The sequence below is a fragment of the Rana temporaria genome, chromosome 12 (assembly GCF_905171775.1).
Source record: "Rana temporaria chromosome 12, aRanTem1.1, whole genome shotgun sequence".
Classification (NCBI taxonomy): Eukaryota; Metazoa; Chordata; class Amphibia; order Anura; family Ranidae; genus Rana; species Rana temporaria.
The window spans coordinates 47,407,238-47,551,416 of record NC_053500.1 but is presented as its reverse complement, the minus strand read 5'-3'; the positions used below and the strand labels follow the sequence as shown (position 1 = coordinate 47,551,416).

General features: G+C 44.8%; 1 protein-coding gene across 5 annotated transcripts; it reads left to right on the top strand.

The window, feature by feature from the left end:
* Positions 1–56,404: 56,404 nt before the first annotated feature.
* TMEM106A (transmembrane protein 106A) lies at positions 56,405–119,401 on the top strand. 5 transcript variants are annotated; one of them, XM_040331570.1, is made up of 10 exons: positions 56,405–56,514; positions 56,626–56,819; positions 78,839–78,908; positions 82,743–82,956; positions 92,545–92,608; positions 99,433–99,592; positions 103,919–104,059; positions 110,076–110,119; positions 115,300–115,353; positions 119,047–119,401. In XM_040331570.1, exons 4-10 carry the CDS (start codon positions 82,764–82,766, stop codon positions 119,144–119,146), a joined length of 756 nt encoding a protein of 251 aa, XP_040187504.1. In that variant the 5' UTR covers positions 56,405–56,514; positions 56,626–56,819; positions 78,839–78,908; positions 82,743–82,763; the 3' UTR covers positions 119,147–119,401. The 5 variants fall into 5 exon arrangements, with proteins under 5 accessions (XP_040187504.1, XP_040187499.1, XP_040187500.1 ...); XM_040331565.1 differs by having other exon boundaries at positions 56,406–56,514; positions 110,073–110,119; XM_040331566.1 differs by having other exon boundaries at positions 56,406–56,514; positions 82,737–82,956; positions 110,073–110,119.
* The last annotated feature ends 24,778 nt before the right edge of the window (positions 119,402–144,179 follow it).

Here is a 144,179-nt window from a genome sequence, read left to right as displayed (position 1 = left end):
GGGTAGAACTTTTCTTTCTAAATCCCGCGATAACTCGCGGCAGACCTTCGCAATGTCTCCTGGGAACAATGACAAAATCTCCCAGGAGACATTGCGGCATCGAGGAAGTGATGAAATACCCGCACACTACCTGATGAATCCATAAACAGGAAGCGGCCAGTAACATAAAGGATTACTAAGGTACAGTGGATCGAGAAAAAAAAACATGCGGTTTAGTAATTATGCATATGAGTGTATCATTTTTTTTTTTGGTGGGACAGTGGATCTTGGGTGGGAGTTCCCACACTTTTTTCCTCAGGACTTGACCCCTGCTAATAATATAGTCTATATCTCATACCCTAACACGTTGCACAAATTCAGTACTACTTACATCGTATCGACTTTTCATTTTGGCTGAATATTCTTCATCATAGGTTGATACTGGATTGTAGGTCCCTTGGTTACAGTGCTTACAGTACTTCTCTGTAAAACAAAAAACAAATATGAAATCAATGCCTTTTCTGATACATTGTACTGCAACTGTTATTAATGCCAGTCAGCTCTGTTGTAGTCAAGGATGCACCTTCCCCATACCTCGCTTTGTCTTGGAGTTTTCTTTGTTGTTCACTTGGTTGGACGAATAACCCGGAGGCTGGACATTAGTACTTGTCTGTCAAAAACAACAATTTTATGTTGTAATTATCCAGAAATAGGGATATAGTGGACACATATAAAATATATATAAAATAGGAATTAACCAAGTGTGCCCATTTGGGCTTTAACCACTTGCTTACTGGGCACATAAACCCCCTTCGTGCCCAGGCGAAATTTCAGCTTCCAGCGCTGCGTCACTTTAACTGACATTTGCGCGGTCATGCGACGTGGCTCCCAAACAAAATTGACGTCCTTTTTTCCCCACAAATAGAGCTTTATTTTGGTGGTATTTGATCACCTCTGCGTTTTTTATTTTTTGCGCTATAAACAAAAAAAGAGCGACAATTAAAAAAATATATATATTTTTTTTTTACTTGTTGCTAGAATAAATATCCCAATTTTTTTTTTTTCCTCAGTTTAGGCCGATACGTATTTTTCTACGTATTTTTGTAAAAATAAAAATAAAAATCGCAATAAGCTGGTTTGCGCAAAAGTTATAGCGCCTACAAAATATGGGACATAATTATGATTTTTTTTATTATTTTTTTTTTTACTAGTAATGGCGGCGATCTGTGATTTTTATTGGGACTGCGATATTGCGACGGACGTATCGGACACTTTTGACACAAATTTGGGACCATTCACATTTATACAGCGATCAGTGCTATAAACATGCACTAATTACTGTATAAATGTGACTGGCAGTGAAGGGGTTAACACTAGGGGTGAGGAAGGGGTTAAATGTGTAGCCTGGGTGTGTTCTAACTGTGTGGGGGGAGGGGGGTGACTGGGGGAGGTGACCGATGCTGTGTCCCTATGTACAAGGGACACAGTTCGGTCTCCTCTCCTCTGACAGCACGTGGAGCTCTGTGTTTACACACAGAGCTCCACGTATCTGCTGTGTTACCGACGATCGCGTGTACCTGGCGGACATCGCGGCCGCCAGGTACACGCATCGGCTCCCCAGTGATGTGCTGGGACAGTGTTTACTCCCAGAGGCGCGCGTGGGTAATGCACTTGAAATGACGTCCAAAGACGTCCAGTTGGCACCTGAGAGCCGCGCTGTTGATGTCTTTTGTCAATCGCGCGGGTCTCAAGTGGTTAAATGGATGGGTAAAAGGGTATTGTAGAGTCCAGTAATTCACAATAAACCCTGTGGTAAGGCATTCGACCAGGAACACTCGCAGCAAGCAACAGCAATGTGTAGCAGAGCAGGTCTGTTATGAGGAGCGGAATGTGGCCTGGCTGGTCAGGACCCAAATGGGGAGGTCTTCAGGTATGATAGCTTGCCCTTATCCTTTCCCTACTCGTCTGGAACCTTCCCCTGTGACCTGTCTCTAAACTACCCATATGCAAAATGTGCACCAAGCCTGAGAATCAGGGCCTTAAATTGGCTCTGCCTGACCAAAGATGGCTGCTAGAATTACATGGGGAGGCAGCATCCAATCGGATGGCTTCCACAATGACCCAGGAAATCATAGAGGAGCCATGTTCCTCTTGACTTCCTTTGCCCTTGCAATGCCACTGCGGTTGACCGACACCTGCAGCGGAGAAAGTAGACTGCACCTGTCTAGACACTTTTTCTTTTTTAAATGCAGTAAAAAAGGGTTAAAACCCCTGTCAGGTTATGAACCATGGTGCACGAGGCTTGGAAGTATATGTACTGGTGATGAGAACCGGTGCACCGTCCAGCTCCACTGCCTGAAGCCTGTCAAACTCTTTTAGAGGCTGAAAGCTGCTGCGGTTGGATGGGACTGGACGTTTCACCTAGCAGTACTTACATTTCGGGCAGTATGTGCCCAGGGACAAGTGCCTCTCATAGAGTTTGACAGGCTGCCAACTGCAAGGCTGGAAGGTGTATCTGTGCCCTCCGCCTGCACCTAAATGTCAGAGCCTCATGCTTCCGCTCCTAAATGCATAATTTGCATGGAGTCTTAAATGCAATTCTACCCTTCACCAGTTCATGAAGGTCATTCTTTCAGAAAACTAAGTTTTGCAAAGAGAAAGCAACCATAAGGATCCCTGCCTATATTTAGCACCACAAATTGTATACATATCATAGTTTAAGGCATATATGCTATAAATAGATTTAAGTACCATTACCTTGCAAGTGCTATGACTTCGCTTTGTACTAACAAGATTGTACATAAACCTACATAACAATTAACAGGCCAGCATTGCAGTAGCCAGATTGTGGGGTTTAAAATCAGCCTTAAAGGGGTTGTAAAGGTAAAAAAATAAATCCTAAATAGCTTCCTTTACCTCAGTGGAGTCCTCCTTCACTTACCTCATCCTTCCATTTTGCTTTTAAATGTCCTTATTTCTTCTGAGAAATCCTCACTTCCTGTTCTTCTGTCTGTAACTCCACACAGTAATGCAAGGCTTTCTCCCTGGTGTGGAGTGTCGTGCTCGCCCTCTACCTTGTGAGGGGAGGGGGCAAGCAGGACAGTCAGGACGCTCTCTACGTTGCAGATAGAGAACGGAGCTGTGTGTTAGTGGGTGTCCTGACTCTCCTGCTCGCCCCCTCCCCCTCAAGGGAGGAGGAGAGCGCGACACTACACACCAGGGAGAAAGCCTTGCATTACTGTGTGGAGTTACAGACAGAAGAACAGGAAGTGAGGATTTCTCAGAAGAAATAAGGACATTTAAAAGTAATTAAAGGATGAGGTAAGTGAAGGAGGACTGCACTGAGGTAAAGGAAGCTATTTAGGGATTTTTATTTTACCTTTACAACCCTTTTAAGCCCAGGTTCACACTGGGCTGCGGAAGTGAAGCCGTGCGAGTTAAGCAGAATTTCCCGCTGGCAGTCCCGATTTCGGCCATGATTACAGTGACATCTGTGCAGGTTTCTGCACAGATGTCAATGTAAATCGCAGGCCGAAATCGCAAAAAGTAGTACAGAAACTTATTTTTGAAATCGGTGCAGCGCCGCAGATGTGGCGTTGCACTGATTAGGACGGTGCCATTGCTGGAAATTGCTGGCAAATAACATAATTTTGACATGTCAAATTGCACCAGTGTGAACCAGGGCTAAAGAGCATGAACACCATTGCAATTTTTGTCTCAAACTGGGAGCCCTGAGGTATTCTCATACCTTCATTATAAGGGTTGTGCACACCCTGCTGGTCATCTACAAAACCTGCACACAGGGTTGGAGATTCTGTCCCACCCAAGACACTATGGAATCTCCGAACTACAGAGCCCCATCCAGGTATGCCAAATCCTGGAGAAAGCTGCAAAAGCAGTTTTCTCCACTCCACAGCTACACTCTGTGGGGCATATCCACAAAAAGCCGGCGCAACTTAAAAAATCCCATTTAAGTTACACTGCCTTAAAATTTCTACCTAAGTGCCCGATCCACAAAGCACTTACCTAGAAATTTCAGGCTGTGTAACTTAAATCCGGCCGGCGTTCCTCTTCATCAGGGGGCGATTCCCATTTAAATTAGGCGCGCTCCCGCGCCGGCCGTACTGCGCATGCGCGAAGTTACGTTACGCCGAGTTTTGTGGATCGCGCCGGGTAAAACGTGGTGCCTACCCACGTGGGTACCTACCGGAGCATGATGGGACTGTGAGGCCTATATAAATCGGATGCAAGCCGCGCTTCCATCATTGCAGCGAGAAGAGGCGTCGGGTCAACATCGGAAGAAGGGAGAAGAAGAGAAGAGAAGAAGATGACGTCACAGAAGAGCGTGCCGGCTGCCTGCTAGTAATTGAGCTAACACACGAAGATAGTAGGCAGCCAGCGCTGAAGGAGAAGGCACCGGACACCTGGAGAAGAACCGGGGTGCGCCGAGTCAACAGCGGAGAGCGGCGAAGATAGAAGAAGACCCCTGGAGAGCGGAGAAGACCCCCCCGGAGAGCGGAGAAGACCCCCGGAGAGCGGAAGAAGAAGCCCCCCCTGGTATTAGAGCTAAAGAAGACAGGGGGGGCCTCCGGAGCAGACTAATAAATGATTTTAAAAACCCTTGTGTCGTGTGTTTAATAACTATCATTTTGCCTCCAGGTGAATGGGTAGGGGTACGATGTACCCCATATCCATTCACTTAGGGTGGGGGGCCGGTATCTGGGGGCCCCCTTATTTGAGGGGACTCCCAGATTCCGATAAGCCTCCCGCCCGCAGACCCCGACAACCAACGGCCAGGGTTGTTGGGAAGAGGTCCTGTCCTCATCAACATGGGGACAGGGTGCTCTGGGGTGGGGGGGCCCGCAGTGCGCCCCCCTGCCCCAGAGCACCCAACCCCCCCATGTTGAGGGCATGCGGCCTGGTACGGCTCAGGAGGGGGGGGCGCTCGCTCGTCCCCACTCCCATTCCTGGCCGGCCAGGTAGCGTGCTTTGGATACGGGTCTGGTATGGATTGTAGGGGGACCCCCTACGTCGATTTTTCGGCGTAGGGGGGTCTCCTTACAACCCATACCAGACCTAAGGGCCTGGTATGCTCCTGGGGGGGAACCCATGCCGGTTTTGATTTTACAAATTGGCATGGAGTTCTCCCTCAGGAATGCATACCAAATGCCGACGCTAGAATTGGCGGGAATCCAAGTCGGATCCCCGTCACCTCTATGACGCGCTCGCTTGAATGTGCTTTTACATGGTGTTACTAACTTTACACTTTGTAAAAGCAGCCCTAATTTTACACTTGCAAACTAAAACTTACGGCGAAAAAACGAAGCTGAAAAGCTTTGTGGATCGCCGTAAGTGCTAATTTGCATACCCGAAGCGGCATTTCGACTCGAAATGCCCCCAGCGGCGGATGCGGTACTGCATCCTAAGATCTGACAGTGTAAGTCCCTTACACATGTCGGATCTTCTGCCTAACTTTGGAAAACTGATTCTGTGGATCAGTTCCAAAGTTAGAACCAGGGATACGACGGCGTATCCCTTTTGAGGATCTGGCCCTGTAGTCCTGCACTGAGCCAATGTGCACACTCTTGGCTAGATTCACAAAGAGTTACGCTGGCGTATCAAACAAATGGCATGGGGGGGTTAAGCACTGCCATAGCAAAGTCGAAACCAATACGTCCTTGCGGCGTACTTTGGAGCAATGCACACTGGGATATGTCCACGGACGGCGCATGCGCCGTTCGTAAAAAACATCAATCACGTCGGGTCACGAGTAATTTACATAAAACACGCCCCCCTCATCCTCAATTTGAATTAGGCGCGCTTACGCCGGCCCATTCACGCTACACCGCCGTTACTTAGGAGGCAAGTGCTTTGTGAATACAGCACTTGCCTCTCTGACTTACGGCGGCGTAGCGTACGCCGCCTCAAAGATGCGCCCATCTACCTGAATCTAGCTATCTGTGTCCTTTAAATCACCAATTTCGCAGTGACATCTTGTCCTGTCACATATATATATATTTTACAGTTTTGCAATAGTAAATGTTTGCTATGGCAGTGCTTAACCCCCCCCCCCATGCCATTTGTTTGAAAATGTTCTGTCTATTAGCCCTGGAAACCGGCAGAGTTTACAATGAACTTTAAAGCGGAGGTACACCCAAATGTTTTCTTTTTAAAAGCCAGCAGCTACAAATACAGCAGCTGCTGACTTTTAAAAAATGGACACTTACCTGTCCAGCGCGTCCGCAATATCGGCAGCCGAGGCCGAGCAATCGGTCATCTCTCGGCTGCCCCCTGCCGCCATCTTCGGTGAGGGAACCAGGAAGTGAAGTGTTGCAGCTTCACTGCCTGGTTCCCTACTGCGCATTCGCGAGCCACGCGGCGCGCCTCACTGGTCCCTGCTCTCCCTCACTGGGACCAGTGTGTTTGCCAGAAGACAGCAGGGGATGACGTGAAGGGGTGTGATTCCCGCAAATGCCTGTATTATACAGGTATATGTACCCCTCTCCCCGCTGAAAGGTGCCAAATGTGACACCGGAGGGGGGGAGGGTTTCCGAAAAGCAGAGTTCACTTTTTGTGTGGAATTCTGCCCCAAATGACTTCAGTGGGGTTTGGATTAATGTTGGAACTTGTGAGCGGTCCGGTGATCCGCAAACCCAATCCAGGTAAATTCTCAGCTAAATTTACGGGTAATTTTCATTTTTTGAAAATGGATACTATTCAATTAACAACTAGTCCTGTCAATATAAGAATTGAGAACAATGTCAAAACTTTCTTTGAAAATATATAGGCCCAGATTCACATATAATTACGTTGCTCCTGGGCAGCGTAACGTATGTGATTTACGTTACACTGCCGCAGGTTTACAGCGTAAGTGCCTGATTCTCAGAACACTTACCTGTAAACTTGCGGCGGTGTATCGTAAAAGCGCTTGGCACAAGCCCGCCCAATTCAAATGGGGCAGGCACCATTTAAATTAGGCTCGTTCCCGCGCCGAGCGTACTGCGCATGCTCCGTTGGGTAAATTACCCGACGTGCATTGCGCTAAATGACGTCGCACCGACGTCATTTGCTTAGACGTTAACGTAAATAGCGTCCAGCGCCATTCACGGACGTCTTACGCAAACGACGTAGATTTTTTAAATTTCGACGCGGGAACGACGGCCATACTTAACGCATACTTTACGCGTCGCAAAGGCTACGGAAACGTCGTAAATTCTCTGCTTCGAGCGCGCGTACGTTCGGGAATCGTCGTAATTTAATAGTTTACATAAGCGACGGGGAAAACGACGTCGGCGACACCTAGCGGCGGGAAAAAAAATTGCATTTAAGATCTGACAGCGTAGGAGCCTTACGCCTGTCAGATCTAATGGTTATCTATGCGTAACTGATTCTAAGAATCAGTTGCATAGATACCCGGGGCCAGATTAGGATTTACGACGGCGCAAATGGTGTTGCGCCGTCGTAACGCCTTTGAGAATCTGGGCCAAAGTATCCCTCAAATTTACGATATACAGGAATAAAAAAGAGACAAGTTAATTTTGACACTAATGTTGGTCTCATTCACAAATTAAGAATATGAATTTGCTAATAAAAATTTGTTAATACAATTTGATTGGGGCAACAAATGAGATATTTTCCTATTGGTGTCTTGCTTACATTTTTGCTATATCAATAAATTAACATATGTCATGTATGTCAACATACACACATGACATGGCTTAAAAAAGGCAAACTACATTCAAGATGGATTACTCACGGCATTCTCAAGCTGAGCCCTTCTCTGGTCCAATACACGCTGCTTGCGCCTTGCTTCCCAGTGATAGGCGGACATGGTGTTCAGAGTTCTGTATAAATGAAAACGTATAAATGAGCCAACAAGAAATTGCTGAATTGTAATTGATTCAAGCGTTAACTGTTCTGCAATATATAAAAGTGAAGTAAAATCCAAACCAATCTTGTTGTCCTCTATTTTCTATCTAAAAGCAAGTAGCAAGATCTAGTTTCCTGATAATTACCCTGAGAAGCTGCTACTTTGTTAATCATTAGAATACAGGCTGATAGACGGCGTGTAATGGAATGAGTTTTCAGTTCATTAGTATTAGCCGCTCTACCTTCCCCTGCCACAGGCTGATCTCCTTTGCATCGACATAACAATGCAGTGTCCAAGCAACTGCATACACTCATCAAGCTTCACAAAGAGGAAGGCTGTTTGTGTTAAATGATACCAAGAGGACACGAAAAAATAGTTATACAGAAATAAGGGACTTCTAATTCTAAAATGATTATTTTATTTTTTTTAAAGCGAATCCAAATATGCATGACATAAATATAATTTGAAATTTGAAATATTCTACTGTCCAGGATTGTACTTTCTTGCTTACATAGTAGTTTAAATAATAATAATTGTATTATATATTTATTATAATATTATGATTATTCATATTATTATTATTCATGTTATCTAATAATTAAAATGATAATGATGATGATTAATTATTATACAGGATTTATATAATGAATTATTATATTAAATAATTAATTTATATAAGTGTAGCGCTACCCCCGCAGGAGCCGTTGGTTTGTTTGTGGGATCGGCGTATTGAGTTACCTTGCAGGGTGTCTAGGGGTGATACTAGTGAGTTGAGGCAATGAGCGAAGGTCCAGTCATTAACCACTTAAGCCCCGGACCTTTAGGCAGCTAAATGCCCAGGCCAGGTTTTGCGATTCGGCACTGCGTCGCTTTAACAGACAATTGCGCGGTCGTGCGACGTGGCTCCCAAACAAAATTGGCGTCCTTTTTTCCCCACAAATAGAGATTTCTTTTGGTGGTATTTGATCACCTCTGCGGTTTTTATTTTTTGCGCTATAAACAAAAATGGAGCGACAATTTTGAAAAAAATGCAATATTTTTTACTTTTTGCTATAATAAATATCCCCCAAAAACATATATAAACATTTTTTTTCCTCAGTATAGGCCGATACGTATTCTTCTACCTATTTTTGGTAAAAAAAATCGCAATAAGCGTTTATCGATTGGTTTGCGCAAAATGTATAGCGTTTACAAAATAGGGGATAGTTTTATTGCATTTTTATTAATTATTTTTTTTACTACTATTGGCGGCGATCAGCGATTTTTTTTCGTGACTGCGACATTATGGCGGACACTTCGGACAATTTTGACACATTTTTGGGATCATTGTCATTTTCACAGCAAAAAATGCATTTAAATTGCATTGTTTATTGTGAAAATGACAGTTGCAGTTTGGGAGTTAACCACAGGGGGCGCTGTAGGAGTTAGGGTTCACCTAGTGCAGTGTTTCTCAATTCCAGTCCTCAGGCCCCCCCAACAGGTCAGGTTTTCAGGATTTCCCTCAGATGAAAAGGCTGTGGTGATTACTAAGGCAGTGAAACTGATCAAATCACCTGTGCAAAATAATGGAAATCCTGAAAACCTGACCTGTTGGGGGGGCCTGAGGACTGGAATTGAGAAACACTGACCTAGTGTGTGTTTACAACTGTAGGGGGGTGTGGCTGTAGGACTGACATCATCGATCGAGTCTCCCTTATAAAAGGGATGACTCGATCGATACGCCGCCACAGTGAAGCACGGGGAAGCCGTGTTTACATACGGCTCTCCCCGTTCTTCAGCTCCGGGGAGCGATCGCGACGGAGCGGCTATAAATGAATAGCCGCGCCGTCGTCCCGAATCGCTCCCCGAGGAAATCCGCCCGCCGCACGCAGCGGAGGGGGTCCCGATCGGACCCCCCACCCGCTAGAAGGCAGGGACGTAAATAGTCGTGCGGCGGGCGTTAAGTGGTTAATTGGGTTTTCTTCAATGCTTTATTCCAAGGCCCAACATCAACATAAGACAAGATAGGAAAGGTTGATGAAGCATAAGAGCAACTTTAGTATCAGGCCTTGGATATGAAAAGAGCAGTCCTGCTCTCTGTAACAATGAGATCAGTTCGTCGCCACTCTAGCCAGAGTGGGTAAAGTGCCCCCGAACAGACTTCTGTCACAAGCCTGGCAGCCGAAGTGTCACTTGTGAATCGCTGGGAGGAACAGACCTCTGCCACAGGCCTGACTCTGGACCTCTGCCACAGGCCTAGCAATTCAGGGTGCAATAATAGGATTGAGCGAATCCTCCCAGTAAATTTCAGTTAAGGTCACCGGTTGACAGCTGCAATATACCTGTCAGTGTCATGGTGACCAGATCCCCGATGGTTCGTTCAGGCCTCCTGGATTACCTCTCTCTGGGTTCTCCCTGAGCCGATTCCCCACCGCACAGCTCTCAGCTTAGGATCCTCTTAGCAAAGATTAGGACCCAGCAAATCGCTTGTTACCTCTTTCATCATAAGGATGAAGCTCCACATGGTGCGCAATTCCAGCCAGGTAGGCCATGGTAGCGGGGTCCATGGATGCGCGCACCCTGAAGGTGGATCTCATACTGGTCACTGGGAGTTCAACATGGCACCTCATGGCAAAGAGCTCTCTGAGGATCTGAAAAAAATAATTCTTGCTCTACATAAAGATGGCCTAGGCTATAAGAAGATTGCCAAGACCCTGAAACTGAGCTGCAGCAAGGTGTCCAAGACCATACAGCAGTTTAACAGGACAGGTTCCATTTAGAACAGGCCTCGCCATGGTCGACCAAAGAGGTTGAGTGCACGTGGTCATCATCATATCCAGAGGTTGTCTTTGGGAAATAGACTTATGAGTGCTAACAGCATTGCTGCAGAGGTTGAAGGGGTGGGGGTCAGCCTGTCAGTGCTCAGACCATACGCCGCACACTGCATTAAATTGGTTTGTATGATGCACAAGAAAGCCTGCAAACATTTGCTAAAGACAAGCAGACTAAGAACATGGATTACTGGAACCATGTCCTGTGGTCTGATTCAAGATAAACTTATTTGGTTCATATGGTGTCAAGCCTGTGGGGCAGCAACCAGGTGAGGAGTACAAAGACAAGTGTGTCTTGCCTACAGTCAAGCATGGTGGTGGGAGTGTCATGGTCTGGGGCTCAATGAGTGCTGCCGGCACTGGGGAGCTACAGTTCATTGAGGGAACCATGAATGACAACATGTACTGGGACATACTGAAGCAGAGTACAGTATGATCCCCTCCCTTCAGAGACTAGGCTGCAGGCAGGGCCGGACTTACCATTGGGCTTGACTGGGCTCAAGCCCATGGGCCCCACCCAATAGGGGGCCCCCTTAAAAAAAAAATTTTTTTTTTTTTTTTTTTAGGGGTCCGGAGGTCCCCGGCAACCCCTGCTTTTTTTTATTTATTTTTTATTAAAAAAAATGTTTTTTTTATATTTATATATATATATATATATATATATATATATATATATATATATATATATATATATTATTATTATTATTATTATTATTATTATTATTATCATAGGGCCCAGGGGTCTCCAGGGCCCCCCGATGGCAACCCACTTTTTTTTTTTTTATAAAAAAAATAATTTTTTTTTATATATATATATTTTTTTTATTAAAGGGCTCAGAGGTCCCCAGAGCCCCATGTGGCAACCCCCCCTTTTTTATTTTTTTTTATAAATGTTTATTTTTTTATTTTTGTTTATATTTTTTATTAAAAGGCCCAGAGGTCCCAGGGGCCCAGAGGCAACCTCCCTTTTTTTATGTATTTTTTATAAATGTTTATTTTTTTATTTTTTTTATTAAAGGGCCCAGAGGCTACCCCCTTTTTTTATATTTATATATATATTTTTCTTTATTTCTTCTTTTTTTGTAAAGGCCCCCCCCCGCTTCTCAATTTCAGGCGGCAGCACCCCCCCGCCCCAGTTCTCTGCTCCAGGGGGCCCATGCCTTAAGCTGTGTAAGGGGCCCCAAAATTCCTGATGGCGGCCCTGCGCATACCTCCCAACACGCACGGATTCTGCGGGACTTTCCCACACAGACAGCTTCTTCCCGCAGTCCCACAAAAGGGTTAATTTTCCTGCACTGCAAGAGGATGCAGCACGGAAGCAGGAGGAACCGGAGCGGTGTGTGGAGGACTGTGGCTGCTGAAGGGAAGAAAGCCGAGAGCCGGGCTAATGACAGTATGTGGCCCCGGCTGTTGGCACAGGTAAGAGGCACTCCCCCCCGCTCAACAACTGCAAAAAAACCCCCGCTCAACAACTTTAATGCGCCCCCCCGCTCAACAACTTCAATTCGCCCCCCCCCGCTCAACAACTTCGATCCCCCCCCCAATTCTCGGCTCCAGGGGGCCCCTTCAACACTCAAGCCCAGGGGCCCCCACCACCCTAAGTCCTGCCCTGGCTGCAGGGCAGTATTGCAACATGATAATGACCCCAAACACACCTCCAAGACGAAGCTGAGGGTAAAGGTGATGGACTGGCCAAGCATGTCTCCAGACCTAAACCCTATTGAGCATCTGTGGGGCATCCTCAGGAGGTGGAGGAGCGCAAGGTCTCTAACATTCACCAGCTCTGTGATGTCGTCATGGAGGAGGGGAAGAGGACTCCAGTGGCAAACTGTGAAGCTCTGGTGAACTCCATGCCCAAGAGGGTTAAAGGGGTTTTAAAAGGTACAATTTTTTCCCCCTAAATAGCTTCCTTCACCTTAGTGCAGTCCTCCTTCACTTACCTCATCCTTCCATTTTGCTTTTAAATGTCCTTATTTCTTCTGAGAAATCCTCACTTCCTGTTCTTCTGTCTGTAACTCCACACCGTAATGCAAGGCTTTCTCCCTGGTGTAATGTAATTGTTTCCATAAAACGCACAGCAAATGCACTGAATACGCAGGTGAATGCACAGGGAGCGCAGAGACTGCAATGTAAATGAGCCCACAGGAAAATGTCTATGTCGAGGATCAGTGTGTAAAAATGAAAAAAACAGCTCATACTCACTGATCTTCAGCCGGCTGCAGCGATCAGCTCTCCTCTCCTCAGCGACAACTAATGTGTGAGGAGAGCTGATCGCCTAGCAACTGGCTCTCTATATACATCACATGACGGCTGTGATTGGACACAGGCGTCATGTGATCAGGAGGGCCAATTATAGAGCCCTCCTGCCGATCGGAGATGCGCCGTGTCCGGGTGACACAAGCGCATCAGGATTGTACCCCTGCGTGGGCACGAGTGATCTCCCTCCTTCTGAGGGACGTTCCTCAGAAGGAGGAAGCACCCACCCTGCCGTATATGTGCAGTGGCTGGGTGGGAGGTGGATATTATGTGTTTCATATGTCTGATTAAGGTTTTTTATTATTATTATTATTTCAACAGTTACCCATTGCTGTTTAGTTTGCATCTGTTTTAATAAAGTTCATTTTCACGGTAGGCTCCGTCTTTGTTCCGTTTACGTTTATGCATCTGTGAGAAGGCATTCACATTGCCTCCTCACCACCAGTTTCAACCCCTAAAACCTGTACCACAACTGCATGGTGAATGGGTTAAGCCTCGTACACACGATAGGTTAACCAGAGGACAACGGTCTGAAGGACCGTTTTCATCGGTCAAAACCGATCGTGTGTGGGCCCCATAGGTTATTTAACCTTAGGTTAAAAAAAAAGCCAACTTGCTTTAAAATTTAATCGATGGATTGATAACCGATAGCTCAAAACCGATCGTTAGTATGCAAAACCAAATGTTTAAAATCCGCGCATTCTCAGAATCAAGTCGACGCATGCTTGGAAGCATTGAAATTCGTTTTTTTTCAGCACGTCGTTGTGTTTTACGTCATTGGTTCTGACACGATCGGTTATTTAACCACTTAAGACCCGGACCAAAATGCAGCTAAAGGACCTTGCCCCTTTTTGCGATTCGGCACTGCAACGCTTTAACTGACAATTGCGCGGTCGTGCTACGTGGCTCCCAAACAAAATTGGCGTCCTTTTTTTCCCACAAATAGAGCTTCCTTTTGGTGGTATTTGATCACCTCTGCGGTTTTTATTTTTTGCGCTATAAACAAAAATAGAGCAACAATTTTGATGGCTAATGGCGGCGATCAGCGATTTTTTTTTTGTGACTGCGACATTATGACCGACACTTCGGACAATTTTGACACATTTTTGGGACCATTGTCATTTTCACAGCAAAAAATGCATTTAAAATGTATTGTTTGTTGTGAAAATGACAATTGCAGTTTGGGAGTTAACCACAGGGGGCGCTGATGGGGTTATGTGTCACCTAAAGTGTGTTTACAACTGTAGGGGGGTGTGGCTGTAGGTGTGACATCATCGATTGTGTCCCCCCTATAAGAGGGATCACACGATCGATGACGCCGCCACAGTGAAGAACAGGGAAGCTGTGTTTACACACAGCTGTCCCCGTTCTTCAGCTCCGGGGACCGATTGCAGGACTCCAGTGGCGATCGGGTCCAGTGACGCGTGCCCGTGACTCACGGCTGGGTACTAGCACAGCACGTACCTGTACGTGCATGTGCCCAGCCGTGCCATTCTGCCAACGTATATGTGCAGGAGGCGGTCCTTAAGTGGTTAACCTATGGTGTGTAGGCGTGACGGACCATCAGTCAGCTTCATCGGTTAACCTAAGACAACGGTCCTTCAGACCGTGTGTACGAGGCTTTACATTTGATAGGCGCTAATGAGTACAACAGCCTGTATAACTTTTAAAAATGAAGGCCCCTTGACCCGCTTCGCACCAAGGAAACAGAGCCTTGACTGCTGGATGCTTGGCAACCAAGCGTGACGTCAACCTAATTATGGAGTCGGAGTGACTCTGTTGGGATTGGCTACAATGGCACGAGGTGATGGGGTGGAGCCTGAATTCTAGAAAAAAGATACGCAGAGGCACTTCTCACTACTTTCGAGAGAATTTGACGTCACAAGAGTTGAACACCCACCCACCCGTTCTGTGTTTCGTCACAGCTTCCTTGGCAGTTTTACCTTGCCAGCAATTGGTATTACTTTATGGGCTATGCCCTTAAGTTAAATTACGGGGTCAGTTTAATGCCTGTCTTGCACTGATGGCAGAGACAAGCCTCTTAGGCCCCGTACACACGACCAAACATGTCTGCTGAAACTGGTCTGCGGGCCTGTTTCAGCAGACATGTTCGGTCGTGTGTAGGCCCGAGCGTGCAGGATTCCAGCAAACATTTGCCCGCCGGGCCTTTTCCCAGCAGACAAATATTCCTGGACTTGTTTTAAAACAGTCCACTGGAATCCTGCCCGCTCGGACATGTTCGGTCGTCTGTACAGACCTACCGTACATGTCCGAGCGCCCGCCATCCCTCGCGTGCGTCTAATAACTTTGACGCATGCGTGGAAGCATTTAACTGGCAGGCCCGCCCACGTCGCCGCGTCATCGTCGCGGCGACACCGCGGACATGCCCCGCATATTGTTTACGCGCGGATTTCTGTACGATGGTTAGTACAGCCATCGTACAGAAATCCCCGGGCAGACATGTACGGTGAAAACGGTCCGGCGGACCGGTTTCATCGTACATGTTTGCCCGTGTGTACACGGCTTAAGACTATACGGTATGTTTATAGATGCTCACGGTATAACCGTGACCGGCATGGTTATTGGTATTTTGAAGATTGTTATACCGATATGTTCAATAAAGCTCCAACTTAAAATGGTCTATGTGTATTTTTGGGGGGCAGGGATTATTATGGTTTAAATAAGTGGAAGTTAAGATAAGCCTAAGGCCCCGTACACACGAGAGGATCGATCGGAAATCCCTCCGCGGTGCCGTCGCCGCGATGATGACGCGGCGACGTGCGCGACGCTGTCTTATAAGGACTTCCACGCATGCGTCGAATCATTACGACGCATGCGAGGGATGGAATCGGACAGATTGATCCGCTGAGTCTGTACAGACCAGCGGATCAATCCGCTGGACTGGATTCCAGCGGATAGATTTCTTAGCATGCTAAGAAATCTTGATCCGCTGGAAATCCATCCCCGGGGACAAAAATCTGCGGAAAAATATCCGCTGGATCGTACACACCAGGGGATCTATCCGCTGAAACCAGTCCGCGGATCAATTCCAGCGGATCGATCCACTCGTGTGTACGGGGCCTTAAGCTTCTCAGCAGCCATGCAGCTCAGCCATGAGCTGAACCCCCCAGAAGAAAAAAATGATCTAACGCGCTGCATAAACACGCACGGAGCACACAGAATACCAAGCAAAAAAGCTATGGAAAATGCCACTTCTGGTTTGGCAAGCAAAAATTTTGAAGCTTTTTTTATTCATCATATGACCAAGGCATACATGTAAGGGAACACAATTTTATAGGACTCTGTTGAAGGTTTCAGAGGGCTACAAGCAGTCGTATTTGTGTCATACACAGGAATATAGAGTTATTCTTGCAAGGCCTTTCGAGGTAAAGTCAGAGAGAACATAACACTGCGGCTGCACCATGCTTATGTATCTTTTATGAGCTAAGTGCTGTCATATTAATGAAGCCTTTATGTTGCTAGATGGCCATGTTAAATAATTTCAGCATTTGAAAACCTCCTCCTCCATGTTAGCTCAAGAACACATGGCTCATCATATATAGATGTTTGACCATAACATATTGCTTCTCCCTGTGGCTTTGAGGCCTTGTTAAAAACATTTTTACACTAAAGTAAAACATTAGAAAAGCCACATAATTACTAACTAGACATTTTGATTTTTACACTTCATTACGGTGCGTTAGGGAATGTGCGTTAATGCGTTGCCTGTGTATCACAGCCTTTTTATAGGCGTTTTTTTTTTTTTGACCCAGTGCACCCCATGGTGGGGTATGTGCATTTGGGCTCAGGTCAACAGGCATTGTTTTCCTATGTTTGCTGTGTATTTGTAACACACCTTAAATAAAGGTCAGCAAAACCCCGTTGACTGTACTTGAGCAGTACACATGGCAGTACATAGTTAGGTTGAAAAAAGACCATCTAGTTCAATCATAAAAATAAAAAATATTATACAATCCCATATACCCAATCCTATACCCACAGTTGATCCAGAGGAAGGCGGAAAACCCCAGCAGAGCATGATCCAATTTGCTACAGCAGGGGAAAAAATTCCTTCCTGATCCCCGAGTGGCATCAGATCAACTTTACCTATAAATGTTAGTACCCAGTTATATTGTGTACATTTAGGAAAGAATTCAGGCCTTTCTTAAAGCAATCTACTGAGCTGGCCAGAACCACCTCTGGATGGAGTCTATTGCACATTTCACAGCTCTTACTATGAAGAAAACTTTCCGTATTTGGAGATGAAATCTCTTTTCTTCCACACATAAGAGTGCCCCATTATCTGTGTTGACCGTAAAGTGAATAACTCAACAACAAGTTCACTATATGGACCCCTTATATATTTGTACATGTTGATCATATCCCCTTTATTCTCCTCTTCTCAAGAGAGAATAAATTCAGTTCCTCTAATCTTTCCTCATAGCTGAGCTCCTCCATGCCTCGTATCAGTTTGGTTGCCCTTCTCTGCACTTTCTCCAGTTCCCCGATATCCTTTTTGAGAACTGGTGCCCAAAACTGAACTGCATATTCCAGGTGAGGTCTTACTAATGATTTGTACAGGGACAAAATTATATCTCTTTCTCTGGAGTCCATACCTCTCTTATACAAGAAAGGACTTTGCTTGCTTTGGAAACCGCAGCTTGGCATTGCATGCTATTATTGAGTGGTACAAAGGCTGCGTTTGTTCTAGTTTACAACATGTTCTAGTAAGGAGCATCTAAACTGCAAGCAAAGAGGGTCAAATACAGCCTTTTCTTATTAAATGCTGCATTTTCCAATTGAATGCAGTGGCATGTGTTCAAAATAAAAATACAGTCTTTGACTAGAACACCCATTGAGATGAACCCTTACTGTGTCTGAGGACATGATAAGACAGATCCAGGACAGGAACTAAACAAATACAAAGAGCAGTAGATCAGTAGTAGATAAGTATCACTGCCTTCCATCTTGTGCTGCATAGGGGTCAGGCTTGTTCTCTTTGCAAGGGAGCCCATTGAACAAGATTTAGTACTGAGAAACTGGATAAGTGACACAAAGTTAAAAAGATTTTTTGATCATATAAACGGGCTTAATTACATATTAATCTACTGTTCTTATTTGTTTAGTTCCTGGATTGTTTCTCAGCAGGAGTTGCTCTAAAACTGGCCATAGATGGATCGAAATTTGGCAAGTTCAGCAGAGACCATTCCGATTCAAGGGGAGTCAAATTAATGATCAAGTTCTCCCGAACTGGACTGTTGGTAAACTTTCATTTGATCAGCACCACAACCAATCAGCTGCAGTGCAGTGCTGCTTCCTAAGTGAACCAGGATAAGTTGGTTCTTCCAGCTCCAAGGATGTGGAACTGCGCCCCCTCATCCCACTCTTAATGCATGCTTTAGAATGACTGCCCTGTCCTGTAACCATTTTCTGCCCCCTTGTTCCAGCTGTCCATGGTTGGCATGGAGTGTGCACTTGTTTTCTAACAGCTAGAAGGATACACTCCAAATGGCCACAGAGGAAATGACGAGGGCCACTGCCTCTGACGCGTTTCGAAGGATTACCCTTTTCCTCAGAGTCTAGCACTCCTTCGAAACGTGTCAGCCAGCAGTGGCCCTCGTTATTTCCTCTGTGGCCATTTGGAGTGTATCCGGTTCTGACTCATTGCTCCTACGTCTGGAAACTATTTACATTGTGAGCCATTCACCTTCGTTTGTGAGTAGTTTTCTTTTATATCCATTTTTAATAAAATCCATCCAAAGAATATTGCACTAGGCTGGTGCGCCCTTTCTTTCTTTTTCGTGTTTATCGTTAGGATACCCCTATCCCTGAGGGTAGCAAGGTCAGTGACATGCACCATCACGATATACAGACTGTCTAATAATCCACTCGTGTGCAGGAGTGTTTGTTTTCTGCCATCAAAAGAACAGCTAGAAGAAGCTGTGGGAGGATGGCATGGAGAGTGGGTATATTGGAGCACAATGTGGCAGCAGTAGCTATCAGAGCAGATATGAAGCCACAAACGGCTCGTTACTAGGCAATGATTTGTTATGCCCTTGGCCATACCCATATAGTATTTGCACATCTTATGGAAGCCTAACTGCAGATACTAAGCACCATCATTGTTTATGGTGTTCCATATTTTGGATTACAGGTTTATGGTCTAACTATTAAGAAACAATGAATGATATTGGATTTCATTTAGAGATCTGTACTATAGCCCTAGAGGCTTATGCTCACTTTTGAGTTGAGTTTAGTATATTAGCCCTTTAATAGCTGCAATGGCCTGTTAAAGACAATTTGACCTATTGATTATAAAAACTGCTGAGAGATGTGAAACTACCAGTAGTATATTTACCAACAAACTAATATCGGTTGTGTAACCCTGTTTTGTAGATACCTAGACTAACCAGAGTCTTTGCTAAGTGGAAAAGTGGGTTTAACAATAAGTTTGGCAGTGCCTGCACTTAAGACAGGGCATCTGTGAGCAGAGAGGATTCCCTTTCTGGGAAATTAACTAGTCTAATAAAAGTAATTGGGACTACTGAACCATATAATAACTATACATAAGCATAGAAATAATGCACTGTTGGATCAGTGGTTAAGAAGAGATCATGCAACCAGCATTTGACCAGCCCGATAAGCTGCCTCTTATTGTGAAGCAAACCCTTAACTTTTAAAAAACAGGAACACATGCCTAATAGTCTCTGCTCCTAGTCTGAATGATATGATCATATGGCCCAATTTTTGCATTGAAGCCTTACTATATAAGAATAGTACAGTCCACCAGTCTGACCCAGCTAGCAGGGACCGGAAGAAGATGTTCACCACTAAGTAGGAAGTACTTCTCTGTAACCAGCTATCTCTGTGATAATTAACAAGCAACAGCTATTTACAAATACGGGCAACAGAGAAAAGCCAACTCTCTGCTTTTAAGAAAAAGTTAAATGCAATACATTGCAAGGTGAAGCAAAAATGGGCAACATATTAACTAAATTGGCAATTGCTCCTTCCCAAGGTGGTACAGATGAGAGTGGGAGATAAATTTGGGATCAAGATGGTAGTCTGATTTATTCTCTTCTCTGTACTTACCTCCAATGTAATCTTATGTTTTTAGCCACTGAACTAGGAATATGAGTCATGGGAAGGGATGTCCAATGCAATACTTCCAATTCATTTGTTCCTGCAGAAACGGCTGTATCTTAGACTGGGTGCTGAAATGACCAACGACTGGAACTGACTGCAATCATGAGAAGGAAGTGTCACCAGCACACCTGGATCTCCAAAATTGGGTCCAAAACTTTAATCACATAGTATCAAAAAATAAAAGCAACTTTTTGGAGCCACCCAGGACCCCTTCATCAGGCATGTGATGCAGGACCGTTTAATGCCTGATGAAGGGGTCCTGCGTGGCTCCAAAACGTCACTTTTATTTTTTGATACTATGTGATTAAAGTTTTGGACCCAATTTTCAATACAAGAATAAAAAATAAAAAGGGATTTGATGGATATAAATGAGTGGCGATACTTCCAGCTTAAGCACTTTATAGCGGCGCTCCCTCACCCATTAAGAGGAGGAGAGGATTTAACATCAATAGAACGCCTATGCAATACGGAAAAAACTTGTGGGAATATATTCTGAATATATACAATTTTGAGGGAAGTGGAGGAGTTGGAGGTACCAGAATTCATAAAAAAATTGGGAGAAGGAATTGGGGAAACGAGGAAGGAATCAAGAAGTGGGAAGAATCTTGAAACTTGTGCATGGATCAACAGTAAACAACAAGATGATGGAAATGAATTATAAATGCATATCTAGGTGGTATAGAACTCCTGATACTCTAGGGAAGTGCCAAATAGGACAGACAACAGAGTGTTGGCAGAGGTGTGGACAGGTGGGAACTATGGCCCACATATGGTGGGGATGCCCCAAGATAGCGATCTATTGAAAGAAAGCTATATCAAAGAGATCACCAAGATAGACCTGCCTGAGGAACCTTGGACATGTCTATTTCATTGAGTAGATATTCCGATAAAGGAATATAAAAACTCAATGATAATACACATGATTAATGCCGCAAAATGTCTGATACCGAAAAATTGGAAAGAAGTAGAAAGCCCAAAGATAGGCGAATAGTTCGATAAAATAGAAGAGATACGGAATATCTAAGACATTGCTACGAAGATACAAGAGATGGGTTCTCAAAAAGATGGGAAGAGTGGAAAAAGTTTAAGTTAACGAAGAAATATGGTGAAATTAAGAGTATGTAGTGAGGTGGAAGGGGTTTAATGGGGAGGGTAAAATAGAGAGACGGGGTGTAGATTGGAGGGGGGTTGGGGGGAGGGGGAGTAGAAATAGTTAGGGGTAAATATGGTAAAGTATATTTTTACTTGGGTGAGAAATGTGCTGCCCCTTTTTTCTTTTCCTTGTTTACCACTTATGTGCAATATAAAATTCAATAAAACATAAAGTAGAAAAAAAAAGTTTTGGACCCAATTTTGGAGATCCTGGTGTGCTGCTGACATTTCCTTCTCATGGGAAGGAACGGTACGCTCACTGACTGAAGAACAAACTGCTGATCTAGGGTTCAACACTCTCTTCAATGAGAAAGAGCTGTTGGGCTAGAGGCCTACAGTCCAATCACTCTTATTGGTATCAGGAAGATAAGATGCAATGTCTGCCTGAGGCTGTTAACACTGTCATCCGAGCCATTTATCACTGATTGCCGAATAGGCAACTGACACCTTGTGCTGGTATCCTGTAGAGCAGGTGTGACCAGATACATGAGGCTACATAGAGAGACTGCACTAGGTGAAGTAATATGTTTTTTTTTAAAAAGAATGCACGCAAGCAACAACAAAACAACATAACCACAATGAAATATATGTAAAAACATCAGTGAAACACACACTACCAAAGCTACCAAATTAACCTAAATGACAATAAACAGAGCTTTATACAAGCAGCAGGAGGAATCAGGTAAGGCAGAGTCAGTTGGGGGAATAATAAACAGCAGAGAAGAAGGACTGGGAAAGAGGCTAGAATGGGGATCAGGCACAAGGGCAGCAGGATTTGGGGGGGGGGGGGAGTAGGTAAGATGCACAGGAATCAGGTATCAGAATCAAGATGACTGGTAGAGGGAGCAAGGCACGCAGGAAATGGTACAAAAATCAGGATTAGAAGTCTGGTACAGGGAGCACGCTGTAGGGGAAGCAGATATGGGCATCAGAAGGATAAAGGTGAGGTAAACAGGAAGCAGGGTCAGGCAGCAGAAACAAGGTGACTGGTATAAAGACCAGCAGATCAGACAGTATGGGCACATGGATAAAACACTGAGGCACTGTAAGACCCCTGAGGGCTACTCAGAGACACCCTTTGGTGGAATTGCACTCTTTAGGTCCAGGGACCACAGTGCCACCAGCAGGTGCATTATTTTGATGCCTTACTTTAACACGACTTTCTGGTCCCTTTATCTGGTGCACTGAAATCCTGGGCAATTTGTTCTCCATTATAAAGGTCTCGATCCACCATTGGTCAGCCATTTTATGTTTACCAGATGCTCCCACGTTTCAAAGAAAGACTCACTCATCTAGTTTAAAGTCTCTATATCTCAAACCAACCCTTTTTTTATTATTTTTGTTTATTTTTGCTGCATTTTCTTCATTTGTTTGGTAAGCAGATTTGAAGGCATCTTTTAGGTGAGCCTCATATTGGTAATGGCTTTAATGGCTAAAAGCATTGGTGGAAACTCCTAGCAGGAGGTCAGTGGGGAACCTAGGCCCCTCCCAAACATCAGGAATTAGAGGGAGAATCATGTACGCTAATGCCTTGGCATTAGACAATGGCTTCAACCCTGCTGGTCTTTGGCCCATAGAGTACCTAGCATATCAAGCAAGATACTGCTGATTTTCTCAGACAGAACATCACATTCAGGGTGGTAAGGAGTTGCAGATGTTCATCAGCTGGAGTAAAAATGGATAAAATACCTTTGTCTGAAGCACTATAGAGGCTGTAATTGCCTTTTGATCCATAGTAGGAAATGTTTGGGTGTATCATGTAAAGTGCTTGGTCACCACCAGTACAGTACGTTACCAATTCCTTTTGAATCATTGTCAAAGCAGAGGATATCTATGCAGACTATATCCATGAGACCTGAACTCTGTAATTGCCCAATTTGAGCAACTTGAACTGACAAGGCAAAATCTACAAAGACTACTTTCTGTATCTCCCATCCTGGGCCAGTAAAAACAATCTTAAACTAAGCCATACTTTTTTACAGGTCCCAGAGCTCCTTCAAGTTGGATGGTTTGCGCTTGTGAACAGCAATCTTTAAGTCTGACCACAGATTTTCTATTGGATTGAGGTCTGGGCTTTGACTAGAGCATAAATATTAGTATATAATCTCCTCAAATTAACATAAGTAGCTACCAGATATGAACAGTCTGATCTGAGTCGATAATATTAGACATCAAAGGTTCTACTCGTCGGGAGATGAGCTTGGTAAAAATCTTAAAGTCTACATTCAAAAGAGCAACAGGCCTATATGAGGCACAAGAGGATGGATCTTTTGAATGCTTGTAGATTAAAATTATATCAGCATGACTCATTGAGTCCGGCAGAGCTCCCTCCTTCCGACAATTAGAGTAAAGATAAAGAGATGCCAATACAGGAGCTAAGAGCTCTCTATGAGCCTTATAGAACTCAATAGGAAGGCCATTCGGCCCCGGTGACTCCCTATCATTATCTGTTAACCAGGCCAGTGCGACTGAATCCAGCCAAGCCGCCAATTCAGTCGGCTGGAAATCAGAAGGCAACTGTGATGTGTATAATGTCTGATATAATTGCCGAAATGTCCCCAGAATTTTAGGCTGTGTACACGCCATATCTCCAGAGGAGGTGCGTATTTCTGAAATTAAAATACTAGATTGTTCATGTTTAGCCATCATGGCCAAAAAAAAACGACCATTACGATCTCCCTGCTCAAAAGATTTCCGTTTATGTTTGTATAAGTCCATCCTCGTGGCCTCAGCCATATGCAAATGTAGAGCCTGTTTGCTATAGAGTAAAACATTAAAGTTAAATTCTGAAGGATCATAAAGATCATAAAGCAGCATATTGGGCTGTTTTATCATCTACTATAAGCTTCAAATCGTCATTCTTTACTCGTTGAGACTTTTTGACCGCTTTAATAGTGGATATATATTGTCCTCTCGTATAGGCCTTAAAAACATCCCATAGTATTGCTGAAGTAGACAAACCCTGTATTAAACTCCCAATACTCTGCTAGCAGGGGCGGAATCTCCATTATGCTGCATCACAAAAGTGCATGGTCACATAACCCGCTCGGTAAATCTTTAACATCCACCATATCCGCTAATGTCGCCGAATTAACAAAAGCCAGATCTATGCGGAAAGCCGCCATATAAGAGGTTGAAAACAAGAATATGATCTATTTGATGGATTTTTCCATCGCCAAGCTTCTACTAGGTCTGTCATCTGGGCCCAATTAGAGAGTTCTGCAGAGAAACTTTTTGGAGGATCAAGTATAGCATTAAAGTATCCCATTATCAATAACTTAGCTGGACCATACAAAGATTTTTTCCCCAAAAAACAATATAGGAGGGTCCCCACAAAAGGAGGTGGTATATACACACTAACAATTATATATCTCTGGCCCCACAGAAGAAACACAACCAAAACATATTTACCCTGGGGGTCAGAGAATACATGTTCCACCGTACAAGGTAAGAATCTACTAATCAATATCGAAACCCCTCTAGAAAACATGGAATATGTAGCATGTTAGGCATTCTGTACCCAAGGCTTCTTAAGGGCCAAAAGCTTGCTCCTTGCTCCTTCCTGCCTTTCTACAATGCCACCCCCCCCAAAAAAAAAAAACAACAAGAAGGCGTGGAGAAGGCCTTATCCCCAAATCTATCAAAAAATAGGCAACAATAATCTACTTGTCCTATGTACTAAAAAGAAAATACCCACACAGACAAAAACAAAAAGTAGGGAGGGAAGAGGGGAAGGGCAAGAAGAGATACCCCCCACAGAACAGTTCACTCCCACCATCCCAGAGCTATTCTCTGAGGCAGAACAGGAAATTGTAGTTGATACTAGGGGGTGTCTAAGAGAAGTCCAAGAAGCACTGGCTGGACTCCTGATGAAGGATAATAATTCACTTATCGTCCATCTAGCCAGACGGAAGCAGCAGCTGGGGTGTCAAAGAAAAGTGTCTATCCACCATCTATAATGCGCAATCTGCTAGGAAAAAGAAGGCTGAACTGTATACTCTTTTCTCGTAGTCTCTTGTGGATCTTTGTGTAGGACTTACGGGGCTGCTGAACTACTTGAGAATAATCTGGAAAAAAATATAACTTGGTATTTTCAAAAGGTATATCTTGTTTAGCTCTGGCAGCTGTCAGAACCGTAGCCCTATCTCGGTAATTCAATAATTGTAACAGAAAAGACCTAGGGGGGCCCCAGGTTTAGGTGGTATTGGTAGAACCCTATGTGCCCGCTCCACCACAAAGGTGGACGGCACACTGCCTGGGCCCAAAACAGCAATAAGTAATTGCTCAGCAAATTCAGTTGATTTAGTCCCCTCAGCCCTTTCAGGTAGTCCCAAGATTGAACACAGCTGATCACATGGTAAAAGGCCACTGTGTTTGGCCCTTTACCCAATCTGTGTGGACATCGATGGGTGCCCTCCCATAACTAGACAAGCACAGTGTAGCCATCTTTTGGCTTTAACACAGCCAGGAAGTGGTTAAATAACATGTCTGGGGGATGTGAACCTGCCTATAAAGTGGTGTATCTGCATGATAAATGCCACCTGCTACTGCAATAGTGACATTTACAAAAATAAAATAAAAAAGGCACTTCAAATTACTGGTAACTGACTGCTCCTTGCTTCAGTCTGGGTCTTTCAGGGTTCTATTGTCTCATTTTTAGCAACAATTTTTTAACAATAAATTATATGGACTCTTAAGACAACTGTTTGGCACTCTTCTTGTCCATTTTCCTTGGATTTTCAGGGAGGCCATTCCTCCATGGACGCTTCCGAAGTGTGGTAGAGCTGCAGAGGATGTCATCCAGTCTAACTTACACCCCTTAATTGATAGAAAAATGGATTCAAATCCAGTGCCTCACATCTACTTGTTTTTAAATGTAGGTGAGGGATTTAACCTCTGCATTGTTGGAATAATGAGGTGAGTATTTTTTCAGGCCTCGTACACACGACCGAGGAACTCGTCTTAAATGAAACATCATTTTCCTCGACGAGTTCCTTGTTAGGCTTGTTGAGAAACTTGACAAGCTTTCTTTGCGTACACACTGTCAAGGCGAAATCTCGTCGTTCTCAAACGCGGTGACGTAAAACACGTACGACGGCACTATAAAGGGGAAGTTTGATTCCACTGGCGACACCCTTTAGAGCATGTGCGGTTTTCTAAGCATACACACAAACGTGTTTCTCGTCGAAAACCAGCCCGATGAGGAACCCGACAAGGAAATTGAGACTCCCGACGAGGAAAAAGAGAACTTGTTCTCTTTTTTTCTCATCGAGTTCCTCGACAGTTATCTCGATGAAAAACATACACACGATCGTTTTCCTCTGCAAAAAAGCTCTGCCACCAAGTTTCTTGATGGATTCTGTCGAGGAAAACGATCGTGTGTACGAGGCCTGAGAGTTTAGTTCTGCTTCAAGGTCTATTAGTGTCGAAGACTTTGTATGCACATAAGTAGGACACATGGTTACATGAATGGATCAAGAGAGTAGTTATGAATGACTCATTCTCTAAATGGACTAAGGTTGTGAGTTGTGTGCCCCAGGGTCCTGTTTTGTGATAATGCTGTTCAACCAGTTTATTAACAATATTATTTTTGAAATGAAGAGCTCGCTTTCAGGGTTTGCTGATGGATACCAAACTTTGCAGATAAATGAATGAGGCCTAGAATATAGAAACGTTGCAGGAGGACCTGTAGGGGGATGGGCAGCTACAATGCAGATGAGGTTCAATGTTGAAAAATGGAAAGTTATGTACATGGGTTCTTAAAATACTCATGAGGAGGGGGTTACTCTGGTAGAATTGGTGATGGAAAAAGATTTGGTGGTCCTTGTAAATTACCGACTTAACAATAGCATGCCTAGCCACAGCTGCAAACCTAGCAAAACTTTTGCATGCTTTAAAAAGGGCATATATTTAAGAGATAAATAAGTAATTCTACCCCATTGAAAAATACTAGTACAGCCTAATTTTCAGTATACATTTACATTTTGGTCACCAATCCATAGGAACAATGTCCTAGAACTAAAAGGGGGAAGATGGATCTCAGCTAACAGTGATGGGAAGTACACGTTCACCGCTAAACAGGAAGTGTCTGCTTGCAACCAGCTAACGCTAAGAAAATTGCCAAGCAACAGCTATTTACCAATATAGACACCAGAAGAAAAAGCTTTTTTACCTTCTTCTGCCTACTCCCTTACCTTTCATACTCCCCTACTGCCCTGTTTGTCTTCCATAGCCCCCTGGAAATATCTAATATTTCAAGGAATGGGTGAGCATGTGACACACTTTCCTTCCTCTCATGATGTAGTATTCAGCTTTTGAGTTGGCAATCACTAAGCCTCTGGAACTCTAAAGTGGGGGCCAGGGTGAGCATCTTTAGCCCTGTGTAAATGTTCCTTATCCTGACACCCCACACACTTTTGAACATTTTTAAATAATAAAACACATTTTATAATTATTACATTTTCTATTTATAAAGGAAGCCTGGGATTGGGGGGGGGGGCTCTTCTGGCAGGGGGGGCAGAGGGAATTGCAGTATGCCTGTTTTTCAGGTTTGACCATTTTTGTTTAAGCCATTGGAAATAAGGAGAGGCACGACAGAAAAACACTATACATGCATATTTTTAGGTACAACATCTCACAAAGTACACCCCTCACATTTTTGTAAATATTTTATTCTAACCTTTGAAGAAATTACACTTTGCTACAATGTAAAGTAGTGAGTGTACAGCTTGTATAACAGTGTAAATTTGCTGTCCCCTCAAAATAACAACACAGCCATTAATGTCTAAACTGCTGGCAACAAAAATGAGCACACCCCAAAGTGAAAGTGTCCAAGTTGGGCCCAATTAGCCATTTCCCTCCTTGGTGTCATATGACTCGTTAGTGTTACAAGGTCTCAGGTGTGAATGGGGAGCAAGTGTGTTAAATGTGGTGTTATCGCTCTCACTCTCTCATACTGGTGGTCACTGGACGTTCAACATGGCACCTCATGGCAAAGAACTCTGAGGATCTGAAATAAAGAATTATTGCTCCACATAAAGATGGCCTATGCAGTGATGGGGAACCTTGGCACCCCAGATGTTTTCGAACTACATTTCCCATGATGCTCCGATGTTAATCAACAACCGTTATAAAATTCATAAGTTCTTCATACATATAACATTTACATATACATATTACATACTACATAAATACAAAGAAAATTTGTGTGGGTACAGAGTTAGGTCCATCCTTATAATGCTACATCTATGATGGTATTCTTTATACTATGGTACCTTCCCTTCTCTTCTCCCCCCCTCTCCCCATCCATTAATCTAAAAAAAAAAGGGGGGGGATAGGAAACCCCCTCTAAATTTAAGATCCTTCCTCTCTTTCTTTCTCCTTCTCCTTTAGTGAAAAGAGGGAGCAGGAGCGAGGGGGTTTTATCCAAGTACTTCCATATAGTCCGTACCTGGTCCCCCCCCCCGTGCCCAACCCATCCCCTTGTATATATACCCAAGTGTCTCTTGTCGTCAGACCAAGAGAAAAAAAAAACCCCAGGGAAATTACCCCTTTTATAGTGTATCCCATACCTATCCCCGTGCCCTATGTGTATCCTTACTTTTTAAGGAAGTGAGGTGGTGGACTTTCTGTTCTCCTCCTTATCACTTCATTTTATGTGAAAAAAAAAAGGAAGGAGGGAGAGTAAAAAGAGGAGAGAAGGGAAAAAATCCCCTCCTAGGTGCCAGCCTATAGATTCTGCAGTCTAGATGAGCATCATGGGAAATGTAGTTTCAAAACACGTGGGGTGCCAAGGTTCACCATCACTAGCCTAGGCTGTAAGAAGATTGCCAAGACACTGAAACTGAGCTGCAGCTCGGTGTTCAAGACCATACAGCGGTTTAACAGGACAGTTTCCACTCAAAACAGGCCTCGCCAAAGAATTTGTTTCAGGTTGTCTTTGGGAAATAGACGTATAAGTGCTGCCAGCATTGCTTCAGAGGTTGAAGGGATTGGGGGGGTCAGCCTGTCAGTGATCAGACCATACGCAGCACAATGCATCAAATTAGTCTGCATGGCTGTCGTCTCAGAAGGAAGCCTCTTCTAAAAAAAGCCTGCAAACAGTTTGCTGCAGACAAGCAGACTAAGGACATGGATTACTGGAACCATGTCTTGTGGTCTGATGAGACCAAGATAAACGTATTTGGTTCATATGGTGTCAAGCGTGTGTGGCGTCAACCAGGTGAGGAGTACAAAGACAAGTGGGTCTTGCCTACAGTCAAGCATGGTGGTGGGAGTGTCATGGTCTGGGGCTGCATGAGTGCTGCCGGCACTGGGGAGCTACAGTTCATTGAGGGAACCATGAATGCCAACATGTACTGTGACATACTGAAGCAGAGCATGATCCCCTCCCTTCAGAGACTGTGCCGCAGGGCAGTATTCCAACATAACGACCCCAAACACACCTCCAAGATGTCCACTGCCTTTCTAAAGAAGCTGAGGGTAAGGGGGATGGACTGGCCAAGCATATCTCCAGACCTAAACCCTATTGAGGATCTGTGGGGCATCCTCAGATGGAAGGTGGAGGAGTGCAAGGTCTCTAACATCCACCAGCTCTGTGATGTCATCATGGAGGAGTGGAAGAGGACTCCAGTGGCAACCTGTGAAGCTCTGGTAAACTCCATGCCCAAGAGGGTTAAGGCAGTGCTGGAAAATAATGGTGGCCACACAAAATATTGACACTTTAGGCCCAATATGGACATTTTCACTTAGGGGTGTACTCACTTTTGTTGCCAGCAGTTTAGACATTAAAGGGATTGTAAAGGCTCGTTTTTTATTTTTTAAATAGGTTCCTTTAACCACTTAAGCCCCGGACCATATTGCTGGTCAAAGACCAGAGCACTTTTTGCGATTCGGCACTGCATCGCTTTAACTGACAATTGCGCGGTTGTGCGACGTGGCTCCCAAACAAAATTGGCGTCCTTTTTTCCCCACAAATAGAGCTTTCTTTTGGTGGTATTTGATCACCTCTGCAGTTTTTAGTTTTTGCGCTATAAACAAAAATAGAGCGTCGATTTTGAAAAAAATGACTATTTTTAACTTTTTACCATAATAAATATCCCCCAAAAATATATAAAAAAAAAATGTTTCCCTCAGTTTAGGCCGATACGTATTCTTCTACATATTTTTCGGAAAAAAAAATCGCAATAAGCGTTTATTGATTGGTTTGCGCAAAAGTTATAGCGTTTACAAAATAGGGGGTAGTTTTATGGCATTTTTATTAATATTTTTTTTTTCCTAGTAATGGCGGCGATTAGCGATTTTTATCGGTACTGCGACATTATGGCAGACACTTCGGACACTTTTGACACATTTTTGGGAGCATTGGCATTTTTATAGCGATCAGTGCTATAAAAATACATTGATTACTATAAAAATGCCACTGGCAAGTATGTTCCCTGGGTGTGTTCTAACTGTAGGGGGGGGTGGACTCACTAGGGGAAATGACAGAACGCTGTTCATACATTGTATGAACAGACGGTCAGGCATTTCTCCCCTGACAGGACCGGGAGCTGTGTGTTTAACTGCGGCGGCTGGTCGGCAAGCAGTTAAGCTAGTGCATTGTTGGTTCACTTACCTTTTCCTTCGATTTCCCTTCTAAATTATTTTTTTCTTTGACTGAATTTCTCACTTTCTGTTCCTCCTCAGTAAGCTTGCCCCCATCATCCCAGACGTTCTGGCTGGGGGTTAGTCAGCGTGCTCACCCCCTCCCTTGGGACTACATCCTTGCGGGGTTGTAAATTTACAGAAAATGTACACTGTTATACAAGCTGTACACTCACTACTTAACATTGTAGCAAAGTGTCATTTGTCACATGAAAAGATATAAAAAAATATTGACAAAGATGTGAGGGGTGTACTCACTTTTGTGAGATACTGTAATTCCACTGAAGTCTATAACAACCAAAAACATGTGGCTGAGTCAGAGAAGTTCATGAACTTTGAGCCACAAGCTTCAAGTAACATGTACTCTTCTATTACATGATTAAAGGCTTTTTTTGTCAACTGTGATGGGCTGCTGACGCTTTGATACTTCCTATGTCCAAATCCGCTCTCCAGTCTGATGTAACTTCTGTTTAAAGCACATTCCAATTTCTGGATGCTGGGAAGCTATATACTGTCATATTACTGTAATGGTATCTGTTGATAAATGATCAACCTATTTCCCAATACATATTTGGTTGCTTTAACCACTTAAGGACCGGACCAATATGCTGCTAAATGACCCAAGGGGTTTTTACAATTCGGCACTGCGTCGTTTTAACAGACAATTGCGCGGTCGTGTGACGTGGCTCCCAAACAAAATTGGCGTCCTTTTTTCCCCACAAATAGAGCTTTCTTTTGGTGGTATTTGATCACCTCTGTGGTTTTTATTTTTTGCGCTATAAACAAAAATAGAGCGACAATTTAAAAAAAAATGCAATATATTTTACTTTTTGCTATAATAAATATCCCCCAAACACATATATAACATTTATTTTTTTCCTCAGTTTGGGCCGATACATATTCTTCTACCTATTTTTGGTAAAAAAAACCGCAATAAGCGTTTATTAATTGGTTTGCGCAAAATTTATAGCGTTTACAAAATAGGGGATAGTTTTATTATTATTTTTTTTTTTACTACTAATGGCGGCGATCAGCGATTTTTTTCGTGACTGCGACATTATGGCGGACACTTCGGACAATTTTGACACATTTTTGGGACCATTGTCATTTTCACAGCAAAAAATGCATTTAAATTGCATTGTTTATTGTGAAAATGACAGTTGCAGTTTGGAAGTTAACCACAGGGGGCGCTGTAGGAGTTATGTTTCACCTAGTGTGTGTTTACAACTGTAGGGGGGTGTGGCTGTAGGTTTGACATCATCGATCGAGTCTTCCTATAAAAGGGATCACACGATCGATGCAGCCGCCACAGTGAAGCACGGGGAAGCCGTGTTTACATACGGCTCTCCCCGTTCTTCAGCTCCGGGGAGCGATCGCGAGGGGCCGGCTAGAAACGAATAGCCGCGCCCTTGTCCCGGATCGCTCCTGAAGCCACGGGAACCGCCGCATGTACCGGGGGGGGGGGTCCCGATCGGACCCCCAACCCACGTCTAGGCAGGGACGTACAGGTACGTTGATGTGCCTGTCCGTGCCATTCTGCCGACGTAAATGTACATGCGGCAGTCCGGAAGTGGTTAATCAAATCATCAATCGGATGATAAAACCAAAGCATGTTTGTCCATTCTTAAACTCAAAGCGATTGCAAAGGCTTTATTTTTTCCCCCCTAAAATAATGAAAAATATTATACTTACCTACTGTAAGTGTAATGGTATGGCACAGTGTGGCCCCTAACCTCCTCTTCTGGGGTCCTCCTCCAGCGCTCTCAGCTCCTCCTTTTTTGTGTGTGCCCTGTTGCAAGCCATGTGCTATGGGGCACATGTTCGGGTGCGCTCACAAGCCCTGTTGTGTGTGTCCATAGACACACAGAGCGCGACTCGGCCCCCCGCCCCTGCTATCTTTTCACAGGATTTGATTGAAAGCAGCGGAAACCAATGGCTCCTGCTTAGGGTTGCCATCTGTCCAGGATTCACCCAGACAGTTCAGGTTTTGAATCATGTGTCCGGGTTTCAGTCTGCCTGAACCCCGGACACATTATTTAGACTGGGCTGTGGGCTATTCACACACAAATCTGATGCTGTCTGGGAGCTGCGGCGTCTGTCTGGGGGCAGGTTTGTATACCTCCCAACTTTTTGGAGATGGGAATGAGGGACACCCATTAGAAAACGTATGTAGGCATAGGACACACCCCATTCCATGCTCCACCACACCCCCTTAAAGGAGAATTACACAGAAAAATGATTGGTTAAATTCACACATGCTTTTTTTTTTACCACTACTATTCCTTTATATTGGCTTTTCAAATTTACAAATGCAACCATTTAGAAATCAGATGAAAGGTTTAGCACTGGGGAACACTTTTTGAAAGATAAAAAGTGCATTTTATATACATCTATATAGATCAGACCAAAAAAGAGGGACAGAGAGACTTTGTTCCAAGTCAGGCACAGTCCCTTGAAATCAGGGCCAGTTAAGAGGATATGGGTTTGGCATCACTGGGGGGGGGGCTGGACAGTGATGTCAGCAGGAGTAGTTTGGCCACACCCACTGTTTTCCGTAGCGCACATAGTTACTACTCTCCTTGGGGCGCCTAAAGGTGTCTTGGGTCTTTTTTATACTCCTATAGTATATACTACAGAAAAAAAAGTGCACTGTGCCGCTAAAGTGTTCGGGTTTGGTTTGAAGAAAAGGTGGCAACCCTACTCCTGCTTGCCACAGACCAGCTCACTGCAAATGGGCGCAGCGCTGGATCAAGATAGGACTCGGGTAAGTATATATGGTGGGGAAGTGATACAACTACTTGGACATTTTTTACCTTAAAGTGGAGTTCCACCCAAAAGTGGAACTTACGCTTAATCCACTCCTCGCCCCCTTACATGCCATGTCATTTTCTTGGGGGGGGGGGGGGGGGGCTTCAGGAGGAGTGGGACTTCCTGTCCCACATTCTCCTTCCGCCCAGGGACCACTAAGGCGATACGTCATATCGCCTTTTAGCAGCCCCTGCCTGTAGGCGCCCAGAGGCGATTCAGTTTGCATGTGTTGCGCTATATAAGTTTCTCACTCACTGTAGGCGATCACCTGGGACACGTGACAGGTCCCAGGCGATCGCCTGTCCAATCAGGTAGAGCTGCGCCGTTCGCGCATGCCCAGTGAGTGCCCGGCCGTGAAGCCCGAAAGCTGTCACGGCTGGCTGCCCACAGTTGCAGTGGAGGCGCCGGCGGTGAAGGGGGGGACTGCAACAAAGCTTCCAGAGGCAGGTCGCTGGACCGTGGAACAGGTAAGTGTATGTTTATTAAAAGCCAGCAGGTACACTTTTTGTAGCTGCTAACTTTTAATAAACATAAAAAAAAGGCTGGAACTCCCCTTTAATGCAGAGAATGCATTAGGTAAACAATGTCTTGCCTTTAGAATCTCTTTATTATTTTCTAATTTCCCCTATAACAAAGAAAACCTCCACTCTTTGGGCCCCATTTATTTATAAAATGAAGCACAGAGGACATCTAGTGGTGGAATGGTAAAACTTCCCATTCATGATCTTAATGTTTGCAATTGTGTACTTAACACATTTTTTATTATTATTATTATTATTATTATTATTATTATTATTATTATTATTATAATACAGAATTTACATATTAACCACTTGCCTACTGGGAACTTTTACCCCCTGCTGCCCAGGCCAATTTTCAGCTTTCAAACTTTGCATAATAATTGCGTTGTCATGCAAAACTGTACCCAAAATACATTTTTATCATTTTTTTTTCACACACATAGAGCTTCTTTTGGTGGTATTTAATCACCACTTTTTTATTTTTTACTAAACAAACAAAGACTGAAAATTTGAAGAAAACAAACAAACATTTTTCATAGTTTGTTATAAAAGTTTTCAAACAGGTAATATTTCTCCTTCACTCATGTGCGTTGATGAGGCTGCACTGAGAGGCACTGATGAGGTGGCACTGCTAGGCGGCACTGATGAGATGGCACTGATGGGCACTGATAGGCGGCATTGATGAGGTGGCACTGAATGTCACTGATCAGGAGGCACTGATGAGGCTGTACTGATAGGTGGCACTGATGGGCACTGATAGGTGGCACTGAAGGGCAATGCGAGGTGGCACCGATAGGTGGCACTGATAAGAACTGATAGGTGATACTGATAGGCACTGGTAGGTGGCACTGATAAGTAGCACTGACAAGTGACACTCATGATGAGGCACTAATGGGCAGCACTGATAGGTGCCACTGATTAGCAGTACTGATGGGCACTGATAGGTGGCACTGGTGAGCAATGATTAGCAGCACTGGTCGGCAATGTTGGGACTGATGACCCTTTAACCGCTTCCCAACCAGCGCATGACGATGTTCATCGGCACAATGGCATGGCTGCGCAAATAGGCGTACAGGTACGTCCTCTTTAAATTGCGGATTAGTGGGCGCGCGAGGCATGCGCGCGGCAGCTGCGTACTCCCTGACCGATCCCGTGGGACCTGCAGACTCGATGTCTGCCGGTGTCCTGCGATCGTGACACAGAGCTGCAGAAGGTGAGATGCATTGCCTATGTAAAAAAGGCATTTTAATTAATTTTTTTATTAGTAATGGCGGCAATCTGCAATTTTTATTGTGACTGTGACATTGCGCCTCTCTGCAGCCATGCGGCGGGCAGAACGGGAGAGCCTGAGAGCAGGCAGGCAGCACGGGAGAGCCAAGTGGACGAGAGAGCAGAAAGATGACATCATCTCTCGCCGCCCGCCCTGCATCAACGCTGTTCTGCCCTTACTGTGCAGCCGCGGGGAGAAGAGAGATTACATCATCTTTGACTGCCCACCCTCTCTCTGGGGACCCTGATGTAAAGAGCGGCTCTCTGGGGACTCTGAGGTAAGGACGGGCTCTCTGGGGACCCTGATGTAAGTAGGGGGCTCTCTGGTGACCCTGATGTAAGTGGGGGGCTCTCTGGGGACCCTGTTTAAGTGGGGGGCTCTCTGGTGACCCTGATGTAAGTGGGTGGCTCTCTGGGGACCCTGTTTAAGTGGGGGGCTCTCTGGGGACCCTGTTGTAAGGGGGGCTCTCCAGGGACCCTGATGTAAGGTGGAGGCTCTCTCAGGACCCTGATGTAAGGGGGGCTCTCTGGGGACCTTGATGTGAGCAGAGGTTCTCTGGGAGCTTGATGTAAGGTGGAGGCTCTCTGGGGACCCTGATGTAAGGCAAAAAGCATCTCTGGGGACCTTGATGTAAGTGGGGGCTCTCTGGGGACCCTGATGCAAGGCTAAAGCACTGTGGGGATTCTGGTGTATGGGGGGGGGGGCTCTCTGGGCACTCTGAGGTAAGGGGGGGCTCTCTGGGGACCCTGATGTAAGGGCGGTTATTTAGGGACTCTGCTGTAAGGGGAGGCTTTTTTTGCACAGAGGAGAGATTACTGCTAAGGGCAGTGACAAGGCGGACTTTTAAGGCAAAACAGGAACATAGGGTTTAGAAAAATATAAACTTTTAATTTACAAAAATACAATAAAATACATAAAGAAAATACAAAGTATACGTTCAATTGAAAACATTCCTTTTTGTCAAATAGGAATTTTTGCAATTGAACGTATACTTTGTATTTTCTTTATGTATTTTAATGTATTTTTGTAAATTAAAAGTTTATATTTTTCTAAACCCTATGTTCCTGTTTTGCCTTAAAAGTCCGCCTTGTCACTGCCCTTAGCAGTAACCTCTCCTCTATTCAATATTTCGGATGTTGGCAAATGTGACTGCTTTTTTGTTCCCCTTCCTATTTTTGGAGCTTTTTTTGCACAATTGCGTATAGTGTATATACCGTTTGTAAAATTAAAGTGGGCCGGTCTGGATGAAGTCCAGGGCCAGATTTTTGTCTCAGTCCAGGTAGGGGCGCACATGCATGCAGCCAGCAGCTTTCTTCCGCTGTGAATAAACACAGCGGAGCCACTCAGCGGATGCACGGTACCCGATGTCCTCTGGCACCCGCCAATCGTCAGGCAGAGAGGCAGAATGGTGATCTGCCTATGTAAACAAGGCAGATAGCCGTTCTGACAGGAAGAAAGGGATGGAATTTGTGTCCCTCCAAAAGCAGGGAATAAATTTCATCTCTTCCCCTAGTAAAATCACCTAACACAGTTTAGTAAAGCACAGGCTAGGCACACAGTTAACCCTTTAATTCCCCCTGATGTTAACCGCTTCCCAGCTTGTGTAATTAGTACAGTGAATATTTTTTTAGCACCGATCACTGTATTAGTGTCACTGGTCTCCAAAAAGTGTCAGTTAGTATCAGAATGGCTGCCGCAATATCGCAGTCCCGCTATAAGTCGCTGATTGCCGCCATTACTAGTAAAAAAGAAAAATTTTAAATATAAAAAAAAAAAAATGATCCCATAGTTTCAATTCATTTCAATGGAGAGGGGCGTTTTTGGAGCATTTTTTTCAGCTCCCAAAAGCTGCTCCAAAGATGCTGCTTGCAGGACTTTTCTCAACGCCCCGCCAGTGCAACGCCTCAGTGTGAAAGGGCAAGGCGTTTTTACAGCACTTTCAATTCATTTCAATGGAGAGGGGGGTTTTTGGAGCGTTTTTTTCAGCGCCCAAAAGCTGCTCAAAAGATGCTGCTTGTAGGACCCAGTGTGAAAGGGTCCATTGAGATGCATGAAGAGCGTTTTATGAGCGTTTTAATAGCCGTTAACGGATACAAAACGTACATCAACTCCTGTTTATGAACAAACAATGTAAACGGATGATCATCCGTTTACATCAGCATCTGTTAAGATCAGTTTTTTTAAACGGCTCATATTTTTGGTCCGTTTATAAAACAGAAGCGGACCTAAATGGATGTAAGCGGATGATCGTCCATTTTTGCATTCGTTTTTAGGAGCCGGCACCTGCCCCAGCAGTAAATGTACTAAAGAAATTTGTTGCACAAATTATTAGACGTAAAAAAACAAAAAAATATAATGAAAATTAAAGCAAATGTACTTCTGTCAGTCAGCAAGGGGTTAAGTGTCCGTTTATGAAGCAGTGAAATCTATTCACTGCTTCTTTCTCCGGCATTCACAGTGAAGATTTTTCTCCTCTGTGTGCCTGTTTATGAAGCGGAGAAGATAGCTTCACCCTTGGAGGAGTGAAGTGATCTACCAACGCTTCAAACACTGGAGAACGGACCAGAAATTCACAGAAATACGGAGATGTCAGTTTATTGAGTGGTGATAAATTATCACCGCTCAGTTCACTGAAAGACGGCGTGGTTAATGTAATTAAAATAACGAGTCCCCCTGCATAATATATATATGTATACACACACACACACATTTAGCTAGATTCAGGTAGAGTTAGGCCGGCGTATCAGTTGATACGCCGACCTAACTCAGAATCTGCGCCGACCTAAGCTTAAGTGTATTCTCAAACAGAGATACGCTTAAACATATCTAAGATACGATGGCTTGCGCCGTCCTATCTTAGGTTGCAATATTGAGGCTGGCCGCTAGGTGGCGCTTCCATTGCGGTCGGCGTAGAATATGTAAATTAGTAGATACGCCGATTCACGAACGTACGCCCGGCCGACGCAGTACATTTACGCCGTTTACGTAAGAGATAGGCCGCCGAAAGTTAAAGCTGCCCCCTAGGTGGCGTAGCCAATGTTAAAGTATGGCCACCGCTCCCGCTTCGAAATTCGAAAATTTTACGTTGTTTGCGTAAGTCGTCCGTGAATAGGGATTTACGTCGTTTACGTCCACGTCTAAATCAATAGGCCCGTGCGGCGGACTTAGCCGCAATGCACACTGGGAAATGTAGGCGCCCGGCGCATGCACAGTTAAATGAAACGTCAATCACGTCGGGTCAAGCCTCATTACCATAAAACACGCCCCCTCAGACGAATTTGAATTAGGCGCCCTTACGCCCGCCCGCTTTAGGCTACGCCGCCGTAACTTAGCAGGCAAGTACTTTGAGAATCAAGTACTTGCCTCGCTAACTTACGGTGGCGTAGCCTAAACACGCTAAGCTACGCCGCCGCAAAGTTGCGGCAATCTCTCTGAATCTACCTAATTGTATATACATGTACACATAAAGCCAGAGTTGGACTGTAGTCAGCACCTGAGTACAGCTTTCCCCTGATTACAGCCAGAGACAGATTACATTCAGCACCTGATTACAGCAATTTACCCAAAGGGCCAATTCTGACACTTCTGTCATACATGTACAAATCAGCATTGTTTTGCTTGAAAAACCAAACATATATTTTCTGAAGGCAGAGACGCTGGAGAATAAAATGGTGGTTGTTGCAATTTTTTATTTTGTATGATATTTGCGCAAGCCATTTTTAAAACACACATTTTTTTAGTAAAAGATAGTGCACATAAAAATAATTCAATCAATACCCCAAAAAATATAAAAGCTGATTTATGCAGAATAAAAAGATATCTAACATGCTGCACTTTAAAACCACAGGGGCAGATCCACAAAGAGAGTACGCCGGCGTATCTACTGATACGCCGGCGTACTTTCAAATTTCCCGCGTTCGTATCTTTGTTTTGAATCCTCAAAACAAGATACGACGGCATCTGGGTTAGATCCGACAGGCGTACGTCTTCGGATTCTTCGGCGTCCGCTGGGTGGCGTTCCTGCCGTTTTCCACGTTGAGTATGCAAATTAAATATTTCCGACGATCCACGAACGTACGAGCGGCCGTCGCATTCTTTTACGGCGTCTCTAGTCGGCTTTTTTCGGCGTATAGTTAAAGCTGCTATCTGGCGGCGTACGCAATGTTAAGTATGGCCGTCGTTCCCGCATATAATTAAAAATAAAAAATTTTGTTTGCGTAAATCGTCCGTGAATCGGGCTGGACGTAATTTACGTCCACTTCAAAACAATGACGTCCTTGCGACGTCATTTAGCGCAATGCACGGCGGGAAATTTAGGGACGGCGCATGCACAGTACGTTCGGTGCGGGGACGCGCTTCATTTAAATGAAACACGCCCCCTACTCGCCGCATTTGAATTGCGCGCCATTACGCCGCGAGAGATAGACTACGCCGCCGTAACTTTCCCGCGCAAATTCTTTGTGGATTCGAAGCTTCAAAAAAGTAAGTTACAGCGGCGTAGCGTATCTCCCATACGCTGCGCCGACCATGCAATACAAGGATCTGCCCCACAGTATCTAAAAATCTCCATGGGGACGGATTTAGGTTACCTTCACACTGAAAGCACCGGTCGCTAAATTTTTCAGCCGCTAGCGGGGCGCTTTTAACCCCCCAACAAAAAAAAGAGTTAGACCCCTTTCACACTGAGGCGTATTTCAGGCGTTTTAGCGCTAAAAATAGCGCATAAATAACGCCTGAAATAAACCTGCCCCAGCATTCTCAATGTGAAAGCCCTGAGGCGATGCGCTGGCGGGAGAAAAAAAAATCTCCTGCAAGCAGCATCTTTGGAGCGGTGAGAGGAGCGGTTTGCGCAAAAGTTATAGCGCCTACAAAATAGGGGACATAATTATGATTTTTTTTTTTTTACTAGTAATGGCGCCGATCTGCGATTTTTATTGGGACTACGACATTATGGCGGACACATCAGACACTTTTGACAATATTTTTGGACTATTCACATTTATACTGTGATCAGTGCTATAAATATGCACTGATCACTGTATAAATGTGACTGGCAGGGAAGGGGTTAACACTAGGGGGCGAGGAATGGGTTAAATGAGCTCCATAGGGAGTGATTCTAACTGTGGGGGGGAGGGGACTGACTGGGGGAGGTGACCGATCTGTGTCCCTATGCATCGGTCTCCTCTACCTGACAGGACGTGGATCTCTGTGTTTACACACAGAGATCCACGGTCCTGCTCAGTTACTGGGCAATCGCGGGTGCCCGGCGGCCATCGCCCCCTAGTGGCTCTGCAAGACGAGGACGTCATATGACATCCTCTCAGAACAACAGAGCTATCGTGCCACCGTCAATTGACGGTGGCCGGCAGTAGAGTGGTTAATGTTTTTAAAAATAAAAAAATAATGTTTTTTTTACTGGTCATTATTATTTTACTATTGCTATTTGTTTTCTATCGGTTTTATTAATATTTTACAGTTTTTATGATTCTACGTTTTTTATAATGGTTTCTTAATTTTTTTAATGGTTTTATTTTATTACTGGTTTTATTATTTTCCAGTTTTTATACGTTTTTTAAAAAAATACTGTTTTTTATAACTTTTTTACTGGATTTTATTACTTTTTTTACTGGTTTTATTACTTTTTTACTGGTTAAATAAATAAATTCGTTGGCCTGGGTTATAGTTTGTTTTGTTATTCATTACGCGTTCATGCGCTACTTCCTTATTTATCTGTTCAATGTCGCCCCTGCATGGGCAAACCACGGCTTGTTACAATTTTTGAAAATTCAATAGAATATTGAAACTCAAATAAATAAATAAAAAAACTACTGTTTTTTTTTTTTTTACTGGTTTCATTATTATTTTACTGTTTTAAAAAAATCCTGTTTGTTTACTGGTTTTATTTTTTTTACTGGTTTTATTATTTTTTACTGGTTTTAATTACTTTTTTACTTTTTTTTTTTAATAAATACAATTAAAAAAACTAACGGTTTTCTTTTTTTTTTTACTGGTATTATTACTTATTTTATGGTTATTTTTATGTTTTTTTACTGTTATTTTTTTTAAAAATTGCAGTTTTGCAGACTTATCTTTCCAAATACCACATCACAGCACCTTTTTGCTAGAAGATGAAAATGTCTGTAAGATAAGGTGACCAGATTTTTAAAATGAAATCCGGGGACATATTTTTTCTTTACTAGTAATGGCAACAATCAGCGACTCTCTGCCCGCCTCACAGCCTCTCAAGTCTTTCTCTTCGGGCCCCGGCTACTCCTGGGTGGGGAGCGGAGGAAGATCACGCCGGCAGGGAAGGCAAGGAAATAGGCAGGAGGATGGCCAGGATTTGAGCCAAGGCAGAAGAACATGCGAGCGAAGCTGAATGGGCATGCGCCCCAAACTGAAGAAATATTCCCTCCGCTCCGACCAGCACATGATCATCAGAAAGGGGCACAGAAAATGGGAAAAATACAACCCCCTATGCTAGTAGGCACGGCGGAGCGGGGGGTGTGTAATTCTATTTTTCTTATTTTAATTCTGCACGGATTGTCTTTGAAATTGCCCCTGCCCCCTATTAAATCCAATCTGAGGACAAAACCAGGGACAGACTTGGTCCGGGGACAGTGTCCTCAATCAATGGACTGTTCCCTGAAACTGGGGATGTCTGGTCACCCTACTGTAAGATAAGGAGAGCATATGCCATGCTCTACCCTGCCAAACTCAAACTCACACAAGATGGCAAACTTTTGTTTTGATCCACTCCGACAGAGGACATAGACTGGCTGAAAAGTAGAGGACCCCTTATTTAACATCAAGGCCAACGGGGGGTGGAAGGATAAATGTACATACTGTTTTTGTTTTGGTAATACAGGGAAAAGGAGGGAAAAGCCTGTTTTAAGGCCCCCCTTTTCCTTATGGGATCGTGACAGGGGCAGTTTCAAGGCCTCCCTCCTGCTGTTTCTAGTGAGGGATTAATTATAGGTAATATATATGAATAATAAAAGGTTAATTATTTGGTGTTGTGTTTATTTATTATGTCCATGTCATACTGTCTACGATCCCATACTTAGAGAGGTTAATTTTCTGGTCTTCCTCACATATATCTTCCATGCTTTGCACTGGATTGCTCCTCAAGATTTCCCTGGGTTTAGATAACACCCAAGTGATTCTGGTTTGTCTTAGTCCCCATTCACATCTAGGCGTTTTGTCGCCTGTAGTGCGCCGCCGCTGCCGCCAGAGGGATGAAAAGACATTGCCCTCTATGGAGATGGTTCACATCTCCACGCCGAATGCCTGTCGCCTGCCGCCTGAAAAAAGGTCCCAGGCCTTTTTTTCAGGCGGCTTTCGGCGTTCGGGAACCATCTCCATAGAGGGGCACATCTAGGGGCACATCTAGGCGGACAATCGCGGCGTTTTGTCGCCGCAATTCGCGGGACAAAACGCAGCGAATTTGTCTGCCTAGATGTGAATGGAGCCTGACTCTTGCTCATAGATAGCTGTGCTAACACTCTGAGTTCATGGATCTTTATTTCTTGTAGGGGGTTCTTCAGAGATCCCCAGAGATCCCCACCCAAAGCCCAATTCCCCCTCTTTCTATAGTTGCACAACATTCCATGTGTCTTATTTTTTTATTAAAAAACAGTAAAAACAAAACAACAAATAAAAAGCTTTTATATACTTTTATTATTTTTTACTGTTTTTTTTAAAAGAAATTAAAAAAATACTTACTGGTTTTATAATTTTTTTTATTGGATTTTATTTATTTACTGGTTTTATTCTTTTTTTAAATATAAAAAAATTTTTTTTTACTGGTTTTATTCTTTTTCCTGGTTTTATTATTATTTTACTGGTTTTAAAATTAAAAAATACTGTTTTTTTTACTAGTTTTATTTTTTACTGTATATATATTAAAAAAAATTACTGGCTTTATTTTCTTTTACTTTTTTTTATGTTTTTTTTTACTGGTTTTATTATTTATTGAATGCTTTTATTTTTTTACTGTTTATTTAATGTTTTTAAAAATTTAAAAATAATGTTTTTTTACTGTTGTTTTTTTTTACTAGTCATTATTATTTTACTAGTGCTATTTGTTTTCTACTGGTTTTATTATTATTTTACAGTATTTATGATTACACATTTTTTTATAAAAAACAAATAAAATACTGTATTTTTTTAATGGTTTTTATTATTATTAATTATTTATTTATTATTTTATACATTTAAAAAAAAAAATGTTTTTTATAACTTTTTACTGGTTTTTATTACTTTACATTTTATTATCATTTTACAATATTTTTATGTTTTAAAAAAACATTTTTTTTTACTGGTTTTATTACTTTTTTACTGGTGTTATTATTATTTTACTGTTTATGTTATGTTTTTTAAAAATAAAAAAATATTGGTTATGTTTTTTTAACTGTTATTTAAAAAAAAAAATATTTTTTACTGTTTTTTATTACTTTTTTTCTGGTTCTTATTACTTCTTTACTTGTTTTTATTAATTTACTTTTTTGTTTTGAAAAATTTAATAAATTCTACGGCCTGGGTTATAGTTTGTTTTGTTATTTATTACGAGTTCATGCGCTACTTCCTTATTTATCTGTTCAATGTCGCCCCTGTGTGGGCAAACCACGGCTTGTTACAATTTTTGAAAATTCAATAAAATTATGAAACAGAAATAAATAAATAAATAAATAAATAAAAAACTACTGGTTTTATTTTTTGTACTGTTTAAAAAAAAATGTTATACTGGTTTTATTATTATTTTGCTGTTTAATAATTTTTCTTTTTATTGGTTTTAGTATTTTTTTTACTGTTTTTTATTACTTTTTTTTTTACAGTTTTTTTGTTTTGTTTTTTAAATAAATAAAATTAAGAAAAACTAACGGTTTTCTTATTTTTCTTTACTGGTATTATTACTTATTTTGTTGTTATTTTTATGTTTTTTTTTACTGCTTTTATTATTTATTTACAGCTTTTATTTCTTCACTGTTTATTTAACCACTTGCTTACTGCTATACCCCCTTCCTGCCCAGGTGAAATTTCAGCTTCCGGCACTGCGTCGCTTTAACTGACAATTGCGACGTGGCTCCCAAACAAAATTTACGTCCTTTCTTTCCAAAAATAGAGCTTTCTTTTGGTGGTATTTGATCACCTCTGTGTTTTTAATAAAGCGATAATTAAAAAAAAAATTCAATACTTTTTGCTATAATACCCCCCCCCCCCAAAAAAAAAAAGTATATATATATAAATGTCCTCATTTTAGGCCGATATGTATTCTACATATTTTTGGTAAAAAAAAATCGCAATAAGCGTTTATTGATCGGCTTGCGCAAAAGTTATAGCGTCTACAAAATAGGGGATAGTTTTATAGCATTTTTATTAATGTTTTTTTTTACTAGTAATAGCGTTGATCAGCGATTTGTATCATGACTGCTACATTATGGCGGACACATCGGACACTTTTGACACATTTTTGGGACCATTGTCATTTATACAGCGATCAGTGCTATAAAAATGCACTGATAACTGTGAAAACGACACTGGCAGTGAATGGGGTTAACCACTAAGTGGCACTGTAGGGGTTAAGTGTGCCCTAGGGAGTGCTTCTAACTGTAGGGGGGATGGGCTGTGTGTGACAGGACAGTGATTACAGGAAGCTGTGTACACTGTCCTGTCACTAGGAAGACTGGGGAAATGCTTGTTTACATCAGCATTTCCCCCTTCTTCCTCACAGTGACACGATCGCGGGTATGCCCGTGGGACCAGCGGTCAGAGTCACGGAGCTTGCGGCGGGCGCGCGTCCACAATGCCGCTTCTTAAAGAGGACGTCCTTTTATACGTCCTTTTGCCTGCCCGTGCCATTATGCCGACGTATATCAGCGTGCGGCGGTCAGCATTTGGTTAAAAATCGCGTTCAAAGCCCCACAAAACGGGAGTTTTCAACCCGTTTTCGGGTTAAGCGCACCCCCCTAGCGAAAAGAACCCCTTAAACATGGCTAAAGCACAGCTAAAATGAAGCAGGGCGTTTTGGGAGTGCTAAATATGCCCCAAAGATGATGCTTGCAGGACTTTTCGGAACATCTCACAAGCGCACTGCCCCAGTGTGAAAAGACGCACTGGAATGAATGGGAGGCGGTTTTCAGGCACTTTGCAGAGGCTATTTCTAGCACTAAAATGCCTGAAAACTGCCTCAGTGTGAAAGGGGTCCAAGAGTTTTTACAGGTTACCAGTTTATAGAGTAAAGGTCCGTACACACAATTGGATTTTCCGGCGGGAATTGCTTGATGGCAGGCTGTTGTTGGAAAATCCAACCGTTTGTACGCTCCATCGGACAATTGTTGTATTTTCCTCCAACAAATGTTGGATAGCAGGCTTTAAAATTTTCCGACAACAAATGTTTGTTGTCAGATTATCCGATCGTGTGTACAGAAGTCCTTCGGAAAAAAATCAAAAGTACAAACAAACAAGCTCAGAAGCAATGCCAACAATAACATTAGCAGAAGTTGCCCAAAGGGTTGTGCTAAAGAGCTGAAAAACCACATAGTTTTGTGTTTGTTGGCCGACAATTCTTTGCCGTTTGTATGTGTAGTGCCTGGTTACTTCCAAGTACCGGTGCTTTTGAAATTTAGAGGGTGATCAGAGCATTAATAGACTCTGATCTAAATTGTTATGTTCAAAACAAGGTCTCTGTCTCAGGTTGGCTGTGCTGTAGGCTCATTCTGTTGTACTGCGGTGTTCTTCCCACCCCAGTGCAGTAGATTGCAGCAGTGGAGTCAAGGTTTGGGTGCTTTTCCCCAGCAGCCAATTAGGAGGTTTGAGCCTTGCTGTGCATGCTGGGGGAGAGTATTTATGGGGCAGATGCCATTAGTTCTGGGTCTTCTTCCAGTGTGGCACCCACCTTTAGGGTGGCCACATCACAGTGCCCCGGCGTTATGGCCTACCTGGCCGGGGCGCGCGTGCCACGCGGTGTTCCTGGTTCTGGGACCATGTTGGTCCGGAACATTTGAGCAGCAGCGGGGACCAAGTGATCGACTGGGTTCCCATTCTTGAAGATCCCAAGCTGCATAGCTGTTCAGTGGGGAGTCCATCTGCGGAGAGCCAATGAGAGGCTGGCCAAAAGGATTACGACAAACCACCGGGGATCAAGGTAGCCGGACACTGAAGGATTGATCACCTGTCAGTCAGTACCTGGGCGACTAGAAAAAGGAGATCCAGGCGCAATTCCTTAAAGTGGATGTAAACCCCAAATTTTTTTTTTTTTTGATGTCACAATGTAGAGAATTAGATTTCCTACCATCTGTGCCCAGTCTTGCCACACAGAGTTAATCCAGCGCTGAGCAATCCTTTTTTATTGTTCAGTGAAATAAAACAGACTTCCAGATAAAACCAAAAAAAGTCCTTGCTTTGAGTGACAGGTTATTTACATATCTCGTGCACTAGCTTGCAGAAATGCACAGCTTCTGTAAAAAGTGCCCAAATTCACCCCTCCCCTCTCCTCCCCTCTCCTCCTTTCCTCTCCCCTCCAGCTCTCCTAGGATTGGCTGTCTTTCCTGTGTTTTGACTAAATGTTTTCGAAACATTTAGAGCCGGTTTACACTTAGGCCCCGTACACACGAGAGGATCGATCCGCTGAAATTGATCCGCGGATCGGTTTCAGCGGATAGATCCGCTGGTGTGTACGATCCAGCGGATATTTATCCGTGGATATATTTCGGGCCGACCGATTTCCAGCGGATAAAAATTTCTTAGCATGCTAAGAAATCTATCCGCTGGAATCGGCTCCAGCGGATCGATCCGGTGGTCTGTACAGACTCACCGGATCGATCCGTCCGAACCCATCCCTCGCATGTGTCGTAATGATTCGACGCATGCGTGGATATCCTTATATGACAGCGTCGCGCACGTCGCTGCGTCATCATCGCGGCGACGGCGCGACACGTCACCGCGGTGTGAATTCGGCGCGGATTTCGATCCGATGGTGAGTACACTCCAGCGGATCGAAATCCTCTGAGGATTTCGATAAATCCTCTCGTGTGTACCCGGCAATAGGCGGCACGACTTCAGAGGCCACCTGCAAAATTAACCTCTGTATACAAGTCAATGCAGGTCGCCCCGAGCCGCCCCCAAAGTTGTACAATAACCTTTTTCTAAGTCAGATCGCTCTTATTAGAATGGTTCTATTGGATAGAATGGGACGTGACTCGTCAGGCGGCTGTGCCTGACAAGTCACAGTGCTTTTCACAGTGCTTTTGGGAAAGGGGTGGGGGGATGGGGCAATGGTCGGCGTCAGTGGTCGGCGTCAGTGGTCAGCGTCAGTGGTCGGCGTCAGTGGTCGGCGTCAGTGGTCGGTGTCAGTGGTCGGCGTCTGGGAACGGCGTCGGTGGATGGCGTCGGTGGACGGCATCGGTGGTCGGAGTCGGTGGACCGCGTCAGTGGACGGTGTCAGTGGTGGGTGCCAATATTTTTTTTTTTTTACAATTTTATTTGTTCTTCATTTTTTTTTTTTACAGTCATATTGTGTCATTATTTTTTTTAAATATTTTTTAAATATTTTTTCTACAATCATTTTTTTTAATATTCATTGCAGTTTTATTTTTTATGAGCTCTGTTAGGGGGCTTTGGTGAGATGTCAGGGGTCAAAACAGACCTCTGACATCTCCCCTTTGAGACAGAGAACGGGAGTGAGGTCACATATTCCCCACTCCCTTTCTCACACTGAAGATGAATGGAGAGAAGACAGCGTCTCCCCTCCATTCATAAACTGAAGCAGATACAGGTTACTCTGCTCAGTTATCGCAAGACATAGAGAGAGCGATCCGTAACGAACGCTCTCTTTATGTCCCATTCAGAAAAGGAAAGGACCGGTAAATGACATATATACTGGTCCTTTCCTCCGCTCTCCATCCTGACAGATTAACCGCTCCAGCCCGCGGGAGAGCAGAGGAGGGGAGCCGGCTGCAGGGGACGAGGGGGGGGGTGGCGTAGGAGAAAGACACAGTGGGTGGATAAGGAGGAGAGAAGGGGGGACATAGAAGAAGGTGAGGGGAGTTGGTGGAGGAGAACACAGAGGTGATCGGTACAGCGGAGGGACAGCCGTGAGCACCAGTGGCGGCTGGTGCTCAAATTTTTTGGGGGGGCGCAAAGGAAAAAAAATTGCAGTCTCACTGTGCCCAAACGCAGCCACTGTTACATGCCATCAAACGCAGCCACTGTGCCATCAATTTGCACCACTGTGCCAGGCCATCAAACGCAGCCACTGTGCCATCAATTTGCACCACTGTGACATGCATTCAAACGCAGCCACTGTGCCATCAATTTGCACCACTGTGCCATACCATCAAATGCAGCCACTGTGCCATCAATTCGCACCACTGTGCCATGCCATTAAACGCAGTCACTGTGCCATGCCATCAAATGCAGCCACTGTGCCATCAATTCGCACCACAGTGCCATGCCATTAAACGCAGTCACTGTGCCATCCATTGTCACCACTGTGCCATGCCATTAAACGCAGCCACTGTGCCATCCATTGTCACCACTGTGCCATGCCATTAAACGCAGCCACTGTGCCATCAATTGTCACCACTGTGCCCTTTAATGGTCGCCGCTGTGCCAATGGTCGCCGCTGTGCCAATTGTCACCACTGTGCCCTGTAAATTGCTTTCTCCCCCCCCCCCCGCCCGGCACTTACCTTTACTGGTTTTAGGCATCCACGTCCCACGATGTCTTCTCCCGCCCTCGATGACTGACAGGCGTCTCAGCCAATCAGGTTACCGGTAGCCAGAACCGGCCAACCTGATTGGCCTGAGACGCCTGTCATCTTATTCAAGGGGCGTACAGTCCCTGTGCGCTCCGAGAATAAGCTTCTGGGACCCGAGGGCTGTATTGGGAAAGCCTATTAGAGCTGTTGACTTTGATAGACATTTCCGTACAGCCAACCAGCTGGCGTTATTCAGATGGCCGGACATGAGCGCCGACCATCTGAATAACAGCGGCAGCGGCAAAAATAACATAGATTCGTGCAATGCATGAATCGATGTTATTAGACTCAGTGGCGGTGAGAGCCAGAGGGGGCGGCGCTCCAGCGCCCTCTATGGACGAACCGCCACAGGTAAGCACTGATCTCTCTGCATGGCTTTAGCTCAGCCGCTTCTCTCTCTCTCCCTCCCCTGGCTTTCCGCAGAAAAGACATTCAGGGGGATCCGTGCTCACAGCTGTCCTCGCCGCACCATCATGCCCGACTGTCACTGGACAGTGACACATGAATTGACAGCGGCCATGAGCGCGCTCTTCTTCTCCTGTGCGCGCACTTTTCACTCCGGCCAGGCACGAGTGTAGAGGTGGGCGGAGAGTCTGGAGATGTCATGACTCCGCCCACCGAGCACCGTACATCAGGCCCGCCCACTGAATCCACAATTTTACAGGGCTCCAAATAAAGAAGGGGGAGATATTTGAAAGGTTAGGATACATGCAGGAGGCATGTATATCCTTATAGTATGTATATGTATATCCTATGCCATTACTTTAAAAAATAAGAGAGTGGGTTTACATCCACTTAAAGGAGGGTTGTCTCCGTAATTGTAATCAGTGAGGGCCTGTGGCAGAGGTTTCTCCCTGAGTCCATTCCAGGAGGGTCTGTGGCAGAGACTTTTCCTCAAGTTCAAGTTCATTCCAGGAGGGCAGAGGCGGCTCTAGACTTTGTGAGGCCTTAGGCAAAACTTAGACATGAGGCCCCACTCATGCCCATGGGAAAAATATTATAAAAACGATAAAAAATAACTGTATGAATTCATATATTAACTTAAATCCACAGATATAGATCAAATTCTGCAGCTGCCTACTCATTATCCTCTGTGCTGTCTCGTAAATGTGAAATACATTTGTCAAAGTATAAAACAAAAAAAAAGTCAGCCAGAGACTGTGCAGCCATGATACAGGAGATGGTCAGACTGTGTGGCCATGATACAGGGGACGGTCAGATACTGTGTGGCCATGATACATGAGAAGGTCAGAGACTGTGTGGCCAATGATACAGGAGATGGTCAGAGACTGTGCGGCCAATGATACAGGAGACAGTCAGAGACTGTGTCGTCATGATACAGGAGACAGTCAGAGACTGTGCGGCCAATGATACAGGAGACAGTCAGAGACTGTGCGGCCAATGATACAGGAGACGGTCAGAGACTGTGCGGCCAAATGATACAGGAGACAGTCAGAGACTGTGTGGCCGTGATACAAGAGACAGTCAGAGACTGTGTGGCCATGATACAGGAGACGGTCAGAGACTGTGCAGCCAATGACACAGAAACGGTCAGAGACTGAGCAGCCAATGATACAGGAGACAGTCAGAGACTGTGCGGCCAATGATACAGGAGACGGTCAAAGACTGTGCGGCCAATGATACAGAAGAAGGTCAGAGACTGTGCGGCCAATGATACAGGAGACGGTCAGAGACTGTGTGGCCATGATACAGGAGACAGTCAGAGACTGTGTGGCCATGATACAGGAGACGGTCAGAGACTGTGCAGCCAATGATACAGGAGACAGGCAGAGACTGTCCTGCGAATGATACAGGAGATGGTCAGAGACTGTGCGGCCAATGATACAGGAGACGGTCAAAGACTGTGCGGCCAATGATACAGAAGACGGTCAGAGACTGTGCGGCCAATGATACAGGAGACGGTCAGAGACTGTGTGGCCATGATACAGGAGATGTCAGAGACGGTGCGGCCAATGATACAGGAGACTGTCAGAGACTGTGCCGCCAATGATACAGGAGACGGTCAGAGACTGTGCGGCCAATGATACAGGAGACGGTCAGAAACTGTGCGGCCAATGATGCAGGAGATGGTCTGAGACTGTGTGGCCATGATACAGGAGACGGTCAGAGACTGTACGGCCAATGATACAGGAGACAGTCAGAAACTGTGCGGCCAATGATGCAGGAGACGGTCAGAGACTGTGCGGACAATGATACAGGAGACGGCCAGAGACTGTGCGGACAATGATACAGGAGACAGTCGGAGACTGTGCAGACAATGATACAGGAGACGGCCAGAGACTGTGCGGACAATGATACAGGAGACGGTCGGAGACTGTGTGTGGACAATGATACAGGCAATGGTCAGAGACTGTGCGGCCATGATAACAACAGAATGAGCATAATTGATAACTTATCAGTGTAATGCTTCTTCATCGTCAACAGGTTTAGGGAGAGGGTAAATAACACTTCTGTATTACTTAACTGTAATAGCGAAGGTGTTACTGGTACACCATTGATGCAGGATATGGTCAGAGACTGTGCAGACAATGATACAGGAGACGGTTTTATTATGGTAATGACAAGCAAATTCTTACCTGGCTAACACGGTATGAAAAGTTGGAGCCACAGACAGGGTGCTGACAGACAATCACGCCACAAAGATGCAAGAGACGGTCAGAGACTGTGCGGACAATGATACAGGAGACGGTCAGAGACTGTGCGGGCAATGTTATAGGAGACGGTCAGAGGATGTGTGTGGACAATGATACAGGCAATGGTCAGAGACTGCGCGGCCATGATAACAACAGAATGAGCATAATTGATAACTTATCAGTGTCAGCAGGTTTAGGGAGAGGGTAAATAACACTTCTGTATTACTTAACTGTAATAGAGAAGGTGGTACTGGTACACCATTCTGGGTGTACTGTCTGGCAGAGGAATATGAATCACAAAAATAGCTGCACACAGTGCACAGAATTATAAATCTTTTGGTAGAGGAAACATTTCACACATGTGTGTGAATATGTATGTGAATAGATGTTTGCTTGGGGTTAATTTTGAAAGCAGAACTACAGCAAGATAAATAATTATTAACCACTTCCCGCCGGCCAGACGGCAAGATAAATATTTTTTTAACCACTTCCTGCCAGCCAGACGACTTTCTACGGCCGCAATGTGGATGTTAATTGGCAGGAGGCCATCTATATACGGCCTCCAGCCACTGGGGGGCGCGCGAGCGCCGCCAGCGGCGCATGCGCACGCCCGCTGCGTCACTCAGGTGCCGATGCGCGTGCCTGGCGGCCGCAATGTCCACCAGGCACCCACGATCGGCAGTCACAGAGACACGGACATGGATCTCTGTGTGTAAACACAGAGATCCATGTCCTGTCAGGGAGAGGAGACCGATGGTGTGTCCCTTGTATATAGGGATAACCATCGGTCATCTCCCCCAGTCACTCCCCTCCCCCTACAGTTAGAAACACTATGCAGGGCACATTAACCCCTTCCTCACCCCTAGTGTTAACCCCTTCCCTGCCAGTCACATTTATACAGTAATTAGTGCACATTTATATTATTGTTCGCTGTATAAATGTGAATGGTCCCAAAAATGTGTCAAAAGTGTCCGATGTGTCCGCCGTAATATCACAGTCGTGACAAAAATCGCAGATCGCCGCCATTACTAGTAAAAAAAATTAATAACATTTTTTTTTTCATAATTCTATCCCCTATTTTGGAGGCGCTATAACTTTTGTGCAAACCAATCACTATGCGCTTATTGCGATAATTTTTTTTACCAAAAATATGTCGAAGAATATCGGCCTAAACTGAGAAAATATATATATATTTTTTAATTGGATGTTTATTATAGCAAAAAGTAAAAAAATGTGTTTTTTTTCAAAATTGTCGCTCTATTTTTGTTTATATCGCAAAAAATAAAACCGCAGAGGTGATCAAATACCACCAAAAGAAAGCTCTATTTGTGGGAAAAAAAGGACGTCAATTTTGTTTGGGAGCCACGTCGCACGTGCCCATAAAACGCAGCCACTGTGCCCATCAAACGCAGCCACCGTGCCCATCAAATGCAGCCACCGTGCCCATCAAAACGCAGCCACCGTGCCCATCAAACGCAGCCACCGCGCCCATCAAATGCAGCCGCCGTGCCCATCAAACGCAGCCACCATGCCCATCAAACGCAGCCACTGTGCCCATCAAACGCAGCCACAGTGCCTATCAATCGCAGCCACTGTGCCATCAAACGCAGCCACCGTGCCCATCAAACGGAGCCACTGTGCCCATCAAAAGTTGCCACTGTGCCCATCAAAAGTTGCCACTGTGACAGGGTACAGACAATGATGATGAGACCAATTGAAATTATTAATTTGAGAAAAGAAGCACTTTGCCAAGTGTCATGAATGAAGAAACAAACTCCTCCAAGAATTCACAATATGACCTAAATCCCATGCAGATTGCAGAGATAATATGGTCTTTGACTTGGGGGTGCATTGTTGTAGTTTTTTCCCCCCTATATATATATATATATATATATATATATATATATATATATATATAAAATATAGTTTTATTATAGACCACCTGTTCCTCACCTCGGTGACTTGGTCCTCCTCCTCCACTACTAAAGGCAGCAGGACTCGACTCGGAGAAGCAACATGTAACAGTGACGTTCTATCTCTCTCTTGCTCTCTGGGAGTTGTAGTCCCTGCAGAGCACAGGCACCAGACGGCCAAGTTGATGTCTGTGTGCCGGTGCTCTGTGGGAGAACTACAACTTCCGCCATGCGCTGGGGCCGCCATCGCTGACTTTAGGTGGAGTCTGCTATTGGACGCAGGCAGCCTGAGCCTGCCCACCATCCACCACGATCGTAACATAGTGTTGTCCCGCCTCGTCCGCCGTCGCTCAGCTCACTCAGTCTGCGGCTATGTGCAGCGCGCCCGCCGCCCGCTCACCCCGCCGCTTGCGAGTCCCAGTCCCACAACAACAACACAACACCTGAAAGGCAAATTAGGCAATCGCGCGACAGCGAGGCCCTTTTTGTGGGCGAGGCCTAAGACGATCGCCTAATTTGCCTAATTAAAGAGCCGCCTCAGCATTAGGGTCTGTGGCAGAGACTTTTCCCAAAAAAAGGTTTGAGTGATACTCCGGATGCCAGGTCAGTGAGAGAGGCCTGTCTGGGTACGCTAAGCCCACTCAGGCAAGAGTGGTCTGGAAAGTGTTACATGTGGGAGCAGGACTGTTTCCAAATACTACGCCTGAATCTGCTGTTCTCCTTCTTCCTTCAACTCTATCCTTTCAACACAAGTTTATTGTTATTACTCGGCTGGGTAATAAAGAGTACAGCAAAAGACATTCCTTTACTATTGCTATATGCACCATACACCCCTAGGAATTCGGAGAGCCACGAGGTAAATGTGCCACCCAAAACAAACCAGCAGCTCCTCCTGGGGGTAGTGCTACACATGCAAGACAAGTTCATGGCCAAGGCCCATCAGGCAAAAGTCCTACGCTTTGTCCGCGGAAAATCTGATTGTGTGTACCAGGCTTTAGATTTACCAAAACCCTACAATATGAGGTCAAACCCAAACACTTTAAATTTGTATGCAATCAGGCAGGCCCTCGCACTACATAGTTGAAGGTAAAGGTGTATACACCGCTCCTGCCCATTGAAATGAATAGGTAGCACAGCCGAACAGCCGACCCGCTTTGCGGGTGGTTTTAACCCTTTTTCGTCTGCTAGCGGGTGTTAAAAGCGCCCCTCTAGCGTCTGAATACCTCAGCTGCAAAAAATAGCAGAGCTTTACTGCCGATGCCTCGGTGTGAAAGCACCTTATGAGTCCGTTCACACCGATCAGTTTTTCAGTTAAAAAATCTATAAATAAAAATGCATGAAAAAATGAATCCCTTTAAATCCTATGGAACGCCTCACTCCAGTCAGTTGTGTTTCTTTGCATTTTTTGGTGTGTTTGATGCATGTTAAAAAAACGCACGTTTCACAGGCGTATGCTGGGTAATAGGCACCCAGAAAAATGCACGGAATGCATCACAAATGTGGCACAAGTGCATATGCGTATTTATTGCGTTTTTTTCTCAATGGAGCAGCATGGAAGCAGCCTAAGCCCAGGTTCACACTGAACAGCTGAACTCGAACTATTTCATTCCCGCATGTCAGTCCCGATTTCGGCCGCAATTTCAGAGACATCTGTGCAGGTTCCTGCACAGATGTCAATGTAAAGCGCAGCCTGATATCGCAAAAAGTAGTACAGAAACAACATTTTGAAATCGGTGCAGCGCTGCATCGATTAGGATGGTGCAATTGACGGCAATTGCCGCCTATTTGACATGTCAAATCGCATATAAAAAATGCTCCAGTGTGCACCAGGGCTAAGAGAGGCAAATATGTTGTAGCATAAAATCCTGACTGGGAATCGCAGGTGGTGCATATAGCCCACCAAAAAAAGTAAATGGCTGCATGCGGCCATAGGGCTCTTTCACAGAGACCGCCCTGTGTTTCCTCCGCTCTCCCCTATGGGGAATCGGATGAATACGGACCGTGTGTCCGTATTCATCTGATCCGTTCCGCCGGACGGAAGAAAAATAGGGTTTTCTTCCGTCCGCAAAAGCGGAACTTTGCGGATGGTTGCAGACGTTAGCGGATGCATCATCCGCTAACATCTGCAATCCCATAGGGATCCATTACAAGTCCATAAACGAACTTGTAATAAACGGACCGTTTGTCCCTACGTCTGAAAGGGGCCATACTCAGGAGAACGGTTATGCCTTATCGGCATTTATATATGAATAAGAGTATGACGAATTTCCAGAACGTGATTGGGAAACACATCATACATGCATACACATGTAAACACCTGAATATGGCCGCATACAGCCATTCACATCTACAGTATGGCTGTACTGAACAGTATTTTTTACGCTACAGTATGCAAAAAGGTTAATATAAAAAAAGATCAGACTCGATAGACTGCATGGTCCTTTTCTGTTGTCACTTTTCTATGTTTTTTTATATAGGTCCACTTTTCTATTTAATTTTGTTTACATTTTTAAACAGGCCCTGGATTGCTTATACATCATTTTATGTGTGTGAATTTCCACACTAAGCTCATTTCTAAAACCAGTGTGTGCACTTTTCACACAAACAAACGTCTTCCTCATGATTTCACAAGGTCCCTCTCCGCCTACAGGAGGTGCGGCCTAGTCAGGCTTAGTTCCTGGAGACACTACGTCTATTATATACACCTTTGGACTAGTACAGAGAGTTGCAGGTACTGAATGCTGCAGAGTGCAGACCGCCATAGACTTTTACTTTATTGTATCAGATTGTTATTATGTTACGTTTACAGCTCTGAGGAATCTGCATTGTGTCATTTCTCTAGGTTGGGTTTTATGGTGCAGATTCACTTCCACATTTGTCTGTGTAAAGACAGAAATCTTCATAATTTACGACAGCTGATACAGATGATCGCATGAAGTGGAACAGGCGGCATCGATCTGCAAGTAACAGATTATCATCAGCCAATAATTTATCACAGACTCGATCCTGCTGGATTTGCAAATAGCTTTTCAAAGGGTATGCTTGTATCTTTATTATTTGTTTTATTCCTGAGCTATAGGCTTCATTCACACAGGGGTACATCCGAGCAGAGGGCTGAAATTTTGCACCCAGCGGCTGTATGTTTCCATACATTTCCTTATACAATAAGGAGGCTGTTTATATGCGACTAAGTCTTTATTTTATGGCCTCATTTACACGGGGCACCCTGTGCTTAGGGCCACGCACCCACACGGATGTCACTTTTGGAGCAGCGACTGTGTATATGCAGCAGTTGCGTAAGGATGAGCTCCGGCGTGTTCGCAAAGAACACGTGCAGAGCCCGCCAGGAAGTGAGCGCTGCGCTAATAACAGCCAGGGAGACATTTCACGATCCCTGCAGCCGAGCATCGGGACAATGTCTCCCTGGCTTTGATTAGCACAGCGCCGTGCTCACTCCCTGGCGGGCTCTGCACGTGTTCTATGCGAACACGCCGGAGCTCATCCTTACTGTTGCGTCCTAATTAAGGATGGGCACAAAGGTGTGAACCAAGTCATATGGTTTTGCATGGAACGCATAAATCCGTACAGTGCATGGCAGCCAGGTTTACCATACAGAGATGTACAAGCGTTCCATGCATACTGGTGCGGGCCCCCCAATTTGCTGTTAATTAGGACTAAGGATGGGCTCGGGCGTGTTCGCAGGTCCACATACCTGAGCCCGCCAGGAAGCTAAAGGCCCATACACACGATCAGACTTTCCGACAGCAACGGTCTGATGGACGTGTTTTATCGGACAATCTGACCGTCTGTATGCTCCATCGGACAATTGTTGTCGGTTTTTCAACGGACAAATGTTCACTGTGCATGCTCTCAAACTTTCCGAAAACAAATGTCCGATGGAGGATAATCCGATCGTGTGTACACAAGTCCATCGGACTAAAATCCAAAGTACAAACACGCATGCTGTGAACGCAAAACGCATAAAATAAAGTGAAAAATGCATTAAAACCGTGTGTGTGCAAAAAATGCACCGCAGAAACGGATCAAAAGCAAACTGCATAGGTGTGAACCAAGTCTTAAGCCTCATACACACAATCATATTTTCATCGGACAAAGCGTAGGACTTTTTTCTGAAGGGCGTTGGCCAGGAACTTGTATTGCATACAAACGGCAAAGAATTGTCAGCCAACAAACACGAAACTACACGTTTTTCAGCTCTTTAGCGCCACCCTTTGGGCAACTTCTACTAATGTTGTGTTATGGTGAGCATTGCTTCTGAGCATGCGTGTTTGTAATTTGAAGTTTTGTGTACACACGATCGGAAAATCCAACAACACACAATTGTTGGCGGACAATTTTAAAGCATGCTATACCACGTTTGTTCGTGGAAAATCCGACAACAATTGTCCGATGGAAACGGTCCAATTTTCCGACAACAGCCTGTCCTCACACAATTCCCGTTGGATAATCCGATCGTGTGTATGAGGCTTTATATTCTTTGATGTATAGGGATTAACACAGGCGTGTTTGGACGCAGGTAGAAGCGGAGGCATCCCCCACAGTCACAGGTATGCAAGGGGTACATATGTATGTTCAGCTGCGGGGAATGCCTCCGCTGCCTATGATTTGACAGCTTCCCAGTGGGATATTTCAGGTGGGGTTGGATTTGAGCCAACCCCATTTGGATAAGACATACGCGATATATGTACCACATGGTCTGGCATGGTGTGACTGGGCCCTAAAGTGTTGTACAGAACTTTTCTACCCTTGGAAAACACATACAGAAAATGAATCGAAAAATGCACCACCACATGCCAGAAGATTCAGGACTTTTTTTTTTTCTAGTTGTTTATGCAGCGGGGAAGGACCCCTGTCTACTTCTATCCAGGACTCCATTAGAGGAATTTCCCCTAACTTCCTGTCCTGCTGACAATAGCTTCACGAGACAGGAAGTGACAAGAAATCTACTCTACTTTATTTCTGTTGTCTGTGCCGCTGTGTCAACAAATGAGGGTACCGAAAATCAGGGCAAAATCGTGGGTGCGCGGTATACGCCGATACCCGCTTTACCGCGCCGAGTTTGAATACTGCGCCGACATATAACGAGCGCAGTACACTCGGGTATAGTCGGGCAGTCTCAGCTCCTTCCGTGCTCAGGTCCTGGACGTACAGGACGTCAGCGCGAGAGTTGCCGAGCATTGCCGACAAATTCAATACACGAGTGTACTGCGCTCTGTATATGTCGGCGCAGTATTCAAACTCGGCGCGGGAAATGAGCGGGGAGGACGCCGGACCCGACGAAGAGGACACCCGCAGACGGACGCCGGACCCGACGAAGAGGACACCTGAAGCCGCAGAAGGACGCCGGACCCGACGAAGAGGACACCCGAAGCCGCAGACGGACCCGACGAGGCCGCCGCGCAAGACACCAAAACTGTAAGTACAAAAAAAACTTTTTTTCCACAGGATTCGGGGCAACTTTAGGGGTGCGCGGTATACGCGGGAGCGCGCTATACCGTGATAAATACGGTAAATGTCTCTAATGGAGCCCTGGATAGCAGTAAAAACCCACCAATCTAAACTTAAAAAAATTATTATTTTGGCAAGACATACATTTTTATTTGGGTAAAAGATAGGGGGTGCTAATAATTAAAAAAAAATAACAATGAAAATCATAGGACTGCACTCCTGAAGTCACTAATCCTTATCAAATAAACAAATGTGCACAAAACTTTATCAAACAACATATGATTAAAAAATATTGTGAAATATCAATTAGTGTAAATAATATTCAGTCCCAATCTTAAAGAGGAGTTCCACCCTAAAAATTGACCTCCGCTTAACCCACTCCTCGCCCCCTTACATGCCACATTTGGCATGTAATTTTTTTAGGGGGGGGAGTGGGGGCTTCAGGAGAAGGGGACTTCCTGTCCCACTTCCACCGAGGGGCTGCAAAGGCGATACGTCATATCGCCTTTTGGCAGCCCCTCCCTGTAGGCGATCGCCTAGGACACGTGACAGGTCCTAGGCGATCGCCTGTCCAATCAAACAGCGAAGGGCCGCGCGCGCATGCGCAGTGCCGCTCGCGCATGCGCAGTGGGTGCCCGGCCGTGAAGCCGAAAGCTGTCACGGCCAGGTGCCCACAGTGACAATGAAGACGCCGGCCGGGGAGGGGGGGAGAGGAGCGGTGCCCCGGCCGGCGCGTCGCTGGAACGTGGAGCAGGTAAGTGTCAGTTTATTAAAAGCCAGCAGCTACACTTTTTGTAGCTGCTGACTTTTAATAAACTTAAAAAATGGTGGAAAACCCCTTTAAGGAGGAAGTTGTCTAATATCCCCATTTCAGCCTATGTGAGCAGGCATTATCCTGCATAAGCTCTCATTGACTCTCTTTTTGAGTAAAGGAGTCAATGTGCTCTGGTAAGCAGATTACTTATACAGTCACTTTGGATGTTTATTCAAGTTTGGTGAAGGATCACTTCTCTATCAGTATATCACAGCAAGCACAGAATGAACGTTTGGTGTTTTATGGACTTTGATTTATTATCATAATATTTTTATGTGCTTAAAGGGGTTTTCCACCCATTTTTTAAGTTTATTAAAAGTCAGCAGCTCCAAAAAGTGTAGCTGCTGGCTTTTAATAAACTGACACTTACCTGCTCCACGTTCCAGCGACGCGCCGGCCGGGGCTCTGCTCCTTTCCCCCCCCTCCCCGGCCGGCGTCTTCATTGTCACTGTGAGCACCTGGCCGTGACAGCTTTCGGCTTCACGGCCGGGCACCCACTGCGCATGCGCGAGTGGCACTGCGCATGCGCGCGCGGCCCGGCGCTGCGCTGTTTGATTGGACAGGCGATCGCCTAGGACCTGTCACGTGTCCTAGGCGATCGCCTACAGGGAGGGGCTGCCAAAAGGCGATATGACGTATCGCCTTTGCAGCCCCTCGGCGGAAGGAGGAAGTGGGACAGGAAGTCCCCTTCTCCTGAAGCCCCCGCTCCCCCCCCCCCAAAAAAATTACATGCCAAATGTGGCATGTAAGGGGGCGAGGAGTGGGTTAAGCGGAGGTCAATTTTTAGGGTGGAACTCCTCTTTAACCACTTCCATACAGGGCACTTACTGTATACACCTTCCTGCCCAGACCAATTTTCAGCGCTGTTGAACTTTGACAATTGCACGGTCATGCTATACTGTACCCAAACTAAATTTGTATCATTTTGTTCCCACAAATAGAGCTTTCTTTTGGTGGTATTTGATCACCTCTGGGATTTTTATTTTCTGCTAAAAAAATTAAAAAAGGCAGAATTTTTTTAAAAACAAATGCTTTTTTTTTAATTTTTCGTTACAAAACTTTGTAAATAAGTACGTTTTTCTCCTTCACTGATGGGCACTGATGGGGCTGCACTGACGGGTACTGATAAGGCGGCACAGATGAGGTGGCACTGATGAGGTGGAATTGATGGGCACAGATAGGCTGGCTCTAATCGGTAGTCAGGGGTTCTGCCGTGCTCCCACCGCCTCCCACCGCACTCTGTCCGTGGCATGTGTTCCACCTCACAGAAACCAACAAACAGCAGGGCCGGAAATGACGTACGTAGCGTGACCAGGCACCGCCTCGACGTACGTTTCGTAATATCGTCCTCAGGAAGAGTCTAGTACATTTTTATTTCATTCACATTTAGTTCACACCAGTGCACCGTGATTTGACCACTGATTATATCCACGTTTTACACATGACCCTCATTAAAGCTGAGTTCCACCCAAAAGTGGAACTTCCGCTTTTCGTAAGCCTCCCCCCTCCGGTGTCACATTAACACCTTTCATGGGGAGGGGGATTCACTTCTCCCAGCCCCCCCCCCCACTGCCTTCTGGGAAACACACTGGTCCCAGGAGACAGCGGAGACTACTGGAAAGGCGCTGCGCTACTCGCGAATGCGCAGTAGGGAACCGGGCAGTGAAGCTGCAAGGCTTCACTTCCTGATTCCCTCACAGAGGATGGCGGCAGAGGCAGCAGAGAGACAAGCGATTGCTCGTCTTGCTCGTCTTCTGCTGCCGACATCGCGGCCACCCTGGACAGGTTGGCCACCCTGGACAGGCTGGTCCATTTATTAAAAATTAACAGCAGCACTGGCGGTTGAATCCTATGTTACTCTCTGACCCCGATACGTGTCAACAAATTCTTGCGGCACTTAAAACTTACTTTCAACTTAATGAAGCAGACGGCATGTCACCTCTGATCATTTGGGAGGCGCATAAGTGCGTTATACGTGGCAAACTTCTCCGTCTGGGTGTTCTTAAGAAAAAAGAAGCCAACAAAGACATTGGGGCATTGGCGGAGAAAATTGCGTCCCTAGAATCCAAGCATAAGCAGTCACTTGCGGAAGCCGCCTCCTCTGCTTTGTTGGAAGCTCGGGACCAATTAAATTCCCTACCCAATCTTAAAGCGAAAAGTATTCTTTATTTCAGAAAAGGTTATTATTATGAACATGGCGATAAATGTGGCAAATCTCTCGCGAAGGCCCTCAAAGACATAACCCGCGCTCACTCTTTTCTAAGGGCCAAATACTGCACAAAACAGAACAAATCGCAGCACAATTTCACGCCTTTTATACCAAGCTTTATAATCTGCCTATGCCTCACAAACCCCCTGATTTTCAGGGCAAAAGAGATCACATTCTGCGTACATACATTGAGGAGAGTGGAATGCTCACTCTAACACCTTCCGATGGTGAATTTTTGGAATCGCCTATTCAGTCTCCTTTGATTTGTACAGGTCCCCTTTTATATGAGCATAGAAAGCAGAGGTATCAGTTTTTAAGTCTTGGTAGCCTTAGTCTATCCCTGCCGGGATACTTATAGGACGGTGAAGCTGATCCAGTCATTAACAACTGCGGATGCTGCTAAAGATCAGGTTCTGGGGTCGCTTCCTGTTTTCCAAACTGTTCATTTTGGAGCAAATATATCTTTGTAAGCTGTTTGCATAATAATCTGCTTTACTACTGATTAAATTTTATCTACAGGTTAACCATTTCATTTCTTCTTCCGTTCTTTTTTTTTATTTTTTTTATAGAGTTAAGAAGGATTAAAACCGGTTATGTTTTTATTGTTGTCTGTATCCCTGCTGGGGTGATTCTCCCTTTTTTATTTATTTTTTCCCGGATTGTTTAAACGCTTGCCAACCAGCAGACGACGATTTACATCGGCACAATGGCACGGCTGTGCAAATGAGCGTACAGGTACGTCCCCTTTAAATCGCGGCTTAGTGGGCGTGTGTGCGCCGCGCACTCTGTGACCATGCCCGCAGGTCCCGTGAACTCTGTCTGCCGGTGTCCTGCGATTGTGACACAGAGCTGCAGAACTGGGAGATGCCTATGTAAACCATGCCACTGTGAAGAACGGGGAAGCTATGTTTACACACACCTCTCCCCGTTCTTCAGCTCCGGAGGACCGATCGGGTCCGCGGTTCCCGCGGGCACGGTCACGGAGCTTCGGACCGGGTCGCGTGCACGCGCCACCACAGCTGGGTTTAAAGGCTACATACAGGTACAGGTACGTGGATGTGCCCAGTCGTGCCATTCTGCCGATGTATATCGGCGTGAAGGGGTCCTTAAGTGGATGGTTTTTAATGTACTATAGTTTGTTGATGCATGTTGGGTATCTCTCTTTACTCGGTATAACATCATCTTTTATATTTTACCAAAAAAAAATTGTATTTATATTGTGTTTGCACTAAAAATAATTAAAGTGTATTTTTCCCGAGGCGTCTTTCAGGACAGCACCTTGAGATATGGTGACTCCTCCCACTCCATCAGGAAACACCTTCTTTCCAATCTTTAAAAGGGAGGTCCCTCCTTGTACCATCAGTTTTTGTGTTTCCTCCTCCGGAGGGGGCATCTTTTTAGGAGGGAGTCTGATATCTCAGGGAGCTCCTGAAAGTCGGACTCTTTTTTTTTTTTTTTTTTTTTTACTCCTCCCTTTTTTTTTTTTTTTTTTTTGCTGCGATCGTCGCGGAGACTGTCCGCTCTCCTGTGCCACCCGCGCGGCGGTGATGGTATTCAGGCTCCTCTCTTCTCCGTGCTCAGTGGAGCCAGCAAATCTGGGGCCTGGCATTCGATTCCCCGCGTGTGCGCGGGGCGCCGCCATTTTGGCGGAGCCAGGCTCCGGAGACGCGCGTCATTTCCGGCGCGCCGGGAGGAGGGGCAGGGCGGACGCTGGGGCCTATTTCCGCTTCCTGGTCCGGCGCAGCGGCGCTTTTGGATTCCAGGAAGCGCTACACATGCCACATGAGTAGCGCTGTCGTCTCCACTATGGACAACACAGAAGACACAGCGAGTGGAGCAGGCACTGGCACCAGCAGGACCTCGGCGGGAAGCAGTAACGTGAGTCTGTCTTCCTTAGGGGTGAGGGGGTCTTATGTCTCTCTCTCGGTCTCCTTATTTTTTTTTCCCCCCAGTGGCATGGGGGCCTGTCAGGACGCAGGCAGTGGTCACTTTCCTTCCTAGCGCACCTGGTGAATGGGGGGGGGGTTTTTTCCGTTTTCTTGTCTGAGACCGGGTCTCATTCCGGCCCCCCTTTATTGTTTTTTTCTTCTCGCCCGTTTCATTAGGTCAAAACGGATACTAAGAGAAGGTGTCCTGCGTGCAGGACTAGATTGGGGGAGGACTGGAAGAAACCTTGGTGCAGAGCATGCATTGCAGCAGTAGTGCAGGAAGAGTCAGCTTCTATTAGAGAGGAGTTAGTCTCTTCCGTTAAAAACGAGTTACTGGCCCAATTCCAGTCAGTTAGGGGATCCCTAGCTTCTACCCCCTCTACTCAGCCGTCCACCTCTCAGTCCTCCCAGGAGGTACTAGTATTATCTTCTGGGCCCTCAGTCTTCGAGGAGGTATCTTTAGGGCAACCTCAGGACCCCTCTAGTGGGGAATCGGAGACTGAGGAGGAAACGGGGTCTCCCGCAAAGTTTAAACTTTCCTTAGAGGAGGTGGACAATCTCCTTATAGCCATTTACGCTACCTTAGGACTGGGTAAGGAGAAGAAGGACCTAAGTTTGCACGATAGAATGTATGCTGGTCTCTGCGAACCCAAGGGTCGTACCTTCCCGGTACATTCGGTTATTTCCGAGACTATTCTACGAGAATGGCAGGAGCCGGAGAAAAAACCCTTTTTTTCCAAGTCCCACAAAAGACGCTTTCCTTTTGGAGAGGATCCATCAGCTATCTGGAACAAGGTTCCAAAGGTGGATGCAGCCTTTTCGCAGGTCTCGCGTTCCACGGACTTGTCCTTTGAGGACATGGGTCTGCTCAAAGATCCTATGGATAAGCGTATGGATCTTCTCCTTAAGAAAGCCTGGCAATCCATTTTGATCAACCTGAAACCAGCCATGGCTACCACTTGCGTGGCTCGTAACCTGGAATATTGGGTGGATCAGCTTAAAGCACATATTGAGGCTGATTCCCCGAAACAGGATATTTTGGATTCTTTTTCCACTATAGCTGCAGCAGTTGCCTATATGGCAGATGCCTCGGCCGAGGCGATTAAATTTTCTGCCAGGTCCGCAGCCTTAGCCAACTCAGCCAGGAGGGCCCTTTGGCTCAAAACCTGGCCAGGAGACGCAGCGTCCAAAAGCAAATTATGTGGAATCCCGTTCTCGGGAGATCTACTGTTCGGCCCTGAACTAGATAGTATTCTGGACAGGACGGCAGATAAGAAAAAGGCTTTCCCAGTAAAAGCGTAAAAACCTCCCCCTAAGCGGTTTTTTCGGGCCCATAAGCAGCAAAATAAAGGTAAAGGGCCACAGGGAAAGAGAGGTTGGTCAGCGCAGAAGGGTAAAGGTAAGGGAGTCCTTTTCAATCCTCCTGCGCAAACCAACAAGCCGCAATGACGCAGCCCTTCGGGTAGGCGGAAGGTTGGAGAATTTCCTTCCGCAGTGGTCGGCAGTATCAGACAACCGGTACATTCTGACCACTATCGCCCAGGGTTACACTATAGAGTTCTCGGAGGCCCCACCAACAAGATTTTTGGTAACTCAGACCCCAAGAGATCCAGTGAAGGCATTGGCTTTAAAGTCCTCCCTGTCGGAGCTTCGACAGCAGGGAGTATTAATCCAGGTCCCTCTAGTAGACCAGGGCTGGGGGTTTTACTCTCATGTCTTCCTAATAAGAAAGCCCACAGGAAAATTCAGGCTAATCCTGAACTTAAAACCTCTAAACAGGTGTGTGAAGTACAGAAGATTCAAGATGGATTCGATATTTTCCATCAGGAATCTTCTGACGCCAGGTTGCTTCATGGCTTCGATAGACCTGAGGGACGCGTACTTACACATTCCTATATCCCCAAAGTCGCAGAAGTTTCTCAGGCTAGCGGTAGAGTTGGAGGGCACAGTACAGCACTTCCAATACAGGGCCCTCCCCTTCGGGCTCTCATCATCACCTCGGATCTTCACCAAGGTGCTGGCAGAAGCCTTAGCACCTTTGCGGCTTCAGGGGATACAGGTCATCCCTTACCTGGACGACCTCCTCTTCTTTGCCCCCTCGAAAGAGAGGTTGTTGGCAGATCTGTCTCGGGCACGAAGTCACTTGGAATCCCTGGGCTGGATCTTAAATCTTCAGAAGTCCGCCCTAGTACCCTCCCAGGAGATTCGTTTTCTGGGATTCCAGGTGAATTCACTATGCCGGAGAATATTTCTCCCTTTGGACAAGACAACCAAGGTCTTAGATTCCATTCGGTTGTTGCAGGCCCACCAGACACTAACAGTCAGGCAGGTTATGGCAGCTCTGGGAGTCTTGACTTCCACCATGCCAGCCGTCCAGTGGGCGAGATTGCATTTCAGACCCCTGCAGGCTTTTTTGTTGAAAGCATGGGATCACAAGCCCAATTCCCTGGACTCCCAGGTGAAGATTCCAGCCAGTGTAAAGAGATCCCTATACTGGTGGAAAAATCAGAGAGTGCTTGTGGAAGGTCTGGAATGGTTCTTCCCAGTGGAAAAGAGGCTTACCACGGATGCCAGCGCCTGGGGATGGGGAGCCCACTTAGACGAAAGGTTCACTCAGGGAAATTGGCTAAAGGAGGAATCCCTGCGTTCCTCAAATTGGAGGGAACTAAAAGCAGTCGCCCTGGCCCTATTGGGCTTTGCTCCACACCTACAGGGTCACCATGTTCAGGTTTTGACAGACAACTCCACGGTGGTGGCCTACTTAAACAGACAGGGGGGTACGAGAAGCCGGATACTTCAGTCCCTTACCACAGAAATCCTGCTCTGGGTAGAAAGCAACTTACTTTCCCTGACGGCCTTACATCTGAAAGGATCACTAAACCGGGTGGCGGACTTTCTAAGCAGACACCAGATTCGGGAATCAGAGTGGTCCCTGAATCCAGAGGTTTTCCTACAGATCACCGACAGATGGGGTCTACCAGAGGTGGACTTGTTCGCCTCGAAGGAGAACTCCCAGGTAGGAAAGTTATTTTCCCTGAGCCAGGGGGATGGCTCCCTAGGGGTGGATGCTCTGGCGAATCCCTGGGAATTTCGCCTTTGCTTTGCCTTCCCCCCGTTTCAGCTAATTCCCTTGGTTCTGAGAAAGGTCCAGAAGGAAAGGGTCCCGGTCATCCTCATCGCCCCGTTTTGGCCCAGAAGAGCATGGTTCGCGACGCTCCTGATGATGGCAGCCGAACCTTGTTGGCACCTGCCCCTCAGGCGGGATCTTCTAGCACAGGGCCCGGTCTCTCACCCGGAAGTGGCACGACTTTCCTTGGCAGCGTGGCTTCTGAGAGAGAAATCTTAAAAAATAAAGGGTTTTCTGACCGTCTAGTTTCCACCTTACTTAACAGTAGGAAAAAAGTGACCCGAGCTATCTATGCCAAGGTTTGGAAGGTATTTTCCACATGGTGTAGCTCAGCGGGCCAGGACCCTAGAGATTTAAGTTCCATCTTGGAGTTTTTACAGGCAGGGGCAGATAAAGGCTTAGCTATCAGTACCCTAAAGGTGCAGGTATCCGCACTCACAGTGTTCTTAGAGAGGCCTGTGGCCACAGAACCCTTAGTGGGTAGGTTTTTTAGGTCTCTCACGAGATCCAGACCACTTCGATTACAGGGGTTCCCGAAGTGGGAGCTCTCAGTGGTACTTAGATCCCTGGCAAACAAGCCGTTTGAACCCTTAGGGGAAGCATCGCTTAGGAATGTTACCCTAAAAACTTTGTTTTTGATCGCTATTACCTCGGCACGTAGGATCAGCGAATTACAGGCCCTGTCTATTAAAGAGCCTTATTTATGTTTATTTACGGATAGGGTAGTGCTTAAAACTGACCCTAAATTTTTGCCAAAAGTAGCTTCTAAGGCAAATCGTTTACAGGACATTGTCCTTCCCAGCTTTTGTTCTAGTCCTTCGGGAGAGAAGGAATTATTTTTTCATATGTTGGATGTCAGAAGGACTTTATTAGGTTATTTGGAGATAACAGGTCCGTTCAGACGCTCGGATGCTCTATTTGTCCTCTTTGGGGGTATCAAGAAGGGCCAACAGGCATCTAAGGGGACCCTAGCTAGGTGGTTGAAGCTGGCTATCCGGGAGGCTTATTTACAGGCAGACCTGACCCCACCAGAGGGGGTTAATGCCCATTCAACCAGAGCTCTTGCAACTTCATGGGCAGAAAGAGCTGGTGCCACGCCAGAGCAAATCTGCAGGGCAGCGACGTGGACAAGTTTTCACACGTTCGTGCGACATTATAGATTGGACCTCACCTCGGCCAGTGATCAGGCATTTGGCAGGAAGGTCTTACAAGCTGTCGTCCCGCCCTAAGGTAGTAAGTCTCTGTTATCCTCTCAAGGTGCTGTCCTGAAAGACGCCTCGGGAAAATTCAAGTTAGTCTTACCGGTAACTTGTTTTCCAGAAGTCTTTCAGGACAGCAACGACCCGCCCTATGAGTGTTAAATGAACTATGCTGTGACTAACGTATGTGTTTATGTGTTCCAGCCGGGGCCGGAGGTTTTTCTCTATTACAACTGATGGTACAAGGAGGGACCTTCCTTTTAAAGATTGGAAAGAAGGTGTTTCCTGATGGAGTGGGAGGAGTCACCATATCTCAAGGTGCTGTCCTGAAAGACTTCTGGAAAACAAGTTACCGGTAAGACTAACTTGAATTTTTCCTGAAAATGTGTTTGATAATCTGCTGCGCAAATATTGGGTGACATAAAAACTTGCAACAACCACCATTTTATTCTCCAGGGCATTTGCTTTGAGAAAATATATAATGTTTGGAAGTCATTTTCTAGCAAACAAATGCAATTTTTTTTTTTATGTGAGAAATGTTAGAATTGGCCCGGTAGGCAAATGGTTTACTACTAAGGCAAGAAATCCTTCTTTAAAATGTTGGTGGTATTCCCCTTTGGGTTTGAATGTGATAATGGTTGCGCTGGATAGCAAAAAAAACAATCCATTTCCTAGGCGTCAGTGTGGTTGATGCCAAATCAAGTGTCAAGAGAGCTAAGTAAAAATTAGGACTGAAATAGGAGGGCCCTTTTCATTCTTTCTGTACAAGCCAAGGATCTAGTGGAAGGAAGGCTGGAGGCCCTCATCCACCAGTGGAAACGGATTTTAATCTCTTCAACAAGATACTAATTAGTAGGGTTGTCCCGATACCACTTTTTTAGGACTGAGTACAAGTACCGATACTTTTTTTTCATGTACTGGCCGATACCGAATACTGATACTTTTTTTAAAATGCAGCTATGTGTCCCCAAAATGCAGCTTTGCGTCTCTCCCCCCAAAATGCAGCTTTGCGTCTCTCCCCCCAAAATGCAGCTTTGCGTCTCTCCCCCCAAAATGCAGCTTTGTGTCTCTCCCCCAAAATGCAGCTTTGCGTCTCTCCCCCAAAATGCAGCCTTGTGTAGGTCTCTCCAAAATGCAGCCTTGCGTCTCTCCCCCAAAATGCAGCCTTGTGTAGGTCCCACCCCCCGCCGTGTAGTTGTTCGGCACTCGGGGAACATAACAGCTTTCATTTGAATAGCTGTGTGTTCCCCGCGGCGTGTCGTCATATATAGCCACTCCCACTTGTCCGGGCACTTTGATAGATAGATCACCCGTCCAATCCTGGGATGGGTGATCTGTCTATCAACGTGCCCTGACAAGGGGGAGGGGCTATATATGACGAGGCGCGGCGGGGAACACACAGCTATTCAAATGAAAGCTGTTATGTTCCCCGAGCGCCGAACAACTAGACGGCGACAGTGACAGCAGCTCTCCTCCAGTGGTATGTTTTACATACCCGAGGACTGCTCTCCTCTCCGCCCTCCTCCGCCCTCCTCTCCGCCTTCCTCTCAGCCTCCTCTACGCCTCCTCTCCGCCTCCTCTCCGCCTCCTCTCCGCCTCCTCTCCGCCTTCCTCTCCGCCTTCCTCTCCGCCTTCCTCTCCGCCTCCTCTCCGCCTTCCTCTCCGCCTTCCTCTCCGCCTCCTCTCCGCCTTCCTCTCCGCCTTCCTCTCAGCCTCCTCTCCGCCTTCCTCTCAGCCTCCTCTCCGCCTTCCTCTCAGCCTTCCTCTCAGCCTCCTCTCCGCCTTCCTCTCAGCCTCCTCTCCGCCTTCCTCTCAGCCTCCTCTCCGCCTTCCTCTCTGCCCCCTCAGGCTCCTCTCGGTCTCCTCTCTGACCGCCCCCCCCCCCTCTCCGCCCACACTCAGAGGAAAAAAAAAGAAAGTATCGGGTCAGGCATCGGGAGCATTTGCGCGAGTACAAGTACTCGTGCAAATGCTCAGTATCGGTCCCGACAACCCTAGTAATTAGGGCTGCAACTAACAATTATTTTTATAATCGATTAGTTGGCTGATTTATTGTTTTGATTCATCAGATAATAACCTTAAAAAAAGTGTGGTGTAAAATTTTAGTTAATATGTAAAGTTTGAAAAAAAAAAAGGCAATTTTATTCTAAAATATCCATAAGCATTGATCAATATAAATGACCAACTTTATGGTTAGGGAGAAAAATATCTAATCCACTCTGAGATAACAGACAGAAGAGATATACTATTAGCCAGGGTTCACACTAGGCTAATACTTCAGCTAAATCTTTCATGGATATAATCTTTTAAAATATACAGTGAAACCTCAGATTGCGAGTAACACGGTTAACGAGCGTTTTGCAATACGAGAATTTTTTTTTTTAATCCTGACTCTGAGCTGATCAGAGTCATTTGTAAAAAATCGGAAATACTCGGTTCCTGAGCATTTCCGTGTTCAGCTGAGCTGTCCCCGAGCCTTTCCGAGGCTCTCGGGTGCCCCCACCTCTGGCCACATGCAGTATTGCACGCCATTGAAGTCAATGCGGAACAAATTATTTTCATTTCCATTGACTTCTATGGGGAAACTCGCTTTGAGTGCGAGTGCTTTGGATTACGAGCATTCTCCTGGAACGGATTATGCTTGTAATCCAAGGCTCCACTGTAATGCACAATTCTGCTTAAAGTTTACTGTAACTGTAATTCCTTCTATTACTTACCTCCAGCCTTTTTGGCATCCACCTCCTCTGGGTTCAGATTCTGATCTTCCCTGCACACAGTCTCTAAAGGTTTTTTTTTTTTTTTTTTTTTACCACTTGCTTACTGGGCACTTAAACCACCCAATTTCAGCTTTCCAGCGCTTTGAATGACAATTGTGCGGTCATACAACACTGTACCCAAATTAAGTTTTTATATATTTTTTTTCCCCACAAATAGAGCTTACTTTTGGTGGTATTTTGACCTCTGCGTTTTTTTTTTCTTTTTTTTAATAAAATTTTGCAAATGGGTAATTTTTCTCCTTCATTGATGTCCGCTGATGAGGCGGCACCGATAAGGGGTCACTGGTGGGCACCGATAAGGCGGCACTGATGAGTGGCACTGGAGGGCATTGATAGGTGGCAGTAATGGGCACTGATAGACAGCCGTACTAGGTGGCACTGGTGGGCATTTATAGGTGGCACTGGTGGGCATTGATAGGTGGCACTGGTGGGCAATTGCAGGTGGCACTGGCAGGGGTTACTGGTGGCACACGAGGCAGATGTGCCTCCTTCCTCTTGGGACCGATGTCTCTTTCACATAAGCCGGTGATCTGCTTTTTTTTTTTTCAAGCTGTCAGCGTGAGGAGGAAAAAAAACCATTACCAGCTTTTGTTTACATCACGTGATCAGATGTCATTAGCTGACAGCTGATCACGTAGTAAGGGACCGGGATCGGCCCCTTACTCGGATGATCACAGCGCGTGCAAAGGGGAGGATGTCTATTGACATCCTCCCAGCATTTGAAAGAGAGGGGGGTGATCACCATGCCCTTAAACACAGTGTAATGGCCACATCCCTGTATTATAGAACAAACAGTTGTTCCCCCCCTGGAATGGGACTTTAAAAGCCAGACACTGTGATGTATATATACAAAAGTTTAAAAACACGAACCAAGGTGAATATTGTTTATGTATGTAACAATACAAACATCAACTGGACAACAAAACATATAACAGAAAAAATTACACTGAAACTCACCTATGAGTGATGTTCCCTGGTACCCGATGCATTTCCGGTATACAACCTTCATTAGGGGTAACAAGCAGGGGTGAGTGCGGTCAAAATAATTTTTTACTCCATGCGAGTAGCTCCGTATGAAAAAACCAATAGAAACAAATTGTGGAGATGGGGATACAAAGGAGTGTCAATCCAATCCCAACTTGAACTTGAAACTGATAGATTTAGGTCCTGGGAATAACCCGTGGGCAACGGTGTCCAAATTCCAATGATCCAATATGGGGCAATATGGGCTCAGCAGTCAGGATATGACGCTATCGGGGATATTCAATAAGGCAAACCCCTAATCCAGTGGATGGCTCCAAGGTAGTTCCTGTAATGGCCCCTATATGTCCCTGTGTGACAATTTGTGTGGATGGCGTTTCCCCTCCTTGTGGTGCCTCCCGGCATTTGGGGTCCGCGCTGTAGCCGTCATTCGGCTATGGCGCGGGCGCCAAGGGGTTAATTAAACATGTTATATTTGCCTGCTCTGTGCAATGGTTTTGCACAGAGCAGCCCTCATTCTCTGCTTCTGGCTCCTCCTGCCTTCAGAGTGCCCCTATAGCAAACTGCAAAGTATAGTATAGAATGCACCCATAGCAATTCATTTTTCATAATCGATTAGTTGTCGATTTAATCGATTTACTGTAGATGTTCCGATCCTAATGTTAACCTAGAAATCTCTTTCAGGACCACAATTCCTTGTTTGTTGCTAAATGTTTTTAGCAAAGTCTGTACATTACTGGAACGTCCACAAGAGATGATGAACTAACAAATTTCAAAATTTGTCCCGTCCTAAAACTAAAAGACTGATGTGCTTTTATCTCCAAATTGCCGTTGATGTTTCTTTTCATTCTCAAACTGCTCACTTCCTTTATTAATGACAAAAGATTTGAAGAGCAAACCATCTTGTCAAAACAAAACAGATTTTTATCAAACTCCTTTTAGTTTTACTATAATATAAATTGTGTTCTATTGAATTATTTATGTTTAAAAATACAACAGTGTGCAAAAGTTTTAGGCAGATGTGAGGAAATGCTGTAAAATAAGAGTGCTTTCAAAAATGATATATTTTAATTGTTTATTTTGATCAATTTACAAAATGAAATATGAGCGAACAGAATAAAAATCTGAATCGCATCAATATTTGGTGTGACCACCCTTTTGCTTCAAACCAGCATCAACTTATGTTTTGTACACTGGACAAAGTCGGGGGTTTTGTAGGATTAGAGTCGGGTATGTGCTTTCTATGGCTGTCGCTCTGATGGATCTCCCTCCCCCCGCCCGGCCCGGACCCCATCGGACCCTCCCCTTGTGCTTGTGGGCCCCAGCAGACTGTCTGGTTTGGCGCCTTGGCGGCACCGTTTGGGGGTCTGCCCTCCTTGTGAAAATGTCCATCCAGGGGTCCTTCTGTGGATTTAAGTCAACTCTGGTCTAGATACAATTAAGTTTACACGCTGTGAGTGGGTAACCATATTCTAATCCTTTCATGTTCCACAATACTCAGTGGTAATTGTCAAGACTGTTTTACTTTTATATATTCATTTTCTGTTACAGTAGCACCTCAACTTCCTCAGAAGACCCCAATATGGGTTGAAACGTGTCAGAGTTTACGTGACTTGCATGTTAACCATTCATGTTAATTGATGTCATGTATTTTGGTGCATACTCTTTGTGTAAACGTTTTTTAGTGTATACTATACCAGAGCTTATTTTTACAATTAATTAAACTTTTTTACTTTTTACATATGTGCATTTCATTTAATCCTTTACCTGTTTTCTGCCTAAAAACCCCATTGGGGAGCCTTTCCATTTACCTTAATATTTAGGGGTGAGCAGCACTTTCCCTACCCCCTTCGTGTACTTTTTCATTTTCAGAGTCGGGTATATGACTAACCAATTGTAACAAGCAGGTGCTATCGATCATCATTCATATGTAGGTTGAAACATGGCCATTATCTGAAACTGAAACGGCTGTGTAGGAGGCTTAAATCTGGGTGATGAACAGCCAAACTCTTCTACTAAGGTGATGTTATTTCATGTCACGTGTCGCACACCATGGCAATACTTGGCACAGCAACAAGACACAAGGTAGTTATACTGCATCAGCGCAAGGCCTCTCCCAGGCAAAGATTTCAAAGCAGACTGGGAGTTCAAGATTTGTTGTTCAAGTTCTTTTGATGAAGCACAAAGAAACGGCCAACGTTGAGGATTACAGCTGCAGTGTTTGGCCAAGGCTACTTAATGCAGCCTTCTTACTTCCCTTCTACATCAGTTGATGTCCAGCAGTGCCATCAGCACAGAACTGGTGGGGCCCAGGTAAACCCACCTACTGTCCAGAGAAGTCTGCCCAGAGGTGGTCTTCATGGAAGAATTGCAGCCAAAAAGTCACACCTCTGATGTGGAAACAAGGTTAACCAACTCAACTATACATGAAAACAGGAACTGGGGTGCAGAAAAATGTCAATTAGAAATATTTGGCTGTAGCAGGAGGAAGTTTGTTTGCGAAGGGCTGGAGAGTCGTTCAGTATTGAGTGTCTGCAGGCAACAGCGAAGCATGATGGAGGTTCCTTGCAAGTTTGGGGCTGCATTTCTGCAAATGGAGGTGGAAATTTGGTCAGGGTCCATGGAGTCCTCAATTATGAGAAATGCAGGCAGATACTTATCCATCATGTCATACCATCAGGGGGCATGACTTGATTGACTCCAAATTTATTCTGCAGCAGGACAATAACCCCAAACATACAGCCAATGTGATTTGGAACTATCTTTAACATAAAGAACAAGGTGTCCTGGAAGCAATAGTTTGGTGCCCACAGAGCCCTGATCTCAACATCGTGGAGTCTTTCTGGGATTACATGAAGAGACAGAAGGATTTTAGGCAGCCTACATCCAAAGAAGACCTGTGGTTAGTTCTCCAAGATGGTTTGACCAACCTACCTGCCGAGTTCCTTCAAAAACTGTGTGCAAGTGTACTTAGAAGAATTGATGTTGTTTGAAGGCAAAGGGCGGTCACACCAAATTTTGATTTTGATTTCTCTTCATCTACTTTTCATTTTGTTAATTGATAAAAAAATAACACTTCTATTCCTGAAAAGCATTCTTAATTTACAGCATTTTTTCACAACTGCCTAAAATCTTTGCATAGTAGTGTATATAAGCATGATATGGCTAATCGGTGGCGGCTGGTGCTAAATATTTCGGGGGGTGGTGGAAAACTAACATCATTCTCTCTCTCTCTCTCTCTCTCTCCCCCCCCAACCCCCCCCCCCACGAATGGACGGGAAGGCGGTGATCGCCGCAAGCAAACCCTCCGCTGGAGGCGAGCAGCTGACGGAAGGCCGCGGTGGAGACTAACCTTAAAATATGAGGCAGCAGGGGAATGATGAGCCGGGCCATTCTCCTCTCCATTCTGCTCTGGCCTGAACAGGAAGTGTGTCCCGAGAAAGGGTTGACCAGTGTGTCCTGAGACACGATTGGGAGCCAATCGGGTCTCGGGCGCTGTTTCCTGATGGGCCGGAGGAGAATTTAGGAAGACAATAGCGAATATTAATCACATAAGGACCGCCGCACGACGATATATGTCGACAGAATGGCACGGCTGGGCACAAGGGCGTACATGTACGTCCCCTTTAAGACCCGGTCTGAAGCTCCGTGACCGTAACCGCGGACCGGATCGCTGCCCGTGTCCCGATATCGGGTCACAGGAGCTGAAGAAAGGGGAGAGGTGAGTGTAAACAAACCTTCCCTGTTCTTCTCTGTGGCAGTGTCAGTGATGTCACACGTCCAGCCACGCCCCCCTACAGTAAGAAACACACATTAGGTCACACTTAACCCCTACAGCGCCCCCTGGTGGTTAACCCCTTCACTGCCATTGTCATTTTCACAGTAATCAGTGCATTTTTATAGCACTTTTCGCTGTGAAAATGACAATGGTCCCAAAAATGTGTCTAGTGTCCGATGGGTCCGCCATAATGTCGCAGTCACGAAAAAAATCACTGATCGCCACCATTACTAGTAAAAAAAAAATTAATATACTGCCATAAAACTCCCCTATTTTGTAAACGCTATAACTTGTGCGCAAACCAATCAATAAACGCGTATTGCGTTTTTTTTTTTTTACCAAAAATATGTAGAAGAATACGTATCGGCCTAAACTGAGGAAAAAAAATGTTATGTTTTATATATTTTTGGGGGATATTTTATTATAGCAAAAAGTAAAAAATATTAGATTTTTTCTTTTTAATTATCGCTTTATTTTTGTTTAAAGCGCAAAAAATAAAAACCACAGAGGTGATCAAATACCACCAAAAGAAAGCTCTATTTGTGGGGGAAAAGGATGCCAACTTTGTTTGGGAGCCACGTCGCACGACCGCGCAATTGTCAGTTAAAGCGACGCAGTGCCGAATCGCAAAAAGGGGCCAGGTCCTTAACCTGCCTAATGGTCCGGGTCTTAACCGGTCAATTCGCTATTGTCACACAAGTGGGTGGGCTCGGGTCGCAGTGCTCTGCACCTCGAGTCCACTTTTTTTTTTTAAACCGATTGGAATCTCAGGCTCGAATCGCGTGCTTCAAAAAAACAAACCCATTGGAATGCATGCGTCCGTATATTAGGGGCCGTGCGCATTGATTAGGGGGGCGGCGCCCTGTGCCTTATATGGAAGGCCCGCCACTGCCATTGACCATTTTTAATTGTATCAAAGGGTATAAGGGATTGTGTAAACATTTATGTGAAGTAACTGGCAAAGGATGAGATCTATTCAAAAAAATTAAAATAAAATAAAGATTTGTGGGTGGGCTACATCTTCTTAGGGAAGGAAGGGGGGGAAAAGGGTAAGGAAACTTTTCTTAAAACCTTCCTTATGCTTTAAAGCAGGGGTCACACAACTGCAGCCTGAGGGCTGGATGTGGCCCTTTGCTAGCCTTTATCTGGCCCTTGGGGCACTATTCCTCCCTTTGACACCAACCACGGGACACTATTTCTTCCACTAATACCAATGATGGGGTACTATTCCACCCAGTAATACAAATTATGGGGGACTACTACTCCTACTAACCACCAACCCTGAGGCCATGTTTATTCTCATTGATGCTGGGCCTATGACATTTTCTACCCCCATTGGCCAGGCCATAATCTCCCCCCCCCCCCCCCTAAGTCTGAAATACACTTAACTAGCCCTTTTGTTTGAAAAGTTTGGAGACCCCCCTGCTTTAAAGAATGGATTGCAGTGTTGTGTTTTTTTTTCACACTACCATTAACCACTTCAATACCGGCCCATTGTAAAATGACGTCCACAAAGAACCTCTACCGTTCAGAGTGGACGTCATATGACGTCCTGGGCTTTGTGGGGGGGATATCTGAATGATGCCTGCAGCTAGAGGCATCATTCAGATATCCTTCTCTTCTGCCGGCGATTCTGCACAACGTAAGAACGATCATAGCGGCGGTTCCGCCACTAGATCGTTCTTACAGGCGGCGGGAGGGGACATCCCCCCCCCTCCCGCCGCCATCCGGTTCTTCTCCGGGCTCTCCCGTGCCATCGGGGGCCCGGAGAACGAATCGTCCGGCGCTGGCAGGAAGCATAGAGATGACTGGTGACCAGATGGTCACCAGTCATCTCTATGACCATCGGAGGACCCAGGCGCGATGTGATGACGTCACGCCCGGGTCCCCGTAAGTAAACAAAGTCGCAATTGTACGCATGAGATCGGTGAATTTTTTTTCACCGATTTCATGCTTTCAGGCCTGGAGGAGAGATGCGGTGTCTTATTGACCCCGCATCTCTCCATAAAGAGTACCTGTCACACACATTCCTATTACAAGGGATGTTTACATTCCTTGTAATAAGAATAAAAGTGATAATAAAAAAAATAAAAAAATAAAAAAGTGTAATTTTTTTTATAAATATGTAAAAAAAAAAAAGAAATAAAACATTTTTTTTTAACGCCCCTGTCACCAGTAGCTTGCGCGCAGAAGCGAACGCACACGCAAGTCCCGCCAACATATGTAAACGCCATTTAAACCACATATGTGAGGTATCGCCGCATGCGTTAGAGTGCCAGCAACAATTCTAGCACTAGATCTCCTCTGTAAATCTAAACTGGTAACCTGTAAAAAATTTCAAAGCGTTGCCTATGGAGATTTTTAAGTACCGAAGTTTGGCGCCATTCCAGGAGTGTGCGCAATTTTAAAGCGTGACATGTTAGGTATCTATTTACTCGGTGTAACATCATCTTTCATATTTTACAAAAAAATTGGGCTAACTTTACTGTTTTGTTATTTTTTTAATTCATGAAACAATTTTTTTCCAAAAAAAAGGCGTTTGAAAAATTATTGCGCAAATACCGTGCAAGATAAAATGTTTCAATGACCGTTGTTTTATTCCCTAGGGTGTCTGCTAAAAAAACATATATAATGTTTGGGGGTTCTGCGTAATTTTCTAGCCAAAAAATTATGATTTGTACATGTAGGAGAGAAGTGCCAGAATAGGCCTGGTATGGAGGTGTGTATAACAGCCCTGTATGGAAGTGGTTAATTAACATGTTTGTCTTGGCAGGTTGAAGAAGCACTATTGCCAATGTCTGTGTGTCCATAGAAAACAAATGTTGGTCATTATACTTCATAAGGTACTTACCATGATCTTAACTCTCATCATTGCCCTTTTACCTTTCGCCTGAACTTTCATTTTTGTGCATTCCCCTCAATGTTGATGCATGACATAATGCATAATGCATATTAATGTAACAGAAGGTAATGTTACTGGCTGAAGAACTTCATTTATTTCTCCAGGATATCAGTAGCAAGTCACTTTATTTAGCTTGTGACTGATTTTAGGCTGTAGCACTCTGTACTCTGGGAGATGTAGTCTGGAGGATGATCTGAGCCATGTCCATCACTGGGAAATCAACTACAATACCCAGTGATACCTGAGAGCAGGAGGGGTTTGATAAAAGCAAAAGCCCGGGAAGAAGCAGGGCAGTTGGGGAGCGCCAACGGGAGAAAAGATAGAAGAAGAAATGCTGTGCTGTTCTGAGTTCCTCTGAACACTGTTGCATCCTTAATCAGATCACCGGACTGCTGCTGGGCATTCGGCTGCTCCGGTGCCTAGCGCCACCGCTGCTACCACCCACTGGGGAACTGCAGGAGTGAACCACCAAAGTACCCACCATTTCACTTGCCATCAGTGATGGCCAACGACAAGAAAGGGGGTCCCTCTTCACTCAGCGAGTAGCGGACCAACCTTTGTTGCTCAAGTGATCCCTCACTTGCAAGAAGCTGCAGATGTAAATTCTGCACCCATCATTCTGCTAACTGTTCATGTTGTTGCTAGGCTAGGCTCAGCGCAACCAGGCTACTTGTTCTGCTATTCATAGTGTTGCAACTGTGCAAACCCTAACATCTACAAAAGTGCTACAACCCAAATTAACCAGCCGCTCCTGTGGGGGTAGCTCTACATTGACATATGCAGTAATGCCATGCAAAGACCTGAATCCAGTCTTAAGTAGTATCTCAGCATTAAAGAGGTTGTAAAGGTTAATTATTTTTATTAAAAAAAAATGTTATACTTGCCCGATCTGCTCAAGGGTTTTGCACAGACCAACCTGGATCCTCCTCTTCTGGGGGGCCCTGCCGGTGCTCCTACCCTTCACCGGGTGCCCCAACGGAAAGTCGTTTTCCATGGGGGCACTCCGTGCGGGTTCGCTCCATTGACACAGGCAGCGGGACTCGGCCCTGCACCCCCGCTACTGTGTCACTGGATTTCGTTGACAGCAGCGAGAGCCAATGGCCTAATGAGGAGAGAGACAGCGGCTGGAGCCGCTGGGCTCATGCACATCGCTGGATCGGATTGGGGCCAGGTAAGAAAAAGGGGGGTCTTGGGGGCAGCTGCAGCAAAGAAGGGTTTTCACCTTGATGCATAGAATGCATTAAGGTGAAAAACCGTGAGGCCTTACAATCACTTTAAATAAAATATTAAAGATCAGGTGAGTTTGAGAATCCTCAAGACTGTCGAGTTGTAATTCTTTTCACTTTCAAAAGTGCTCAATCAAAATTTCCATCTTTAGAAGCATAATGTGATCTGATCTTGGCTGTGTGGGATATGAAATTAAAGCATATAATAAAACTGAGCGCTGAACTAAAAAGGTTTACTTGTATCCTATGAATCCTGGTTTCAGATGCCCCCTCACAATTGTAGACTCAGATAATGCATTTTGGAAAAAAAAAGAAAAGAAAAATAGAAAAATAAAAAATAAGGTCTGGTGTGAACCCTCTGACACCTCCATCCCTAGTAGAACACACAAAAACAAGAGGTAGCCCTGGGACTTTAGATGAGGTGAGAGAGGTTTAGCCAATGTTCACAGCGAACAATGAGACAAAATCAATTTATTCGTTTTAAAATGTTATGTAACGGGGCGGTAACAACAATGATTGTGAGTTGGAGCCGGTTCACACTGCCGCGACCTGGGGGCGACTTGTGTCGCGCGACATGACAAATTACATGGAAGTGAATGAGAGCCGTCTTAATGCACACTACTGAAGTCGCTCCGACTTCAGAAAAGGTTCCTGTACTACTTTAAGGCGACTTGTACCCATTGATTTCAATAAAAGTCGCCTCCAAGTCGGATCCCATGTCTTGAATGAATGAATGAATGAATGAAAAACTTATAAAGCGCGGCGCATGCGAACTGAATCGCTTCTGGGCGCTAGTTGTTCGTGTCTCATGACATCAAAAGAGCAGAGTTTTGATCTGTCTTCTGAAAGTCAGGTGGTTTTCCTCCAACCGAATGCGGGTTGGTAAAGCGTTCCATAGTCTAGGACCCTGAAAAGCAAACCTTCTTTCTCCTTTGGACTTGTATTTGGTTTTTGGTACCCTGACCAGATTTTGGTCGGTGGATCGCAGAACGCGATTCGAATTGTGAGGTTCTATCTTGTCGCAAAGATATTGCGGAGCCTTCCCATGGATGCACTTATGTGTCAGGCAGAGTGCTTTAAATGCAATTCTGTCTTTTACTGGCAGCCAGTGAAGGGTTCTCAACGAAGGTGAGATTGATTCCCATTTTTTTTTCCCAGTCACCAGTCTGGCGGCCGTATTCTGAACGACTTGCAGACGGGAGATTTGGTACTTTGGGAGTCCAAGGTACAGGGCGTTAGCATAGTCCAGTCTGGAATTCACGATTGTTCCCACCACGACTGCTACGTCTTCTTTGGGGATAAATGGAATAAGTCTGCGTAGTAGGCGCAACAGATGGTGCGCTCCGCTGACTACTGACCCTATTTGTGCGTCCATTGTCATGAAGGTGTCGAAGATGACCCCGAGACTTTTGACTTTGGAGCTAGGGGTGTTAACTGAAGCATCTTTACAGGAAAATAAACTAGTTTACTCAGGCAAACCCCTCCCCTCCCACAGAACTGATTGCTGTTTGATTGGCCACTGGCAAAGTCGCCTGTCCTGGAGGCGACTTGAAGTCGCCTTGTAAGTCGCCCCAAGTCGCTCCTGAAGTTGCCTCACAAAGTCGCGCCCAGAGTCGTGTTGCCCCTGTGTGAACCGGCTCTTACCTGGCATAATAGCCAATGTATACAACACAGATGAAAGTAAATTATATAAAGAATTATTACAAATGTTGTACATCAATGAGCAACAATAAATACAAGTTGCTGGGCCAGTAGATACACATACACAATAAGAAAATAAAATGTACATACATATAGAAAGAGAAGTATGTAAACATAATGCAGACATCAATAATACCCAGCATGCAGCAGAGACCTAATACTTACCGACGGGCTGAGATTGCCAAATCCCCAGATAATGCATTTTGGCCACTGAGCATTAGAGCATTTATACAATATTTTTGTTAGCTTGGACCTTAATCCAGACCTCTAAGGCCGCGTACACACGATCGGATTTTCTTCCAAGGTTTTTCCGATGGAATTCCGCTCAAACTTGGCTTGCATACACACGGTCACACAAGTTCTCTGAACTTTCGATAGTCAAGAACGCCGTGACCTACAACACTACGATGAGCCGAGAAAATGATATTCAATGCTTCCGAGCATGCGTCAAATTGTTTGAGTATGCGTCGGAATTTTGCACGTCGGAATTGCTCAATTTTTATCAATTTTCCGATATGAATTGTTTCCGTCTGAAAATTTGAGAACCCGCTCTTAATCTTTTGTTGGCGGAAATTCCGACAGTAAAAATCTGATGAAGCATACACACAGTCGGAATTTCCGTGCAAAAGCTTTTTTACTTTACTTGTCGGAATTTCCAATCGTGTGTACGGGGCATAAAGCTGTATTTTGATAAACTTGTGTTGTGGGAAAGGAAGGGCAACTAAATTTGGACAGATTGCTTGAACATGGGATGATGTTTTATCGATCTATGCTGGTTTCAATTTAGAACTATTGGTGACTGTGATGCTAATCAGTACTGAATGCTTATTATTCTTCTCCCCTTCCAGGAGTAAATTTATAAGGTCATCATGAAAAAATTACTGTCTGCTTTTAAGCGGCCAGACAAAGAAGAAAAGGACTCCATACTGGAAGGATCTGGATCCGGGAAATATCAAAAGTACATCAGCATTAACAATGATGCATCTGGTTCAAGCAGCTCTTCTGAAGGGTCCCCCACAGTCACCTGTCCAACCTGCAGAGGGATAGGAAGGATTCCCCGAGGTACAGTGTTTTATAGCAGTGTTTCTCAACCTTTGTTCAGTCAATGTTTGATTTAAAATGATGCTTCATCTGAAAGTCTGAAATGTAAAGTACTAAACTAATAGTTTTACATATTGCAGCAGCATCCACACACATGGGCCACACAACAGTAGAGGGGGTTTACAAAGAAAATACACCTTCGCACACTAGTATTGACTAGTATTCAACGTTTCTCTTCTGCTTCACTCCACTCGGCTAATGTGACCCCAGTGGTGACAGAGGTGCATACAAGGATGCTATGCAGGTGCCTGAAGTCCTCCTTATCAACCATCGACGTCATCCGTTTCTAGGATGCCAACGCTTGGCCTGTGTCCAAGGTTTTAAAAAAGTGTTTAAGCCCAAAAAAAATTGCAGATCCTGGTCCCTTAAAGCAGATTACACTGCACAGTACTTGTGCTGTGTAATCTGCCCCCTTCTAATCCATAAAAAAACTTGCCACTTCCTGTATGCCCTCTCTAAGGCTGGATTCACACCTATGCAGTTTTAGTGAAGCACTGATGGGATTACTGAATTCTGTGGAGCACTGCAGGACTGTTTCATCATCTACACATTATTGGACTATTCTTTTGTTTTCTGTTTTTAAAGTATAATGTATTCATTAGAAGTTCAAGGATGGGCTTACATAAAAGGGCTTCGTAGGGGTCTCGAGGAGCACCGGCAGGGCCCCCCAGAAGAGGAGAATCCAGGTTGGTCTGTGCAAAACCCTTGAGCAGATCTGGGAAAGTATTACATTTTTTTTTTTTTATAAAAATAATTAATCTTTACAACCTCTTTAATGCTGAGATACTACTTAAGACTGGATTCAGGTCTTTGCATGGCATTACTGCATATGTTAATGTAGAGCTACCCCTGAGTCAATACTTTGTAGAACCTCCTTTCACTGCAATTACAGCGGCAAGTCTTTTTGGGGATGTCTCTACCAGCTTTGCACATCTAGAGAGGGACATTTTTTGCCCATTCTTCTTTGCAAAATATCTCAAGTTCTGTCAGATTGGATGGAGAGCGTCTGTGAAGAGCAATTTTCAAGTCTTGCCACAGATTCTCAATTGGATTTAGGGCTGGACTTTAACTAATTCTAACACTTGAATATGCTTTGATCTAATCATTCCACTGTACCTCTGGCTGTATGTTTTAGGGTCATTGCTGGAAGGTGAACCTTCGCCCCAGTCTCAAGTCTTTTGCAGACTTAACAGGTTTTCTTCTAAGATTTCCCTGTATTTGGCTCCACCCACCTTCCTATCAATTCTGACCAGCTTCCCTGCTGAAGAAAAGCATCCCCCCAACATGATGCTGCCTCCACCATGTTTCACGATGGGGATTGTGTGTTCAGGGTGATATGAAGTGTTAGTTTTTCACCAAACATAGCGTTTTGCTTTTAGGCCACAAAGTTCAATTTTGGTCATATATGACCAGACCACCTTCTTCCACATGTTTGCTGTGTCCCCCACATGGCCTCTTGTAAATTACAAACAGGACTTCTTATGGCTTTCTTTCAACAATGACTTTCTTCTTCCACTCTTCCATAAAGGCCAGATTTGTGGAGTGCACGACTAATAGTTGTCCTGTGGACAGATTCTCCCACCTGAGCTGTGGATCTCTGCAGCTCCTCCAGGGTGACCATGGGCCTCTTGGCTGCTTCTCTGATTAATGCTCTCCTTGCCCAGTCTGTCAGTTTAGGTGGATGGCCATGTCTTGGTAGGTTTGCAGTTGTGCCATACTCTTTCCATTTTCGGAAGATGGATTGAACAGTGAGATGTTCAAAGCTTGGGATATTTTTTTTTTTTAACATAACTCTACTTTAACCACTTCCCTATTGTATGACGTCCTGTACTTTGTGTGGAGATATCTGAATGATGCCTGCGTCATTCAGATACCCTTTTTTTCAGGTGGCGATTCTGTGCATGATAAGAACGATCAGTGGCGGTTCCACCGCTTGATCGTTCTTAAAGGCTGCGGGAGTTGTCACCCCCCTCTCCCTCCCGCCACCATCTGGTGCTTCTCCGTGCTCTCTCGTGAAACAAATTTCTCGTTTCAATGGCTCCCCTTACTGCCTTATCTGGGTATACACCTTACTCCCACATTCGACGCTCTTCATCAGGCTAATCTCCCTCCTCTCTTTCAGAAGCTTTCTGACATGTTATCCTCCTGGTCCCACCTTCTGTTATCTTGGTTTGGTAGAATTTCTGCAGTCCGTATGATTTACTTTCCTAAATTGCTGTATTTTTTTTGAGTGCTGCCTGTCCCGATTGCTTCCCACATATTACGTATTTACAACACAAGCTTTTGAAGTTTATTTGGGGTCCTACCCGACCCGTGTTAATAAGTGTACTTTGTATGCTCGTCGTATTAATGGGGGTTTCTCGGTTCCTAATCTTCAGGCCTACTACTCAGCAGCGAATATTGCTCCACTGTCCCACCTTCATGACACGTACCAAATGCCTCTCTGGGCCGTTATTGACCTCACTGTTTCCCACCCTATTCCTATCTCTTCTGTTCCCTGGCTACCTCCCTCAAAACACCCTCATGGGTTTGGCCCATGTATGGTTCATACGCTTCGTATCTTCGGCGGGCCTACTTTCGCCTCATTTACCGTTGCTACGTTTCGGACGGATAATGAGTTTGTAGATGTCCATTCTCTGTTCACACCCACGAGAATACTTACGTTTGAAGCTCTTGGATCATCTCATGATATTCCCCTTAGAGAGTATTCGTTACCTTCCAATCAGACATTTTCTTCTGCAACTTATTAGGGCCCAACCTACTCCATATAGCTTGACTCCTTTTGAAAGCATTTGTAGGGCCCGACCCCACTCATCAGGATTAATATCCTTAATTTACTCCTCTATCACTTCCTCTAGGAAACCCCCGGTGAGAGCTTCACCTTCAATGGGAGAAGGATCTAGGTAAAAAATTAGACCCAGAGGATTGGCAGACCATGACAGTATCCCTTTTGAAAAACTCCAGGAATGTTCTTATCTTGGAGAATGCATACAAAGTTTTCTACAGATGGTATTATACACCAGTTAGGATAGCGCGCTTTATTCCTTCCTACTCCCCTAATTGTTTTCAGGGTTGTATATTGGAAGGTACAATGGCCCACATTTGGTGGACATGCCCAAAGGTTTGCAGGCTATGGGTCAGGGTCTACTCTCTTCTACGAAACATGCTCTATTCCAATCTTAAGAGAGACCCCTACGAAGCCCTTTTATGTAAGCCCATCCTTGAACTTCTCTGCCCGGAGCGTCCATTAGCTCAGCACCTTTTTACCGCCACTAAGTTAACCATTGCAAGGGCAGGGAAGACTCCTGTACTCCGGTTTTGATGAGGCAGTTAAAAATCGCATGAATGATATGATTAATGAGAAACTGTCATCCTTCACTTCTGATACCCATGATAAATTTCTTAGGGTATGGCGGCCATGGATAGTAAATAATTAAACCCTCTAGGTTCAACACTCAACTTCTTTCAATCTAATGCCCCTGGATGCACCCCTCCTCCTTATGGACTCTTTCCTCCCTCTTGTCTCTTCATCTTCCTGTAGATCTCCCACCCCCCCCTCTTTTTTACTCTTTTTAGTCTACCTCTTCTTTTCCTTGCTCTATGCACTTTCTTCTTCTGTGACTCCTGATTTTTTTTGGAGTGATGGTGGCAACAGTGATGCTGGATGCCCATAAGTAGGAGTTTATACGCAATAACCCGTACATATATCTCTCTGTTCTGTATGATCATCCTATTGTTGATTTTCTGCAGTGTTTTTTTATTTTTGCCCTTCATGCGGTATACTCTAGGATACTTTTTTCTCTTTTCTCTTTTATTGTATCATTGTATTACTAAATGTTGTACTTTGTGTATAGTACCCCGTTACCGGGATTTTCCCCATAAGTTTGATGTATTTATCACACTATTGCACTATTCTGTTGTGTCTACTTTTCTATCAATAAAATATTTGTAAAAGAAAAAAATCTCCTGCAAGCAGCATCTTTAGAGCGGTGAGAGGAGCTGTGTGTATACCGCTCCTTTACCGCTCCTTCCCATTTGAAACAATGGGAAACCACTGTAATACCGCCTGCAATTTGCCTCTGCAGAGGCGCATTGCGGGCGGTATTAACCCCCGCTAGCATCCGAAAAAGGGTTATTACCGCACCGCTAGCACCTGAATCCCGCGGCAATTCCGACGGTATAGCGCCGATATTTTTAGCGGTGCTATACCGCCACGAATCTCCCCCCCAGTGTGAAAGGGGCCTAAGAATTAGGGTTGTCCCGATACCAGTTTTTTACGACCGAGTACAAGTGCGATTTCTTTTTTTTTTTTTTTTTTTCAAGTACTCGCCGATACTGATACTTTTTGTAATGTCATGGGACAGTGGTACTAATATGCAGCACAATCAGTAACTTTTTTTTTTTTAATGGTCAGTGTTTATTTTCCCCCTGACATCTCCCCTTTTCAGACTGAGACATGGAAAGATACTGAGGATAGAGATTCCCCAGTCCCTTTCTCAGCAGCCTCAGATGCACTGAAGATGAATGAAGAGGAGACAGAGGCTCCTCTCCATTTATGAACTGAAGCATCATGGGGGGGGGGGGGCTGGGCTGGAGAGTGCATGAAGGGGAGCGGACCAGAGTATGATGGAGGGGGGGACTGGAGAGGGTGGCACGGAGGGGAGCGAACCAGAGTAGGGCGGGGAGGGAAACGAAGGAGCGTACAGAGGGGGGAGCAGACCGGAGGAGGATGGAGGGGGGCCGAGGAGTGCACGGAGGAACACAGAGGGGGATCAGAGGAGGATACAGGGGACACTCGGGAACAATCGGTGCGGCGGGGGATGTTATAATCGCCGATCTTCCTGTGTGCTTCTCCTCCTCTCCCCATTTAGCTGCTCTATTGAAAGCCACACAGGGAGATCAGTGATTATAACTTCCCTGCTGCCGCACCGATTGTTCCTGTGTGTCCAGGTATCGGATTAGTCATCAGTATTAGTACAAGTACTCCTGCAAATACTCGGTATCGATATCGATACTAGTATCAGTATCGGGACAATCCTAGTAAGAATCATTAACCACTACTCTCTGAATTATTTTTTTTTTTTTAGCCAGTTTTCTATCAATTTGCAAACAGATCTTTTCCAGCCTGTAGACATTAGCCGTGTGTTTGGAACTGTGTCAAACACTTTTGAAAAATCGAAATACCGTATTTATCGGCGTATAACACACACCCTAACTTTAAGAGGTAAGTTTCAGGAAAAAAACTTTCCATAGCCCCCTGCGTATAACACGCAGGCACAGTTTACCCTCCTATTTTCTGGGTAAAAAAGTGAGTGTTATACGCCAATAAATTCAGTATACCACATCCACAGCCATTCCTTTGTCCAAATACTTGCCTCCTCATAAAAAGAAATCTGGTTTGTCTGACAACTTCTGTCTTTCATGAATCCATGCTGTTTGTTACTTGGAATATTTTTTTCCAGCAAGAATCTATGTGGTCTTTTATTAAACGTTCCAGTATCTTCCCGACTATAGAAGTTAAACTAACAGGTCTATAGTTACGTGGTAAAGACTTTGATCCCCTTTTTAAATATGGGCACCACGTTGGCCCTGTGCCAATCCAGTGTTACTATTCCCATCATTAACGAGTCCCTAAAAATTAGAAACCATGGCTTTGAAATGACAGAGCTCAATTCTTTTATGATCTGTGTATACATACATTTTACAGGTCACAATGCGCTAATGAACAGTTGGTGCATCAGTCCATCCACCCATATGATACCCAGGGCCCTGGTGTAACTGATGTTTCTTAAAATAACAGGAACAGGTCATCTTTAAATGGACAACTGCATAACACCCACTACATAAGTGACTCACAAGGAAGAGAAAAGGAAGCCTCCAATGGTGTGATAAAGTTTAATAAAAATACACACGCTATAGGAATCTCACTCACAATGTTAAAATGAGTCAAGTCACATGTACCAGTATAAACAGTGTATACTTCCGGTTCTCGACTGGAAGTGATGTCACTTTGGCTCCACCCTATGCATTACGGTGCTAACCCATGTAGCTTCATTGTTAGAGTTACACAACACTACCCTTCTGTTGTTTGCTGCAGTGTTTGCTGCAGCTTGTCAGCTTGTATGTATTTTTTATATTTTTTTTGTGCGCGTTTTTTGGAAGGTTGTATTTTTGGTATCGCAAAGAGTCTTATTCACAAAACTTCTTATTTGATCACCACCATTTATATACATGAACCAATAAATGACAGTGATATATCCTGCATTACTTGTTTGATCGTGCATGAGCAGAAAAGACATGGGGCCAGATCCACATACATGGCAATCGGCGCAGCGTATCAGAGATACACTACGCCGCCGTACCTTACCTGGCGTATATTCGAATCCTCAGCGAGTTTGCGACTTAAGTTACGGCGGCGTAGTGTATTTCTGGTGGCGGATTTCGAATTGGGCGGGTTGCGGGCGGGTTTCATTTAAATGAAGCGCGTCCCCGTGCCGATTGAACTGCGCATGCTCCGTTTTGAAATTTCCCGCCATGCTTTGCACATAATGACCTCGCAACGACGTCATTTTTTGAACTTAGACATGAGTTACGTCCATCCCTATTCACGGAGGACTTACGCAAAAAAAAAGAAATTCAAATTTCGACGCGGGAACGACGGCCATACTTAACATGGCAAGTCTATCTATATGCCGCAAAATACCAGCTTTAACTATATGCCGGAAAAAGCCGACTACAGACGACGTTAGAAAATGCGACGGCCGCGCGTACGTTCGTGGATCGTCGTAAATCGCTAATTTGCATACCCGACGCAGAAAACAACGCAAACTCCACCCAGCGGGTGCCGAAGTATTGCATCTAAAATCCGAAGGCGTACGAAGCCGTACGCCTGTCGGATCTTACCCAGATGCCGTCGTATCTTGGTTTGAGGATACAAACTAAAGATACGACGCAGGAAATTTGAAAGTACACCGGCGTATCAGTAGATACGCCGGCGTACTTCGTCTGTGGATCTGGCCCATTGACACCATCTCAGTGGAAGCTCAGGATCCGTTTTCTCCTTGATCCTCCTCCTTGGCACTCCTACCTCTTCTGATCATATCTTGCTACTTTATGGCACTGGAGTCTGTTTTTGTGCACAGAAAATGGGAACTGAAATCTAACTTCTTCCTATAACAGAACATAGAATGGTTTAAAATATAAAATAAAAAACAGAAGCAGAGCAAGTGTGTCTAGGTCAGGGGTAGGCAACCTTTTGAACGCAGAAATTGAGAGTGCCGATTTTGACAAAAAAAAATGTAAACTTCACACTCTCAAAATGATTTTTTATAAAGTAAATTCTGTAAACTACTTGAGTAGTTTGAAAAGAATCAACTCATGTAGAGGGGCATGTGGTTGCCATCATCCCTTAATTATGTGAAAATAGAACAAAACCTCAAAGGGCGGGATTTTTAAGGCAACACATTTTTAAACTCAAAAATATATAATTAAAATTATAAATTTATTACAAAATATAAATACAAATCAATAATATCATAATGTACAGAGTAAAATATGAATAGGATTCAACATAAAGATGTGATAATGATACTGTCCGTCATCAAATACACGTCACCAGACCAACTGATGACAGTTGAGTTTAAAATTTGTTGCCTTAAAAATCCTGCCCTTTGAGGTTTTGTTCTATTTTCACAACTACTTGAGTAGTAGTGAGAAATTAACACATTGCACTCTCACGCCTCAGATCACTGTCCCCCACCCCTGCTCATTTTACTCACCACTGTAACCCTTTGGACATCTACTCCACCACCTGCTCTTCTGCCCCCACCACTGTAACCCCCTGCACAAATACTCCACTGCCATACCCCCATGCTCTTCTGTCCGAACACTGAACTTATCTGCTCATCTGTCCCACCACTGTAACTCCCATTTCTCATCTGTCCAACCTCTGTTCCCCCTGCTCATCTGTCCCACCAATATACCTCCTGTAAATCTGCCCCATCTCTGTATCCCCCTCTCATCTGCCCCACCGTTGAACCTCCTTCTCATCTGCCCCAACACTTAACCCCCCCCCCGCTCATCTGCCCCATCACTGTACCCCCCTGCTTTTTTGTCCCACCGCTGAACCCCCTTTTCATCCTTCCCACTAGGATTCATTTCAACAAAATTCCCATAAGCTCAACAGTAATTTCAAAAACTCTCACCTGATTGTGGTTTTCTCAATCACAGTGAAATCCCTTCTTTCTGGGATTGGTAGTGGCAACCAAGTGAGTCATCTTCCTCCAGATGGTGGTCAGGACTAGCAGGACTGTGATTGGCTTTAGCAGTGGCCAATGATAGTCCTCCTCCTTCTGGAAACAGGGACCACCCCCCCAGCAGAACTGCACCCAATCTCTTCCTCTTCACAAAAGCTGATGATCGCATCTACAGCAAAGTTTCTCATATTTTACAATGTGTGGGGGCGCAGTGCCTCCTCCTTGGTGCAGGTGCAGTGTGGGGAATTCTAAATTTGGAATGCATTCGTGTCTCACTGACACTTCCCTGCTCTGCTGATGGGGGAGGGAGTTGAGTGCCCGCAAAAGAGGCTTTGAGTCCCGCTTGCGGCACCAGTGCTGGGGGTTGTCTACTACTGGTTTAGGTGTTGGTCAGGTGTTGGTTTCCATTCTATAACCTGCACTTGATATATTCAAAATGAATTCTAACTGGAAATTCTGAGCAATAGTTTAAAATGTTTTGCTCCAATTTTTATAAATACTTCACCACATTATTCATAATACAACATAGTTGTGACATGAAAGTCGTGCAACTTCAGTCCGACATTCCATGAGACTTTAATGAACGGGATCCGATTGATCCGACTTTGATATGAGTGCGACTTGGGTTTGAGGGGAAACACCACACCAAAATTAAAGGCGCGGGGTTCCCATCCCAATCTATGCCAGACCCCCCAATGTTGAGGGAATGTGGCCTGGCATGGTTCAGCATGGGGGGGGGTGCTCGCCCCCCCCCTCTTTCTTGGCCTGCCGGCCTGCATGCTTTGATAAGGGTCTTGTATGGTTTTTGGGGGGGACCCCACACCATTATTTTATTTAAAAACTATTTAAAACTTTTTTTAATATATTTTTCATTGCTAACATTGCCTTTGAGCACATGTTGCACGTCACAAGTTGGATCAGTTAAGATGCTGATACGCACAAGTTGGATCAGTTAAGATGCTGATACGACTTGTTTGCGACTTCCATTATATCCTATGGACTGAAATCGCAACCAAATGTCGACCAAATGAGTGCAGGAACCTTTTTTGGACCCACAGAAATCGGATCAGTTAAGATAGCTCTCATAGGGAAACATTGATTTTTACATGTCGTGCGACTTGTGCCCTCAAAGTCGTAACGTATGTTGCACCAGTGTGAACTGGGCCATAGGGCGGCATCTATCACTGTGCTGTACTAAATATAATAAACATTTGTCTAAATCTCGCACAATAATGACTCTGTCCTTCGTCTACTGCAGTGTATAAGATGAGACGTTCTTTTTGTTTCAATTTAGGCCAAGAAAGGGAGTTGGTAGCTTTGATTCCATACAGCGACCAGAGGCTAAAACCACGGAGAACGTAAGCTGGGATCCTTTATATTTATATGTGTTTTAGTTGATTACTATTTGTAATGGCATCAGATTCATTGCAAGAAAACAATATAAAAAGTAGTGTTGATTTGTTTCTGTAGATTTTGTTTCAATAGCTCAGTTTACAAGTAATATTGACTTGTATGTAATGTCTAGGGTCCCAGGAGACCAGGGGCACCTCTCATACAGATTAAAGTTTTGATGGGATGGTAGGGTACCATGATGACCACTTTGGATCAAATCTAATACACACGATAATTTTTCGGCATGAAAAAAAAACTTCGTTTTTCAGCATGTCCAAAAAACGAAGTTTTTCCAACTTCATCATTAAAAACGATGTTGCCCACACACCATCGTTTTTGAAAAATGATGAACAAAGCGCGGTGACGTACAACACGTACGACAGCACTCTAAAGGGGAAGTTCTATTCGCCTTTGGGCTGCTTTTAGCTGATCCTTGTTAGTAAAAGACGGTTTGCGCTTTTTTGGCTGTTGCAGCGTGATGAATGTGCTTACTCCATTATGAACGGTAGTTTTACCAGAACGAGCGCTCCCGTCTCATAACTTGCTTCTGAGCATGGGCGGGTTTAAAACGTTGTTTTAGCCCACACACGATAATTTTTTACAACCCGAAAAACATTTTAAAAAACGACGTGAAAAAATGCAGCATGTTCGAATTTTTTTTTTTTTTTCGATTTTCAGAACATGAAAAACGATGTGAAGCCCACACACGATCATTTTAAATGACGTTTTTAAAAACGTCATTTTTTTTTCATGACGAAAAATGATCGTGTGTACGCGGCATTAGACTAATATTTAATCTTTGTATCTGAACAATTAATTTGTCTAAAAGCTGAAGTCACATTATTCTGACAAAATGGATAGAGTGATAAATTGATTAATAGATACATTAAATATTGTTTCAAAACTGTATGATGCATAAAATGTATTCTCTCCAGCAACCATGCTCCATCCTAATAAGGGCACAGACCGCAAAAAAAGCTGACAGGGGTTCTGATCCCTCTCCACTCTATCAAAAATCTAAAAAACATAGTTTTGCCTTCAGTTATGCTTTAACAGCTGAAGTTTAATCTGCCTAGGTTTTACTTCTGGTTACTCCTTTTCAATTTCGTCACCTTTCTAATAACTTTTTAAATAAAACCTTTCAATGACATACCTTATTTTAGACCCAGTGACATCATTGGTTGGTCTCTCTTCTATATGAAACTCAGGTCATGGCTGGTGAGAGGGGCCAGCGGGGTGCTGTACATGCCTTGGTACTCCCCCTAAAGAGCCCCCCGTCCTGATGCAAGTAGTGGGCTGGCTCTTGGGGGTAGTTATTCAAATATTAAAATGGCTTAATGGTTGGATGTCAGTCTAAAGGCATGGGCATTCCTTGGCAGACTGCCCTCATTAATATCCACATGCAATGCCAAACCCTCCATGCAATGCCAAAAAAAGACCAGGCCGGGGACTGTAGGACTTGAGAGGAAGAGGGCTAGATGATAATGTAATGCCCCATACACACGCTCAGGATTTTCGACTGGATAAAGTCCATCGGGAATCCCGACGGGAAAAAAGAGAGCTGGTTCTCTTCCCTTTTTTTTTTTTTTTGGGGCGGGTCTGGCAGTTTCCCCGTCGGAAAAACTGTGAAGGGGCATACACATGGCCGGCCAAAATCTCTCCTCACAGTTTTCCAGTCGGAAAACCCGGTCGTGCGTACGGGGCATATGTCGTCCAGCCAAAATATAAGATGAGCTCTATCTGACTTCCTGTACCTTCTAATGCATATTGTGGAAGGTTTACAGTGTGGAGTGAAATCAGACTAAAGTGTTTTCTCTACAAGAAAGGAGCCTGAACAACTGTGCCAGATTGGAGAATTCCCCCTTACAGATGGCTAAAAAGACCAATGGTATCGGTTATTGCTTATATGAGAGACCAAAATTGCTCAATGCTCAAGGAACCCCTAATAACCCTGGTTGGGAAAGGCTGCCCTAGATTCACACAACCCCAAATAAATTCATTCATATGCTTACTTTACAATTGGCAAGGTATTCTTGATGAGTTGTGTTTTTTTATTTTTATATGTATCTTGGCTATTGTTGCCAAGGAGTTAGGCCTCGTACACACGACAGAGTTTCTCGGCAGAATTCACCGAGAAACTCGGTCAAAACCCGGATTCTGCCGAGAATCTCTGTCGTCTGTACAGTTTTGGCTCGATGGAGCCGCCGAGGAACTCGACGAGAAAATAGAGAACATGTTCTCTATTTTCTCGTTGTCCTATAGGAGAAGGCGGCCCGCCGAGCTCCTCGGCGGCTTCATCCCAAAACTCGACGAGGAACTCGACGTGCCAAGCACGTCGAGTTCCTCTGTCGTGTGAACGGGGCCTTACAGTTTGATTTTAGCATCTCGCAATGCGTGTTTCCAAAATGCCTCTAGCTTAACTAGGTGGTGTTCTTCAAACATTGACTTTCATGTTGAGGTCACAAGTGGCAATTAATTATTTCTTCAGGTCCTTTGCAGTAATATGTGGTTTTTTCTTTTCATTCTTGGCAAGACTACAACCAGTTCTGCCAGATTTTTCTTGATCTTATACAGCCTGTCTTGACTTTTTTTTTCTTTTTTCTTTTGGTTGCTTAGTGACGTTCTGGATGTGCATTGCATGAATTTAGATCACTATATAGCCCTCCTTTTGCTTTGTAATTATAAGTTATCTTTATTTTTATATCCTCGCTCAACTGCTTAAAGGGAATCCCATGACTATCGGGACACAACACCTTGAAGCTCTCTGGACACTATGGGGCCTACGTTTTAAAAAAAATAACCTTGCACAAATGGGCAGCATTGTTTGTAATATGATTTTCTCCTATGATTGTCAGCTCTATCTAGTGGCCGTAATGCAGTATTTTTTATTTTTTTAGGTATTTCAGAAAAATGCTGCATTATGGCCTCTACATCATAGGAGATAATCTTAATGTACCACTACCCCTGTAGGGGTTGCAAATGACGGGGTTTCCCAATGCTGCTCAGCCAGGGCACGAGGAACAGTCTTTTGTGCTTTGTTTAGGTTTTATTAATTTTGGGTGGGAATAGGAATTATGGGATGCCCAACTTGATCGTGACAAAAAACAGGGACAACTTCCTCCCTATATACAACTCCCAATTGATTCCTTCTCCTTGGTCTGTACAGCTCTGATTCCTCTTTTAGTAACGAACAGTCTCTGTTAGATCAGCAACAGCCATTACAAGCTAGGAACTCTCAATCCCTTAGAAAATAGCACAATGTGTTGTGAACTACATCCTGGAGTACCTCCAATTCCCTTGTAGACACTGAGCCCAGCTCTACCTCCACAGGAAATGCCAGCCCACCTGGATACTTCTCCACCAGCCCACCTGGCTGCCTCTCTTTACCAGTCTACCTGACAGGCTCTCCAGAAATCTAACAGGACAGGGTTATAGAAGTTTTTACAACGCCGCTATCTGGGTCTCCAAACTTTCAAACAAAGGGCCACTTGTCCTTAAGACTTTAGAAAGGGCCAGATTGTGGCCAGTGGGTGCAGAACATTTCCCGGGCCCAGCACCAGTAAGAATAAATGTGGCCTCAGGGTTGGTAGTCAGTAGGAGGATTAGTAGGGCCCCTTTCACTAGGAGGAAAAGTATCCCATCATTGATATTGGTAGAAGAAATGGTGCCCCCTTGTTGGTGTCGGTGGAAGGAATAGTGCCTCATATCAGTTGGAGGAATAGTGCCGCATAAAGGCTAGCAAAGTGTCGCATCTGGCTCTCGGACCACAGTTTGGAGACCCCTGTTCTAAAGAGACCTGCTACGTTTGTCAGTTTCTCCCCTTGCAAGTCCCTGCAATGTCCTCTTTGCACCCTTTGCCTCTCAGGGAAGACTCCCTCCACGCTTTTCCGGTTGTTAAAATCCTCCCAGGCCAGCACCTAAGCCCAGGCCTGAAGGCAGAGCACCCCCAAGACTGGGGGGGGGGGGGTTTACCTCAAGTGCCACCGACAGTCTCCTCAGCACTCGCTCCATCTCCATTTTCCACCCGACTCCCCTACCAGCATGACCTCATCAATATTTAGGGACTCCTTAGTCCCCTGCCAGGCCCACCTCCTGGGGATTGGCTAAGCTCCCCTAAATATGCAGAACACCTCCTCATGTCTCTCTGTATCCTTCCTGTTTTCCATGTAACAAAGTGATCCTTCCTTCCTGTCTTCTATGTATCATAGGGATCCTTCCTTCCTGTCTTCCATGTATCATAGTGATCCTTCCTTCCTGCCTTTCATGCGCCACAGTGATCCTTCCTGTAACAAACAGATGGCCCCTGTCCCCACCTTTAACCTATGGCCTTCACAGCAAGGAGCACATGGAAGGGCAAAGCATGAAAAACAAACCCAGAGAAAATTCCCAGCTCAACTCACCAACCAGTCTGCTTACCAACTAAATTAACCTGTGCAACAGTATGCGTAAAAACAGGGATTTAGTTGGCACACATTTGCAAACGCATACATAAGCTGCAAGGCCTCTTGAAGGCACCCCAGTATTGCAGTCCTAACCCTTGTAAATTTATGAGCATCTCCACAGTGGGAGCACATGCATTCTAATAGACCGACTAGTTGGTAAGTTTGAATTTTCTCTGGTTTCGTTTTTCATGCGTTGCCCTTCCATGTGCTCCTTGCTGTGAAGGCCATAGGTTATAGGTGGGGGCAGGGGCCATCTGTTACAGGAAGGATCACTATGGTGCATGGAAAGGCAGGAAGGAAGGATCACTTTGGCACATGGAAGACAGGAAGGATACAGGAGGACATGAGGAGGAGGTGTTCTGCATATTTAGGGGAGCTTAGACAATCCCCAGGAGGTGGGCCTGGCAGGGGATCAAATGAGCCCTTAAATATGGATGCGTCATGCTGGTAGGGGAGTCGGTGGAAAATGGAGACTGGAAGGCTACAGGGGGACATGAGGCGATGGAGCAGACCTAGCCCCCCTCTTCTTTTTTTATTTGTACAGGATGTACAGCGGGTGGGGAAGGTGGAGGAACTGTGCTGGCTGGGCACTGACCTGGCAGGTGAATTAGTGGAATCGAGTGCCGGCACATGTCCGGCACTGGGCTCTGCTGCGGATTTCAGCCCAGATTTACACCAGGATTTACTTAAAACCTTGGGACAGTCCCGGGCAATCCAGGATGGTAATGAGGTATGCAAAAAGATAATTTTCTATAGCTACCTAATCATTGTTTGACTTTAAAACATTCCACCTCCAAGTCTCTCTCCTAAAGTCAGTGGAGTGAATAAATGGGGATATCTGTGCAAAGGCAAATTCAATCTTCAGTCTCCTTTCCCGTACTGAAATTTCTTACTCTAGGCTCCTCACAGTGTGCCTCAGACTTGGCAAGTCATATAAAACCCTTTTCTGGTTGAAGGACATCCAGCATCATCTATTTCCTTCCTCCCTCCCCATCCTAACTGTAGCTGATCTGGCCCTTTCACTTATTGGATTTCAACTATTTCAATCATGAAGCTCAGCATCGCCTATGGCTTTACCAAGTGTGGTCTGCATGCAAATGCAGCCTGCCTAAAGAACACCCACTCATCCAGACTGACATTGACCCATGAAGGCATTTTAATATTTGTATAACTCCTCCCAAGAGACAGCTCACTGCTTGTGTCAGAACTGAGGTATTTTGAGAGTATCACCGAAGCAGGGTTCTGGGATGGTTTCAGGAAGCCATGTACAGTGCCTTGCTGACCCCTCCTACCAGCTATGATCTGCAAGTGCAAGGGTCCAGTGATGTCATAGGCCCAGATTCTCAAAGGGTTTACGACGGCGCAACACAATGTGCGCCCTCGTAAGTCCTAATCTGGTCCGTCGTATATATGCGACTGATTCTTAGAATCAGTTACGCATAGATAACCATTAGATCCAACAGGCGTAAGGCTCTTACGCTGTCGGATCTTAAATGCAATTTTTTTTTTGCCGCTAGGTGTCGCCTCAGTCGTTTTCCCGATCGAGTATGCAAATTAGCAAAATACGCGAATTCCTGAACGTACGTGCGGTCGACGCAGTGAAGATACAACGTTTACGTTAGATTTGCGACGCGTAAAGTTGCCCCTGCTATATGAGGGGCAACCAATGTTAAGTAAGGCCGTCGTTCCCGCGTCGAAATTTTTATATTTACTTTGTTTGCGTAAGTCGTCCGTGAATGGGGCTGGACGCCATTTACTTTCACGTCAACACCAATGACGTCCTTGCGACGTCATTTAGCGCAATGCACGTTGGGAAATTTTAGGGACGGCGCATGCGCAGTACGTTCGCCGCGGGAACGCGCCTAATTTAAATGATCCACGCCCCCTACCCGGATCATTTGAATTAGGCGGGCTTGCGCCGGAGGATTTACGCTACGCCGCCTCAACTTTACAGGCAAGTGCTTTGTGAATCGAGCACTTGCCCGTAAAACTTGCGGCGGCGTAACGTAAATGAGATGCGTTACGCCGCCGCAAAGATGTGGCGATCTACAAGAATCTGGTCCATAGAGTCTAAAATAAGGAATGTAATGAAAACAACTTTTTTTTTTTTTTATAAATAAGTAAATTGTTGGGATTAGAGTAAATGTAAGCTTTAATTTGGAAATAGGAAGGCTCAAGAAAGGAGGATTTCCTAAAATGGACACCACAAGCCTGGTTCTCTGGCTCTTAAAGGCACTCTAACTTTTCTCTGGATATCCTTTGCAACAAAACTAATACTGTATATTGGAATGTCGTTTTTGTGTTGTGTAAAAGTGTTTTGCGAACACTTTATGTTGTATGTTTTTCAGGAAGTGTTATGTGTGCATTGCTGTCATCTCCTGCTTGGTGATCTGCGCCATTGTTGCAGCTTTGCTGATTCAACTGTCTGTCACTGTGGATCATGCCGGGGTGAATTCATCACTTGTTATCCACGATGACTCCAGTTCAACTGTGTACCTTGAAACCACAGTAAGTTTAGAATAATATCTCTTCCTTTTATCGTAGAGTATTCTGTGAAACCATGTAGGATAGCTACACCTATGAAGTAGTGTACTTTGTGGGACTCAAAGGGAATTTGTCATATGTGTGTGTGTGTGTGTGTGTGTAATATATATATATATATATATATATATATATATATATATATATATATATATATATATATATATATATAATACTCTTTAATAAAAAGTAATTTTAGTATGTTCAGGAATGTGGGTGGGGTTTCCCAATAGCTCACACTGCTGTAAATTGCAGCCAGTGAGCCAATGAGGAGAGAGAGGGAGTGGGGCAGAGTCACGGCTCTGTGAGTGAATAACCACGCAGAGCAGCAGGTCAAGAGTGTCTGATGGATATAGAGTCTAGCCATAGCTGGTAGGTTTAAGGTCAAGACAAAGGATGCACTATGTCTGAAATGTTAGTTGTATTTTGAAATCGATCTGAGATGGGGTTTTTTTTTTTTTCGTTTTTCGGGTTAATCGTTATGATCGAAATTCGTAACTTCGGAAAAATTTGAATTGGTTATGTTCCATTTGTTTTAGATGCGAAAATCAGAAATTTGGAAATGCGAAAATCTGAAATAACTATTAAATTATAGGTATTGGAATCCCCTTTTAAATTTGGCTGTTTATGAATGTAACGAATACGAATTTATCCGAAGTTCCAAATTATCCGAAACAACGAATGCCGCATCTAAAATATGTTTTTATTATTCGTTGCGTTCCATTCGTTGTTTCGGATAAAGCAGCCTTTTATTAACAAACATAATTAACAAATGCATCTTTTATTTTCCAATAATGTTTATTAATTTTCTTCAAAGAAAAAAAAAAGGGGAATAAAACATACAAAAGTAATATCTTTCTTAAGAAACGGTTTAGCGAACTGAATCGCAACACAAAGTGCCATTGCCTTTTGAGGATATAACCTCCTCTAGCACACGAAACATCACAGCATGTCGCAAGCAAAATAGACATTACTTAGCAATACATCCGATATGTAAAAGGAAAGAAGGAGGTACAAAAATAGAAGATTCAATCCCATGGGGGAATGACAAATAAGAAGACAGTGAGATAAGGAAGACCAAGAGAAGAAATAAAAAAGGGGGGGGGAGAGTTGAGGCTACGTGCTCCGTAAATATTCTACAATATCAAACCTAAAAACCGCTCGATCCAGGATCGCCTGTCAAGTAGCGAATCCATGGGTCCCAGACTCCATAAAACTGCTTCATCCTATCCTGTGTAATTGCCGTTGGCCTCTCATTCAGCATAAGCCAGGACAGTTTATATTTAAGCTGATCAAATGGCAAGGCGCCGATTTCCAATTTCTCGCTATGGTTATTTTCGCTGAGGTAAATATGAATGCCACCAGTCGTCTCTGGGAGCCAGAAGCGTCAGGTACCTTACCCCCCAGGAGTGCATGTTTAGCAGATTTCACCAAAATTAATCTGGGTCAGGGAATAGATGAAATTATAGACCCTGATCCAGAATCTCCGGACCCTGGGACAGGTCCACCACATATGGTAGGTGGAGCCCGTCTGGCCACATCCCCGAAAGCATTCCTGAGAGGCACCCGGCACAAAAGCGGCTAGTCTAGCCGGGACCATATACCATCTCAGCAAGACCTTGTAGTTGGCCTCTATAAACAAATGCATCTTTTATCACATTCCATGAAGGCTGATTTTTAGGTCCAGGTATTTGGAGGCAAGCATGGTCTACCGCATGGGCTGTATCAAGCACCAGTTCCATACCTCGGCCCCCAGCTGCAATTACTCCAACTCAGGGATAATTAGTTACCACATTACCACCTGATACAGCCTTAATACTGATATCACCTTACTGATGTCACATATACGGTACCCATACCAAAGATGGGCCCCACCCATCATTCTCCACAGGCAATTTTGACCGTGACCACCTTCAAAACCAAAACCACTGTTATGACTGTCAGACCCCACGCAAAATAGTGTACACCATCTCTCGCCAAACGTCAACAGGGGAGGCAACCAAAAATAAGGGTGAACAACTAACAGTAACATTTATGGGAGGAAGGGAAGGAAAAGAAAAGTTTCTCTTTTGTCTGTCCAACTGACCCTCAGTCAACACCCCCTTCTGCCTAGACCACCATTGGCCCCACTTTGCCAGGCCTTCCTACTTACTTTTAAAACCCCTTTCTGTTCTGCCTAACTACAGCCTGGGCTGCAAACTCAGTCATATAGTTCCCTAGGAAAATCTAAATTCTTAAAGCGGAACTTCACCCAAAGGCAAAAGTTCTGCTTGTTTGCATCCCTCCCCCATCCACTGCCACATTTGGCACTTTTTGTTTTAGCGCGGCGGGTACCTGATTTTTGACAGGTTCCCACTTCCAGTCAGATTCTATGTGGCCATCTGAGCCAGGAGTTTAGGCCCCCCTCCTTCCCTTGAAGTCTTCTGGGACACATCACAGGTCTCAGACTACGGTATCATTCACCAGGTGCAGTGCCACTCGCGCATGTGCAGTAGATAGCCGGCTGTAAAGCCACAAGTCTTCACTGCTGTTTTCCCTTACTTGAGATGCTTGCGCCTGCACCCGAAGCCAATTGAAGAATTGTCTCAGGTGAGGACATCGCTGCATCCCTGGACAGGTAAGTGTTCTTATAATAAAAGTCAGCCGCTATGACTTACATTTTTTTTCGAGGGAGCCTGTAGCTCCTCTTTAATTATAGGAAATACAAGTGTTACAAAACTCCTTTTTAACATTTGTGTTTTGAACTTCACTTTGTTCACAAGCTTCTTTGTTGGCAAGAATGACTGATCAGCACAGCCTACTTATTGTAATATAAATACCTGTTGGTTTCAGGTTCATTGTTTTCATGACTGGCAATACAACTTGAGGTGCTGTTAATTTATTTCTGTTGCAGAAGAAATTTTGAGCCTATCATGTGCAAAAAGAAAACAAACGATTTGCAGCAGTAATACTTTCCTTACCAAGCAAGGAAAGATCTAAACTTCCCCTCAATGGTCATGTAAAAATCACGAGAACTCGCATGATGTAATATAGTCCCCCTGATGACGTCTACTGGGACTAAACACATTGGGCGGGGCTAACAGACGAGGTGTCGTTATGCACATCTCTGCCGGGAAGGAGGCTCTTTACCGATCGGATACATGCAAATATGTTTTCGCCGTGCCTGCCATTTTATATATGTTGGTGCACATTCTTTACTCTTTAATAAAAGTGGACGTTTTTACCTATATTGCACCATGCGAGTCCTCTTGCTTTTTATATGAACATTGCGGGGGCCTAACAGTACCTTTTTGGCTAGCATAACAGTGATCAGGATTATTAACTTCATATGCACATCTGACCATTTATAATTTGATGGCCCCATCTTTCTGGTAAGAGGAGCCTCTTGTGTGCAGAGGTGAATTGGTTTCATGGGCGCTTTCTTCACTTGAGGTGGATCATTGACCCTTACCTGTGTTCGGATACTTTTAAGTTGAAATCTGTTGCCTTTTTTTTTGTACATACGGACACTTTTTTTTATGGACACGTTATTTATATTCTTTCTTTAATTTTGCTGTTTTCTTTTACTATTTGATCACTGATGGTGATGTTAATCATATGTTGTATATATTTTATCTAATAATTTTTTTTTTTTTTATTTAGCACTACACTTTTTAAGCCATATTGAGGTTGATTTACTAAGGACATTTTTGCTTGCACATGATTGGATGATGGAAGTCAGCAGAGCTTCTGCACGTGCACAGTGTGTTTTTTTTCTTTAGTAAATATACTCCTTTTAGTTGGCTGGAACATTTTTTAATAGTAGTATATACAGCATGGAGTACATATTATCATAGCATACCCATCATTCCTGACAGACATTTTTATCTTGTCCATTCAGAGGAAAGTGACATAAAAGAAGATACATGTGTTTATAAAAGATAACTCCACCCCCCTATGTATCCCTGCCTTACCAGCTGTTCCTGCCTTTGAAAATATTCTGGGTATTGGAGGTTACATGATCTCCTCTCCTGTGACAATGCTTGTATCTTTAGTCAATCATTAGGATCAAGCAATGTTGCATGATGGAGGCGGTGACATCACTGTACACCCCCCCCCCTGCCCCCAAGTCACCAACTCCAGACTACACCTTGTATTTTAGTGTGATGTGCCACAAGCAGGAGCTGCAAAGAAGCGCTAGTAAGATGTGTATAAATGGGTCTAGGCTGTGCACCGGCATATTGACTGCGCCTCTTTAGACAAGTAATTTGCATACAAATGATCTTGTAATTTCACTGCATTTTTTTTCCACAGAATAAATTGAATATAACTAATGATAACCTGATTGGGATAAAAATTCTGGAACTCAATGTTGAGGTTCTACACATGTCTGTTGTAGTCGGAAATCTCAACCTGAAAGAAGATGGAACAGTTGGCTCACGGGTAACCAACCAGGTAAATGTTTCCACTACTGTTAAGCTAATAGAGGATTATAGTAAACAAAAAAAAGAAGTCCATCAAAGATTGGTCAGGTGACAGGCCAAAACTGTGCCTAATGCCGCGTACTGACGGTCGTTTTTTGTGATGAAAAAAACCGACGTTTTAAAAAACGTCATTTAAAATGATCGTGTGTGTGGGCAAAACGTCGTTTTATGTCTTCAAAAAAACGACAAAAAAAAATTCGAACATGCTTGAATTTTTTGTTGTTTTTCAAAACGTCATTTTTTGTTTCACAGAAATTGACCGTGTGTAGCAAAAAACGACGTTTAAAACGACGTTTTTAAACCCGCGCATGCCCAGAAGCTAGTTATGAAGCGAGCTTCAATGGAAAAAAGTGGTGAAACGTAACCTCGCTTTGCTAGAACATTGTAAAAAAAACGATGGTGTGTAGGCAACGTCGTTTTTGAAAATGATGTTTCAAAAACGTTGTTTTATTTCATGATTTAAAACATCGTTTTTTTTCATCACAAAAAACGACCGTCTGTACGCGGCATAAGGCCTAATTAAAATGTCAGATTTTTGTACTTTCCTTTTCTTCTGTAATTCTATAAAACACTGGGCACCCTGGAACACGGAAAGGTGGGCGACTCTTTTACACCTCAGATCCATTTCTCCTACTCTTCACAGAGAAAACCTGAATCCATTCAGATTTTTGTATTTCCTTTTCTTCTGTTTTTAGATAGTGAATTGTAAAATATGATATTGGTAGAGCATCCAAATGGAACCCAGTGTACATCTCTGGGTTGGAATGTAATGTTACGGTTAGTTTTTATGGTGTTTGTTACATTTCCTGCCACCAAAGATTGTTCAGGTGACGAGCCTTACGCCACATTTCCGGCCTGTCCCCTGAACAATCTTTGGTGACAGGAAATGTAACAAACACCATAAAAACTAACCGTTGCATACCAACCCAGAGATGTACACTGGGTTCCATTTTGATGCTCTACCAATATCATATTTTACAATTCACTATCTAAAAACAGAAGAAAAGGAAGTACAAAAATCTGAATGGATTCAGGTTTTCTCTGTGAAGAGTAGGAGAAATGGATCTGAGGTGTAACAAAGAATCGCCCGCCTTTCCGTGTTCCAGGGTGCCCAGTGTTTATAGAATTTTGTTACGCATCCATCCTTATAGGCTGCTATTTGCTCCAGAGCGCATTTTTCAGACACATGCTTGGTCACCTCTCCTGCGTTGGGAATGTTTATTTGATTTTCAGTTGGTAGAACCAGGCATGCTGTGAACGGAAAATGCATTGTTATGGGCCTTGGGTTGGGGGGAACTTGTCAATGTCAACACTTAGTATAGCTTGTTTAACGTTGGCTATAGAGATGATACCTGTTATACTTGCTATTCAATGATATACTGTATGGCGTTCCAATAGCTCTGTATGTGCGGACAATACACTAACATTTGAAGCAGTGCCTATCTGCCCACACCCTCTCCAGCATAGGCCAGAACTGTAGCTTAAATTTGACTAGAGCATAAGGTGTATAGTACTGCTGGAGATGAAGCTTTTACACCATTTCCCAGTCAGTTAAACATTTGGAAGTAGTTAAGTTAACCTTGATGGCTTTCTGCCATTGCTGGTCTATGATGAAAGATTCTAAAAATCTGAAATATATAAATCGGAAGACTATTTAAAGCGGGGGTTCACCCTATAAGAAAATTTCTAACACTACATCCAGCCCAGTTCTGCAAATGAAATGACACTGACCTTTTTTTTTTTTTCGCCGTAGATGGCGTTTATCCTTAGAATTCACCGCGGCTTCCGGGTAGGGAATCCCGCGGGAGTGGGCGTTCCTATTGACATGCCAATTGATTGACATGCTAAACGAGGGCCCGATTGGCATGTCAATAGGAACGCCCACTCCCGCGTGATTCCCTACCTGGAAGCCGCGGTGAATTCTAAGGATAAACGCTATCTACGGCGAAAAAACAAAAAAAGGTCAGTGTAATTTTATTTGCAGAACTGGGCTGGATGAGGTGTTAGAATTTTTTTATAGGGTGAACCCCAGCTTTAAGTAAGGGGGCTAGATTTAGTAAAGGAAAGTTTAGAATGCAGTTGGTTATAGAAAAGGGAGATGCCCTTGCATTTGGAAGTTGGTGAGAGCAAAAAACGTCAAATGGGTCGTGGTTAAACTCCTCTTTAACCAACACGTTCTTCAAAACCTTTTTTGGGAGTTTGGATGGGGTAGACTTTCTGCTTGGTGTCTGTTGTCTGGGCAGGAAAATACTGGCAGCAATAAAAATCTGACTAAAATTCGAACCTTTCACCATGATGATAAAAATGTTTACTTTCCCTGCTGAGAAAAAGTTCCCTTTTACATCTGTCTCTGGCCTGCAATGAGCAAAACAGTAGAGGGAAATGTTCCCCAATTTTTGTACACCCCTCACATTTTTGTAAATATTTTATTCTAATTTTCATGTGATAACACTGAAGAAATGACACTTTGCTACAATGTAAAGTAGTGAGTGTACACCTTGTAGAACAGTGCAAATTTGTTGTCCACTCAAAATAACTCAACACACAGCCATTAATGTCTAAACCGCTGGCAACAAAAGTGAGTACACCCCTAAGTGAAAATATATCCAAAATGGACCCAATTAGCCATTTTCTCTCCCAGGTGTCATGTGACTCGTTAGTGTTACAAGGTCTCAGGTTTGAATGGGAAGCAGGTGTGTTAAATTTGGTGTTATTGCTCTCACCACATACTAGTCACTGGAAGTTCAACATGGCACCTCATGGCAAAGAACTCTCTAAGGATCTGAAAAATTATTGTTGCTCTACCTAAAGATGGCCTAGGCTATAAGAGGATTGCCAAGACCCTGAAACTGAGCTTCACCATGGTGGCCATTACCATACAGCGGTTTAACAGGACAGGTTCCACTCAGAACAGGCGGCCCCAATGGTCGGCCAAAGAAGTTGCGTGCACATGCTCGGCGTTCTATCCAGAGGTTGTCTTTGCTAAATGGACGTATGAGTGCTGCCAGCATTGCTGCAGAGGTTGAAGGGGTGGTTGTCAGCCTATCAGTGCTCAGACCATACGCCGCATACTGGATCAAATTGGTCTGCATGGCTGTCATCCCAGAAGGAAGCCTCTTCTAAAGATGATGCACAAGAAAGCCCGCAAACAGTTTGCTGAAGACAAGCAGACTTACTGGATTACTGGAACCATGTCCTGTGATCTGATGAGACCAAGATAAACTTATTTGGTTCAGATGGTGTCATGCGTGTGTGGCGGCAACCAGGTGAGGAGTACAAAGACAAGTGAGTCTTGCCTACAGTCAAGCATGGTGGTGGGTGTGTCATTGTCTGGGGCTGCATGAGTGCTGTTGGCACTGGGGAGCTACAGAACCTTGAGGGAACCATGAATGCCAACATGTACTGTGACATATTGAAGCAGAGCATGATCCCCCTCCCTTCGGAGACTGGGCCGCAGGGCAGTATTCCAACATAACGACCCCAAACACACCTCCAAGATGACCACTGCCTTGCTAAAGAAGCTTAGGGTAAAGGTGATGGACTGACCAAGCATGTATCCTGACCTAAACCCTATTGAGCATCTGTGGGGCATCCTCAAATCTAAGGGGGAGGAGCGCAAGGTCTCCAATATCCACCAGCTCTGTGACACCGTCATGGAGGAGTGGAAGAGGTGAACTCCATGCCCAAGAGGGTTAAGGCAGTGCTGAAAAATAATGGTGGCCACACAAAATATTGACACTTTGGGCCCAATTTGGACATTTTCACTTAGGAGTGTACTCACTTTTTTGTTGCCAGCGGTTTAGACATTAATGGTGAGTTTTTTTGAGGGGACAGCACATTTACACTGTTATACAAGCTGTACACTCACCACTTTAAATTATAACAAAGTGTAATTTCTTCAGTGTTTGTCACATGAAAAGATATAATAACATATTTACAAAAATGTGAGGGGTGTACTCACTTTTGTGAGATACTGTATATTACATATCTATAGCTACTTGTGGATCAGCATTGTACCTGTACATCACTGGACTTCAAGTGGTTATACCGGGATGATGCCTGCCTCATCCTGGTACCAAAAATCATATAGGAAATCCCCTCCCCTAAACATATAAATTACAAATGAGCAACCGCTTAAGCAAGTAAAACTTGGGAAAAAAAGGGAATCGCACTAGCAAATCATTGGGCCACCCCCTTTCCTAACCTGCCATGCTGCATGCTCAGATAAGGGTCTGGTGTGGATTTGGGGGGGGCGTTTTTTCCCCCTTCATTTTGGTGAGGGGTTCCCTGTGTGCACAAGGCCTTAGTCGTCCACTCCACAAATCTGGCCTTTATGGAAGAGTGCCAAGAAGAAAACCATAAGAAGTCCCATTTGCAGTTTGCAAGAAGCCATATGGGGGACACGGCAAACGCTCTGGTCATATAAGACCAACATTGAATTTTTTTCTCCTAAAAGCAAAACGCTATGTGTGGCAGAAAACAAACACTGTACATTACCCTGAACACACCATTCCCACCATGAAACATGGTGGTGGCAGCATCATGTTGTGGGGATGCTTTTCTTCAGCAGGGATAGGGAAGCTGGTCAGAGTTGGTGGGAAGATGGATGGAGCCAAATACAGAGCAATCTTTAGAGTCTGTAAAAGACTTAAGACTGGGGTGGAGGTTCACCTTTCAGCAAGACAACAGCCCTAAACATACAGCCAGAGCTACAATGGAATGGTGTAGATCAAAGCCTATTAATGTGGTATACTGGCACAGTCGGGCTCCATGCACACTAGAAGCAGAAAAGAACATCAGTGTTTTAGCTGGAAAAACGTGGCATACAAAACGTGAATTGAGAGCATATTGTACAAAGTTTAGGCAAGTTTTAGTATTTGAGTTTACTGGCGTTTTTTGCACTCAAAAACACTCCCCTCTGCAAAAGCCAAAAAAAAAGGTTGAAACTTGATATTTACAAGAGATAACAGGAGTTTAGAAGCGATTTTACGTTTTTACAGCTCCTAAATTTCTCCAAAAAATGCAATCTAGAAGGGTTTTTTTTTTTACCGCCTCTGAACTTTCCTGTCAGAAAATACCTGTAGTTGTCATGATGTGCAAAGACCCATAAAAAACAATATAAGTGCTTCTACAGGCAGGTGAAAAAAACGTTAAATGCTTGTAGAATCAACGTTTTTTTTTTTTTTTGTTTTTTTTTTTGCCAGTGTGCATGGAACCTTAAAGTCCAGACCTAAATCCAATTGAGAATCTGTGGCAAGACTTGAAAATTGCTGTTCAGACACTCTCCATCCAATCTGACAGAGCTTGAGCTATTTTACAAAGAATGGGCAAAAATTTCCCTCCCTAGATGCGCAAATCTGGTAGAGACATCCCTAAAAAGACTTTCAGTGAGAGGTGGTTCTACAAAGTATTGACTCCAGGGGGGCTGAATACAAATGCACGCCACGCTTTTCAGATATTTTCTAAAAAAAATTAAAACGGTTTATCGTTTTCCTTCCACTTCACAATTATGTGCCACTTTGTGTTGTTCTATCACATAAAATCCCAATAAAATACATTTAAGTTTTTGGTTGTAAAATGACAAAATGTGGAAAATGTCAAGGGGCATGAATACTTTTTTAGGGCACTGTACATGTAGTGAAGAAAGTGTAATTTGTGGCAGAGGAACATGGAGAACAGTGGCATAGTGGTTAGCTTTTCTATCGTGCAACACTGGGGTCAATGGATTGCGTTATTCAGCTTTCATGTTCTTTCCTGTGCTTGCATGAGTATCCTCCAGGTACTATGGTTTCCTCTAACACCCCAAGAAAAATACTATAGAAATATATTAACTAATTCCAAAAATTTTAAAGAAGAACTTTAAGATTTTTATATATATATTTTTTTACATTGGAATGTATAAAATTTATTTTATTTCTTGAAATAAACTCTTATTGCATTTGTTTCTCAGTTATTATAAAGTGACTTTTCTCTGTTTTTTTTAGCAGTTATTTTATACTGTGAAGAGTAAAGTTCAGGATCCAAACACATTGTAAGTCACGAGCATAACATGAAATTTTAAATATTGTATACAGGGGGGTAGACAAAATTATGGTAACCTGAAAATTGGTACAAAATTTGAAGTAACTACGGTAAATCCTAAACACAACTGAAAAGGTGAGTCCTATTTATTTTTAGCAAGTGTGCCGGCTGTAAATCTATATTAATTGACAGTTTGCACTTTTATAAATCCGCATTTTAAAACTACGAGTCAAAGAAAATGGACTAAAAAATAACAACATATTTGAAACATGAGCTTATAGACAGGAGTTTCTTTATATCACAGAAAATATGCATAAAACTACTCATGTGTTGAATAATGCCCATGGTTTTGTTTGCCTGGTTTTTGTTCCAGGGATGCAAAGAGCTATTAAAAAGAAAAATGAGACAAGTTTTATGCCCGTACACACCATCAAAAACGTCACTTTAAATGACCGCGTGTGGGGGAAAACGTCTTATGTCTTGTTAAAAACGACCAAAAAAAATTGAAGCATGCTTCAATTTTATGTGTCGTTTTTCAAAACGTCGTTTTTTACTTCACAGAAATTGACCGTGTGTAGCAAAAAACGTTGTTTAAAAAGACGTTTTTACACCCGCGCATGCCCAGACGCTAGTTATGAAGCAAGCTTCAATGGAAAAACGTGGTGAACGTAACCTCGCTTTGCTAGAACATTGTGAGAAAAACGATGGTGTGTAGGCAACTTCGTCTTTGAAAATTGAAGTTTCAAAAACGTTGTTTTTTACTTCACAGAAAATGTCGTTTTTTTTTTCATCACATAAAGTGATGGTGTGTATGCGGCATTAGCTGTTCAAATCAACCCATAGCTTAAAAAAAGAACACTTTAGTTGAAGTGGGCTTTAGAAACTTCCAAATCACTTCTTCCACATTTTAGCTTTTTGAAGTTTGAGGATGTACTCAAATTAAATATGGACTTAAGACCACTGAAAAAAGTGCTAACGTTAAAGAAGAATTCCAGGTAAAAATACAAAGAATGGAGACGGCAACTCCAAACCTCCTTGTTGCGTCTTTATTGGTGCATAAAAAAAGTGAGTAAAAATATACAGGGGCTCATGCGTTCCTGCTTACAAGCCTTGATCATTCCAGGTGTGGCTTATCTATAGGTAGTTACATTGGTCCAGCTTGTATGTACCTGTAATCTGGAAATTGCTGAAGTAGACATCGCTAGACAAGTGCAATTTGCTTAGTCCAAATCTACATTCGGATGAATTTTTGGTGATTTCGACATTTGGCTGTATCGGGATTTCCGAAAAACAATAGTAACAAATTTTAGTTAAAATGTTGTTTTGTTTGTTTTAACTAATTCGAAATTTTCAGAATGATTCAAATTCAAATCAGTCAAAAATGTATCGACCGGTCAGAATTCTGTGTGAAGAATCACTGGTTGTACAAGAGTGAAGCCCTGTACACACGGGCCAGAATCTCGTCAGGAAAAAACCCTTGTTTTTCCTGACGAGATTCTTGGCAAGAATCTCTTACCGCCCGAGTGTACAGACACTCCTTTCAAAAGAACCGTGGTTCTTTTGAAAGGCAAGAAAGCGCCGACGTCATCGCGTACGACGAGCATGCGCTCGTCACATTCGATGCCGTTGCTGCCATCTTGCTTCACCCTACCTATGCCTAGGAAGCTACCGCGCATGCGTCTAAGTCATTTGGAGAATGCGCGGATTTCCACGGCAACCGGTAAGTATACACAGTCTCGGGTTTCTTGACAGGAAAACACTGCCGAGAATGACGACGAGAAAATAGAAAGCAGGTTCCCTATTTTTTCTCGTTGAGATTTTAGGCAGTTTTCTTGACGAGAAACCTGAAAGTCTCGTCTCGTACACACACTTGGTATACTCATCAAGAAAGCTCTGCCAGGAGTTTTCTTGCTGGTTATTGCCGAGTAAACCGTGCGCGTGTACGAGGCTTGGCCAGGAAGCCGGCCACTGCGTCCCTAAAAGCTGTAAAGCCTTGTGTTTTTTCACCTTAATGCCATCCTTCTTTCCACGGAGTCCCGGCTTTGGATAGATTAATAGAAGCACAGCCATTGGCTCCTGCTGCTGTCAATCGAGTCCAATGCTGGGGGGCGGGGCAGAGTCATACATTTGGAGGTCTATGGACGCCAAATGAATGACTCAGGAGTACGCCCGCAAGGTAACCCCCCAGTGCTATAGATGGAAACTAGACATGTGCGTTCCCGATCTTAACAAATGGATTTTCGTACGAGTTTGTTAGTATTCGTACATTCGGATCAATTCGAACATTCGAAAAGCTGAAAGAACCAAAATACGAAAATTAAGGAATTACGAATAAGCAAAATAACGAACAAGCGAAAATACGAACGTACGATTGGACAATCTTACTAAAATACGAAACCGCAAAAGAACGAAAATTACATCTATAACGAACGATTTGCATTCCGTATTTTAAATCCTTTGTCTGTTTGTATTTTCATTCGTATGTTCGTTTTTTTATTTGTGTATTTTGTAAATCCGTTTCTTTGTCTGTTCATAAATTTGTGTACTCATATCGTTCTTTCGATTGGGCACTGGGCAGTGTAGTTAGTGAGTGATGTATCTTACTTAATATCTTAGCCAATCAGCGAGCTTATCTCTTTTGTGCTGAGTCACATTGGACAGTGTAAAACCTCATACACACGATCGGACTTCAAACAAACTCTACCATGGATTTTTGTCCGAAGGGAGTTGGCTGGACTTTTAAAACCGAAAAAGTTTGTCCGATGGAGCGTACACACGGTCGGATTTTTTGGAAAATGCTCATTTTGAAGTTTGTTGGCAAAAAGTCCAACTGTGTGTTTTAAGAGAAAGTCTATCTTAATATGGATTAGCCGCGTGTTGCGATGTATTTACGAAAGTACAAAATTACGAATCCATTAACCGAAAATTATTGTCTAACAAAATTACGAATTTCGAATCAACGAAAATAAATTAGACAGACTTACGAATCATTCAGTATAAACGAAAATAAAACGGTTACGAAAATACGAACGGGTCTGAATAGGAAAACGTTAGCATTAGCAGCATTACGGCATTTACTTGTTAGTTATATTGTATGCCTAGAGTTCAACTTTAGGCTGGTCATAAAGCCACAAAAAAGCCATATACTCCCTGATTTTATTTTGCTAGTGATGTTAAATGTAAAAAAAGGAATGGTAATTTTTCTGCTCAGAAAAGGATGAGGTTTTTAGTCATGCAAAGAGGCTACCCAAATTTAGATGAAATGTCTCAATAGGTAAAGGTCCGTATACTGTAAGCCTCAGTGACGAGGGGTATACAGGGCCAGACTGGGAATAAAAATCAGCCCTGGAAATTGTTTCATACCAGCCCCATAGCATTATTATACCAGCCCAACATCAGCTATACCGCAGCTATGCCTGCGGTATAGCTGAGGTGCTCACTCATTTCAATGGGCAGGGGCGGTGAAGGAGTGTGCGGAGCCGCTCTTTCAGGGTGCTTTGCAGGCGCTATCTTTAGCATTACAGTGCCTGCAAAGCATGTCAGTGTGAAAGGGGTCAAACACTGGCACTGGTGACCAGAGACCCCACTTATATCAGAGTCCACTGCATTCCCCTTTACATCAGAGTGCCCCCTTGCACTGTAAGGTTGAATCCTGCAGACTATGATGTAAAAGGGAACTCTTGGAATGTGGGGAGGACTCTGGTGACTAGAGCCCACCTTCCGCAGAAAGTGAACACTAAGGTAAGGGGGGAAACCTTTAGATCAGTGCCCCCTTACAATATTGTATTGACCCCCCCCCCCCCCTTAGACTGGCCTTGCGGTGCTGTCACTGACCTCCTCTCAGGTGCACCTTGCGAGGCTCAGTCACTCGGCTCCTGCTTGGCGGCTCTGGTTTTATCCCATAGTTTCCTCTCCACAGTCTATACATGTCTGACTTCTCCCATGACCCCCATACTGGCAGCACTCCCACTCTCGACTCCTCTCCAGACCTGATATGAGACAAGAAAAGGTCAGAGGCTGCGGATGGTACAGGGGAGGTCAGAGGCTGCGGATGGTACAGGGGAGGTCAGAGGCTGCAGAGGGGGGCAGGAGGTCAGAGGCTGCAGATGGTACAGGGAAGGTCAGCGGCTGCGGAGGGGCAGACAGGAGGTCAGAGGCTGCAGAGGGGGGGGCAGGAGGTCAGATGCTGTGGAGGGGGGAACAGAAGGTCAGAGGCTGTGGAAGGGGGAACAGGAGGTCAGAGGCTGTGGAGGGGGGGGGACAGGAGGTCAGATGCTGTGGAGGGGGGAACAAGAGGTCAGAGGCTGCAGGGGTCAGGGGCTGCAGGGTGGGAGGCAGGAGGTCAGATGCTGTGGAGGGGGGAACAGGAGGTCAGAGGCTGTGGAGGGGGGGGCTGCAGGGGGGGCAGGAGGTCAGATGCTGTGGAGGGGGGGAATAGGAGGTCAGAGGCTGTGGAGGGGGGGCAGGAGGTCGGAGGCTGCGGCGGTCAGGGGCTGCAGGGGGGGGGGCAGGAGGTCAGATGCTGTGGAGGGGGGAACAGGAGGTCAGATGCTAAGGAGGGGGGGGAACAGCAGGTCAGAGGCTGCAGAGGGGGGGCAGGAGGTCAGACGCTGCAGGGAGGGGATGTAGGAAGAGGCACAGGCTGTACACGCCAGACGAGACCTCGCCTCACCTCAGTGAGCGTGTACGGGCTTTCCCGAGCATGGCTAGGTTCGGATCTGCGCTGGCGCATGCGCAGATGCATGTCAGCCGGCCTGGCCGCAGCCAGCCATATTTGTTTTGGGCGCCGCTGCCCTCACAGCGGCCTCCAGGAGCAGCCAAGCAGCCGGCCCGCCGGGATTTTTCCCGGTATCCCGGTGGGCCAGTCCGGCGCTGGGGGTATATCATCATCTGAAATAGATGAAAGATCTATGCATCTATTGCCAGCATAAATGATGGTTACAGGTTTGAAAGTGATTCAAATAGAATACTGGAAAAGTTAGACTGGTCTATAAATATATTCAAGGGAGCTGTTCAATTCCTTTGCAAAAAATGACCTGTCTGATAACAATAAAATTTAGGAATGGTAATTTTTTCAACATATGCACTCTGTTCATTCTGATCATTATTGCATGATTTCTTAGATTAATTAACAAATAAGATTTAAATGTAACTAAATCTTTAGCATTTAAAAATGTATTTATTTTTCAGTAAGGTCTGCACCTGGGACCAGATCAGAATTCACAACATTCTGCTTATTATACAGTAAGTATACCGTGCAGTAAGTAATAAGGTTAGTGGTGCTACTGTGTGTGTGTGTGTGTGTGTGTGTGTGTTTTTTTGTTTTTTTCCGGAGTCCCCCCCCAAGCCTTAGGATACAGGATTGCTTGTGCCGTGGCTATTGTAGAGGACAGCAAAGTCTCTACCACTTACTTTATAGTTGGATGGCTCTGAAAGGTGTTGAGGTATGCCAAATACCACCTCATTTGTCAGAGTGCAAGTATGGCCATAGAACATTATAAAGTGGTTCTAAACTCTAAAAGTTTTTTAACCTTAATACATTCTCTGCATTGGTAAAAAAAAACTTTGTGCCTGTACCCCCCTCCCCCTCCCTAACACTTACCTGACTACTCCATCATTGATCCAGCGATGTGCCCGGCTGCCTGCAGCTCTTTGCTCCCCTCGCCCTGCTCTCACAGGCTTTGCTGAGAGCAAAGCCAGTAAAGGGGTAGTGAAGATAATGAAGGGGGTAGTATGTACAGGGGAAGGGTGCTGAGGATAGGAGAAGGCAGTAGAGGGGTGGTGAAGATAATGGAGGGGTAGTATGTGCACAGAGGATAGAGTATGAGAGGTAGCAGTATGTGCAGGGAGGATTGTTTTGGGTATCAGATGATGCAGTATGTGCACTAAGGATTACTTACAATAATAGAGGGTACATTATGTGCTGGAGAGGTTTACTGAGGATAATGAAGGGGGCAGTATGTGCAGGAGAGGGTTGCTGAGTATATGTAAATGAAGGGTGTTGAGGGCATTGAAGCAGCCAATGTATGCAGGGTAGGAGTGTGGAGGGTATAAATACAGGTAGTATATGCAGGAGTAAAGAGTAGAGAGAGAGTAGTTGATGCAGAAGACGGGTAAGGAGGTTGTGATGGTGGGAAGTTGGTGCACACAGGATTGTGTATGGTATCATAATGTTGGGGATATGACATGGACAGCAGTCGGCACTTGCAGGAGATGTGCAGATTATGTACAAGTGTTGTGTGCGGAAGGTATGAGACGTAGCAGTAGAGGATTGAGAATACTTCAGGGGGCAGTATGTGCATGAAGGGATTTCTGTGGGTATCAGAGGGGGCACTATGTGCAGAAGGTGATTGGTAAGGGTATCAGAGGGGATAGTATGTGCAAAATAAGAGTGTTGAGGATAATGGAGGGGGCAGTATATGCAGGAGAGGAATGATTAGTATAATGCAGGGGTGGTATGTGCATAGAGGATTGTGGAGTATAATGGAGGAGGCAAGAATGAGCAATATGTGCAAGTGAGGAGTGCAGATGGTATGACAGTAGCCAGTATGCACGGTGGAGAAAATAGTTGCTGATATGACTGTGGGCAACATGCAGGGGAGAAATAAAGAGGGTATGGTGATGGACAGTATGTGCAGGAGACAAGTGAGAGTATGATGATCGATTGTATACACAAGAGAAGAGTGTGGAGGGTATGATAATGGGGAGGGCAGGCAGTTGGTGGTAAGGCAGCGTGCATGCTGGCCGGACTGTGGGATAGCAGAGAGACACTATAGCTTACACCTCTACCTGGGATGTCACTCTGGCAAGATTCCGGGCTTCACCCCTCCCTAATAGTGATGGTAATGAGTACCAGGGTTATATAGGGTAATGCAACAAAGTTGGACAAAATCGTAAGGAAAACCAATATAGAGGACCCGGTATACCAGAATTAATGCAACATGGAAACATTATAGCAGATATAACCTATGTAACAATAGATAAAACAAAAGCCTAAAAAGAGTAAGTAAAAAAAAAAAAGAATTTCTAAGATGCAGGTCCATAAGAAACTAAAATGACTAAACTTGTAATTTATACAGTGCATCCGGAAAGTATTCACAGCGCTTCACTTTTTCCAAATTTTTGTCATCTTACAGCCTTATTCCAAAATGGATTAAATTCATTATTTTCCTCCAAAATTCTACAAACCATACCCCATAATGACAACGTGAAAGAAGTTTGTTTGAAGTCTTTGTAAATTTATTAAAAACAAAAAAAAATCACATGAATATTCACAGCCTTTGCTCAATACTTTGTTGAAGCTCCTTTGGCACCAATTACAGCCTCAAGTCTTTTTGAGTATGATGCTACAAGCTTGGCACACTTATTTTTGGGCAGTTTCTCCCATTTTTCTTTGCAGGACCTCTCAAGCGCCATCCAGTTAGATGGAGAGCATCGGTGCACAGCCATTTTCAGATCTCTCCAGAGATGTTGAATCAGGTTCAAGTCTGGTTTCTGGCTGGGCCACTCGAAGGACATTTACAGTTGTCCCATAGCCACTCCTTTGTTATCTTGGCTGTGTGCTTTGGGTCATTGTCTTGTTGGAAGATAAGCCTTCACCCTAGTCTGAGGTCCAGAGCGCTCTGGACCAGGTTTTTATCAAGGATATCTCTGTACATAGCTGCATTCATCTTTCCTTCGATCCTGACTAGTCTCCCAGTTCCTGCCGTTGAAAAACATCCCCACAGCATCACGCTGCCACCACCATGCTTCACTGTAGGGATGATATTGGCCAGGTGATGAGCGAAGCCTGTTTTCCCCCCAGACATGATGCTTGCCATTCAGGCCAAAGAGTTACATTTTTGTTTCATCAGATCAGAGAATTTTGTTTCTCATGGTCTGAGAGTCCTTTAGGTGCATTTTGGCAAACTCCAGCCAGGCTGTCATGTGCCTTTTACTGAGGAGTGGCTTCCATCTGGCCATTCTACCATATAGGCCTGATTGGTGGAGTGCTACAGAGATGGTGGTTCTCCCCTCTCTCCACAGAGAAACGCTGGAGCTCTGTCAGAGTGACCAACGGGTTCTTGGTCACCCCCCTGACTAAGGCCCTTCTCCCCAATCACTCAATTTGGCCAGGGGCCTGCGCTAGGAAGAGTCCTGGTGGTTCCAAACTTCTCCTAATTACGGATGATGGAGGGCGCTGTGCTCATTGGGACCTTTAATTATGCAGAAATATTTTCTGTGCCTCAATGCAATCCTGTCTCAGAGGTCTTCAGACAATTCCTTGGACTCTAGAAACGGGATGCACCTGAGCTCAAATTTGAGTGTCGTGGCAAAGGCTTTTACATTTGCAAAGATTTCAAACAAACTTCTTTCACGTTTTCATTATGGGTATTGTTTTTGGAATTTTGAGGAAGTTAACAAATGTAATCCATTTTGGAATAAGGCTGCAACATAACAAAATGTGGAAAAAGTGAAGCACTGTGAATACTTTGTGGATACACTGTATAAATAATCACTTGTAAAGCAGAAGATCTCTAATTGGATCTATATCCTAGAAAAAGCAAAGTTTGGAAAAAGTCAAGAACCATATATTAAACCTCCTCTAGATGGCACCATTGTATCGAGATCTTTTAACTGCTTAAATCAGCTGAGCTTTTATAATTCCTCTAACCCAGTGTTTCTCAACTCCAGTCCTCAAGGCGCCCCAACAGGTCATGTTTTCAGGATTTCCATTATTTTGCACAGGTGATTTGATCAGTTTCACTGCCTTAGTAATTATCACAGCCATTTCATCTGAGGAAAATCCTGAAAACATGACCTGTTGGGGCGCCTTGAGGACTGGAGTTGAGAAACACTGCTCTAACCCCCTTAAATCCTAGACCATTGGCTAAAACAATACCGTATATATATTTTTTCCTATGACGTTTAATAATTCAGTATCTACTTTGCTTGCAGGGGCTCTCTGAAATTCTCACACATCGGTCACGAGGAAGAGGTACAATTTTCTGGATATGAGTACCTAGACTGTCAAAAGAATTCCACGGATCCCCAGTGACTTTCTCCTGACTTTCTCCTGTTGCACCAAGCAGAATTTATATTTCTATATACATTCTGAAAAATACCTTAGGGTCCCTGTTGTTAGGGATCAATCTTTCTTATTTGCTACTACATGTAATTTTTTTAGATTGACTGTGACAATTTAAATGAAGAGCATTTTCTGTATCAATGATTACTTACAATCACTTATGGGCACTAAAATGCATTTAAAAAACTCATAAAAATATGTAAATTAAAATGTTCTTTTTGTTAATATTTGAGTAAAATGTTTTATTTATACTTCATTTCCTTTTGTACAAATTGTTTCTGGTATAGCATTTCATTCCATGTTTCAACATCTCCATTCAATGTTTCAATCTTTAGTTCTGTTATCTAGCTGTATGTGCAGGAGTTTTTTTGATTAGATAAGATCCAGGCTTGCATGTACAGTGGAACCTCGGATTACGAGCATAATCCGTTCCAGGAGAATGCTCGTAATCCAAAGTACTTGCTTATCAAAACGAGTTTACCTATTGAAGTCAATGAAAATGAAAATTATTTGTTCCGCATTGACTTCAATGGCATGCAATACCGCATGCGGTCAGAGGTGGGGGGTGCCGGAGAGCCTCGGAAACGCACGGAAAGGCCTGAGCACTCGGCTGACCTTGGAAAGGCTTGGGATCGGACTATTTTCTAATATCACCTTCCAGGACGGCACACCTGAGAGATGAGGACTCCTCCCTACAGGAAACGCAATCAATTGACAGCTTGTTGGAAGTCCCCATCCTTACCCTGGATCCCCAGTAATGATTGTGTTTCTCCCGAACACAGCGATATGTTTGTTTTTGTTTAAAGACCTAAAAGACCGGGGAGGGTCTAATGGTACCCCTGTTAAGACAGGTTTTAGGGAGGCCGGGGAGGGCTGAACTAACCTGTAGGCTTTGTCCTCACAGGTCGCCCCAGGCGTGCACCAGCGCTCTGGCCGCAGGGAGTGTGCGCCATCGCTGTGTTTCAAAAAACGCCGCCATTAAGCCGCTCTCTTAACTTCCGAGTTTTCCTTAGGAGGACATATATGTGCAAAGAAATACGTGTGTGAACAGCAATATTCCAAAAGTAAGCATATATAAAATAACAGTGAAATAAAGAATAAGCTATTTAAATAGATACATAAAGTGAGCGTGAGTCGGTTCACACTAGGGCGACACGACTTCCAGCGTGACTTTCAGAGGCAACTCCAACACGACTTGAGCATGAACCACAGGGCGATCTGGGGCGATATACAACACTACTTGAAGTCGTCTCCAGGACAGGAGACTTTCCAGTGGCCAATCAAACAACAATCCGCTCTAGGGGAGGGAGAGGTTTGCCTGAGAAATGTATGTTATCTTCCTGGAAAGTCGCTTCAGTTAAGACAGTGATCAGACTTGGAGGCGACTTTGGAGCGACTCGAGTCGTGTGTATTAACACCGCTCCCATTCACTTGCATTGTTTTTCTCGACAGCGCGACTTGGGACGACTTGAGGCGACTTCAAGTCAGATCCCAAGTCGCCCCAGTGTGAACCGGCTCTGACAATCCACTGTATATAATACAAAAGTCCCAATAATCAAAAACTGAATGTGTGTGAATCCAGGAAATTCTTCTTAAATATAGACTGTGTAGTAAAGCCAGAAAACACACTCCTTCCACCAAGTGGAACACCAAAGTGCTGCAGTCTCCTTACCAGAAGCTGTGACCACAATCACAGTGGTCAGTATGTGCCTGGGGTGTTTAAAGTCTCCCTGAAGACTCCTGGTTAAAGCTGGGTGTGTATGGTAGATCGAACACTCAAATATCTGTAACAATGAGGACATAAGCATCCAACATGCCAAAAATGCAGTGAAACCATTTAGAACTCACAAATCTTGTCTGAATCAAAGACACACCTCTGTTGGACACTGACAGCCCCACAACCTTTTTCCTCACCGCTTCCTCTGCCGCTGTTCGCCTTACAGCTTCTCCAGTCTTAGGCCGAGTGGAGAGCAGAGAAGAGCTGAGTGCAGTGAGCGGAGGTAGACAAATCACTCCGCCAGGGAAGGCAATATGCAGGCAGGTGGCCGGGACTTGTGCCAGGATCAACGTGCGGAGCGTGTGCGGCAAAATTTGACATGTGCCCGAAACAGAGCAAATAGTCCCTCCCACCGCACACTCAGTATCACATTACAGAGGGAGAGTGGGGCCCAGAAAAAAGATAAAAAAACAAGCAAAGTTGGTAAGAGGGGAGCGGGGGTAGGATCGTGGTTCAGAAAGGCTTTTCTTTATTCTGCACTCTGGATTGCCTGGGCCCTCCTGCAGAGCCGAGGACACCAGACCCAGTACAACGGGGCTGGTTGTACTGGCTATTCAGCCTACTCTATAACCACCTCCAACTCTGATGGCTTGTCCTGCAGCCCTTTCCATATGATTCAGGGGAAATTTTCATCTGTCAGTTTTTCTTACTTGTTATTATTATTTAAAATTTTTTTTATGTATTTTTATTTAAAGTGGAGCTTCACCCTAAAGGGAAAATATCCAACTTTTGGCTCCCTTTCCCCCTCTTCTATTTTTGGCACTTTTTTTTTTAGGGGGGGAAGGAGCGGGTACCTGGTTTTGACATACCTTCTTCTACTTCCGATCGGATCATCTCATGACGTCATCGTCACGTTACATGTCCCAGAAGGCTGCGGGACCATTCACAAAGCACAGCACGGCTCGTGCTTGCTCAGAGGGAGACACAGCAGGCTGCCCACAATAAACATGCTGATGCCAGCGAAGAACATATTACTGGACCCCTGGACAGGTAGGTGTTCTTTAATTCAAAGTCAGCAGCTAAAGTATTTGCAGCTACTGACTTTTTGTTTTTCAAACAGGGCGAAGAACTGCTTTAATTGTATTCGTTTTTTTGTTCCCTTAGTATGGATGCTGGCAAATAGCACACAGAAGAGGCCAGGCACATCTGCAATTCATCTGCTTGCACAGCATAATCCTCTTCCTACCAAGCACTGAGTGGCCAGATTGTTTTTTATTTTTTACTACATTGTAGTCCAAGACACTACAGGCATAGCAAAAAAGGAAAACCATATGGCTGTTGGGTCCCCACACTTCTACAATGCAGTGGGAAGGGCAGGAAGGGCAAACAAAGGTATAGAGGGATTTTACAGCCAGGGGAGAGGGCAGGCAGCAATAAAAAGTTAATTATAGAATCGTATGGCCATAGGCTGCCCATACTTCTTAAAATCTTCCTTCAATCATACACTATATTGTCAAAAGTATTGGGACACCTGTTTTTACATGCACATTTAACATGGCATCCCAGCCTTAGTTCCTAGGGTTCAATATTGAGTTGGCAATTTTTTTATTTTGAGAATCTTGCAAACAAGAAACACATTCCAACTTTTTTTTTATACAAAAATACAAAAAATAAATATTATAGATATATAATAGATCCTTTCTTTTTTCCTAACATATTATATACATAATAAAGGCTTACTTCAACCAATAATACATGAACACATCACTAAATAAAGCAGACAAATTCAAAAATTCTACACATCTCTACACTCAACTTGAATAACATTCAGACCAAGAAACATAGATTATCATGTGTATGTAGCCTTTCTTCAAAAATGGTATCCTTGAAAATCTAAGGGAGTGTCCAGAGAGAAACCAGGGAAAGAACCCAACACCCAGAGATCAACAAACAGCAGCTACAGGCCTGATATTCCTCCACGCCTTTATCCAGACCCTTTGCCGCCATCTGTCTTTCTCGAGACCCCGAATTTTCCCTACCTCACCAAGAATCTCACACACCACCACCGGAACAGGAAGGACTTTCTGCCGAAGGGATACCTGACACCGTGCATTCCAGGTGTAATATCGGACTACTAAGCTGACTAGAAAAAGAGTGTCCAAATCAAATCCCTTGCGATTCTGCAATGCTCCATACACCCACTCAGCATAAGACATGCTAGACAAGAAAGGAATATTCAGAGCCCTCCCCACCTTTTTATAGACTTCTATATTGAAAGGGCACTGAAGCAAAAAGTGGTCCATGGTTTCCACTTCACCCTGACACTCCGCTCTTGGACAACCACGATTGTCCAAAGAGCGGCACTTCACGTTCCCCCTCACATAGAGCCTACTGTGGAAAGTGAGCCAGGCCTGGTCCCCAAATTTCAAGGGAATCTGCTCAGAATTTATTAAACGTAAACCCTCCCTCATAATATGACCTGGGCAATCTCTTAAGGCCAGTGGCGCATGAAAGACTGTACCCACAATCCTCTCACCCAGGAGTCTCCTAGGGAGGGACCTGATATCCTCTGCTGTCACATGCCACCGTTTAAGAATTTTCAGGCACGGGGCAACATAAGCCGGGAGCTTACCATGCTTGATCCTTAGGCTTTTCACTGGCCCGCCACTCTCCCAACAGCCCAGAAAAGGTCTAAACCAGATCTGGAAAATACCCACCCATCCAGGCGGTCTCTCTGCCAGCATGTTACCAAAATTGTGTTTTAAAAACATCAGAGAGAAGAATACAACCGGGTTGACCATCCCTAAGCCACCCTTCTGCCTAGATAGGTAAGTCACATTCCACTTCACAAGATTCAACCTGTTCCCCCATAGTAATTGGAAGAAACAACTATAAATCCTGGTATAGAAGGATTCCGGCAAGATGCAAACGAAGCTGACATACAGAAAGGTAGGAATCAGGTAGGTCTTGATCAAGTCCACCCTTTCCCTCAAGGAGAGCCGCCACCCTTTCCAGCTTTTCACCTTGACATCAGCATCATTCAGCCTGGCTTCCCAATTTAACTTACTGTAATCATCAGGGCCAAACTCGATGCCTAATATTTTGACTTTCTGCTGAGGCCTCGGGAAGATGTCCGGAAGTGCAAAGCTCTCATCTCCCTCGCTCATCCAAAAAACTTCACTTTTATCACGGTTGGCCTTGGAGCCTGATGCCTCGGAATACTGCTCTATAACTGAGACCACCTCTTGCGCCTCCTCGGTCCCAGAGATAAAAACAGAAACGTCATCAGCATAGGCTACAACCCTCAAGGGCGGCTCACCAGCAGTGCCCACCGGCACTCCGCACAACGGTCCGCTCTCTAGCCTTCTGATGAAGGGGTCGATTGCGAAAACGTATAGCAAAGGGCTCAGCGGACACCCCTGGCGCACCCCTGATCCAACCCTGAAGGGTCGTCCAACCCAACCGTTAACAAGCATGAAGCTCTCTGCCTCTCTGTATAAAGTCTTAAGCCATCCAATAAACCCACCCTCCAGGCCATACTTGTCAAGGAGAAGCCAGAGGTACTCATGATTGACACGATCAAAAGCCTTTGCCTGATCCAATGCCAGCAAGTACTTTCCCCAGCCCTCAGCCCTGCAACGCTCCAGAGCCTCCCGGACAGCTAACACCGCTGAAAAAGTGCTCCTGCCCTGGATCGAACAGTGCTGCTGACGAGAAAGCAATCTGTCTGCTACTGACGACAAGCGGCAGAAAATTATCTTTGCCAGAATCTTTCTATCGACACTGAGAAGGCTAATGGGGCGCCAATTCTCAATAATCGAAGGATCCTTACCTTTTGACAACAGAATAACAGCAGATTGTCTCATGGAGGGAGGGAGCAAACCCTCTTGCAGACAGCCATTAAATACCTCCACAAGATAAGGTACCAAGCTGGATTTGAAAGTCTTATAAAATTCAGCCGTCAATCCGTCTGGCCCAGGTGTTTTCTTAATGGCCAGACCGTCTATAGCTTTGACTACCTCTTCTGCTGTGATTTCCCCCGTCAAACTTGCCAGCGGAATGTTATTTCCCAGATCTGGTGTAGAATCCAGAAAACTTGACATCTTTGCCCGATCGAGGTACTTCTCCCCCAGAAGATCCACATAAAAAGACCTTGAGACCTCCAGGATCCCTGACCTGGATTTCGTCAAAGAGCCCGTACTATCCCTTAGCCCAACAACCGTCTTAACTGCTGCGCTTTGTTTGCAGTTCTGATAAGGGTCGGGCGAGTGATATTTCCCGTAGTCCCTTTCCAGAACCAAAGAAGCGTGCCGGTCATACTGATACTTCCTAAGGAGAAGTTTTACCTCAGAGATTGCCCCTGAATCTCCACCATTCGAGACAAGGCGATCAAGTTTTCTCCGCAGCTGCTGGTAGGCAATGTACTTACCAAGCTGTTTCCTTTTTCCTATGGCCTTGAAAAACCCACTAATCCGGCTTTTGACAAGCTCCCACCACTCCGACTTACTGCTGCAGAAATCCAGGATGGTTACCTGAGCCTGAAAAAAATCCTCAAAAGATTGTCTTACCTCCTCGTCATCCAGCAGAGCCGAATTCATCCTCCAAATACCCTTTCCTTTAGGTGGCATATCTGAAGCATTAAGAATAACAGACAGCATAAGGTGATCAGAGAACTCCACCATACGACGCTCAGGAGCCGAAAAGGCAGAGTCCCCCTTAAAAAAAAACCTGTCTATCCTGCTCTCACAACTACCTCTCTTAAATGTGTACCCCGTGCTGTCTAGGCAACGCTTAATATGCGCATCTTCCAGACCTGCCTCCCTGACTATCATATTAAGAAAGACGCTATAATATCTCAGGCTGTCAGTGGAGCCTTTCCTGTCTTTGGGCCTAGTGACGGTGTTAAAATCACCTCCAAAGACAACTTGCCGAGATGTAAAAAGGAAAGGCTTAATCTTTGTAAAGAGGCATTTCCTCTCCCATCTAGTTTGTGGTCCATAAATATTTACCAGACGTAGATCATGCCCCTTCACAGAGACGTCCAGGACCATACACCTTCCAATCTCTACCTCGATAACCCGCCGACACGTTACCATGCCAGTAAAAAGTACTGCAACTCCGCTGTAAGGCTCGGCCGCAAGAGACCAGAAGGAGGGCCCACGTCTCCACTCCCTCTTTGCCAGGTGGACATCAGCAAGGCTATTTAGCCGGGTCTCTTGCAAAAATAAAACATCAGCATCCATCTCGCTGAGCAAAAATAAGGCCATATTGCGAGCCCCTACAGATTTTATGCTGGCAACATTAATCGTTGCCACCTTTATCGGAGTGGGAACTGCCATTAGGATGATTGAGGTAGGCGTTTCTTAGCCTGAGCACCCTCCTCCTTTACTGGAGACCCTGGCCTCTTTAGGGAACATTCTCCCTCATCCTCCTCCATCTGAGACACGGAATTAGAAGACTCCTCTTCCCCGTCAGATAAGGACCCAAACTTGTTTCCCAGAGGTAGATCATCTACCTCTAAAGATGAAGCCGAGGAGGCAGAGGTCAGGACTACTTTATTCCTCCTTCTGCTTACCTTGGTCCACTCCCCCTCCTCCCCTGAAACATTACCCTTAAAGGCCTCATCTATATCATTAGCAGTGGCAACTTCCCCCTTCTTCCCCTTAGAACCTCCACTAGAGGTCTTACGTTTCCCCAGGGAAGGTCCAGACGAAGCTGTCACCTCAGATCGGCATGAATCCGCCCCTTTGGCAGCCTCAGCCAATCTGGATGACTTGGATACATTAGGAACACTGGGTATCTGAAACACTGGGGAAGAACACACAACAGAAGTAGACACTGACACAGTAGGAAGCACAGACTGGGGAGCAGACACAGGAGGGGTCACACCTTCAGATTGGGAAACTGACACCTGGGGGGCCCCTCAGGACTAGCTGAAACAGCCCCACCAACCTCTTGCTGCCCCCCACGTTCCTCCTCCTCCATTCTCAGCAGTTCTTCCACCAACCCCGGCTGATTATGGAGGGCTTCAGGGCAAAGGCTATAGTGGTGACCTAACTTGTTACAAAGATTACAACGAATATTGTTGCAGTCCTTTGCAACATGGTCTGAGCCCTGACAGAGGGAACATTTCTGCATAGTACATGAGCTTGAAAAATGGCCTTTCTCACCACAGCGATGACATAATTTTGGCTGTCCTGCATAAAAGGTAATGATCCTGTCACGACCTATAAAGGCAGAGGAAGGGATGTGCTTAACAACATTACCGGTGACATGCAGTTTTACTAATACTGTCCATCCTCCTGTCCATATCCCCCTGTCATCTACAACCTTCCTCAAGGGGGCTTGGACATCCGCATATCTCCCCAACCACACCCCCAGATCCGCAGCAGGAATGGATTCATTACGCACTAGAATGGTGACGTTTTTATATAATGGCTGGCGGGAGACTACTTTAGGTGACAAACCTGCCCATCTTGGGGACTTCTTGCACTTCTGCTCATACCTCTCCCAAAAGACATCCAATCCTTCTGCCTTGACAAAGGAGAGGTCATACTCATATGACCCAACTGGGCTGATAAGAGCAAAAATCTCCTCCGCTTTAAAACCCATCCCCAGAATGCGGTCCACCACATCTCTCCTATTTGGGGGGGGACCTTCTCCAATCCACCTCAATTGGACCACATTGTGGCGTTTAAAGGAGCTACCAGATGGTGTCATATTGGCCTGACCTTCAGTCACATCACTCCTAGCAACCGCAGAATAACTGGCCCTACTCACCCCTGGGACAGGTGCAGCCACTGCTGCAGCATAGGAAATAACCGCACTCCTTGCAACATCACTCTTAGGTACAGACCCCTCTTTAGATAACGCAGCAACAACATTATTGTCAGGAGCAGAGACTTCTGACACAGAAATTTCATTTACATTGCCCTTGGTAATTCTACCTTCATTACCAGTAACTGAAGGGTTACCAACAGTGATGTCTTTATCAGCACTCTTCACAGCAGAGTCCATACACCCTTCACTGGCTGGCTGTACACAGGTGGAAGTCTCAGCCAGGAGATGAGTTTGCTCTGCGCTGCCCTCTACTGCACAATCCATAGGAACTACACCTCCATTGTGTTGTATAGGCAAGTTCTGAACAAGACCTGCTTTTACCTTCACCTGATGTTTCAAAGGTTTTGGGGGGACACCATTATCCTCCTCTTCATCCTCAGATGATCCAGACACTGTAAACTTGCGACCATGCAATGGTGATTCCATTTCTGCAATGAAGTTCATCATACCTGCTCCCTTCACAGGCTCAGATGGATCATCTTGCTCCATAGCCTCCTGCTGCGGTGGTAAGGGCACAGAACTTTCTTGGCCCGATGACATACTGCCAGACAAAACACCTGACTGCTGATCACCTGCAGCCTGTGTGCCAGAGCTTTCACCACTTTCTTCAGGCATACTGGTACTTGGCTTGGAATGCAAAGATTTTCCAGCGTGCTGGCCAGAAACACAATCCAAGCCCACAGAAACTTTTTTGCTTTGCACTGACCTTGGCTTCTCGCACTCGGGTGATGCCTGTCCTCCACTGGCCTCTATAGCCCCTCTGCGCATTGCACGGAAGCGATCATCGTTGCCATATTTCTCCTTGAAAGCACCGCTGGTTTCTTTCAATGTAGCCACCAGCAGACTCTGCTTTTCCACTTTGGCCTCCAAAGCCATTAACTCAGGCCGCATCTGTCTCCTCTTGGAACTATGCAGCCGATCACTTGCAAATTTTTTTTGCTTGAAGTCAATCTTCAACTTTGCCAGTACTTCCTCCTCCTTGGCGATTCTCGCAATTCTGGCACAAACCTTCTTTCTGTAGGTTGCCAGGCTTTCCCCTTTAGCTGGGCCATTTCCCAGGTCCTCAAACACTGGTATGGGAGGACCGGTACTCTGGCCATCCGGGGGATCTTCCCCTGGGTCCACCCCAGGTTCCTGCATCCACTCTGGGTATAGGGAGTAATCAAGCTCCCTGGATCAGTAGGCCTCACTGGAGCTCAGGAGAACAGCAGAAGTGCAGCCACACCCTTTGCAGCTATAACAGCTTCAACTCTTCTGGGAAGGCTGTCCACAAGGTTTAGGAGTGTATCTATGGGAATGTTTGACCATTATTCCAGAAGAGCATTTGTGAGGTCAGGCACTGATGTTGGATAAGAAAACCTGGCTCGCAATCTCCACTCCAATTATTCCCAAAGGTGTTATATCTGGTTGAGGTCAGGACTGTGCAGGCCAGTCAAGTTTCTCCACCCAAACCACGTTCATCCATGTCTTTATGGACCTTGCTTCGTGCACTGGTCCAAATTATTTGGTAGAGGGGGGATTATGGTTTGGGGTTGTTTTTCAGGGGTTGGGCTTGGCCCCTTAGCCTAGGTTCACATCTATGTCGATGTGCGTGATGTGTTTTTCAGGCACGTTTTGCGTTTTTAAACCCTAATTATTTATGCATTTTTGCATGCAGTTTTACATTTTATTTTTCACTATAAACACACACTATATATCGCTGGTTGCTAAGCAGGGGGCCAGGAAGCCAGCTGCCGCATCCTTAACTACCGATTAGTCATCAGCGGTATGTAAAAAAACAAAAAATTTGCAGGCAAAACCTAAACATTTGCTGGCAAAAAAAATGGCGTGGGGTCCCCCCCCCCAGGTCCATACCAGGCCCTTTGGGTCTAGTATGGAAGGAAGGTACCTCCCAAAATCCATATCAAACCCCCTATCCGAGCATGCAGGTCAGGAAAGGGAGGGGACGAGTAAGCCCCCTTTAAGAAGGGTTTACCCAGATACTGGCCTCCCCTTATGTGAATGGGTATCGGGTACATCGTACCCCTACCCATTCACCTCAAAAAGCGGTGAAATGTAAAAAAAAACAAAAAAAAAAGAAGTTTTTTAACAAACGCTTTATAAAAAAATTGCTCTGAACTGTCTTCTCCCGAGCTGTCTTCTGCCGCCATCTCTCCTGATGCCGTCCTCTCCTACCACCCTCTCTCCCGATGCTGTCTTCTCCCCGAGCCATGGGGCATGGCTATTCAATGAGATCACCAGGAGAGCCTGTCCCCTTTGACGTCATGTAAGATCACAAGGGACGGGCTTTCCAGGTGAGGTCATTGGATGGACACGACCCATGGCTATATAAGAGACGTCAGACATCGGGGACAACACAACGGAGGAAGACAGCCACAGAAGAAGAGCTGCTTTTTTTGTGGGTAACCGGCGGCGAGGAAGAAAACGGCAGCGGGAGAAGATTGCACCGAGAGAAGGCGGCACCAGGAGAGATGGCAGTGGGAGAAGAAAGCACTGCAAGAGACGGCGGCGGAAAAAGTCTAGGTTGAGAGACAGCGGTGGGAGTAGATAACTCAGTTTTTTTTTTTAAACAAAGGACTTGTTTTTTTTACATTTCACAGTTTCTTTACCCCTCCCTTTCCTGACCTGCCAGGCTGCATGCTCAGGTAAGGGTCTGGTATGGATTTTGGGGGGACCCCATGCCATTTTTAAAAATAATTTGGCGCGGGGGATCCTCTCCAAATCCAAACCAGACCTGAAGGGTCTGTTATGGACCTGGGGGGGGACCTGCACGTTTTTTTTCGCGATTTGATTTGCCAGCAATACATTTTTTACATTCAGCTGCTTCCACTGCACTGATCTCAGTGATTGACAGTTCTGGATCAGGAAGTGACGTCATACACAAGAAGGAGGCTCAGAAGAAAAATATTGGCCTGCCACCCTTCACAGCAACACCCACCATGATTGCACCAGGCCTGCAGGTGGGCCAGCAGAGCCTGGTAAACATCATGAGGGGACAGCACGTTGTGGCAGTTATGGAAGTGATTGGTTGATTCACAGCCGCTTGTATCAGTTCCGCATTAAATGCCATCAGTCAGCTTCACAAGAGTGCACACACAGCATGTTTCAAATCGGAATCCCCAGCAAGTGGCTGGGAATTTAGATTCCAATGCCCCCCCCCCCCCCCAGCGTCCTAAGACAGCTGCCTAATATGCCTTATGCTGGCGTCGGCCCTGGCCACAGTGTGTGGGCTGCATCTGACTGTCTCCCTGTCTCCTTCTGGCATGTGCACTGGTATTAGTTGGGAAATTGTGGGTTGATCCGTGTGCTATTGTCTTTTTGCTATTGTTGTAGCATTTTGGATACCTTCCATTTCTTATTTATTACCGGCTGCTAATAGTTATATTAAATAACACTGGAGAATGTTGTTCCAGCAAAATATCAACTGCTCTTGAGGATTATGAAATATTTTTTTTTCCATTAGAAAAAATTGGCCCACACTTTTAAGAGACCTTATTGCCAGACCAATTTTCCCATAAGCTTAGGTAGCGCTACCCCCGCAGGAGCCGCTGGTTATTTTGGGATCGGCGTATTAAGTTACCTCTTACCGTTGTCCAGGGGTGAAGTTAATGAGTAGATTAGTGAGCGAATGTCCAGTCATCAAAGGTCTTCTGAATGCTTTATTTTCGGCCCAACATGACCAACATCAACATGAGGTAGAGAGAAAAGGTTGATGAAGTAAGAGAACTTTGCAGTATCAGGCCTGGATATGAAAAAGAGCAATCCTGCTCTCAGTAGTAGTAGATACAGTTCGTCGCCACTCTAGCCAGAGTGGGTGAAATGCCCCCGGACAGACTCCTGCCACGAGCCTGGCAGCCGAAGTGTCACTTTAGGTTGCTGGGAGGAACAGGTCTCTGCCACAGACCTGGCTCTAGGGACCTCTGCCACAGGCCTAGTACTTGGATGAGCTGAATGAATTGAGCGAATCCTCCCAGTAGATTAAGTTGGGGTCACCGGGTGACAGTTGAAGTGTACTGTCAGTGTCCCGGTCACCAGATCCCCGATGGTTCGTTCCAGCCCTCTTGGAAAACCTGCCTCCGGGTTCTCCTCAAGCCGATTCCCCATCGAACGGCATACAGCCTGGGATCTCCTCAGTAGACGGGGGACCCAGTAAGTCACTAGGGCCCCTTGGCAGCATCAGTCGCTCCAGGCCAGGAGGGCCCAGAGTCTAGAACTCCGCGTAGCGCGACCCCAGGCCAGGTAGGCCATAGTGGTGGGGCCCGCTATGTGCGCACACACTAAAGGTGGGTGCCGCACCTGGAACCAGGAACCCGCGAAGAACCAAGAAGAATGGCGTCTGCCACAGATATACTCTCCCCCAGCATGCTCCGCGAGGGAAAAGTCCTCTAATTGGCTGCTGGGGAAAAGTGGCTCTGCCAGAACCCCTCTAGCGCCAACTGTCGCCCAGGGATGGGATCGCATCCCTGGAGCGCAGACTGACCTACAGGACCGTTCAGGAATGACAGCAGCCCAAAATTTAACAAATTATGAATGTGAGCAAAATAACTCTCCCATTCCTCATACAGAAAGTAAGGGGGCGCTACACTTATATGCGCATTTAACATATTTTATGCATGTTATTTGATTGTAAACACCTCCTAGAAGCATCCAGAAGCCCTGTAACTGCTGCTGGGTGCTGCCATCTTGGATGTAATGTCAGCAGCCCCAGCAGGTTCAGAGTTGACACTCTATTCTATTGTATTACCCTTCATCACTCCCCCTTCAGCTACATAACAGGTTATGTAGGGAGGTGAGGAGGAGCTGGGCCAGCGCAAAGAGTAATTACACTCCCAGAAGAGGAGAAGTACGTGGCAGGAGTGGAGGTTGGGGGCTGTGATAGGGAATGGACTCTTTCTGGAGAAGTTCAAAGCAAAGGCATTGCAAGTGAATACAAACTTGTTTATGGAAAGGATAACCACTGCAAGCACATTTACAGTGTATTTAAGATATTCAATTTTTTTTTGCCTGCAGTTTTCGTTCACAGGGTTTCTGTAATTGCATGAAATTTAAATTGCTAATAATTATTTATTTAAGAAATAACTTGTAGAATGTTAATTAGTTAATTCAATTGCCTTTGTGGTTCAGGATGTTTTTTCTCTGTTACAGAAAATTGTCCCACGCTTTTTTTTATTTTTTGCTTCATGTCCTATCGTAGGTTTTTGTGTTCTATATTGTACTATAATTTATATCAGGGGTCAGCAACCTTTTTCCACTTAAGGGCCGGATTTAATGTATGTGAATACATGAAGGGCCTCATTCAGCTGCTAATAAATTAATATAACATTACACAGCCCCTGCACCTCTGGCCCCCTTTACATTACACAGCCCTCGCACCTCTGGCCCCCTTTACATTTCACAGCCCCACACCTCTGGCCCCCTTTACATTACACAGCCCCCTGGACCTCTGGCCCCCTTTACATTTCACAGCCCCACACCTCTGACCCCCTTTACATTACACAGCCCTCCGCACCTCTGGCCCCCTTTACATTACACAGCCCCCTGCACCTCTGGCCCCCTTTACATTACACAGCCCTCGCACCTCTCTGGCCCCCTTTACATTACACAGCCCCCCACACCTCTGGACCCCTTTATATTACACAGCTCGCCCTGCATATTAAACTACCCCCCTGCACATCACACAGACCCCCACCCAGACTCCCCTGAATATTACACAGCCCCCCTGAATATTACACAGTTCCCTCCCCCCCAACTGTGTAAGCACAAAGGGATGGGGCACGTTTCTATAATTGCATGAAATTTAAATTGCTAATAATAATTTATTTAAGAAATAACTTGTAGAATGTTAATTAGTTAATTCAATTGCCTTTGTGGTTCAGGATGTTTTTTCTCTGTTACAGAAAATTGTCCCACGCTTTTTTTTTTTTTTCTTCTTCTTTACTTCTTCATGTCCTATCTTAGACATCATGCCTCCTGTTACTTTTATTAGTCAGGATTCTTAAACTATATTCTTAGGTTTTTGTGTTCTATATTGTACTATAATTTACTTAAGGGCCGGATTCAATGTATGTGAATACACAAAGGGCCTCATTCACCTGCTAATAAATTAGGATAACATTACACAGCCCCTGCACCTCTGGCCCCCTTTACATTACACAGCCCCTGCACCTCTTGCCCCCTTTACATTTCACAGCCCCACACCTCTGGACCCCCTTTACATTACACAGCCCCCTGGACCTCTGGCACCCTTTACATTACACAGCCCCCTGGACCTCTGGCACCCTTTACATTACACAGCCCCTGCACCTCTTGCCCCCTTTACATTTCACAGCCCCACACCTCTGGCCCCCTTTACATTACACAGCCCCCTGCACCTCTGGCCCCCTTTACATTACACAGCCCTCGCACCTCTGGCCCCCTTTACATTACACAGCCCCCCACACCTCTGGCCCCCTTTATATTACACAGCTCGCCCTGCATATTAAACTACCCCCCTGCACATCACACAGCCCCCCACCCAGACCCCCCTGCAAATTACACAGCCCCCCTGCATATTACACAGTCCCCTCCAGCTGTGTAAGCACAAAGGGATGGGGCACGTTAAAAAATAAATGTTTTGTTTTTTATTATTTATTTTTTACACTGTCTCTTTTAAAAAAAAAATCCTGACCACTTTTAGTGCCATCACAAGGAATGTAAGCATGAATGGGTTGAATGCTGCCTTTTTTCACCCCACGCTGATGAAGTCCCGCTCATAGGGACGTAACGTCGTACGAGGGGAAGGGGCCACATGTGACGTCACCCGCGATCGCCGACCTAGACTGAAACCCATGCTCTTATGGATGTTTTATGCTGTTTCGCTGCACTCGTTTGAGAGTGCTTATACAGTGAGTGTATTCGTTTTTTATTCTTAAATAAATGTATTTTGGCTTCAGAGAGCACTAGATTTCCTCTCCTTTGTTTTTTATGCCCTGATTGCCATGTCCTGATCCTGAGTCTGACTGATATCGTGGTTCTACTGCTGCATTGCTTGCTGTCCTCTTAGAACAGGTGGTTCTCTGATTATGCTTTGTGACCTATTGCAGGTCGAAGTTGTAAGGTGAGAGGCCATTCCTGCTATTTGGTGGAGGTTCCTTCTGGATATCACCCTTTGGATTTTTGCACTATTATATTCCGATTTGGATCATCTTTTTGCACTTGAGCACTTTATATGGACTCTATTATATAATTTTTAATTATATATCATATATCATATGTTTTAACTTTCTGTATGTATAGTTTAAAATTGTTTGTTTTGCGCTGCACTATTATTATTTTATGAAATGTCCTTAAGCCAGGTACATGTTGCCAACCCCTGATTTATATGTTCCCCAAGGTTAAAAAGTATTGCCTGCTCTTACACCCTTTCATTGTTGAACACAACCTGTCTAGGCACCTTCTCAAATGGGTACAGTCTCCTGCTGTTTATATGCGCCTATGCATGACAGCAGTGGCGTAGCGTGGGGGGTGCGAGGGGGGGTCACTGCCCCAGGCATAAAATTTAGAGGGGCGCTATTAGAAGTGTGGACTGTCTAGCACAGGGATAAAAGGCCCTTGTTAAATTTCTGATGCTGTAGATTCCACGTTGTTTAGCAACAGCGGCCTTTCTTGGGGTGCAGGCGGGCGGCTGGGGAATCCGTCTCACAGTGGTGATCAGCAAGGGTCCGATCCGAGGACAGATAGGCTGGCCACCTGAGAGCCCGGGACTGGGGAGCCCTCCTCCTTGACCTAGCCCCCCTGACCCCGCCCCCCCAACAGATGAGAAGTGGCCGGCGCAGCATCTCCTGTGCCTCCAGAGCATGGATTGCTGCAGCTTCCTCTCCGCAGTAACATGAAGCCCAGAGAACAGGCTGACTGGGGACCCAGAGGACGGGCGAGGAAGTGCACGCTGCCAGGGAGCCGCTGGAAGGATCACAGAAATCCTGGATCAAGGAGACAGACTGACTTGGAAGGTAGGGCTTGCAGTCTCTCATCTCTGAATCCAATGTCTTGCTCTGCCTCTCTCTCCGTGAATCCAAATCACCAGTGCTGCAAAAACACAATTGTGCAAATATATTAATAAATAAACAAACTAATTTTATATAATAATCAATAAAAGTTCATCCATAGCCATAAAGTTCATTCATAGCCATGTTTTTTGCATGCTTTTTATTGATTGTTATATGACATTTTCTGTGCTTTACTTGCTTTTTGCATAATGAGGTTGAGGTTTCTTGCAGCACCAATGATTAGGACTTACTACCCAGTAGGGTTATTTTATAATATTTCAGTTAATGGGAGCTACACATGTCATATTCACACTATAATACTTGTTGCAGCACCGTGCAGTTCGGATCAAAACCTAGTAGGGTTTTGTATTTAACCTTTTATATTTGTCTCTATATATATTTGTGTGTGTGTATGTGTGTGTATATATATATATATATATATATATATATATATATATATATATATATATATATATATAAAAAATCAAAAAGGTTAAATACAAAAACCTACTAGGTATTGATCCTAACTGCACGGTGCTGCAACAATTATTATAGTGCAAATAGGACATATGTAGCTCCCATTAACTGAAATATTATAAAATCCCCCCTCCTAATGCCTATGATGGCTAACCTGTGTAGAAAAGATGTAAACACCTATTTTCAGCCTGTCCATTGGTTATGCAGTGGAGAGGAGTGTGCTCCAACAACATGGGACATAGGAACCTATGCATGATGTCACCACACCAGGCTTTGACAGTCATTGTCAAGCATGCTCTCCTCTCCCCTACAGCCACCACTTTCTCACATGGGATCATATGACCAGACTGGAGCTAGCTGAAAATAGGTAAGTCTGCGGGTCAGGGGGGCGCAAATTACTTGCCTCGCCCCGGGCGCTGACAATCCACGCTACGCCACTGCATGACAGAAAGTCATTACTTTTGGGATTTGGGAATTATGATGTACTGAGGATATATGGACAGTTGGTCACTTAATAGGACCACCTTTCTTGTTTTGCATGCTGGATACCATTCTTAGTATAGCACCCTTCTAGGTAGATGCTAGAGTGGGTGTATTTAGTATTTGGTTTCTCGGCTTAACAGAGAGACAGCTAGGCAAATGTATGTGCTGTCTGCTTAAAGCGGTTCTCCACCCTAAAGTGGAGTCCCGCTGATCGGAACCCTCCCCCCCTCCGGTGTCACATTTGACACCTTTCAGGGGGGAGGGGGGGTGCAGACACCTGTCTAAAGACAGGTATTTGCACCCACTTCCGGCCACACGCTACGGGCGAAAGACGGGCATTCCGTCACATCCCGTCTGTCGCCCGTTGTGTGCTGGGAACACTCGGCTCCCAGCACACAGCGTGTGAGCCAATCGGCGGGCGCAGCGCGACTCGCGCATGCGCCGTAGGGAACCGGGCAGTGAAGCCGCATCGCTTCACTTCCTGGTTCCCTCAGCGTGGATGGCGGGGGGAGCAGCAGAGTGACGAGCGATCGCTCGTGCTCTGCTGCGATCGGCGCTGGACTCCAGGACAGGTAAGTGTCCTAATATTAAAAGTCAGCAGCTGCAGTATTTGTAGCTGCTGGCTTTTAATATTTTGTTCCCATGGCACATCCGCTTTCACAGAGGCTGTTATTGTTTAGCAGAGCGTGCTCGGTGTGCTCTGGTGCTCCTCATACTGTCTTCAGAAATTTTACACTGGTCTCGTAGCTATAGAATGTATTGGACAGTGGGTGGAAACCATGCAGATGAGAGCATGGATGTCCATACAGCCCTGGCCAATTAGAAGGGGGATGTGCCCCAAGGCATGCTGGGTGGCTGTATTTATATTTGTGAGCACATGGACTCTGGGTCCTCCTCTACAGAGAGAGGTCCAGGTGGGGAGGGAGCTGCTGCCCCTCCTCAGTGCAAGCCGCCATGTTCTTCCATTGCGGAGACTCTCAATTTTTTTAAAAAGGGTTAGGACTGCAAGCGATACACAGGGTGCCGTGAAGAGGCTTTTCAGCTTATGCATGCGCTTGCAAATGTGTGCTAACTAGGGTTGAGCGAACCCGAACTGTAAAGTTCGGGTTCGGTACGGACTTTGTGTTTTTCCCGAACCCGGACCCGAACCCGAATAATTGAAAAAAGTTCGGGTCCGGGATCGGAGTTCGGGGGAAAAAAATGCACGGAGGTCCCCGCAAATTCAATAACCAGACCCTTTAGGTCTGGTATGGATATTAAGGGGAACCCCGCCGTCAATTTAAAAAAAAAATTACGTGCGGTTCCCCCTAAATATCCATAACCTTCAGGTCTGGTATGGATATTCAGGGGAACCCCGCCGTCAATTTAAAACAAAAATGACGTGCGGTTCCCCCTAAATATCCATAACCAGACCCATTATCCAAGCACGTTGACCTGGCCGGCTGCAGAAAAGAGGGGGGACAGAGTGCGGCCCCCCCCCTCTCCTGAACCGCACCAGGCCACATGCCCTCAACATGGGGAGGATGTCCCCATGTTGATGGGGACAAGGGTCTCATCCCCACAACTAGGGTTGTCCCGATACCGATACTAGTATCGGTATCGGGACCGATTCCGAGTTTTTTCGGCGGTACTCAGACGCCGATACCCCGCCCCGATACACAAATAGAATACTTGCCGCCGACCGCCGCCACCGAAGCCGCAATCCGCCGCATCCCCGCTGCCGCCGACTGTGTAATACGGGCGGGAACATTACAGCTTTGAATAGCTGTAATGATTCGCACCACGCATAGACACTCCCCCTCGCTCGGGTGAACTGTCCAATCCCGAGCGAGGGGGAGTGTCTATACGCAGCGTGGCGCCAATCATTACAGCGATTCAAAGTAATGTTCCCGCCCGTATTACACAGTCGGCGGCAGCGGGGATGCAGGTAAGCGTGACATGGCTGGATGGGGGGAGACGCTGGCTGGGGGGAGACGCTGGCTGGATGGGGGGAGACGCTGGCTGTATGGGGGGACGCTGGCTGGATGGGGGGTGACGCTGGCTGGATGGGGGGTGACGCTGGGTGGATGGGGGGTGACGCTTGCCTTAAGGTAAAGGGGGCTGCTATAGGTTAAGCGCACAGTAGCCAGCTATAGTGTCTGACCACCTGCATTGGGGTAGACGTGACATATGTATAACTGACGGAGGGACGATGTCCATGGACCCTGTCTGGTACTACTGAGGAAGGCTGCCGTTGGTGCTTCAGGAGCCTTGTGAGCACTAAACATGTGCATTTCATTTAGTTCCAAATTCGTTTTTTAATTAACTCTGCTTTGGAAATTCAAAATTCGGAAATTTGGAAATTCGAAAATTCAAAAACCCGAAAATCTGAAAAAATAACTAAATAATAATAACTTAACTATTAATAACTATTAATTATAGGTATTGGAATATCCTTTCAAATTTGGCTGTTAGTGAATGTAACAAATACGAATCTATCCAAAGTTAGGATCTATCCGTAATAGCGAATGCCATATCTAAACGAATGGACCGTAGTGAATTAATAATAATGATAAATGACAATAATAATAATAATAATAATAATAATAAAAAAGCATTATTATTTTTATTATTTATAATTATTTAGTTTTGTTCCATTTGTTTAGATGTGACATTGACTAACAGCCAAATTTGAAAGGAAATTCCAACACCTGTAATTTAATAGTTAGTTATTATTAGTTAGTTATTTAAGATTTTTGGATTTTCACTCTTTCAAATTTTCAGATTCTCCTTTCTTATTTTTGGATTTTCAAATTTCCGAATTTTTAAGTTTTTGAATTTTGCAAATTTCTGAATTGTCAAATTTCAGAATTTTCGAAATTCCTGTATTTTCGAATTGTGAATTTTCAAAATGTCTGAATTTTCAAATTTCAGAATTTAAAAAATGTCTGTATTTTCGAATTCTGAATTTTCAAATTTGCACATTTCTGAATTTCCGAAAAAACAAACAAAAAACAAATGAAATGAAAATGATCACATTTTTTGGCAGTGCACATGTCTAGTGAGTACAGACCCCCACAGGGGATCCCTGGGACTTGTGTAGCTAGTTCTCAATCTTGGTGCTAGAAGTCAGTTGTTGGGTGGATGCTAAAGGGGACACTATCTTGAAGAGACAAAGTTCTCTGAGTTATTTCTGCTACAAAGGGACTTGTTCATTCCGTACAGCTGCTGTATGGTCCTACTGATAATCGGCTACACAGTTCTATTAACAGAGTTGTCCTCACCTGTGAATAGTGAATTTGAAGTATCCTACGAATTCCCTTCTCCTATCCATGTTCTCCAAATAAAACACAGAATCCAATCCCCTAGACTGGTCAAGTGGAAGAGTGTGTGCAACTGGCTGCATGAAAATATTTTGTGTCTGGCTGCAGGTTAATCATTGGGAGAAACAGGCACAATGTAAACGGCGCTTCTGTCGCCGTATTGCGTTCCACGCTGGAACGCATACAGAGACCGCGCAATGAAGTCATCGCCCGGCGCCACGTGCGTTCCAGCCTGGAACGCGGAAGTGTCAAGTGTAATCACGCTCTATTCGCAAATATTACTTGCCTACAGTATTCTTATTTGCTACGTGCTTGACATACGTTGTTGAATGTATATGGGCTCACGCCCTAAATTACTGAACATGTTCGCTCTAATTTTTTCATGCTGAGGGTTGTAGGTGTTTTATACCTGCTCCCTTAGTACCCCAGCGCATTCCTTTATGTTAAGTGATATGATGTAGAAAACCCCCAAACTCCTGTTCTCTGATTGGAGTGATGCCTGGGGTCCCATACTGATAATCACTTGCATAGAGAAGTGCATTGGAATCTTTAATGCAGTTGTGCTTGTTGATCTTTATTGTAATGTTTCTACGCTAGCGGTTGGAGGCATGTTCTAATACCTCCGCGCTTAGTAGCTCAATGCATTCCTATATGTGAGAGAGATGATGTAGTGAACCCCCAAACTCCTGTTCTCTGATTGGAGTGAGGCCTGGGGTCCAGTACTGAAATCTCGCATAACATAGGGAGGTGCATTGAATTCTTTCCTTAACCGCAGTTGTGGTTCACTCCCGTTCATCATAGTTTGTGACACACAATCATTTAAAGCGGATGTGCCACTAAAAAAATATATTAAAAGCCAGCAGCTACAAATACTGCAGCTGCTGACTTTTAATATAAGGACACTTACCTGTCCTGGAGTCCAGCGGTGATCGCAGCAGATGACGAGCCGATCGCTCGTCACCCTGCTGCTCCCCCCTCCATCCACGGTGAGGGAACCAGGAAGTGAAGCGCTCCGGCTTCACTGCCCGGTTCCCTACGGCGCATGCGCGAGTCGCGCTGCGCCCGCCGATTGGCTCCCGCTGTGTGCTGGGAGCCGAGTGTTCCCAGCATACAACGGGGGACGGACGGGAAGCGGAGAAAAAACCCGTCCTTTGCCCGTATCGTAGGGCCGGAAGTGGGTGCAGATACCTGTCTGTAGACAGGTATCTGCACCCCCCTCCCCCCTGAAAGGTGTCAAATGTGACACCGGAGGGGGGGAGGGTGCCGATCAGCGGGACTCCACTTTAGAGTGGAGATCCGCTTTAAGCGGCTCCTCTCGGGGTAGCGCTACATTAGTATTTATTCTAAATTCAAATACATGGTGGTCACCACATAATACCTCCACTTGTGTTCTACATGATTGGTGTAATTTTCAGTATCTGTATTTTGGGAGTGATTTTTGGCATTTGGGATTATTCAAGATAATGGAGTTGATTTACTTTACTTTATAAGAGAATTATTTTGCAAAGCTTACTGAGTATTCTTTGGAAAGGATTAGAAGATTGAACAATGGTTCTTTAATTGTAAAAATTCAACCTAAATTCTATTTGTGTATGGCGAGCATTAATATAGCTTGCACACATAAATACTAGAATCATGAACATATTATAAAAAAAAAAAAAAAGAACAGCTGTGTTACTGGTTTAAGATATGCACAATAATTAAAGTGGTTAAAAATCTTGCACATGAAAAATTAACAAAGCATATCCTTCTATAGTGTTAATTTACTTCAGTCCAAAGCACAGAGTGTAATTTCTCTTTACTTTCTCCTTTGTCTGCTATCTACTACTATCTACTACTATTGTCTGTATGTGGGCAGATTGCCACATCAAACAATCTCGGATGACAGCCCCCTCCAGTTGAAAGCCTCGGCTGTCCAATCTTCCCTTTAACAATGTGTACAGGCTAGAGCTGCACGATTAATCAAGATAAGATTGCGATCTCGATTCAACCCCCCCGCGTGATCTCCAGGCTAAATCACCCTCGATTTTCTTATGTAACCGCCGGTTCCACTTAACCAGAGTGGAACGCAAATGGCGCCGATATCGGAACCGACTTCAGCAGCCTGGATGGATGCCTGGGTGTGGGCTTCTTTCTCACAGTTCTGTACAACTATAGTGTGTATCCATGCGCCACCCAGTGGTTGCTGGCGGTACTGCTTCTGATGTATAAAAAACATCAGTGATATGTCTATAATGTTAAAGGGGTTGTAGAGGTAAAAAAAAAAAAATCCCTAAATAGCTTCCTTTTCCTTAGTGCAGTCCTCCTTCACTTACCTCATCCTTCGATTTTGCTTTTAAATGTCCTTATTTCTTCTGAGAAATCCTCACTTCCTGTTCTTCTGTCTGTAACTACACGCAGTAATGCGAGGCTTTCTCCCTGGTGTGGAGAAAGCCTCTTGAGGGGGCGAGCAGGAGGGTCAGGGCGCTCTCTACTTTGCAGATAAAGGAGCTGTGTGTTAGTGGGCATCCTGACACTCCTGCTCGCTCCATCAAGAGGCTTTCTCCACACCAGGGAGAAAGCCTCGCATTACTGCGTGTAGTTACAGACAGAAGAACAGGAAGTGAGGATTTCTCAGAAGAAATAAGGACATTTAAAAGCAAAATCCAAGGATGAGGTAAGTGAAGGAGGACTGCACTAAGGTAAAGGAAGCTATTTAGGGATATTTTTGTTTACCTTTTACAACCCCTTTAACCACTTGCTTACTGTGCACATATACTCCCTTCCTGCCCAGGCGAAATTTCAGCTTCCGGCACTGCGTCGCTTTAACTGACAATTGCGCGGTCGTGCGACGTGGCTCCCAAACAAAATTGATGTCCTTTTTTTCCCACAAATAGAGCTTTCTTTTGGTGGTATTTGAATGCTTGTGCGGTTTTTATTTTTTGTGCTATAAACCAAAAAAGAGCGTAAATTTTGAAAAAAAACACAATATTTTTTACTTTTTGCTATAATAAATATCCCATTAAAAAAAAAAAAAAATTCTCAGTTTAGGCCGATACGTATTCTTCTACATATTTTTGTTAAAAAAAAAAATAATCGCAATAAGCGTATAGTGACTGGTTTGCGCAAAAGTTATAGCGCCTACAAAATAGGGGACATAATTATGTTTTTTTTTTTGTATTTTTTTTTTTACTAGGCATGGCGGCAATCTGCGATTTTTATTGGGACTGCGACATTATAGTGGACACATCGGACACTTTTGACACATTTTTGGGGCCATTCACATTTATACAGTGAACAGTGCTATAAATATGCACTGATAACTGTATAAATGTGACTGGCAGGGAAGGGGTTAACACTAGGGTGCGAGGACGGGGTTAAATGTGTAGCCTAGTGAGTGATTCTAACTGTAGGGGGAGGGGACTGACTGGGGAGGTGACCTTTCTGTGTCCCTATGTACACACAGAGATCCACGGTCCTGCTCAGTTACTGGGCAATCGTGGGTGCCCGGTTGCCATCGCGGCCGCCGGGCACGTGCATCGTGTTCTGAATAAAGCGGCAAAGGGCCCCCCCTAGTGGCTTTAAAAGACGAGGACGTCATATGACGTCCTGTCAGAATAATTAAGCTACTATGCCACCGTCAATTGACGGCGGCTGGTAGCTGAGTGGTTAAAGACCATATAACTCCTACGAAAAAAGCAGAATCAAAGTTTGATTCAGGAGTTATATGGTCTTTAACATTATAGACATATGACTGGTCTGTTTTTTATACATTCATATTTTCAGATATATCACAGGTTTATTTATTTATTTGGGGGGGGGGGTTCTGGCATTCAGTTTTTGAGAATCGTGAGAGAATCATGATCTTTAGGCTGCATTCACACTATAGCGTACTGAATCGCGGCGTTTTGTCCCGCGAATTGCGGCGGCAAATAGCGCCGTTTTGTACCGCGATTCGCGGCGACCAAACGCCGCGATTTTGAATGCAGCCTGTGACCCCCTCTATGGAGATGGTTCACATCTCCTAGCCGAAACGCCGAAAGACGCCTGAAAAAAAGGTCCGGGACCTTTTTTCAGGCGGCAGGCGGCAGGCGTCCGGCGTTCGGCGTGGAGATGTGAACCATCTCCAGAGAGGGCAATGCTAAAGCATCCCTCTGGCGTGTCGGGGCGGCAGCGGCGTT

Excerpts from the sequence above, each read along its gene's own strand:
- TMEM106A (XM_040331569.1), top strand. The coding sequence starts at position 82,764 with ATGAAAAAATTACTGTCTGCTTTTAAGCGGCCAGACAAAGAAGAAAAG. Across the intron at positions 82,957-92,544 it reads GATAGGAAGGATTCCCCGAG|GCCAAGAAAGGGAGTTGGTA; the intron begins GTACAGTGTTTT and ends GTTTCAATTTAG. Across the intron at positions 99,593-103,918 it reads CTGTGTACCTTGAAACCACA|AATAAATTGAATATAACTAA; the intron begins GTAAGTTTAGAA and ends TTTTTTCCACAG.